We start from the raw sequence: 144179 nt of genomic DNA on the forward strand, positions 1-144179 counted from the left end.
TTTAATTTTGCTCAGAGAGGCTATTTGCCAAATACATTGATGTCATATGCACTATCTCAATTAACTCCTACAGCCCCCTGATGAGATGACCATTAGAATAGCGTTGCTTCTTATAAGTAGAAAAGGCTTCCCTGGTGGCTCAGCTGGTAAAGAGTCAGCCTGCAATGCGAGAGACCATGGCATCCGGTCCCATTACTTCATGGGAAATAGATGGGGAAACAGTGGAAACAGTGTCAGACTTTATTTTTTTGGGCTCCAAAATCACTGCAGATGGTGACTGCAGCCATGAAATTAAAAGACACTTACTCCTTGGAAGAAAAGTTATGACCAACCTAGATAGTATATTCAAAAGCAGAGATATTACTTTGCTGACTAAGGTCCATCTAGTCAAGGCTATGGTTTTACCAGTGGTCATGTATGGATGTGAGAGTTGGACTGTGAAGAAGGCTGAGTCCTGAAGAATTGATGCTTTTGAACTGTGGTGTTGGAGAAGACTCTTGAGAGTCCCTTGGACTGCAAGGAGATCCAACCAGTCCATTCTGAAGGAGATCAGCCCTGGGATTTCTTTGGAAGGAATGAAGCTAAAGCTGAAACTCCAGTACTTTGGCCACCTCATGTGAAAAGACTCATTGGAAAAGACTCTGATGCTGGGAGGGATTGGGGGCAGAAGGAGAAGGGGACGACAGAGGATGAGATGGCTGGATGGCATCACAGACTCAATGAACGTGAGTCTGAGTGAACTCTGGGAGATGGTGATGGACAGGGAGGCCTGGCGTGCTGCGATTCATGGGGTTGCAAAGAGTCAGACACGACTGAGTGAATGAACTGAACTGAACTGTGTTCAATCCCTGAGTTGGAAAGATCCCCTGGAGAAGGGAAAGGCTACCCACTCCAGTATTCTGGCCAGGAGAATTCCATGGAGTGGGTAGTCCACGGGGTCACAAAGAGTTAGACACGACTGAGTGACTTTCACTTCAGTTCACTTCATAAGTAGAAAAACTGAGTCAGAAGGGTTTTGAACCTTCTCAGGTTTGGACCTTCTCAAGTTTGTGTGTATGTGTGCTTAATTGCTCAGTTCTGTCCAGCTCTCTGTGACCTGATAGACTGTTGCCCGCCAGGCTCCTCTCTTCATGGGATTCTCCAGTTAGGAATACTGGAAAGGGTTGCCATTTCCTCCTCCACGGGATCTTCCCAGTCCAGGGATCAAACCCACGTCTCCTACGTCTCCTGTGTTGGCATGCAAATTCGTTACCACTCAGCCAACTGGGAAGCCCTCATCTCAAATTTAGACCCACTTAAAAATTATTTTGCAGTAGTTTCACCTTTATACAAGAGTTGCCACTTTAGTACAGAGTATTCTCATAGACCTTTCACCAGCTTCCCCTAATCTTAGCACTTGGCATCACCAGGTAGTCCTAACTTTGACAGGTTTCTTGAGATGTGATTCACATACCATATAATTCACCTCTTTAAAGTGTACTTTCAATGGTATATTAGCACATACGGGCAACCAGGGCATCCCTGGTGGCTCAGACAGTAAAGAATCTGCCTGCAATGCAGGAGACCTGGGTTTGATCACTGGGTTGGGAAGATCCCCTGAAGGAGGGCATGGCAACCCACCCAAGTATTCTTGCCTGGAGAATCCCCATGGACAGAGGAGACTAGTGGGCTATATAGTCCATGGGGCCACAAGGGGTAGGACATGACTGAGCAACTAAGCACAGCACACACATGTTCATCCAACATTCTAGTTAACTAGGACATTTTCAGGACCTCAAATAGAAACTTCATACTCTTTATCCATCGCTTTCTCTTCCTTCCTCCATTCTAAAGAATCTGTCTGCAATTCAGGAGACCTGCGTTCGATCCCTAAGTTGGTAAGATCCCCTAGAGAAAGGAAAAGCTACCCATTCCAGTATTCTGGCCTAGAGAATTCCATGAACCATATAGTCCGTGCGGTCACAAAGAGTTGGACACGACTGAGCGACTTTCACTTTTCCCCATCCTAACCTTGCTGCTGCTGCTGCTAAGTCACTTCAGTCGTGTCCGACTCTGTGTGACCCCATAGGTGGCAGCCCACCAGGCTCCCCTGTCCCTGGGATTCTCCAGGCAAGAACACTGGAGTGGGTTGCCATTGCCTTCTCCAATGCATGAAAGTGAAAAGTGAAAGTGAAGCTGCTCAGTCGTGCCGACTCTTAGTGACCCCATGGACTGCAGCCCACCAGGCTCCTCCGTCCATGGGATTTTCCAGGCAAGAGGACTGGAGTGGGCTGCCATTGCCTTCTCCGATCCTAACCTTAAGGAACCTCTAATCTGGCTTATGTCTCCATAGCTCTCCTGGACACTGCATCTGAGTGTGATCATGTGACATGCCTACTTCTGTGACTGGGTCCTTTCACTTTCCATGAGTTGGTCAAGGTCCATGCGTGTCCTAGCATGTACCAGTGCTTCATCTCTTTTAACGGCCAAATAATATTTCATTGCATGGATATAATATATTTACTATATTTTTCACTTGACGTATATTTGGGTTGCTTCCACCTTTTGGCTTTTATGAATCATGTGGCGCTATTCTAAATAGAATCTAAATGTCCACTATGCTGCTAGAAAAGCTGATTGGGGCACGTGATTTTAGTTAGATCTGTAAGGACCTAGAGGGTATCCTCATACATCACTCTTGAATTAAACTGACTTATCCATCCAGTTGCTAATTCCAGACTTTCCCTTGGGGGCAAGACCTCACACATGGCAGGAGGCAGGACAAATACGCGTGGCCTATGGACTTGCCGTCACCAGAAGAGGGGAGGTAAAGGGTGATGCTCCCTTTCTCCCTTTAAATTCATCAGCCAGGCAATCTGACCCTCTCCTTTAGGGACTTATTATCCCAGAAGCAGACTCGAGATAGAGATGAGAGTTCAGTTTCTCTGGAAAGTTTTACTAGAGGTCTGGGAAAGTGAAACAAGGAAGCCAGTAAAAGCTTCCCTTTTGAGCAAGTTAGTGTTGTTGGTAATTGGGGCACAGTGATGTTGAGGGCCTCTGGGAGACAGTGTGGAACATGCCTTAGCGTCACATCAGCAGAAGAGTTATGTAGACTTTCTACCCATCACCCAGCACGACTCACTGGGGGAGGGGCAGTCGGTCCCCAGCACTCCCAGGCTGCCCCCCATGGACCAGGCACAGAGTAGCAGGTGCTTGCAGTTGGTAGATGTGGGGTTGAGGATGCGGATGCCACCGGAAGGTGGTGGAGGGCCAGCAGTGACCAGGGACTCAGAATCTCTGACAGCCCCTCATGGAAAAGCAGGGGGAGGAAGGGGAGGGCTTCCGTCCTGATGATGAGACTTTCCACGGAGACGCTGATTAGTGACTATGGGAGGCAGGATCTCAGACCTGCGTTAACTGGTCTGTAGAATGAGGACTCATTCTGTGCTCACTAGCCCCTTGATAATTAGGGCTGAAATCATATATGAAGCAATATTTCAGTCTAGTATTCCTACCCTCTTTCAGTCTACTGCAGATATTTCTGCCTATAGATAAATAGGTTGATGCATGATTGTGGGATGGTAAAGAGAGCATACATTTCAGAGCCTGATGCTCCTGGGTTCAGATCTTGACCTCAACACATATCATCTGTGTGTAAACTGAGCAAACAATTTAATCTCTGAGTATGAAAGACGTTGCAAAGTTGCCCCCCACCCCCACGCCAAAGCCGGGTAACAAATTACATCAGACGTCTGATGACACTTAGCCCCATGGCTGGTTTATAAAGTAAGTTCAATAAGTGGTCGTATCATCACTCAACAAATATTTATTAAACCCCTATGTATGTGCAGAATTCTATTTTCATCACTGCAGAAAATGGCAAAGAATCCAAACCTCTGCCCTCATGAAGCCACCATTCTAAAAAATCATAGACACTTGGATCCTGTTTCTGCATGTCAGGTCCTATCTTTATTGCCTGAAAAAATAGGGTTCAATTTATGTTACTCACTGGGCTTTTAACTTCTCAAAACAGAAGCTTCATATCAAAGTATCCCCAACTGTTCTCTCTCCAGCTTTAATCAAGTGTATTTTGGGAAGCATTTCTCAGATCTCTCTTTGATGCTGCATTGGTTGGAATCCTTTTTGGTCCCAAGTGACAGAAACCAAATTTGAGCTTGTTGAAGCCAAGAGGCACATTTATTGAAGAGAGGATGAATAAAAAGCTGTGGCTGGACCTCCAAACCACTGGAACCAGGAACTCAATTGCTCTTCCTCTCAAATCTGTCCCTGGGGGGCAGCTTTATGTCACGTGGAAGTGTGACTTTCTCCATGTAGCAGATAGAATTCCCGCCCGTGGCTCCTACAATTCACTAACACACTCCTTGCAGTTTTCCTGTCCAACATTCTGATCATTCCAGCTTGGAACAGGGATTCCCTACTGGGTCATTGAGCTTTGTAGTCACATGACATTTCCTATGGCAATTACATGGCTGGGGGACTAAGAGGGCATATCACTCACAGGTGGAATCTCATTGTAAAGTGTGATACAAATGAACTGATTTGCAAAACAGAAACAGATTTACAGATGTTGCAAACTTATGGTTACCTAAGGGAAAAGGGGAAGGATGGGGGCAGGAGGGATAAATCAGGAGCTTGGGATAATCAAACACACACTATTCTACATAAGATATTGAATGGATGAACAATAAGGGCCTACTGAATAGCGCAGTGAACTCTGCCCAGCCTTCTGGGATAATATATATATGAGAAAAGAATCTGAAGAAGAGTAGATACATCTACAACTGAATCACTTCCTTGCATCTGATAGCCAACACTAGCTGGGTTTGTTGTAGTTGATAGTAAATCACTAGCTGTGATTGATTGTAAATAAGCTACACTCCAAGACAACTTTTTTAAAAAGAGGGCACTCCTAAGAGCTCCATAGGTGCCCACACTACCTGTCAAGACATAGAATCCCCAGGAGGCTGGTTCTCACATCACAGTCACCGTCCTGGCAGGAAGTACGTATAAACAGCAACTCTGAAAGCTGGAGAAATGGACAAACAACAGAGTTAGAAGAAGCCACAACTTATTCCATCCACACAAGATGTCCATCAATAGAAGTGAACCAACAATGCATTACCACCTGTAAAGTTATCTAGTATGTTCAAAACAAACACATTAAAAAGGGATTACTCACTATTTATGTGTCAGGGAAGCAATAATAACGTCTTTATTGCACATATTAGTGTTCTTGAGTGCTTCCAAAGTGTTGTGGAACTTGAAAACATTTTCCGGTTTCAGAGAATTAATTAGCTCCCCTGTGGAGCAACTCACGAGCAGTACCGCCATGCTGGACATAGACTGAGTCAGAAAGGGGAGCGATACTGAATTATTCATCTTTGCAATAAGCGTACATCAGGCATCCACACCATGTGGGCTCTGGGCTGAGGGCTGTGAGCACATAAATGGATTGAAATAAAGTCCTTGCTCTCAAGGAGCTTGCAGCCTAGTTGGTGGGTGGGGCGAGTTGGGGGAGGGTAGTGAACTTGTCAACAGCTGGCTCTAATCAAAACAAAGGGCCCAGGTAAGAAGGATAAACATTGAGATGCTGGAGGAGGCTATGAAATAGTGTGTAAGATAGGTCTGGGAAGAAAGAAATTGCAGAGGTTTATGAAAACCGTGATTAGGAATTTGGTCTTTTACTATATGGAGCCATTATTAATGATTATGTATGTATACCTACATATACATTTGTTGTTTTTCAGTCACCAAGTCATGTCTGACTCTTTGCAACCCCACGGACTGCAGCACTCCAGGCTTCCCTATCCTTCACTATCTCCCAGAGTTTGCTCAAACTCATGTCCATTGAGTTGAAGATGCCATCCAAGCATTTCATCCTCTGTCGTCCCCTTCTCCTTCCGCCTTCAGTCTTTCCCAGCATCAGGGTCTTTTCCAGTGAGTCAACTCTTTGCATCAGGTGGCCAAATTATCAGAGCTTCAGCTACAGCCTCAGTCCTTCCAATAAATATTCAGGATTGATTTCCTTTAGGATTGACTGATTTGATCTCCTTGCCATATAAGTGACTCTCAAGAGAGTGTGTGTGTGTGTGTATATATTTAATTACTTTGAATTCATTTAAATGGATAATCTTAAAATTATTGTTATTTTTTTGGTGTTAAACAATAAACTCATTTCTCGCACCCAACAGCCCCTTCCTTTGGCAACCACCAATCTCTTCTCTGTATCTGAGTCTTGTTTTGTTTGGCGGATTCCACAAACATTGAGCTCATACGGTGTTTGTCTTTCTCCAACTTATTTCACTTAGCATAATGCTCTCAAGATACTCCATGTTGTCACAAATGGCAGGATTTTTCCTTTTCACAGCTGAGTACTATTCCGTCACACATATATTCTCTACATTTACTTTATCCTTTTATCTGTTGATAAACACAGGTCATTTCCCTATTTTGGCTCTTGCAAATAATGTTGCAATGAACATGGGGGTATAAATATCTTTCCAAGAGAGTGAGTTTTGTTTCCTTCAAATAAACACCCTGAAGTGGGACTTCTGGGTCATATGGGAGTTCTCTTTTGAATTTTTTTGAGGACCCTCCATACAGTTTTCCATAGTGGCTGCACCAGTTTATGTTCCTAGCTAGTACTCCAATTCTTAATGAAAAATCTCCATACATGGAAGGAAAATCGATCCATTTGCCTAAATTATTCAAACGATTCTCTTTTTAAATAGTTTGCCTGGTGAGTTTCAGATCAAAATGTATACTATTGTGTAAAGACTGGACTGTTTGTGGAATGGGCAATACTTAGTTTAGATTTTCCACACTCACAGAAGATCTGATTTCTGTTGACGTTCCTTTTTTTGTGAATCAGACTGCCGTGAAATGAGGAAATCTGTGAGAAGCTGTGGAGAGAGACACACGGAGAGGTGAACACGGAAGGACAATTCCTGGTGACCCCTGAGAGCCTGTAGCCCGCCAGGTGGGGTGAGCCATCTGGGAGGCAGAGAAAGTGTCCGTTCTGAGTGCAGAGGCCCTGAGTTCACACAGCACAGGCCAGAACTCAGCCTTCCTCCCTGAACCTCGTCCAGATTTCAGATCCAGCGCGAGGAAGGGTTGTTATTTTAAGCCAAGAAGTTCTAGGGTGGTCCTTTCTCAAGAGCAGTTAACCGGCATGCCTTCCACAAAGAATTCACGACAGTAACATCTTTTCGGCTTGATCCCATTCATTCCTTAGACACCAGAGTTTTTGACACCCCCAACTCTTCAGATTTCAGAAATTCAACTCAAGGGCTCTTTCTCTTGAGAGTTTCAAAGGGAGACAATTCAAAATTCAAAGACTTTTCTTTACGTGCAAAATTACTGAAATATATTCCTTTTAAAACAATTGACCCCTATGTTTAAAAAAAAATGCACTAAGAACACCAGTAAATATTGTTGGCCTTTACATTTCTGTAACATTTGTAATATACACAGACAGGTTTTACAAAAGCTTCACCTCCAACCCACAGGGACTACCGCTGTACATGTGAAGGTCACGGACACTCATGGCCCTTCAATGCCAGGCTTTCTTCCCTAATTCACTAATCAAGAGTTACAAATATAACTTCTCTCTCCTCTTCCTTTTTTCGTGTTGGCTCTTAAGACAAGGCGGGAACAGCAACCAGTCAGCTCTTCATATTAAGCAGCATATTTTGCTGAGCTGGACTTGACTCCTGGTTGCTACAAAACAAATCCAAGTTTATATGGAAGGTGACAAACTCCATGCCCTGTCATTCATCCTTTTTATAGCCTGGGTGACACCAACAGTCAGCAAGTCTTGTTGATTATGTGAATCGACTAGAGCACAAAGCGTCCTAGTCTAGAGATTTCCTGTGTCAATAGTTAGAAATTGTTTGTTTTAATTAAGAGAAAACTAATTCCACTGCTTTTGGTTACTACATAAATTTTTAAAAAGAAACCCATAATCCCAGTATTAAGAGGGATAAACAATGCTTATCGTTTCGACTGCATATTTATTACCTAGAGTGCATATCACTCTACACAGGAGTCTAAATGCATATATATGCAACAAAACATGTATTAAACTCTTTAACAGTTAATAATGGCCAAAAGGAAAACATATTGAGATTTTACTATGCCTTAGGCATTGCATTGTTTTTTCATAAATACTATTTAATTTAAAGCACAAAGACACTATGAGGTAAATAACATCAATCCAATCATACAACCAAGGTATTAGAGAGGAATAGCATAGCTGGCAAGTAAAAATGTCTGACTCCAAACCGAGATCTGTCCATTTCAGATTTTAATTTTCACTATTTTCTCATCTTCTGCATCTGATTTTTTCAACTAAAATTGTATTATAACCATCATTCCTGACCATGTTCACCTATCCACTTACAACAACAGTTCAATGTCTGACTAATATTGAAATAGTTTTTCAAACTATTTCACCATTTCTTTCTTGTGAGATATGAGTTCGGTTTTGATATTCTACTAGTAAAAGCAACATAGCAATAAACATCCTTGCAGATAAATCTTGTTGTACATCCTCAATTATTTCCTGAGGATGATTTTCTAGAAATAGAGTCATACATCCCTAAGTCACAAAGCACAAATTCTCTCGGCAATGAAATACTGCTCAGTTTGAAGATGCATCCAGAATAAGAGAGCCACACTGGAAAAGAGGAAATCTTGGCAGGCTTCCAACAGACTGGACACGGGTCATGAAATGATAAAAACTGTCTGGTCCTTCTCACCTGGAATGGGTTTGCTCTAGGTGTTAGCGCTGGGTGTGTACCTCTCACCCTATGCAGCTGTGCAACAGCTTGGTTTTCTTTGCCTTTGGGAATTCTGCAGACAGAGGTGGGGTGATCAGTGAGAGAAGATTATTTAGAAACAAGAATGAAGTACACAGTTGTACATTTCTAGCTCACAGAGGTGTGAGTTTAACTGTCTGTGTCTTCTGTCTCACCCAAACTCTTAACAGATTTCATCACTGAGTCCTTGGGATTCTAGAGACACTGGGATTTAGCTGCTTGAAGGAGAAATTGACCTTCCACTGGTTAAGCTTTCCTTGAGAACCCTACCGGTTAGACACAACACATTGCTGGATGTTGCAGTGGAGAAAGAAAAATTAACAATACTCACAGGTGAATGAAGCAATAGAAATCTATAAACAAATCCATAAAATAAATATATGTAAATCCTGCAAGTGATTGGCAAATACAACAGTGACAGCAAAGAGAAGGGAAGGTTAATTCTGCCTGGGGTGAGAGTGAGGATGGGCTATAAAAGAAGGTGCTATCTGTAGACCCTGGGGAGGCCAGGTCCTCTGGCCCAATTTTTTATTTTTTCCTTTTGGTATAGATCTGATAAATAATTTACATCATGAAACAATACCGTTATGAAAATCAGATATTCGCTTTAATCTTACACACACTTTCTTAAGGGACTTACAGACTCCATTTCGGCTGCACATACATGCACAGTCCTCCCCGGGAGAGGAAGGAAAAAATTAATTTTCTAACACCTTCTGATTTGGGAAACTGATTGGACTGGCTGGCGGGGAAGGGCTCTGAGCCCAAAACTTTGGGCTTCCGGAACTGCAGGGGGCCTTTCCAGGGTCTTATCTTGGAGTCTTGAGGGGGGAGGCGGGGGTGGCAGCCCACTTAATCGTCTTCCGGCAAAATAGCCGAGCGCGATACTCTGCACCCAGTGGGCCATCATCTGTCGAAAGGATTTCAAGCATCCTCCTTTCTTCCCATTTAGAGGTTCATCCACCCATATCCCCACGTTGTGTTGCTCCGGCCAGCTAAATTCGGTTCTGATCTCGAGAGTTAGAAAAAACAGAGGAGAAAGGATCGGGCCGTAGCATGCTGAGCGTGGAGCTATGCCAGGAGGTGTGAGCGAAGGGGGCGAGGGCGGCGCACCGAGCGAGCGCTCGCGCCCCAGCGCCGCGGCTCCTGCGGCCATCGCTCAGCCCCCGCCCCCTCGCTCCCTCGCGGACCCCCGCCCGGCAGGCGGGAGGGCAGCGCCCGCGCCGCCGAGGCTGGGCTCGGGCTGTCGCGCTCGTCCCCTTGCTGCTCTGGCCGTCCCCAGCCGCCGCCTCCTCCTCCCACTCCCTCCTCCCCGGCCGGGCTTTGGAGGCGATTCCCCTCTAGCGACCGAGCCGATCGCTTCTGGGCGGGCGGCGCTTTGTCTGCTCCCTCCAGCGAGGCTCCGGGCCCGGCGCCGGGTCTGCAGCGGCCGCCGCTGCAGCGGGAGCCCGGCGGCGCCTTCTCGCGCCCCCGGGGGCCGCGCCCTCTCCCTGCCGAGGCGCCGGGGGACGGCGGCCCAGCCACTCACCGCCCGCGTCCCGCGCACCAACGCCGCCGCCGCCGCCGCCGCGGGAGAACCGGCCCGGTCCGAGGCAGGCAGCCCGGCGGGCAGTCGGGCGGCGACGGCGGCTGCTGCGGGTCTGGCAGCGCGCACGCCAACCCGCAGACGCACCCAACGCCTCCTCCGTGCGCTGCGAGGATGGAGCAGCCGCCCCGGCCGCGGACTGGCGCAAGGTAAGGTGTAGCCGCCTGTTGCTTTTCGCCCAGCGCCGCGTTGGCCCCTCCGCCCGGGTACCTAGGCCGTCCCTCTCCGGAACCCGTAGAGAAGAACCATCATCACCCCATTTCTGAGCCGTGTCCAACCCCCAGGCTCCCTGGCGCAGATCCTTGGAGAGACCCCCTTCCTGGCGAGTGGCGGGAGGTGGGGGGTGTCGACCCTCTTTGCTCGCGTGCCGCTGGCTGCAGTGCCACAGTCTGCAAACTTTTGTGCCCCCTCGCTGCGCGGCGCTCAGCCAGTGCGTGCAAGTTGCACAGCTAGTTCTCGCTTGCGCCCTTCCCCCCATCCCCCCCCCACCCCCCGCCTCGCCGGAGGCATCTGTCTATTTCTCTGTGTGTTCTTGCCAGTCGACTTTTCGCTTCCTGCAGAGGGGCCAGGGTCTGGGACCCAGAGGTGCTCATCCTGCCTGTAGGGGTTGAGTAGGAGCCAAGAGGGTGAAATAGAATCGGTGGGACGTGGGGGGGAGGCTGCCCCCTCCCCCAGCCCCGGGGCTCCGTCCGGCGCGGCGGGAGTCGGTCGGTTCTCCCGTGTGCCACCCCCAACTCGGTCATGAAACCCTCGGAGTGGTTTGCGGCTGTGCGCCGTGGGAAGGCAAGTGCAGATCCGGATGGGTGAAGTAAGTGGTTTTGGGGGGGCAAAGGTGGCCGGCGGGGTGTTGGGGGGGGCGGTGGGAGGAAGCTGGAGGTGGAGACGGATCGGGTTGAGGGGAGACCAAAAGCTCGGCTCAAGTGGGCGAGGGGCCGGCTCCCCAGCCGTCTTCTGGGAATCTGAGTGTGGAGGGCACCGACTCGGTGTGTAAATACGGCTGGGGGAGGGGGCAGGTACCCGGGGAAGCGCCGGGGGGCCGACCCCAGCCGCCGAATGCTGGGCCCGGGGGTGGGGGGCGTGGGAAGGCCGGCTTCTGGATGCCTGGACTGGGGCGATCTCCGTCTCCGGGTGGAACAGACCGTGTCCGTTGGCGTCTTGGGCGGTGACTGAGTGGTCGGGGGTGGGGGGAGCGCTTTCCCAGCTCCAGGAGGACCCCGCGTCCCCTGTTCCCCAGCACCCGCGGCTGCACCTTTCCCCTTCTGCAGCCCGGCCGGCCGGCCCACGCCCACCATCCAGCCCGGCGCCTGGGAGTTCGGGGTGTTTCCGCAGCCGCGGGGTGGGAAGGGGATTCCGGGACTCCGGGGGGAGGCTTGTGTGCTGCTTGGGGAGTGTCCCCGGCGCCTGGGCTTGGAGACCCTGGTCCCAGGCAGTGGGAGGACGGCGCAGGGGCCGCGGCTGCAGCGCCAGCCCCCTCCCCCGCCTCCCGCGCCTCCCCCCTGGGCGGAGCGAGCGACCCGGGGAGCCCGGAGCCCCCCGGGCGGCTCTGGAGCACTGATCCCGGAGGGGATGCGGCGAAAGGCGGGGCGCAGGGCGAGGGGGTGCGGGCCTCTGGGGAGGGGAGGCCTGGCTCCCAGACCCGGGGCCCCGGGCAGAGGGAACTCGGTCCACCTCTCTGATCCCAGGTAGACCCTCTGGGCTGTTTCAGAAGTCTTGGTGGATGAGGGAAGGCGAGCCCCTTTCCTCTTTGGCATCCCAGCAATCTGGTGGGGAAGGCCACTGGGAGGAGGGTCCCTAGAGTGTTGTGAAGAAGGGGAGCCCCCCTCACCCCGCGGCCCCGCGGAGGCCGTTGGGGAACTCTCTAGGCTATCAAAGGCCTGGCAGCTCCTGGTTTAACCCTTCCTGAGGAGTGCACGCCCCTCTCAAAGTGGCGCCTTTGGCTGAGACTCCGGTCCCGGGTCGCTTCCTCCCCACTGCAGAGAAGAAGGGTTTGAATGTTGCCTGGGTCTGGAGCGCCCGAAACCCTCGGGTCGTCCCTAAGCAGCTCTCCCACGTGCAGGCGCGGAGGGGGACCCTCGTCTCGTCCCTGCGGTTCCCCTGCAGACATTTCTGGATCTGAGCTGGGAGAAAGAGCTCCGCGCAGACCCCTCTTTTGGGCCCCAGGCTTTGCAGACCCTTCTGGAAGAGACTCCTCCTCAGGGAGGAGTTCTGAGTTGGGTCATTCCCTTGCATCCAGAGTCCCCCTGTGGCCGCGCGCTCCCTGCCTCTGGAAGGCAAGCTCCAGAGCCCCAAGCAGCTGTCGGGGGTGGGGGGGGGGGAATGCCCTGGGACGGGGCTGGGGTGCAGCTTCTGAGCGCCAAAGCCACACCCCACAGGCCCGCTTTGGTCTCTTCCGAATTCCCCGGCTGGTCAGGTAGGATCCTAGAATTAAGTCCCTCGCTCAAGCTCACCATTGAGCTTTTGACTCCCAGGACCTGCTTCTCGCTGGATGCTTATGGCCTGGTTTGTGTTCTGCTCCCTTGCTTTGCTTGTAGAAAGAGACGGAACATGTCCTTTGGTTGCTGTGGGTCTTGTGGCGGGCAGGCTTTTCCTAGTTGCAGGAGAGCAGGGCTTCCCTCCCAAGGTGCCGGGTCCCTGGAGCCCTCAGGCTTCAGGAGTTGCGGCGCCAGGCTCAGTTGTTCCCTGTCGTGTGGAATCCTCCTGGACCAGGGAGAGAACCCCTGTCCCCCATGTTGGCAGCCAGACTCTCCACCCCTGGACCACCAGGAAAGTCCCGTTGGCAGCTGCTGACAGAGGACTTAAAATTCGCACCAGGGTGCTTGTGCAGGTTGCTGGGGAGCTCTTCTGAGGGGCCAGGTAGCAGGGACAATGGTCCACACTGGCCTTTCCCCTGTGCCAGGCTCTGACGGTCTCCTGGGCACAACCCTGCTCACAACCCTGGAGGAGAGTTATTTTGAAAATCAAGCAGTGGAGAAAGTAATCGGTTCGCTCCTTGTCACCCAGCCAGTAAGTAGCTGAACGTGTTAGTCTTGGGTGGAGGACAGTTGGTGTGTCCCTGCTTTGAGCCCCACTTGTTCCCAAAGATCCTTTGGCCACAGGATGTGGGTGAGGCCCCAGTCTTCTACTTCAATCCGGGGCCATGTGGGCAGCGCCATGCTGGCCTGTGAGGCTCCTGGGGCTGTGACACTGATCAGTCCCCTGGGGCGCACCTCGGCAGGGTGGGATCCTGGCTCTGGAAGCAGATTTAGGGAGTTGGCCACCGGCACTGGACTTCTTTTCTGATTCTTTTGGAGAGTGTGCGTGGTAAGTCACTTCAGTCATGTCTGCCTCTTTGCGACCCCATGGACTGTAGCCCGCCAGGCTCCTCTGCCCATGGCATTCTCCAGGCAGGAATATTGGAGTGGGTGGCCATGCCCTCCTCCAGGGATCTTCCGGACCCAGGGGTTGAACCTGTGTCTCTTATGTCTCCTGCATTGGCAAGCAGGTTCTTTACCACTGGGAAGTGCGACCTGGGAAGCCCCTTTATAAAAGTGAGCAGATATGGAAGGGGGGATATGAGTGTGAGCAGGGTCTGCTCTAGAGACACAAATTGTAGGCACTGGATTCTGCAAGAGTCTATTTCTCATGACGGAATCACAGAGTATCAGAGCGAGGGCCTTCTCAGATCTGTCCCTCCCAGCCCAGAGGCGGAAGGATATTCCCTGATGAAGCTCATTTTGGTGTGTTTCTAGCACCGCTAGTACTAGAACCACTGTCTTCTGACCCTTGGTTGAAATAGCCCATGTTGGTGCACGCATGCATTGGGTTCACTGTGGTTGTTTCTCAGCATCTTAAAATTAATTTGTGAAAAATTGATTAGGGGAAAACTTTATTTAAAAAGTAGAGCTCTTTGCTAATTTGGCATAAATGCCTCCATCTGCATAAAGAGAAAAAAGCTGCGATTGTGGAGTGGTTAAACCACCACAAATGCATGTCTTTTGCCAAAAATGCAGTAGACCATTTGTAAGTCTTCTGGTAAAAGACGAACTGTGCAGCCTTTTCAGTAATTCTAAAGAAAATTAAAGGCATTCTCAGTCATTTTAGCCAGGTCCTTCTGTCCAGTGGAGTGGGTATGTCTTCCCCCACCCGCGGGTATTTGTGAAAATAAGAGAAAATGTCGGACCTCAGAGGGAAAAATCCTTTTGCGTCCTATGAAGCGATTTGGTATTATTTCTCTTGGATCTCTGATCATTGATTTCTGATTTCTGATCCTAAACTTTAGGCTGCTGTCAACTTGAGGCAAAAACCACATCTTTCTGGTGGACATACTTGGGGCTCAGAAATGGAAAATTATTCTTTGCCATGTCTCACTCACTGAGCCCTTTTAACGAAGGGGACTTTTCTTGCAGTTTGGGCATTCCTTATGCCCCTCGGTGTTCTTGTAGGACAGAATTCTGATTCCTAAGAACATCCCCTGTCTTCTCCCCTGCAGCTACAGTATCAAGATGCTCTTCCCCTGGAGCTGAATCAACAAAAAGTAAACAGAGAGAGAATTGGGAAAGCCTGTTTCTCAGAGCCACACTGAGGCGGGGGAGGTAAGAGTTGCAGGCAGATGGTGGAGATTTGGTGCCTTTTATGTCCCCTGGAACAAGCTTTGCACCCCTGTTGCTGTGACAAGCCAGGATGGAGGCCCTTGGGCAGCAAGGACGGCCATGTGGGGGTGAGGCAGGGGTGGGGGGATGGACAGAGGCTTCGGAGACAGAGGGCTTTGGTGGGCCCTGTCCGATGCTGTCCTTCCGGCCTCCCCTCCTGCCCACCTCCTCAGTCTGCCCTTAGGGCTGGTCTGACTGATCTGAATCCCAGAGTCCGCTGTTATCTCAAGGGAAGCATTCGCTTTCTAGAGAGTTCATTAGAAACCCATATTGGTTTTACTATAAGTAGGGAAAAGTATGTCGCGATGTCCGCAGGGAGCGCCCTGAACCTCAAATCATCCCAGAAGGGTGATCTTCTGAAGGAGGGGCGCCTGCTGTAGCTGGATTCCCGCAGTGTTGGAGCAGTGGCATTGAAATCAGGCGCGACAGCCTCCCAGAGAAGGGGTCTCTCTCAGGAACCACAGGGGGCAGACGCTGCTCACCCCTGGGCGGACATCCTGGTTTCCGGTTCCCAGCTTTTCAGGCGTGCCAGGGGAGTTCCTTGTCTCTTTGTCCCGCGTATGTGGTCCACCTCCCCTCTGCTAACTCACGCACTCACTGCCCGAGGCCCACACAGCGCTTCTATAGGGACAGCTCATTGGGGGTATATTTATCTTAAACCATATAAACACAAGTTTGTTGACAGAATAACTATTATTATTGAGCAACATGCTCTGGGAAGAGGTTATGAAACACATGAACCTTTTTACTTGGAACACAACAAGTAACTATTTTTACACAATACATAGTAAGAATTAAAATTCTCAGTGTTGGTGAGATAGTTAAAAATAAGAGAATCAAGAACCACAGCATCTGAATTTGACCTGTTTTTATTAACAAGAGAATCCGAATAATAAGGATCTGTGGAATTTGAAGGTGATGACGAGGGAAAATAAGGAAAAGAAAATATAGCCAAGTAGAACCTGAGAAGCTATTTCTTCATTGGCTTTATTTTAAATAAAAATATAATATCTTAATCTAGATTTAAATAATCCACAGGATTTATCTTCAGATTGTGGCATGATGAGCTTTATCCTACAAGTGGTTGGGAACCATAACGGCAGCTCTTAGGTCTGACATACTGGTATATAGCTATCTGTGCTTTATAAAAACTTGGTGAATTAATGCATCACAACATGATGAAATGGCCATTTGAGGTAAGAATGAAGTCTGCAGCCTTCTCAATACCTGACAAGTTTGGACTATATTTTCCCAAAGTGAGTAAGTTAAGGGTAAGGACTGTATAATATTTAAATTTTTTTAAAAAAATATGAATTAAATATTGAAAAGGGCTTCCCAGGTGTTGCCAGTGGTAAAGAACCCACCTGCCAATGCAGGAGACTTAAGAGACGCAGGTTCGATCCCTGGGTTGGGAAGATCTCCTGGAGGAGGGCATGGCAACCCACTCCAGTAATCTTACCTGGAGACTCCCATGGACAGAAGAGCCTGGTGGGCTACAGAGTTGGACACGACTGAAGTGACTTAGCATGCATGCATGTACAGAAAAAGAACCACTCTGATAAAGACTTTTTTCTTTTGGAGGATAAATTAACAGATATTATAAAATTTATGGTTTCAATTTCTCCTAAACTCTCTGAGCTGCTTTTTATATTAATACTTGTCCAGGGACAGGTTTTTGAAAAAAGGATTGGAGACAGTGTTTGAAAAAGGATTTGTGCCTTTTAGTAGAAGTAAAATGGGAATAAATATAAAAAATAAAAAAATATAATATTGTGAGTCACTTTTAAGCATGGAGTAACACAAATCTAGATTGGTTCCTTCTTTCTTTTTTCCTGCCTTCTTTCCCTCTTCTTCTTTTCTTTAGATCATTGATAGACTTTTCAGTCTGCATATAAGTCAGTCCCTTGCTGGGGGAGATGGCTGTTTCAGGATACAAATTTCCCCTGGTGGGAGGAGGAAGAAGGCACCAGGGCCCTTGTATATTTGTCCAGAGCTATAGCACAAAGGTCCTTAAGTCACACTGACTTCTCCTCGAGTCTGCCCTCAGTCCTGATCTAGAAAAGCAGTGCTTGTATAGGCCTGCATACAGAGGGCTCACCCGGGTAGCAGTGACTAAGCAGGATCCTTTGTGTGGCTACACTGGGAATTTATGCTCTGCGAGGAATCCTGGCCCCAGCTTGCTGACCTTCCCTAGACATCTGGTCATGAGGGATTATCAAGCAGGAATGCTTGCCATCCTTTCTACAGAGTACATTTAAGCTTGGGTTGTCAGAGTTATAGCATCTCCTGCCGTGGAGTGTTTCAGACTCATTTATTTGGGTGGGCAGTCTGTTTTTGAGTTGCTTCTCAAAAGCATTTCCTATCAACAGAGTGAATACCCTGCCCCAGTGAAAGATAGTAGGCAGACCCTTGGTGCACAAATCACCTGCTACAAAACCTATGAAGAAAGGAAGGCTGAGGGCCCGCTGGGTCAGGAGGCCCAGGAGAGAGGTTCTGGAGAAGCATTGGAGGCGGGGGTAGGAGAAAACGGGGGTGGGAGGGGGCAAGCGTCAGGGGAAATGGACCACCCAAAGGAAGAGGGCCCAGCGATCAGCAGAGGAAGATGAACAGATACTTGATTTAAGCCAAACCCGACGGATAAAGAAAGGCATAAAAATAAGAGAAGATGAAGAAAGCTAATGGGAATGCTCAAGGCCTGGAGAGGAGGTGCGCAAGCTGTCAGGGTGCTCCTGCGTAATTCCTCAAGGTCTGGATCAACTTAGTGGCAGGCTGAGAGCTCACCCAGAGGTCAGAATTTCTTTCCCATGTCCTCTGTCCTTGGCGAAGGTGGCTTCTGCAACACCAGGTCAAAGCCTCTTAATCTTATTTATGCCATGGTGCCCTTTGGCGGTCTGACAAGTATAGGGACCCTAGAATGATGCATTTCAACGTACACATTGCAATACGTAAGATTATAACACAAATCTTATTGAGACCATTTTTCATGCTACATAAACCACTGTGACCTACTAGCGTCAGTGTAACAAGATCGGACATAGACCAATAATTGGGTGAGCGTGATGCTGCCTTGGGAAACTGCAGGCCTGAACCATGATAGGAAAACGTCCCATTAGTATGTTTGGGTGACAGCATCGCTGGTAAGCGTACTCCGCCTAAAGTTTGTGGCCTGCATTTATAAGAGAATGAAATGCTGCATTGTAGCTTGTTGTTGGGAAGCACATTCATGACTGTTGTCCTATTCATGGATTCTTGGAATTCTGTTGATAGATGCCTTGGAGAGGTCTGTGGCTAGGGTGACCACGGACAATCAGGTACTTTCGAGAATGAAAGGGAGCCTAGTTGTTGCTGTACAAAGTGGGTGTGAATTGGGATGGGCCTGGGCAAATGGTAACAGAAGGTCCCTCCTCTGCTATCCACCACTTCCCTGGTGGCTCAGATGGTAAAGTGTCTGCCTGCAACGTGGGGGACCCGGGTTCGATCCCTGGGTTGGGAAGATCCCCTGGAGAAGGAAATGGCAACCTACTCCAGTTCTCTTGCCTGGAGAATCACATGGACAGAGGAGCCTGGTGGGCTACAGTCCATGGGGTTACAAAGAGTCAGACACGATTGAGCAGCTTCACTTTCTTTCTTTCTTTTCTTTCTTTCAGCTGCCATCACCTCCCCAGGGTCTCTCTTCCCAGATCAGTTTTCCCTTCTCTGGCCCAAGGGATTGTCATTATCTGCCCTATTCCCAGGGGTCACGGTGGTGGCTACTGATGGGCTTTGGGCAGTGGAGAACAACTCTAGCTGGAAGAAGCCCGAGGCAGGCCGCAGCCAGGCTGGAGGAAGCCTTTGTAAGGACTGGACAGTGGGCTTCCTTGGAATAGCTGCAGCCTCTGGGTCCTGGCTGGGTGAACGCTGGCCTGCATTTCAGTTCCCAATTGCTGCCTTGGCCAGATGTCCTGAAGCCTTGGCCAATTTCACTTGAAGCGAGGCTGAATTATTAGACTACGGTGCAATTCAGCAGAAAGTTTCACCTTCTCCAACAATCTTCTTTTTTTTTTTTCCAAAGCAGAGCTGCCACAATGGCTTTGCAAGGTTCACTTCCTGTCCCTGCCCATCCTACTTACCAGGAAATGGCCTCAGTGCAGGAAGGTGGAGGGAGGCCCCGTGGGAAGAGGCCAGGACCTGGAGAGTTCTTAGGCTGGATCATAAGACCTCGAGTGAGGGAGGTGGACCGAGGTCACAGTGTGTTCCCTGAGCAGATGGCTCGTGTTGTCCTGTGCTGGGGGAAGTGACAGCAGGTCCCTGCTTCTGGAGATTGCCTTGTGTCTGTCTGTTCAGCTGGTGAAGTGGAACCAGCTCGGTAGAAAAAAAAAAAAGACTCTTCTAAGAAAACTTTTGACTCTGCAGGGGGTACACAGCATCTCAGAAACATCGTCTTTATGTGCATGTGGATTATTAGATAGGAGAAGGCAATGGCACCCCACTCCAGTCCTGGTAGGCTGCAGAGGAGCCTGGTAGGCTGCAGTCCATGGGGTCCCGAAGAGTCGGACACGACTGAGCGACTTCACTTGCACTTTTCACTTTCCTGCACTGGAGAAGGAAATGGCAACCCACTCCAGTGTTCTTGCCTGGAAAATCCCATGGACAGAGGAGCCTGGTAGGCTGCAGTCCATGGGGTCCCGAAGAGTCGGACACAACTGAGCGACTTCACTTTCGCTTTTCACTTTCCTGCATTGGAGAAGGAAGTGGCAACCCACTCCAGTGTTCTTGCCTGGAGAATCCCAGGGATGGCGGAGCCTGGTGGGCTGCCATCTATGGGGTCGCACAGAGTCGGACACGACTGAAGTGACTCAGCAGCAGCAGAGTATTAGACCAGGAGCGCGGCAGCTGGCTCTCGGTCCAGCTTTGGACCTTACCAGCTCGGGGTCTTTGGGCTGCTCTCCTTCCTTGGTGAGAGGGTGTTTGGGAGCCAGCTGGTTTCTAAAGCCCCTTCCAGCACTGCGGTCTGCACTGTGTCGTTTATACTCCCCAGACCAGGCTCCCTCTGTAAGATGGTTCTGGCTCACTGCTCTGCACCGCCTTCCTTAGGTAGCACAGATCCAGCAGTGACAGGTGAAGACTCCCCACCACCCCGAGGGGCTGCGACTGGAGTGAGGGGATGGAGGAGAGGAAGCCGGCAGGGACAGGGACGGAGCCGGGAAGGAGTGGGACGGTTGATAACTGTTCTCGAAACAAGAGTCATCGCTCAGGAGAGACAGAGGAGGAGCTCCTGAAGTGTGTGCTCATCTGCGTCTAACCCTTCATAACCGTGGAGTCACATCTTTCCCTGCTGAAAACGGCTCAGGTGCTCCGGGTTGCCTCTAGAGGAAAAACCCCCTCTGTGGGGCCTCCCTCACCTGCCTGTGTCTTCAGCTGGCATTTTCCATTTCTGCACCCTGAGGCATTCAAGCTGGTGTGCCCCTACTACTTAGTACTAGATAGTAAGTGCGTTAGGCTTCACACCTCTTCTCCCAAGCTCTGCACTGGGTGGGGTCATACGGTAGCTTGCCGTCAGCTGTGGTCAGCCAGCTACACCCCAGAAACTGACTGCCATTCTAAAGCAGGGCAGTCTTCCCAGAGCGTCTACTGTTAAAAATGACTAGCTCACACCACGCCCCTGCCCCCACCCAAAGACTACAGTTCCTGCCACGAAAACGTCTCCATCTGCTGTTACCAACTCCTGACAGCTCATCTGTCTTTCTTTCCTTCTCTCTTGCTTTCCCTTCTTCTTTCCCTCCCTTCCTTCTATCTAAGTGTCCATCCAATCCATCTTCTCATCCAGAGGTTGCCAGACTCCATTCTCTTGCCTCTTCTGCCACTTAACGGTTGAGTCAGGAAATCTGGGAGGCTGTCCTAACTTTTAACATTTAACACACCCCAGTTTGCTCTATGTCAAATGGGTATAACCGGTCATCGTGAGGCTAAAGTGAGTTAGTATGCATAAGGCACCTTGAATAGTCTCTGATGCATGGTAAGTCTTTGATTTTAGTGTCGACCACCACCTTGGGGATTGCTTACTCTGCACCCCAGGACTGAATAGTGCACGTATGGTCCAATAAAACAAGCACAGGAAACTGTCGGAGAGACTTAAACAAAGCCTGGTTAGCTCTTCCAGGCATATCGGAATGGACTTTACGGAGCCAGGGGCATTTGAAGCGAATCTAAAAAGGACATGATAAAAACCCGTGTAACTGGCAAGACAGGTGGCGGCCTCTCAGGAGAAGGAGGGTCCCGTGACCAGAGGCGCCGAAGAGAGAGCAGCACGGTGTGTGAGGCTTTGTGCGGCTGAGCGTGAGCCGGTGGGATGAGTAGGGCTTTGATCATATCTGGGTTATGGGCGGAGTGCCTCGAGGTCTCCTCTTAGCCCTGCCTTCCTGTTGCCGCAGCAGCACAGGTCTAAGCTTTGGATTTTCCAAAAAAAGTCAGACTTCTGGATTCACATGCTAAAGCTCCTAATGTTTAATGGCAGAACTAATTCAATTTAAAACATAAGCAAAATAAACAAAGCAAAGCATATCCAGAGCCTGTATCCAATCTCCTGTAAGAGATGGTGACTCCAGATCCCCAAACTGTGCCCCCAGAAGGTTGCAGTTGAACACTGGACCCAATTTTGAATGTGGTTCTGACAGTCACATACCTGGTCAGCTGGTAAAGAGTCTGCCGTCAGTGCAGGAGACCCGGGTTCAATCCCTGGGTCGGGAAGACCCCCTGGGGAAGGGAATGGCGCTTCACTCCAGTATTCAGGCCTGGATAGTTCCACGGACAGAGGAGCCTAGAGGGCTAGAGTCTACGGGGTTGCAAGGAGTCCGACAGGACTGAGTGGCTAACACCGACAGTTGCTATGTGGCCACAGGTGAGAGACCCTCAAGGTCTCGGAGCTCTGGTTTTCTGCCACGTGGCTCTGCTGCTTCTTGTCCTACTGGCCTTGCAGTGAGAAACCTTTTGGACTACAGAGATAAAAGCCCTTGCAAAGTACCAGACACGGGTTAGAGTTGGGCCTGGGGCCCTGCGTGCTGTGGGCAGAGCCCCGCCCTCAGTACCCCCAAGCCTGATCCCATCTCATTCATCCAGAGCTTCCTGGGTATCCTCACCTGCCTTTTTAATTTTAACGATCGATGGGGGAAGAGAAATGTAGGAGTGTTTTTTCTCCTTCATTCTGTTAAAAACTTCGCAAGGAGCTTGACATGCCATTTGGAAAGGCTGGATGTCACAGATCCAGCTGAGAGCTATTCATTGCTTCTGCTTGGATTCAAGAGTGTGGGGAAGAGGGGGCACGCGGCCTGCACACCGTGTGTGGTGACTGTTCCTTCGAGGTGCAGTCAGCCCTGCGAGGTGTCAGTCGGGGTCATGCCAGGATCTGCACTTACACGTGTGCCGTTTCCTCTCTTTCGAGTCCTTTCCATTCCAGGTTGGCTTTGACAATGCAGGCTTTTACGGAAATGATCATACCTAAAGAGGAGAGTAGAATTATTTCTAGCTGAGGGAGCTTGGTGGATGCTGGCTTCTGTACAGTAGAGAGGTGGACAGGCCCCCAGCCTACTTCATCAGGCCTGGTGAAAAGCACTCTGTCACTGCAGCTTTGTGAAAACTGGCTTTCCTGGTGGTCCCAGATGGTAAAGAATCTGCCTGCAATGCAGAAGCCCCAGGTTCTATCCCTGGGTCAGGAAGATCCCATGGAGGAGGGCATGGCAGCCCACTCCAGTATTCTTGCCTGGAGAATTCCATGGACAGAGGAGCCTGGTGGGCTACACTCCATGGGGTCGCAAAGAGTCGGACACGACTGAGCAACTAACACTTTCTTTTCAGGCTGATTATATGCCTTGAATCCTGTTGTTACTCTGAATTTGTGTTATCTATATTCAATTTCGTGGCACTTCCTAATTGAACTTGATCAGGAGACACTTCAGAGTTGCAGGTGGGCCCTGAAGTCAGGACAGCTGTCTTTGAAAATTGTATCAGAGCTAGATTCTGGCCCCACTGCAGAACACTGCCACCTCCGCTCCAGGAGCTGACCTGTGCCTTGGTCTGCCTCAGTCTCCAAGCTCTTAGCCACCTGGGCCCTCAGGACTGAGGTGTCTGATGCTACTGTGGCTCTCACCCCCTGTCGGTGCCTGTTCCTCACCAACCTCTGCGGGAGGCCAAGGGCTTACTCTTCTGAGGTGGATATGAAACCCTTGCATGCGTGCGTGCATGCTAAGTCGCTTCAGTGTGTCCGAATCTTTGTGACCCCATGGACTGCCGCCTGCCAGGCTCCTCTGTCCATGGGATTTTCCAGGCAGGAATATTGGAGTGGGTCGCCATTTCTTCTGGAGAAGGCAATGGCACCCCACTCCAGTACTCTTGCCTGGAAAATCCCATAGACGGAGGAGCCTGGTGGGCGGCAGTCCATGGGGTCGCCAAGAGTCGGACACGACTGAGCGACTTCCCTTTCACTTTTCACTCTCATGCATTGGAGAAGGCAATGGCAACCCACTCCAGTGTTCTTGCCTGGAGAATCCCAGGGACGGCAGAGCCTGGTGGGCTGCCATCTATGGGGTCGCACAGAGTCGGACACGACTGAAGCGACTTAGCAGCAGCAGCAGCAGCATTTCTTCCTCAGGGGATCTTGCCCACCCAGGGGTCGAACCCGCATCTCTTACATCTCCTGCATGGGCAAGCAGGTTCTTTACCACCAGCGTCACCTGGGAAGCCCTACGAAACACTTAGGTCTGTAGAAATTAACATTATGGGTCAAATAGCATATTTACTGTGAAGGAGATGTTGGAGCCACAACCCCTAATGTGATGTTGTTTGGAGATGGGACCTCTGGGTGGTGATTAAGGTTGCGAGAGGTCAGGAGGATGGGGCCAGACAGTGAGAGTTCGCTTCCTCTCTTTCCATGGGCATACACCCAGGAAGGGCCACGCGAGCATACAGGAAGAACAGGGTCTTCTGTGACCCAAGGAGAGGGCCCTCACCAGACACTGCCCATGCTGGCATGTGACCTTGGACTTCCAGTCACTAAAACTGGGAGAAACAAAATTCCTGTTGCACCCAGTCTATGGTAGGAAGTTGCTATAGATTAGCCTGGTACCTAGCCACTTTGTGAAACATCTCTGGGAAAAGATGTGCCTTCTTCATAGCATGGTATCTCCTGCTCACTGCCAGCGTGGCGCTTAGTAGGCACGCAGTAACTTCTTGTCGAATGAAAGAATGAATGAACACTGATGAATGAAGTGGGAAACGTTCAGTTGATAAACGAACATTTGGAAAACAGGTCATTTGAGTGTTGGAAATTTCCTGCAATTGTGGTTTTGGAGATGAAGGAAAAATAATTCTTGTAGAGAAGAAGCTGTGAGTAGTCTGAGTTGTTTCCTTGTTCACCCCACATAAGGTCTCCTGGACCGATTATCCATAAGAAAATGCTGAGCTAAGCTGCTGACCTACCAAAACATCATTACCTTTAGTTTAGTCAAGTAACAAAGAAAGATCATTTCTTTATAGGAGAATCTTAGGACCTCGAAATTGGAAAGGACCTCCAAGGTCCTTTTTCACTTTAAATACCCAGTGGGCAGATTGTCATAGAAGGACGTGAATTTCTTCTGAGAACACAGTGGCTCTTGGGGTCTTTCTTGTTCCTCCGAGAGATTCCCTCAGGTGCTAGGAGGACTTTGCTCCACGGCTTTTGCCATTTGAGAATGGAGATGCTGGCTCCTCAAGATGCTCTTCATCTTTATTCGTATCTGGGTGCAGATGAGTTCACAATGTGTGGGTGTGGGATTTGAAGAGTCTGACGTGCTTAGGTAACAGTTGGCGTGTCAGTTGTGTAATGAAGAGTATGTATTGACAATGTTAAATTGTAGGCTGAATCTTGTTTTTGGTGCTTAAAAAAAAAGAAGAATAAAATTTCTAAAAGCAACACCATCGTTTTTAAGCCAGGGGTGTTTCTAAATGTTGGGACAACAGAGCTGAGAAATGTGGGTTTCCAGCATGCATCACTTTCTTCTGCCCAGCCTGGTTTGACTGTGGAAGTCCCACTCAACTTTCTTTTGAATTGGAAGGTGCTGTACGGCTTCTAAATATACATTCATGTTGTACTCAACCGATGAAGGGAAGTAGCTTCAGAAATAACAGGTAAAATTTTAATTCACTTTTCATATTGAGGGTGGAAGAGCCAGCTGGTTTCTAAGAACGATTAATGGCATTTCACTGAATTACTAGGAAGTTACTGTTTGCTCCACAGGTTCCATAATCTCTCAGTCATCGTCAGCTTCCAGGGCCTTCTCAGGTGAAGCTGTGCAGCATCGCTTCTGTAAACAGCCACGTTCCTTTCTCTGCCTTTGCTGTGTATTGGCAGGAATAGGGACTGAAATACAGAGAGACTTCCTGCTACTCATTTGTGGGCCGAGAAGGCAGTGTGAGGATGATCCTGATGGGCGCTAGGTAACACTGTGGATTCTACCAGAAGCAGGTGCCCTGAATTAAAAACACATGGGTATTGGAGTCCTGTAAGTCCTGGTTAAGGGGGTTTTAACTTTTTTTCCTGCTATGTATTCTTTTGGCTGTCTAGTGAAAGCTATGTATCACTTACTATTTTTTTTTTTACATTTTATTTTGTTTAAATAAAATTTAAAATATTAATAAATATTAATGTTAACATTAATAATTTTATTTGTTTAAATAAAATGTAAAAAAAAGTCAAAATGTAAAAGGTATTTAGAATTACTAAGAACAAAAAAATACAGAAACACACTGATTTTCACAGAACTTACAACCTTATGCATGGTCTGTATTGCTGCCCAATCTGTCACCATATTTTAAAAATTACTTTAAATAACACACTTTAATAGTTAGCTTAACCATCAGATGTGTTTGAATTTGCCTGGTAAAGACTTGTAGCTGATTCACCTATCATATTTCAAGAAACAATGCTAACTTATAAAGAGTTACAAATTCTCATTTTTGCAAAACTCTAACAAATAATTTAAATAGCTGATTTCTTCCCATGCATCCATGAAGGACAAGCAAGTGTAGACAGGTAAGACCATAAACCATGTTCTGTGACTGGATCGCCAGGTAGAGAATGCACCTTATCCACAATGACCAGATTAGAAACTGACCAAGAGTTGCCTCTGTGTTATGAGGTGCTATGCACGTGTGCATGCTGAGTCACTTCAGGCGTGCCCGACTCTTTGTAGCCCTGTGGAGTGTTGCCCGCCAGGCTCCTCTGTCCATGACATTCTCCAGGCGAGAAAACTGGAATGTGTCATCGTGCTTTTCTCCAGGGGATCTTTCCGACCCAGGGATCTAACCCACATCTCTTAAGTCTCCTGCACTGGCAAGTGGGTTCTTCACCACTAGCGCCACTTGGGAAGCCCATGAGGTGCTATAGTCATGAAGAATTAACTACCATAAAGTTATGATGTGCATAAATCATATTTCAGGATTTCTGAAATAACTGTGTTGTGATGAGAAAAAAAAAGCTGTGATTTTTATTGCTGATATCATAGGTCCTGATAATAGTAACGTAGTTTGTTGCTTGCCTTGAAATTTGAAGTAAGGTGATGTGAAAGTCACTCAGTCGTTTCCAACTTTTTGTGACCCATGGACTATACACTCCATGGAATTCTCCAGGCCAGAATACTGGAGTGGGTAGCTGTTCCCTTCTCCAGGGGATCTTCCCAACCTAGGGATCGAACCCAGGTCTCCCACATTGCAGGCAGATTCTTTACCAGCTGAGCTATTAGGGAAGCCCGGAAATTTGAAGGATATGCTAAATTTCAGCTGGAAATCAGTGGAGAAAAAAAAAAAATCCAAAAGACCTGCCACGATTGTGGATCCCTTTTCTTCTAGCCACAGCTGTAGTATTGAGGAGTGGTGGATGGACCCTGAGTGAGAAACCTCTGTCTCAAGGTGTGAGTAAACACCTGATAACAAACACAGCAGTTTTCGGATGGATGAGACCTGTTAGAAGGAATCTTTAAAAGAATGTCATTTTCTGTTTGGTAGTTTATTTAGCAAACATGCCAGAATTTAACCTAAGGAGCGATTGGCCTTGTAACTGGTCCCTTTGGAGAGAGATGCCATTGATTTTATTTAAAATAGTGTTGGGTCTTCTTTGAGAGCCAGTAGTATAATATTTTGAATATTCTTATCAATGCTAGTTCTTGAACTATTTGGGCTGGTTTAAAATAAGCCAAAGTCATTTGAAAGGAATGCTGCTGGAGGTAGAGGGTGCTCAAGGCATGTAGACGCCAGACTGGGAGTTGAAAATCCCAAGGCTTCTTTTCCGAAGGGACTTGTCAGCTTCCCTGAAGGCTGCTCCATCATGGGTGGAGGTGGGGTAGAGGTGAGATCCAGAAAAGATTGAGTTTCCAAAATTGTAGCCTCTTTGGATTCAGTGTGTGGTCCTCTGGAATGACAACTTTATACAAGCCTTTCTCTCTATAGAGTAACGTTCCAAGATGGTTTAAATATATTCAGTGACAACATTCGGGGTCACAGTTTACACAATCTTGACTGCACTGAACCGTCCAATATGAACATAATGCTAGCTACTTACTTAATTTCAGCTTCCCAGTAGCTACACTCCACATCTAAAAAGAAAAAGGTGAAATTAGTTTTAATAATTTATTTTACTTAAACCCAATATCTCCAAAATTATCATTTAAACATAAAACCAAATTAAAATGTATTAAACATTTTTCACACCGAGTCTTTGAAATTTCATGTGTATTTTATACCCCGCAGCCCATTGCATTTTGGACACTGAATTTTCATCAGACTTATTTGACCTACATTTACATTTCATAAAATGTACTGTTGAACACCAGATTTGCATATCCAAGTTGTTTCAGATATACCTAAACATCTTCCAATAACTGAATAGGTATTAGTTTTTGAGTTTTAAATAAATCACAATTGAAATTCAGCCTTTGGCTTCTCGGTCTTGCCATTTCAAGTGCTGGCAGCTGGTTACCGTGCTAGATGCTGCAGGTCCAGATTATACGGAGCACCATTGGAGAGGGGTCCCTAGACACAGAGCCCACAGGGAAAACTTGGTGGGAAGACTACAGAGAGAGCCTTGTCCTTCCAATTCTTTGTTCTTTCTGTGAATCCGTTCTATTCATCATTTTCTTAATCTAGTATTTTTCCAAAAGCTCCTGATCATTTTCCTAGGATCTCTCTTGTAACCAAAGGAGACTACTGGCCACCTACATCTGGGGACATCCCACACCTGTGCCCTCTGCTTCCTAGGAGGAAGGTGCAGGGGTGGGGCAGGTGCCAGGGAGCTCACACCTCTGCCGCAGGGTCTCAAGACTGAGAGTCTAGTCCCTGACCCCACGCCCTGATGCCTATGTCTGTCGAGGTACCTCTGATTCTGATTCTGAGAAATTGGGCGGAGCCCAGGAAACTGCATTTTTATCAAGTCTTCCTCACTCTCCCTACCTTCGCCCACCAAGTGATTCAGAACAGCTTCGTCTAAGAACTGCTGACCTTAGCATCCTTCCCACCGCTGTATTCTTTTTGCTGGTGGTTCAGAGGTGTGCTCTGAGGACCCTCTTCCTCAGGAGCCCTTGTGTCTCCTTAAACTGAAGAGTGGTAGGCCCTGCTCCAAACCAGCTAAATCAGAATATTTGGAAGTGTGGCACTAGGAATCTGCATTTTGAACAAGCTCCCTAAGTCATCCTTATGCCTACTAAACCTTATACAGACCCTCCTGCTTAGAAATATGGACTTCTTCAGCTCCAGCTTTTCTCACTCAGCCTTTCCCCTCATGTCTGACCTTTAGAAACACATATGCCATGTTTATTCCACCTCCCCTGTCTTAGGGTTATTTCACGAATATGCGTTTGTTCCAGGGACTGAGGAAAGAAAAATACAGACCATGAGATCCTGTCTCTGGCTGTAGAGAGCTTGCAGACACAGAGGGGAGAGACAGATCTGTGGAAAACAGGTCACAGAGGAATGCAGATGGAGTGCTACATAAACGTGCTGGACGCCAGGGAGAAAGTCACGCATATGCGCCTGGGCTGTGAGTTGATGAGGATGGCTTCAAAAGGGCTTCAGGACCTGTTACCAACCAGGGATCTTGGCCTCCTCAATCAATAAAAATTTATCAGAGGCCAGACAAGAAATTCAGGCAAGGCTTTATGGGGGTCCCTGCTGCATAGAGGGGAGTGAAAACAAGTAGCAGGTTCGTTTGCTCACTCCCTGACAAGGGTGAGCTGGTTCCTTCTACAGGGTGAGAGCAGGGGTGGATCCAAGGGTCGGGCTGGAGGGGTGACTTAGGTGGTTTGACCATCCCTGGGTGGTATTGAGTGCAGGGGGCAATGCGCAGTGCCCTGCTTTCGTTCCTGTCCCCAGCTCTTCACAAGTGGCACTTGGGTTCGTGGTCTCTGTGTATCTTGTCCATAATTTGCCCCAACTGTTCATGCAGGCAGTTTTTAGTCTCTGATGGTTCCTTTGTATTTTGTTGCTGGAGGAGATTTTCCAGGTGGCAAACACTGCAGCAAAGGGTCCCAGGTCCCAGGAGCCTGGCTCAGACGCAGAGTTAATTGAGGAAAGCCACCATTGGGGGCTTTTCCATCAGATGGAGGAAAGGGGCACCCTGATGACTCAGTATGAATTAGAAAGTGGGAAGGGGAGCTGGGCCATCGCAAATGACGTGGCCTAATGCATTCATCGCAGGAATCAGGCCTCACGGAGTCCTGGGAGAAGCTCAGCATGCCAATGTCCACAAGGGCACGGGAGGGAGCAGAGGAGAGCCACCGCGCAGGGCCCAGGGAGGGAGCCGGTGAGACCCCCAGAAAGCACAGCGCCCCCTGGTGATGGGCCCGAAGTTGCTGTAGGTCAGCAGGGCTCGGAGGGGGAAACCTGAGGTGGGGGAAGCAAGGACCACCAGAGCCTGGGAGAATGAACTGGAACCCCTGCCCGTGGGAGAAGCTGGAGGAGCTGAACACGCACACTCAGAACCGTGGGCCACCTCCACGCTCAGCACCGGGGGAGCCGCCGCCTGGGAGCGGCCACGGGGCCATCCAGTCTGATGCCGTGGCTTCACTTCCGCTGCCGGGGTTCACACGGATTTCTGCCGTGGCCAGTCTTCACTCGCATCCCCCAGGCTAGAGAACTCCGGAGAACACGGGCAAACGAAGCGAAGTCAACACAACACAAAACCACTGCAGCTGGCTTAGGACACCTTGTGGGGGTGGCTCCATGGAGGAAGGAAGTGGGCGGTGGGCGGGATGTCCAGCCTCAGTCAATCAGTTCGGTCGCTCAGTCGTGTCTGACTCTCTGCGACCCCACAGACTGCAGCATGCCAGGCCTCCCTGTCCATCACCAACTCCCGGAGCTTACTCAAACTCATGTTCATTGAGTTGGTGATGCCATCGAACCATCTCATCCTCAGTCGTCCCCTTCTCCTCCTGCCTTCAATCTTTCCCAGAATCAGGGTCTTTTCAAATGAGTCAGCTCTTTGCATCAGGTGGCCAAAGTATTGGAGTTTCAGCTTCAGCATCAGTCCTTCCAATGAATATTCAGGACTGATTTCCTTTAGGATGGATTGCTTCGATCTCCTTGCAGTCCAAGGGACTCTCAAGAGTCTTCTCCAACACCACAGTTCAAAAGCACCAGCTTTGTTTATAATCCAGCTCTCACATCCATACACGACGACTGGAAAAACCATAGCTTTGACTAGATGGACCTTTGTTGGCAAAGTAATGTCTCTGTTTTTTAATATGCTATTTAGGTTGGTCATAACTTTTCTTCCAAGCAGCAAGTGTCTTTTCATGGCTGCAGTCACAATCTGCAGTGATTTTGGAGCCCCCCAAAAATAAAGTCTCTCATTGTTTCCATTGTTTCCCCATCTATTTGCCGTGAAGCGATGGGACCAGATACCATGATCTTAGTTTTCAAGGCCCTGCTAAATTCATAAGGGCTTTACCTCTGGGTAGCAACGGCTCACATCTTGCAGGAACAGCATGATAAACGAATGTTCTTTAAGAAAATACCTCAGGCAGCGGTTCTCAAACTTTCTGGCATCAGAAACCTTTTGGACTCTCAACTCTGATGGAGGATCTCAAAGAGGTTTTGTTTACATGGATTATGTTGTCCATATTTACTGAATACTGTAAATTAGAAATTAAAACCGAGAAGTTTTAGAAATGGTTACCATCACTTTATGGGAAATAGATGGGGAAACAGTGGAAACAGTGTCAGACTTTATTTTTCGGGGCTCCAAAATCACTGCAGATGGTGACTGCAGCCATGAAATTAAAAGACACTTACTCCTTGGAAGAAAAGTTATGACCAACCTAGATAGTATATTCAAAAGCAGAGACATTACTTTGCTGACTAAGATCCATCTAGTCAAGGCTATGGTTTTACCAGTGGTCATGTATGGATGTGAGAGTTGGACTGTGAAGAAGGCAGAGCGCCGAGGAATTGATGCTTTTGAACTGTGGTGTTGGAGAAGACTCTTGAGAGTCCCTTGGACTGCAAGGAGATCCAACCAGTCCATTCTGAAGGAGATCAGCCCTGAGATTTCTTTGGAAGCACTGATGCTAAAGCTGAAACTCCAGTACTTTGGCCACCTCATGAGAAGAGTTGACTCATTGGAAAAGACTTTGATGCTGGGAAGGATTGGGGGCAGGAGGAGAAGGGGGCAACAGAGGATGAGATGGCTGGATGGCATCACGGACTCAATAGATGTGAGTCTGAGTGAACTCCGGGAGTTGGTGATGGACAGGGAGGCCTGGCGTGCTGCAATTCATGGGGTCGCAAAGAGTCGGACACGACTGAGCGATTGGACTGAACTGAACTGCACTAATGCATTAAAACTAACAACAATAAGAACATTATATATTAACATAAAAACAATTTTTTATGAAAAAGAATTTATTTTCCAAAACAAAAATTCCGCAAGGAGAGTGGTTTCATTTTAGGTTTCTGCACACCATGTGAATATCTGGTTCCTCCACTTGCTCCCGGTTCACTGCTGTGAAAGCCCATGGCGGAGAGCCTTGGGAAAACCCCACAATCCACTTGTGACAGAGGAAGAGCAGAAAAGATGGATCGTGTCTGTAGTATTGTGGAAACAGTCTCCATCATATCCATAGTCAGATCATGTCTGCAGGAGTATGGAGAGTCTCATCCCCCTTCATCCCTGGGAAGGGTCCTGGGGGGCCCATGGACCACACAGCCATTGGTGAGCAGGCAGTGTGACCAGGACACTCCGAAGGAGACCCCGTAACAGTGTGTAGGGAGGTGAGGGCCTGCCTCAAGGGCTACCAGTGGGGATGAGAAAGGGGTACTGGGGAGAGAGGCTAAGGAGACAGATGCCGCAGAATGAACCAGCTGATGTGGGGATGAAGGAAGGGAGAGGCCCTGAGGGTGTCCTGGATCAGTGGAGATCCACCAGCCGCTGGTACCCAGCCCCGAGCCGGCCAGGCCTCTAGTTCACAGGGTCACAGAAGGTGGGAGAAAGGAAGCGGCAGGCTCAGCCCTGTTGTCTGCGGATCTAAAGCTGCCTTCTGTAGTCTGATCAGGGCTTCCCTGGGGCTCAGTGGTAAAGAATCCACCTACCTATGAGGAGATGTGGGTTCAACCCCTGGGGCAGGAAGATCCCCTGGAGAAGGGAATGGCACCCCACTCCAGTATTCTTCCCTGGAAAATCCCATGGACAGAGGAGCCTGGTGGACTATGGTCCATGGGGTCACAAGAGTCGGACATGACTTAACGAGTAAACAACAACAAATATTAGTAGTATAATGACACATTGGCAGGAATATTGAATGGGCAGAGATCCTGAAAGCGTTCTAGGCTGGTTGTGTGGTTCACGGAAATAGGGTTACAGGCAGAGATGGTTGTTTGGTGAGTAGCAAACACAGTGGGGAGGAGGGGAGGTTTGGAGAATGCCCTTCTCTCTGGGACACGGTGGTGGTGAAAGGTGTTCAGGAGGCATGCAGGAAGCAGGGACATGGTTTCACATAATGTAAGTATGCATGTGTATACGTGTGTTGCATACGTGTATATAAATATGGTTTTATGTGTGTATATGGCGTGTGCATGGGTGGTTTTACATGTAAATAGCTATGTATTCTTAGCATGGGGAATGCCAAGGGGTGGAATGAACTGCCCTGGGCATCTGAATTTGTGGATGAAGGTCCTGATTCACCAGCAACTCCAAGTGTGGCGCTGGACAGCACCAAGCACGTCTGGGTCTCAGTCTGGGAAAGGTAGAGGGTGAAACCGCGAAAGCCGTGTGATCCAGTCCAGGTGTTTCACACAGCAGCGTCATCTTCCAGAGGACACAGCGGCTCCATCGGTGTCAGCGTTTGTGCAAGCAGTGTTGTCCCAGCCCCGGTTTCAGCCTTGCCTGCTGAGAGATTGGGAAATGAATGGAGAGGCCATCCATCCGGTGTTGAGGGACAGCAGCTGTCTCTCAGGAGCGGCAGGTCTTGTCGTGTTTGAATGTGACCCCCAGCTTGGCCTGACAACCTTGGCGTCTTCTTATTTCCTTGGTACTTGAAAGAGCTTTTTGTGCTGTGTCCACACACGCCCACGAGTGCTCACACACGCCCACGAGTACACACAGAGCTGTTTGACCCCACTCTGGTCAGTATTTCCCCCGTGTACAATGGAAGGTGTCGATGTGTTTTAGATGTGCACATTTTTTTTTTTTTGGTATTTATGTACACTTTGATAGCATAGAAAAATAGAGCAAGAATGGCAAAACTGTTTATATTGGTATCATCTCTTAGGATAAGAAAGAGTTTAAATAAACAAACTGAAGTTTTAAAAAGATAGCATAAATGCTAGTACGGTAAAACTAGATGTATTCGTAGCAAAATTCTTGATAGCACGATGTGAGTGACTGATATGTGGGGAACACTAAATTGCCTTAATGAGCCTTTTAACAATTCGGAGAAGGAGACAGTCTTATCAGGGGATCCTTGACTCTGATACTTAAGTTGGAAGTGTTATTCATCATAGGTTTGGTATTTCAGCCTAAAAATTCCTTTTGGGGAACCTCTTGTTTTTTTCTTTGGCTATCCTACGACTCCTGTGGGATCTTAGCTTCCTGACTGGGGGCTGAACTCAGGCACTCAGTAGTAAAAGCATGGAGTCCTAACCACCGAACAGCCAGGGAATTCCTCTGGGGACCTGAGTTTTTATATTTACTTTATACTGGTCATGTTAGGTACTTAAAACATTAGACTTTAACCTGGATTTAACTAGAGGAGAAAAATCAGGCAACTTAAAATGAAGGGAAATTTTATAAAACAACCGGCCCTTCTAGTGTACAAAAATGTCTTGTCATAAAACACCAGCCCCCCCTCAAAAAAAAACACACCCCCCCAAAAAGGCATAACTGGGTAGCCATTCTAGAGTAAGGAGGCTAAAGAGGAATGACAGCTAAACATGACGTGTGACTCTTGGTTGGCTCTGCATCAAAAATGAGATGCTATAAAGAACGTTAGGACACTTGGGGAGATTTGGGAACCAACTGCTTATTAGTCAATAATGCTAATGCTAAGTCACTTCAGTCGTGTCCGACTCTGTGCGACCCCATAGGCGTCAGCCCACCAGGCTTCCCCGTCCCTGGGATTCTCCAGGCAAGAACACTGGAGTGGGTTGCCATTTCCTTCTCCAATGCAGGAAAGTGAAGAGTGAAAGTGAAATCCCTCAGCCGTGTCCGACTCTTCGCGACCCCATTGACTGCAGCCTACCAGGCTCCTCCGTCCATGGGATTTTCCAGGCAAGAGTACTGGAGTGGGGTGCCATTGCCTTCTCCAATTAGTCAATAGTAGAGTTATCAATTTTAAATTTCCTGAGTGTGGTAATCAACATATAGGGGACTATTCTTGGTTTTGGGAGATCCAGGCTAAAGTATTGAGGGATGAAGCACATTAATAATTAACTCCCGAATAGCTCAAGCCAAAATATACGCACATTCACATATACTCACTTGCGCACATAATGCCCACACACACACACACACACACACACACAGATACATACACAAAACACACAGAGGCACATATAGATATTGACATGCACAGATACATGCCCATATATACACAGATACAGAAACACAAAAACATACATATGTACACACATGCACACACATATGCCTGTATGCACACAGATACATATGCACATAGACATTGACATGAACACATATTTGCCCATACATAGACACACGTGTATACCTTCATACATACACACTCACGTACAAGGAGAGGGAAAGCAAACATGACAGAAAATTGCCAGTTCATCCCGAATGCCCAGGGTAGCAATTCGTGTACTCCTTGATAGATTTAGACTTAAATATTTTTTGAAATACAAAGTTGGAGAAACTATTAGACTTTGTAAAGTAGGGAAATCTCAGCGATAAGCGAAGTCTTCCACAAAATAGATCAAACAGTAAGTGCTGAGAATTTGGATAACATTTTCTCAGTCTTATTAATGTTACCAAACCAGACTTGCCCGCACTCCCCCCGACACAGTAAAGCTGGTCTACTGACACTGGGTTGTGGTGAAGGAAAATGCAGCCTTTATTGCAGGGCACTCGCAAGGAGAATGGGCAGCTCACACTCAGAAGTCCTGAATTCCCTGATGACTTTCAGGGAAGGGGTTTTAAAGGCAGCGTGAGAGAGGGACTGCAGGGTGGGCCCTCGGCTCAAGCATGGTTCTCAGCCTAGTTGGCTTTAAGGTGAAGTTTCAAGCATCGTCAACCTTCTGGTTTCAACCGAGTCTAGGGTCTATGTTCTTGTGGTCAGCAGTTTTCACCTGGAGGGAGTCTGCTTCCTGTGAAAACAACTTAGGGACCTGGTTCAGACCTTTTTCTGTATCTTTCAGGGAACTGGGAGTGGTGAATCCCCCATCTGCCATGTGGCAGATTTATAGTCCAAATTGTAGCCAGTTCCCTAGCCCAACAGCTATTCTTGGTTTCTACCTGTTTGCATTTCCCAATCATTAACTCTTGAGTCAGCTTTTTACTTGAAAAGACAGGGACACAAGGGCTTATACACAGTTTCAGTAAGGAGTAGACTTACATTGTGCAGAAATTTTTTGCAGCTGCTCCCCAGCTGAGATTCCTTCCTCCAAGTAACCGTTAGTCATAGTCAGCCTCTGGTCAGCAGAGCCAAGGATGGTTCATGGTGACAGCCCAGGTTCTTGTTTGCACAGGCTTTGCTATGACAGCTGATCAAACAACGCTGTTAATACAGAATAGCCTCTGGTATAATAAGAATTTTGTGAATTCAAAAGTCCTTCCGTAAACATTCATTGAGGGCCTACAGGCTCTGGGCATCATTCCTAGGGGCTCATGGAAGACTGTGGAATCCTGTTCCTCGTGGAGATTGTGCTCTCGGTGGGGAAACAGAAGTATCTAGGTAAGGAATAAGATGGACTGAGTAATTCTTTAAAAATCGCTAAGTCTTGGGAAGAAAAAGAAAATCACGAGGGAACGTGACAGAGAGTGATGCGGCATGTGACAGGATGGTGGCAACCTGAAGGCTTCTCTGAGAGGTGACCCATTGCTAACTAGATCACTGGGAAGAATATTCCATGTTACACGTCTCTGTGATGGATTCCTCAATTCCTTGTTCTCCCAGGAAGAGAGTCTGCCCCTGATGTCAAGGTCGAGGGTCTTCTGAAACCTGCGTGTCTGCTGGGCTGCATGGCGTCTGTCTCTTGGTTCATCCACACACAGTGACCGCAAGGAGGGCTGTGCCCGTGTCTTCGTTCTTGCGTGGATGAAGGCAGATGTTCTCTGTGCACTTTTCATCTTTATGATGGACTTTTAAGAAAGTTAAATCTAAAAACCACAGAAAGCCCATCATTTGCTCACCCTGACACTAGGTGATCAAAGTGAGTTATTGTCCCCGAATAATGCTGCAGGAAGCCTTCCAACCAGCAGTGTTCAGTAACGCCACACTGGCACCCCTCTGAATTACTATCTGCTTTTGCTAATTCACTGTGACAGGTTTCTAAAGCAATTTGAGTTCATGTAAAAGCGGTGACAGGGAGATTATTCAAACTTGCGTAAAGGAGGGTGGGGGACAGAATTGATATCATCTTCTCCTTGTAGCACCGAGCAGGATCCATTCGGTTTCATTTCCTGGAGACATTAAGTCTGTTTTCTATTTTTTTTCTTTTTCAGTCATCTTTTCAGTTTCATCTGATAATTATATTCTATCTGCAGTGCTTGAATTTATCCCAGAGCGTAGATTCAGCTGATTCTCCAGCCCAGAGGCCACCAAAGACAGGAAGTGAGGACGATATTCCTCAGCGTTAGAGAAATTCCAATTTTTAAAATCCAGGCCCAGATGACGTCCTTCATGTGAAATCACTCCAGGATAGGCCGGCAGGTAGAAAGGATTCAAAATCTCCACGTTCCTTTATGTGCCCTGCTCCCACCTGGGTGAACTGAAGCTGGCGTCCCAGATGGCAGAGTGTGGGCTGGGCAGGATGGCATGGTCTGGAGCCCTGGGCTGAGGCACACCCTCCCTACTCACAACCCTGAACTTGGCTCAAGGCCTGGCTCAGAGTAAACACCCAGCAGACACGAGCCGGTCTCCTCCCCTCCTACCGTCTCGCTTCCTTACGCCTGGCGGCTCACACTCCAGCCCACCTCTCACCATCCTCTTGCTCGGCCCGGCCAGTCTGCCGGCTTTCATTCTGTTTGCATAAGATGCCGCCGCGTGTTCCTGCTTGGAAGCTGCCGAGCCTGTACTTGCTGCGGCCCCATGTCCCTCCCTTGGGTTCCCGGTGGCTCCTCCTCACGCTCGGCTCTGAGCTCAAGCATCACCACTCAGAGTAGCTCCCAACCTTGGTCGCTGCAACATGGTACCCTGATGGGTTTTCTTCAGGTCTTCTCTCCCTCTCCTAAGTCACCTTGATACTTCCTTTGCTGGTTTTGATGCTCTGTCTTGTGCACCCTGAACTTGGTGGGAACAGCGGCCTTGACTGCCTTGATTGCCCAGTGCATGGTTATGTTCAGTTCAGTTCAGTCGCTCAGTCGTGTCTGACTCTTTGCGACCCCATGGACTGCCGCACGCCAGGCCTCCCTGTCCATCACCAATTCCTGCAGTTTACTCAAATTCATGTCCATTGAGCCAGTGATGCCATCCAACCACCTCATCCTCTGTCATCCCCTTCTCCTCCCGCCTTCAATCTCAACAAGTGGCTCACTAAATATTAATTGCACAGGAGTTATGGGGGACTCCGCTAGAGATGGAAGAGCCTTGCAGAGCTGGTCTGCAGGTCAGATGGTATGAGGTTTCCTTTCTTGAAATGTTTATTTATTGATTTATTTTCGGCTGTACCGTGTCTTCGATTCTCTGCGGGTTTTTGCCGAGTTGCAGCAAAGGGGGGCTACTCTCTAGTTGTCGTGCTCAGGCTTCTCGATGCTGTGGCTTCTCTTGTTGCAGAGAACGGGCTCCGGAGCATGGGCTTCAGCAGTTGTGGGTCCCGGGCTCTAGAGCGCAGCCTCAGTGGTCGTGGAGCACGTGGGCTTAGTTGCTCCGTGGCGCATGGGATTTTCCCGGAGCAGGGATCAAACCTGTGTCTCTTGCATTGGCAGGCAGATTCTTAACCACTCAGCCACCTGGGAAGCCTGGGTGAGAGATTTCTGAGAGGACTTGTAAAGTTGTAAAACCCCTTCCCCAGTGGGGAGCACCCAGACCCAGGAACCCTTTTCACATTCTCGCAGCACTTTCTGTAAAGATCCGGGCAGTTCTGACATCAGCCTTAACCCCTGATACATCTCATTAGCACCAGTTTCCAATGAAACTCTGAGGAATTTGAAGCAAGAGGGAAAAGATCCTCCGGCTTGGAAACTGGTCGTCAGCAGGCCGTTCCCAGGTGTAGCCGGAGTGCAGGGGACCACGCAGAGCCTGCGCCGTTTCGATCGTGGCCGGCACAGCTTCCTGTGCCACGGTTCGCTTCAAGAAACGGGCATCCTGTCCCTGGTCTGGGACGTGGAGACAAGCACAGAGGGGTCAGCTCGGAGGCGAGCACAGCCCTCATTCCTTGCGTTTCTTCAGGATGGCAGTGCGGTGGTCCTCAAGGGAGGTGCTGATCAGGAACCTCTGGGTACCTCCCCCTCAGTTCAGTGTAAACATTTTTTCTTTCTTTCCCCATCTACTTACCTTTGTGGAAAACTTTCAGTCTTTACTGTTGATAACCTTTTCAGGCTTCCATTAAGATGTAGTAGGCTGACTTTGAAAGAGCTCAATTTAAATTGTGGAGGGAAAAGAGGGGCTTTCAGAAATCTCAATCCATGATTCCTGGCTAGAAAGATGTGTTTTTATTTTTGAAAGTGTGGCGATCATCCCCAGAGAGGCTGACTGGCCAGATTTCAGATGGCCAGAGCCGTGCGTGGCGGCCCCCTTGCTGTAGACACAGCACGCAAGGGTCCTGCGCCCTTTCCCCTCCCCAAGTTCAGTTTTCGCAGGAAATGAACAAGGGCTCATGTTTCTGGGGAAACTGAAATATCCAGTTTAGGAAAATGAAAATAAATATTGAATTTGGGGGAAAAAATTACTTTACCTATGGTTCTCAAAATGGATGGTCTCCTCTGTATTGAAATGTGAAGAGTTTGGTAAACTGAGTCAGAAAAGGAAATTCCACATTGCGTCTGTTTCTCTCCCCTCCCCAGAAAACCAGGTCCTGCCCTCTTCCTGGAATGTACGTTTTTTTTCTGTCAAACTCGAAAGAGAAACCCTTATATAAAGGCAACTGCCTACCAATATAAGAAGTATATAGCATAAGGATTTGGAAGATTGATGCAAAACTATTTTCATTATGTTCTTTTTAATTCTTAATTTGAATGACTTGAAGAATGAATAGTTGCAACACCCAGTTTTTTTTTAAGCAAAAATTTCCCTAGCTTTTTTAGAAATATAAAGCTATATCTGACATATAACACTGTAAGTTTAAGGTGTACAATGTAATGATTTAGTATATGTACATATTGTGAAATGATTATCTCAGTAAGATTAGTTAACCCATTTACCACACAGTTAAAAAATTTTTTTGAGAACTTTTAAGATCTGCTCTCTTAATGACTCTTAAATAGACAATACAGTGTTAACTATCGTCACCAGCTATACATTGCCTCCCCAAAATATTTTCCTCTTACAACCCTAACCCTAACCCTTTGAATACATTCATCGATTTTCCCCATACAACAAGTAAACTTGAAGAATGCACCCTACCTGTTCTCATAAAGTTCTTAGATTGAACTTTGCTTCACCTACAGCATCCTGATTCTGAGCTATCCTACTAAATAACTGACCACAGGAGAAGTGATTACATTTATTATCAGTATCCTACTAAGTGGAGACTTCGATATTACAGCTTACAGATTTTCTCTTATGAACATTATACCATTAGACAGACCACTGGTGTTCATAAGAAGCCAGGAGAATCCAGGGGTATTGCAGGTTATGGCCGTGGAAACACCAAATTTCTAACATGGACTCTGACTTAAATCAGCAAATTATCTGTAATAAATATATTGACTCTACAGACTCTCTTAAGGGCTTTGCTGGTGGCTCAGTGGTAAAGAATCTGCCTGCAAAGGAGGAGACCAGGGTTCAATCTTGGATCAGGAAGATCCCCTGGAGAAGGGATAGGCTACCCACTCCAGTATTGCCTGGGAAATCCTGTCGGGCTATAGTCCGTGGAGTCACAAAAGAATCAGACACGACTTAGTTACTAAACAACAAAATTCTCTTAAACTTTCATTCCTCCCTTAAGTCAACTCATAAAGAAGAACAGGGCACTTTTCTCTTCTGGAGAATTTTAAGGGTTCCTGAAGGGAGCTTTAAAGAGGAGAGGTGATTCATTCCCCAGCATTTCCACCAAAAGGAAAAAAAAAAAAAGAAAGAGGACAGGTGAATTAATTAGCATGGGAGAAATCACAGATTAATCACAGCTCTGAAATACCACTCATTCAGACCAAGGATTAAAGCATACCTCTTTTTTCGATTGAAGTTACTTATGTTTTCAGGGAAGTTTCCCAGGCAGTGCAGTGGTAAAGAATCTGTCTGCCAGAGCAGGAGATGCAAGAGATGAGATTTCGATCCCTGGGTGGGGAAGATCCCCTGGAAGAGGAAACGGCCACCCGCTCCAGTACTCCTGCCTGGAAAATTCCATGGACAGAGGAGCCTGGCAGGCTACAGTCCATGGGGTCACAAAGAGTCGGATGGGACTGAGGGACTGAGTACACACACGTTTTTCAAAGAAAGAAATAGAAGGTAGATGCTAAATTCCTAAGGAGCCCAGGGTTTCCTTTGACATCATCTGAGCCAAGGCTGGTTGTCTCGGTGGGGCCGAGAACAACAGAATGTCCTTGAACACCATGCGAGTGATTCTTCTGGGGGCTTTCTTCTTTTGGAGGATGGAAAGCTTTTAGTGGCTTTTGTGGAAAAACTGAACACTTGAGCTCTAACTTTCAAAGGGAATCCTTCGTTCCTCTGGCCTCTCTGTGCTGCTTCTTGCGGAACATTCATGTCAGAACATTTCATCTTCAGTTCAGAATCCGACTTCCACGAACTGAAGAGAAATTCTCTAGATGACGCTTGTGAGACTGTTTCCCCCACACCCTTGTCTTCATATTCTCCAAATTAAAAATAAATGCAAACCCTATGAGTTTTAATTTTGTGGCGTTTGATCCCTGCTCTAATATCACACATGTGTGCATGCTTGCTAAGTCACTACAGTTGTGTCCGACTCTTTGTGACCCTATGGACTGTAGCCCGCCAGGCTCCTCTGTCCATGGGATTCTCGAGGCAAGAATACTGGAGTGGGTTGCCATGCCCCGCTCCAGGGAATCTTCTGGATCCAGGATGGAACCCTTGTCTCTAGCATCTCCTGCATTGGCAGGCAGTTTCCTCCACCACTAACACCACTTGGGAAGCCGCTAAAGTCAGACATTTCCATTCACGTTGGAGGAGAATCACCTCAGTTCAGGCCTTGATCGCTTTTCACCTTATGCACCCAAATTTGCACCTACTTCAGCCTCTTCCTCCAGCTCAGTTCTTACTTAATAATTCCACCACATTCATGTCTCAAAAACACCACTTCGAGGTGGTTACTTGTTTGCTTAAAACGGCTGACAACCTTTGGTTGGCTAACTTAGGGGTTGGGAAGATCCCCTGGAGGAGGGCATGGCAACCCACTCCAGTATTCTTGGGCTTCCCTGGTGGCTCAGCTGGTAAAGCATACACCTGCAATGTGGCAGACCTGGGTTCGATCCCTAGGTTGGGAAGATCCCCTGGAGAAGGGAATGGCAACCCACTGCAGTATTCTTGCCTGGAGAATTCTATGGACAGAGGAGACTGGCAGGCTACAGTCCACAGGGTTGCAAAGAGTCAGATACGACTGAGCAACTAAGCACAGCACAGTTGTCTGTAAAGTCAGATTCCTGAACCTGGTGTGTGAGGCCCCCCATGGCCCCACACTGCTCCCCCGGATGTATTTTGGGGTGCATCTCAGCGTTCATCCTGGACCATCGTCCACACTGCTTGACTCTGACCCACTCCGCATTTTCTCTCCTCTTGCTCTTTTCTTACACCCGTCGGTGGCATGTCTGCGGGGTGGGGGGTGCAGGCAGTGGGAGTAGCGGGTGTTTTTTAAACTCTCTAGAGAGTTTAAAATTGTTGTGGATGGGCTTAGAATGGTTCTGTTTCTCATCATGACCAACACTAGCATTTCTAAATAATGTCAGTGATAAAATACTCTTTCCTCCCCAAAATATGCATTGCTGTGGCTACCATTCAACTTTAATAATACATGTGAGCTCCAGATTAGCAGACTCTTTTTTTAAAAAAGTTTATTTATTTTGGGCTGTGCTGGGTCTTCGTTGCTACCTGTGGGCTACTCTCTAGTTGCGGGGTGCGGTCTTCTCATAGAGGTGGCTTCTCTTGTTGTGGAGCACGGGCTCGGGGGCACGTGGGCTTCAGTAATTGCAGCTCCTGGGCGCTAAGGCACAGGCCCTGTGGTTGTAATGTACAGGCTTAGGTGCTCCCCTGCTTGTGAAATCTTCCCAGGATTGGGATCAAGCCTGGATCCCCTGCATTGGCAGGCAGATTCTCTACCACTGGATCACCAGGGAAGTCCCTGCACATTCTTATTATTATGTAGTAAAGGCTGTATTCTACATGAAAGTTGATTCCAAGGGAGAAGTCCCAGTTACGCAGACTGCTCGCATGATTTCAGCCATCCAGTCAACAAAGACACAGTTGTTCTGGGACCTTTCTCCTGCTTCACGCACAGCTTGGGTCTCCAGCACCTCTGATATTCTTGCATTTATTTATTAAATTTTCTGGCCACCTCACGGCATGCAGGGGTCTGAGTTCTCTGCCCAGGGACTGAACCCACGCCCCCTGTAGTGGAAGCATGGAGTCAGTCACTGGACCTCCAGGGAAGTCCCTATTCTCACACTGAAGCTGCAGCTTTGGAATAAACCACAAGAACACAGCGACTGTAAGAAGGAATAGACTTCGAGTTGTGTGAATCCTGTCATTCCCTGAGACCATTTGTGGCTTTTATTTGTGTTTAACATTTGGCTCCTTCATGTGCGTGATTTCATCTGGTGAGGGCACATTTCATGATTATCGCTGTAAATCACCTTTTCAGATAGAGGAGGGGTATGTTGAAAATGAATTACTCTGCGAGTCGTGTAGACTAAGAATTCCTGTGCATCAGTTGGGTCCGTCTTCCTGAAGAACGGTTTCCAAGGAGGTGTCCAGAGAAGATCCCACACAGATGTCAGAGGGTCTTGTTCTGTCGGTCCCCTGTGAGGCGTGATCACTCCGTCCCCTCTCACACCCGGCTCTAGCATCCTCACGCCGTGAGTTTTCTCCATACACTCATCACCCGCTGATACATCATACGTGAGCATGTGTGTGTGCTCCCTTACTAGTCAGCATCTATCATTTCTTCTAGTCTTGAGTTCCATGGGGTCAATAAATTTGTTTTATCCAAACTGTATCCCAGGCACCTATCAGATAGTCCAGCCTATGGTTGATGCTCAGTTAAGTATTTGCTGAGTGAATGAATAAATGAATGAATGAGAGAACTGTCAGAACAAATCCCACACAGACCTTTTATTCATTTTCTTCTCTCTGGAGCCCCTCTGAAGCGGGGAGGATGAACAGGCCTTCAAATGAGTTACGAAAGTACCTTTTGCCCATCTTAAAGAATATAGTTTTCTTTTTTTTCTATAAGTGAAAGTAAAAGTTGCTCAGTCCTGTTGGACTCTCTGTGACCCCATAGTCCATGGAATTCTCCAGGCCAGAATAGTGGAGTGGGTAGCCTTCCCCTTCTCCAGGGATCAAACTCAGGTCTCCCGCATTGCAGGAAGATTCTTTACCAGCTGAACCACCAGGGAAGCTCAAGAATACTGGAATGGGTAGCCTATCCCTTCTCCAGCGGATCTTCCTGACCCAGAAATCGAACTGGGATCTCCTCTGTTGCAGGCGGATTCTTTACCAACTGAGCTATCAGGGAAGCCCTTTCTATAAATACTTCAAACAAACTTTAAAATTAATTTTTATAGTTGCTTTACAATGTTAAGAACGTGGTTGTCCCGAAATAGATGGAAAATTATTCCAGCTTGCCCTCCCCATCCGTGGAAGCTGTGCATCTAACTCAGAAGGTGCTGGTGTAACAAAAATGACCACATACTGAGAATTCACTGTAGTTAGGCCCTTGACTTTGTCTCCTCTCCTCAAAGGGTTCTCAGAAAGCCATCATATAGATAAGAACAGGACGCCAGCAGTGTGATCCCCCGGACTGGCTGGGTCCCTGGGCCCGGGCAGGAAGAGTGGCCAGCCTGCAGGGTGGAGCGGGCCCTTGGCGGCCCCTCGGCGGCCCCAGCGTCCCTCTCGGTCCCGTCTACTCACCCAGCATTGTCACCGCCACGTGTTATGTGTCGCCGCAAAGCTGGCCGGTGGCATGGAAGAGGGAAGCTAAAGAAAGAACACGGTGGAGCCCGGGAGACTAACACAAGGCTGCAGAGAGGTTGAGCCGGGCCAGCTCCAGGTCCGCAAGAAAATGAGCACCGCCTCGGGGAAGGATGCGTGGGAAGCCTTCAGTCCAGACAGTGCGGTGTGCTCCGGGAGGACCGCCCGTTTCAAACACCCGCACACTAAGCCCTCCTCCGCCAAGGCACTCATTACTGTCTGCCTCACTCTTTGAATTACTCACTCTATGAGCCCACTTTTTAAAAGGCAACCTGCAGGTATTTTAGAGATAAGTCACTTTAATCGTGGGTTCCAAAATCACTGCAGAGGGTGAAATGAAAAGATGCTTCTCCTTGGACGGAAAGTTATGACAAACCTAGACAGCATATTAAAAGCAGAGACATCACTTTGCCAACCAAGGTCCATCCATATAGTGAAAGCTATGTTTTTTTCCAGTAGTCTTGTATGGATGTGAGAGTTGGACCATACAGAAGGCTGAGTGCCAAAGAACTGATGCTTTCAAATTGTGGTGTTGGAGAAGACTCTTGAGAGTCCCTTGGACTGCAAGGAGACCCAACCAGTCCACCCTAAAGGAAATCAGTTCTGAATATTCACTGGAAGGACAGCTGCTGAAGTTGAAGCTCCAATACTTTGGCCACCTGATGCAAAGAGCTGACTCATTGGAAAAGCCCCTGATGCTGTGAAGATTGAAGGCAAGAGGAGAAGGGGACAAGATGGTTAGATAGCATCACTGACTCAATGGACATGAATCTGAGCAAACTCCAGGAGATAGTGGATGACAGAGGAGCCAGGTGTGCTGCAGTCCATGGGGTCACAAAGAGTCAGACATGAGTTAGTAACTAAACAACACTTTTTTAAAAAATCATGCTTTTTTATTAAAAAGTTTAAAATTCGATTAACAAAGGAGTAACAACACTAGCAAAAGTAAAACACAGCATCTCCCTAAATTTCATGGCCCTACAAAATATTTTCAATTTTTTCTGTGTTCTCGCCTTTCCCATCCTGGTTCTTAGGCATGCCCATTTTTATTATGGTGTACACCTGTATCTTTAATGTGCTTCCAGACAGAGTTGTTTCCACTACCACCAGTGTGGGCAAGGCATTGCCAGGGCCAAGGAGGAGGTGAGGGGGTGACTGCATCCCCAGTAGGTTCACATTTAGGGACGAGTCACCCCAAAACCAAAGGCTGAGCTTGTGAGATAAAAGGATGGAGGAGATAGCAGAGAGGATCCCGAGGAAGAGAGAACAAAAAAATGCCTAAAACACTAGATAAAAAGCATAAACCATAGTGGGGGGCAGAGAATAATGAGGGGTAGAGAAAACATTAGTGGGGATTAATGAAAGGAAAATGATGTGCGTCTCCCTGACATTTAGCTCAGCTGCCAGCCCCTGTCTGGACAGCTTCTCCAGGAAATCTGGAATGCCTGTCATTTTTCTACAGGCAGAGTAACAAGATGGCAAAAGGACTGATGGAAAATATCCTCAGAGATGGGCTTGGATACACATGTGAGTTCAGATGTGGCGGACACTGCTCTGCCATTAATAATGTTTTAGGAGAAACTGACATGTCATTTCTCACTGATTTCAGAACCTGGGAGGCTGAGAGGGATGGTGAATAACACAAAACATGTCAGAAAAACTCAGAGCAGAAAGCTCACAATCTCTCTTTTTTTAATATGTTTATTTATTTTAATTTAGACAATGGTAAGATAACCTAGAGATAGACAGAGGAGCCTGGTGGGCTACAGTCCAAGGGGTTGGAAAGAGTCGGACACGACTTAGTGGCTGAACAGCAAGATACCCTAAACCCTAGCAGAGATTTTGAGAGCTCTTGTTTGTGCTGAGTGTTCTAGGTTCTTAAATCATACCTCCAATTACAGCTCATGGCCAAATGTTAAATTTTGCTTTCTCCCTGCAATGTGGGAGACCTGGGTTCGATCCCTGAGTCAGAAAGATCTTCTGGAGAAGGGAATAGCAACCCACTCCAGTATTCTTGCCTGGAGAATTCCGTGGACAGAGGAGCCTGGCGGGCTGCAGTCCATGGGGTTGCAGGGAACCGACCCTGAGTAAGCGACTAACGCTTTCACTGTTTTCTTTCCTAATGATAGCATGCGTGCTCAGCTACTTAGTTGTGTTTGTGACCCCATGGACTGTAGCCGGCCAGGCTCCTCTGTCCATGGGGTTCTCCAGGCAAGGATACGGGCGTAGGTTGCCATTTCCTCCTCTAGGGGATCTTCCTGACTCGGATCGAACCCATGTCTCCTGCATTGCAGGTGGATCTTTATACTTGAGCCACCCGGGAAGTAATGGCAGGCATTTAAACTCACTCTGAACTGTTGTCTTCTGGAGCACAGCCTCTCCCACGTGTGTGCCATAGTGTCGCCAGGCACAGCCATGCTGAAAGACACCAGACTGAAAACAAAGGCTCCTCTAGTTGATAGGATTTGAATTATACAGAGTTGAATTATACCACGTGGATATTAGAGGAAAAGTTTTTCGTGTTCTTACTCAGTGGCACCAGATAGATATTTCTTTCCACGTTTAATTAGCATCTTAACATGGCCTGCATGATACTTTTCCTAGCTGTGGAAGCAGTCCAGTGCCTGGCTGAATCGTTGTCATGCCTGCTTGTTCCTGGTGGTCTATTTCTAATAACCTGTGCAATTATGTAATAAAGTCATGACTGAAAAGCCATCAGTGATTTGGCTGTCTTAGCCAGCCTAGGCCTAGATGGATTCAGACACTGAAATGGATGCTTGAGGCTTTCTGGGCCATTCCATCTATGCCAAGATGAGCAGACATAGAGACTGATCTTTCCGTAGCAAGGGCCTGGAGGAGATCCCCAGTCTCTACAGCAGTGGTTCTCAGACTTTGCTGCAGACTGGAGTCTGCTGCACAGCTTCAGTGATTCTCTGAGGCCTGGGTTGTCCCCTGTGCACCGCAAACAAGAGTTCTAAGGCTGGGGCTAAGGCATGGGTCTTCCCAGGTGGCGGAGTGGTAAAGAATTCCCGTGCCAGTGCAGAAGACTCAAGAGACAGGAATTCGAACCCTGGGTCTGGAATATCCTCTGGGGTAGGAAATGCAACCCACTCCAGTGTTCTTGCCTGGAAAACCCCATGGACAAAGGAGCCTAGCAGGCTGTAGTCCATGGGGTCACAGAAAGAGTCGGACACAACTGAACATGCACGCATGCACGCAAGGCGTCAGTAATTTGAAAAGTCTCCCAGGCGGCTCTGACACATGGCTATAACATAAGGTAAGGCATAATCATGCTCATGAGACGTGCAGATTGCTCTCGGAGTCCTTCACGGAAAAGAGAAATAGCAAAGCCTTCTCTGGCAGGGAGCACGGAGGATGCTAGGTGGACGAACTACCTAGACACAGCAGAAATAAGAAAGCGGGTGGTGGTCCAGTGCGGAATTGTTTTTGGCTAGAATGAATGTGGCAGCATAAAGGAAAAGCAGAAGAGAAAGCCAGGGAGCGTTAGAATGTGCTGGAAAGAAGGGGCTCGGTTGCCAGGCTTAGTGGAAAACTGGTATCAATTTTCATAAATAGAAGTTTAACCTGAGGAACCAGTGCCATAAAATAACACAGAGTGTTGCCTGTTAGATGCCCTCCCCTGCCGGTGATTTTTCTTTAACACCTTTAACGCTTTGCACAAGCAAAGATTTGCAAGGGGTGTTATAGATAGAGTAGCGCTGAGCGCCCAGTGGAGTGGAGTGGCGAAGATGGAGAGGAGGGACTGGGGTGAGACAGCTCAGAGACAGACACACGCAGCCTTTGGCCAGTGACCCTTGTGGCCTCTGCATAGGGCGAAGGGGATTTTGTCAGTGGCGTCCCAGAGGATGCAGTCAGAGGCGTCCCAGAGGATGCAGTCAGAGGCTGCCGTGTGTCAGCTTGCGTGCTAAAATACCTGCACAGGGTTGGCTGAGAAACATAGTTCAAATCACACCAGCAGATCTCTGAAAGTACTTTTAGATCTGATCCTCTCTTATATTCTGCCTACAGAAAAGGCAGCTCCTGGTGGTTTGATAATCCTAGGAAGAATGTGTTTGTTCTCACTGTGAATGAACTGAACTGGTAACATATAATTTCACTAAACATACCTGGATTTGGAGAATGTCATTTTAAAAAATGCAATATTGAATAACAGGAGAATGTGAAATGTCATGGAATTTGAAAATAATGTACCGCATGGCTGTAGTTTTATAGGGTGGCTTTTATTTTGGTGATCATTGAATGAGATTTGAAGGAATGGAAAAATTGTGGTGTCCCTGTGTGTGTGTTTCCCTTATAGCTCAGTTGGTAAAGAATCTGCCTGCAACACAGGAGACCCCGGTTCGATTCCTGGGTTGGGAAGATCCCTGGAGAAGGGAAAGTCTACCCACCCCAGTATTCTTGGAGTTCCCTTGTGGCTCAGTTAGTAAAGAATCTGCCTGCAATGTGGGAGCCCTGGGTTCGATCCCTGGATTGGGAAGATCCCCTGGAGAAGGGAAAGGCTACCCACTCCAGTATTCTGGCCTGGAGAATTCCATGGACTGTGTAGTCCATGGGGTCACAAAGAGTCGGATACAACTGAGTGACTTTCACTTTATGTGTGTGTATATGTGTGATGTTCACGAACCACTAGGGTAAATGGGAAGTTTCCAAAGCAAAGTTCTGAAATTACTAGGCAAAGAAAGTAGTGAAAGCAGTAAGCCCGAAGTTATAGAACAAATATTATGACCCTGTCTTTAAAGTCTGTGGGCAACGGATAAAGAAATGTAATTTTCTCTAACACTCTGATGTTCTCTTAAGGACTATGAGAGGCGTAATAATGTCTGTATTTGGGTTACATGCTGCTTTGATTATGTAGACTATTAGTGAAATCCAATCCACAGCCTCCTACGAGATCGAGTGACTAAGGCATTTTGCTGATGAGTAGATCTTACTTGACGGGTTGACCTAGGATTATTAGTGAAGCCAGAAGTACTGCAGACAGATACGCTTTTGCTCTAGTCACTAACTCATCGGCCCATTTACGTCAACAGCACTTAAACCTTTATCTTTTTAATTGTCTTAACTGTCTTTCCTAGCAGTGTCCTCTTTGGAATAACAGATGGAGAGCTGCAGTCTCTGCTTCTCCATTATTAAGCACCCATATCACCCTCAGCTACAACATAGTTTATGTTGTGGTGATGGAAAGCTCAGCAGTGCATCACCTGAAGATGAAAAATGTCCACTGGTGACCAAATATCCTTCACGCCCTGGTCTGTGCCAAGCATGTCACCTAAGTCGTGATATAGCTTAAAATTGACCGTAACATTATTGCTGTTTATTACCATGATCATGCATGTATTATTATCATGATCATGCATCTATTATGCAGAGTACATCATTAGAAGTGCACAAGCTGGAATCAAGATTGCTGGGAGAAATATCAATAACCTCAGATATGCAGATGACACCACCCTTATGGCAGAAAGCAAAGAAGAACTAGAGAGCCTCTTGATGAAAGTGAAAGAGGAGAGTGGAAAAAGTTGGCTTAAAGCTCAACATTCAGAAAACTAAGAGCATGGCATCTGGTCCCATCACTTCATCACAAATAGATGGGGAAACAGTGACAGTATGTTTTTGTGTTCCAAAATCACTGCAGATGGTGACTGCAGCCATGAAATTAAAAGACGCTTGCTCCTTGGAAGAAAAGTTATGACCAACCTAGAGAGAATATTAAAAAGCAGAGACATTACTTTGCCAACAAAGGTCCATCTAGTTAAGGCTTTGGTTTTTCCAGTAGTCATGTATGGATGTGAGAGTTGGACTCTAAAGAAAGCTGAGCACCGAAGAATTGATGCTTTTGAACTGTGGTGTTGGAAAAGACTCTTGAGAGTCCTTTGGACTGTAAGGAGATCCAACCAGTCCATCCTAAAGGAAATCAGCCTTGAATACTCATTGGAAGGACTGATGCTGAAGCTGAAGCTCCAATACTTTGGCCACCTGATTCAAAGAACTGACTCATTGGAAAAGACCCTGATGCTGGGAAAGATTGAAGGTGGGAGGAGAAGGGGATGACAGAAGATGAGATGGTTGGATGGCATCACCGACTCAATGGACATGAGTTTAAGTAAACTCTGAGAGTTGGTGATGGACAGGGAGGCCTGGCGTGCTGCCGTCCATGGGGTCGCAGAATCAGACACGACTGAGGGACTGAACTGAACTGAGCTGAACTGATCACCATCTGACACATGGGGAAACCAAGACTCAGAGATGCTCAGGGACCAGCCAGAGTTTGCATAGCTCATAAATGATAGAACGGGACTTCAGACTGAGGTGTGTTCACACAGCCTGCTCTCATCTGCCTCTCTGCCCGCCTCCAGTGGCTCCACCTGCAGGCCTGGCTCCCCTAGTGCCCTGGGAACCACTGCAGAGATGGTTTGATAGTCTGTGTGAAGTAGAGCCAGAGACAGGGTGCCACCCCAGGCGAGCTGGCCTGCAGGACAGCTTGTGTGTCACAGCCAAGGAAATCCACCAACTGACCCGCCCAAATGTGACATGACTCAGTACAACGAAAGTTTACTTCTTAACCACGTGGTTGTCCAGTCTGAGGGCGGTTGAGGTCAGCGGTGGTGAGGTGGGAAGCCGACTTTGCTCCACACAGTCGTTCAGGGACCCAGGCTACCCGTGACTCTGTTTTCATCAATAGGTAGTTTCCAAACTGGCCGTTGTCATCTCCATTGCAGCCCAGCCAGGAGCAGAGCAGGCTTAGAGGTGTGTGCCTAGGAGACTTTGTGGTCCAAGTCTTAGAGGAGGCACGCACGTCGTGCATTCCCGTTTCATTGGCTAAAATTCATAGTGTGGCTATGGCTAATTGCAAGGCATGCTGCAGAAGGTAGTCAAGCTGGGTGTCCAAGAAGAAGAGGGGATAGATGTTAGAGAGTATTCATACAGGAAAACAGGGAAAAGGTCCCTAGGCTTAAAAATCCAAAGATTGAGGTTTTGGTCTGATGACCCATTGTAGGGCTACTTGACAAGTTTCTTGCCTGAAAATCAGAATCACCACCACCTACTGATTTCTGCTGTGTGTGTGTGCATATACACTCAGTCGTGTCCGGCTTTTTGCAATCCCGTGGACTGTAGCCCACCAGGATCCTCTGCCTGTGGAATTTTACTGGAATGAGCTGCAATTTCCTACTCCAGGGAATCTTCCCAACCCAGGGATTGAACCATGTCTCTTATGCTTCCTGCGCTGGCAGATGGATTCTTTACCACTCTGGCACCTGGGAAGCCCTTTCTACTACATAGGGTAATTTAAGATCAAAATTAGCATTAAATAAGATATGTGGGCATGCAGTTTACGACTAGCACGGGAGAGTAGGAAAAACTCTGTATTAAGACATGGAGTTCAGATTCTTTTCTCTAGTTCTTTGTGGCTGTGCAAACATGTCTCCCTCATGCTTTCTGAGCTGGGAAGCTTTTCTGTTAATTTAGGAGGAAAAGCACTTGCCTTATCTTCTTTATAGGGATCCAGAGCGTGTACAAATCAGTAACCTATGTGAAAGTATCTGAAAGCCATTAATCTCAAATTTCTGTTTTGGGTATCACTGGGAACCGTTTTACCTGGAGACTTCTTTCTTTTAAACAATTAGTTAATTAATTGCTATGTATTATTATTATCATTTGCCTCTGCCGGGTCTCCATTGCTGTGAGGGATTTTCTCTAGCTGTGGCTCCCAGGCTCCAGAGTTTGGACTCAGTGGTTGTGGTGCATAGGCTTAGCTGCTCCCTGACTCGTGGGATTTTCCTGGACCAGAGATTAAACCTGTGTCGCCTGCATTGACAGGCAGGTTCTTTACCACTGAGCCACCAGGGGAGTTTTAGAGATTTCTTTCTGAGCCCAAACTCCCTGCTTTGTCCTTTCTTCCTGGCTAAATGAAGTAGAGTATTTATGCACAAAATAATCTTTTTTTAAAAAAATTGAGATAGATGTCTCAGCGCACATCATGAGTGACTATAAACTCCTGAGGGAACAGCCTGAGTCATCTCCATGTTTGAAATTCGTACTCACTGAATTACATTCGAGTTTCTTTCTGTTTTCTTTTTTTAAATGTAAACAAGTCAAATGGAAATAGTGTTTGGTGGTTTTTTTTGGAATATAGTTGATTTGTAATGTTGTGTTAGTTTCACGTATACGGCGAAATGATTCCTTTATACATACATGCAGATCTGTTCTCTTTCAGATTATTTTTCCATTTCGGTTATTACTTATTAGGTTATTATTATTATTTAGAATATTGAGTAGAATTCCCTGTGCTAGGCGGTAGTTCCTTATCGGTTGTCCATTTGATATGTAGCAGTGAGAATCTAAATAACAGAATACTGAGTTGGCCAAAAAGGTTCACTTGGGTTTTTTCCATCTGATGGGATATGAATGAACTTTTTGGTTAGCCCAATCTGAAAAATGATACAAATGAACTTATTTACAAAACAGACCCACAGACTTAGAAAACAAACTTATGGTTACCAAAGGGGAGAGGTGGGGGGGAGAAGAGTGGATAGACGGGGAGTTTGGGATTGATACGTTGAGGTTTCAAAGAGACTGTCTGGCTAAAGGCAAGGGAACCACGTGGCTGGCACAGCAATGGTTAGTGGCTCCGGCCCACAGCGTGGAGCTCTCCCCACTGTTTGTTGTCTCTTTGAACCAAGGGTTTATCCTAACTGACACATTCCCACTTTCTGATTTGCAAAGTCACTTCTCTGAATTGTTGGTGTTAGTCACTCAAACAGACTCGCCGTTTCTTTCTTCATTCAGTTCCACAATTAGAGTGATTCATTAGGCTGTCTTCCTTTCTCTCCTATTTTTCCTGTTGTCTCCTGAAACTTCTTCATTCCAGCCAAGACGCTGATTCTCTTCCAAGCTGTCTTTTGGGGCCGAGTTGTGCAGAAGGGGGATCGTCTGTCTGACCTGGCTCTCCATTCATGTCTGGGCTCAGCCAGCTGTGAAGTGACGGGCTTGTGCTGCTAATCGCGGTGTGCGATGAGTCACTCTTCCATTTTTCTGGCTCGTTGCAGGTGAGGTTGCATCTGCTTTTTCAAACTTTAAAAAGCAACAGAGACAGTAGAGAAAATCCGGGAGGGACTGGCTTCCTTTCCTTCTAGAATGGTTGCCAGAGTGTAGCACCAGCTATCCAATTTAGGCTAATCTCAACTTTATCCACCCACTGAACAGCTAGCGGCATGTCCTTCTTTAAACGGCCCCTCCAGGAAGAGAGACGAAGTGAAGCCCTCGCAGAGCGGCCCCTCTGCTTCTCAGACCTTCACCTGCACAGGCACCGCCTGGGATCTTCTTGCCACAAAGATTCTGACACGTTCGATCAGAGGTGAGACCCAGGATTTGGCATTTCAAACAAGCTCCCCAGGGACGCTGCTGATCCAGCGACCATACTTGAGGAGGGGGAGGAGTTGTTGAGGTGGGCCTGTTCTTACTGAGGTCTCATTCTTCACACATATTTTTAGATGATGGGCTTTCTGGAATAAGGGGAAATACCCAGGATGCACTCGTCAAAATGGATAAGAAATTGTAACCAGGAGGAAAGTGGGATCCTTGATGTCTTTTCAGTTGTGAATTTCCATAGTTGAACAGCTCCAATTCTATTTGCATTTACATGGACAATAAGCAGGAGGGTGGCAGATCCCATTCCATTCAAGGGATGGCATGGGTGTCACTACCACCAATTAATTACCCTGAGCAAGGGTGTATCAGGGTCACAGGAAACTGAGGATCTGGGCTGTAGTCAGAGGCTAACTTGCTAATGATTTTGCACAGAACACTGGGAATTTGGGGATATCCAAATATAAAATATTGGGAACATGACTTGACAAATATATTTGTATGTTTTAAAGGGAAGGTAGAATCAGCTAGCTGTACTTATGTTAATAACAGACACGTGTATGGTGCCTACTGGGTGCCGAGCACTTTACAAATATCAACTCATTTTATCCTGACAGCAACCTTAAGAAATAGATACTATTATTGTCTCTACTTTTATAGATTAATTGAGTTACAGAAAAGTGACGTTCTCCAAAGCAGCAGTGTTCAGGTTTTGAATCTGGGTAGGCTGGCCGTTGGGCTTTTCTGGTGGCTTAGCTGTAAAGAATCCATCTGCCAACTCAGGAGACACAGGTTTGATCCCTGGCTTGGGAAGATGCCCTGGAGGAGGGCATGGCAACCCACTCCAGTATTCTTGCCTGGAGAATCCCCATGGACAGAGGAGCTTGGCGGGCTCCAGTCCATGGGGTCACAAAAGATTCGGACATGACTCAGTGATTGAGGACATGCATGAGGCTGGCTATTACTGGGCTTTTCCTAGACTCATGTGTAGCGAGAATATACTTGTTCAAGGTCAGATTCTGCCATTTGCACTTGCCCTTGATTAAATCTTCTGGTCTCTCTGTCCTCATGATGCCCCGGGAACCTCTGAAAACTGTTGGGAAATTGAAATGAGATAATGCATGTGAAACTTAGTAAATTATATGCCACTGTACAGACAGATTCAAAGATTAGATGGATGCATTTGATTACTATTGTTGTATTTTGAATAGTATTGTGTAAATAGCCAAATTCTGTTTCTTTCGTCTCTAAGTTTATATTTCTGCTGCTTCCTCAGGAAGAACTCGTTTTGCCTGAAATCCTGAAATGAAAAACAAGAACATCTCTTTGGATTTGTTTTCTTAGGTTTTCTGAAAATAGGATATTTTGTAGAGGCTAAACACCAGTAGATGGCCAATCTGCTGATTTCATCCGTTCCTATTTTGTTCCATATCGTGCCCTGGAGGTTCTTCTCGGCAGTGTTAGCCCATCTGAATTGAAATGATTTTCCAGCGCCTCTTGCATTTTGCTATTCATTTAGTAAAGTGTCTTATGATGAAATCAATTTCATCTTAGAACTTGGTGCTCGGATATAAACCATGATTTTTCTTGTTACCTTGCCTCATTGCGGCATAGTTATCCTTCTTTAAAAGCCCTCACTTTTCTTAGAGTTTTAATATTGCAGCTGCACACATTTTTCCTTCTCTGAATTTTAGCATGAGTTAATGTAAGATTTCTACCCCCACCCCCATCATTACATTATTGCATTCTTCCTCAGCCAGAGAATTTAGGGGACTCGAGATTATGGAATTATGATAAAGGAGGATTATAGGGGTTCAGCTTGTGTTGCTGGGGCCAGGATATCTATGTCTCGGGTTCCTGGGTGCAGGTGATAGAAGTGCCTCCTAATTATTTAATTATGAAAATTATGATTAGAGATTCCTTTCCTTTTCTTTTTGTCAGAAATCCATGGAAGTAAAGCAAGGACATTTTATTTATTTAAAATTTGCATTTTATGCTGGAGTAGAGTTGATTTACAGCATTGTGTTGGTTTCAGGCGTACAGCAAAGTGATTCAGTTGTACATATACATCAGTCATTCTTCTTCAAATTCTTTTCCCATGTAGTTTATTACAGAATACCAAGCAGAGTTCCCTGTGCTATATAATAAATCCTCATTGGTTATCTATCTTATATATAATAGTGTGTGTATGTCAGTCTCAAACTTCCAGTTTATCCCTCCTCCAGAAAGCAAGTCAGTTTTAAACCAGAACTTAATTCTTCTTCATTTAATTTAGCCAGATCAGAATCTGTTTCCTTTTCAGCGCTAGATCATGGTAAGTCTTTCTTAGAGCTGGATACGGTTATTAGCTCTCTCCTAAGTCAAGTAGCAGACTTGATGCAGGGAATTTTATATATGCAAACAGGTGACATTTAAGCTGATTTAATCAAAGGCAAACCACAGATAATGGCATCACCATTTTCTTTTAACTGGCTTCTAAGATAAGGTTCATTTAGGTTTCTGGAGTGGCTGGTATAAGCAACTCCTGTAGCTGCTACATGTGTGTCTTCCAGAACATTGCTTGCCTTCTCTGGTATTGTTCTAGAGCAAACATGGGTAAGAGAAGGATGGTCTGTGAAGACCACTTAATTCCAAAATATCTGGGTATTTCTGGTGTCAAAATAGGCAGACAATACAGAGAAGCAGTCTCAGAGGCATACCTGAGGTCAGAGAATCTGCAGCTCCATGTCTTAGCTGTGTGACCCTGAGTGAGTCACTGTCTTGCCTAAGCACTTCTTTCTTCATCTGTACAACTGGGTTGATACTAGTGCTGACCTTAGGCCTTTGTGCTGTGTAGCATATCATACACAGGCGTCTCTTAAAAGTACTTATCATTCTTAAGAAGAGTTAATCTTGGAAAAAATCTAAATAAGAATGAATGATATATGAATATGTATAACTGTGTTTGAGCAAACTCCCGGAGATGGCGAAGGACAGGGAAGCCTGGCGTGTTGCAGTTCATGGGATTGCAAAGAGTCCGACACGACTGAGGGACTTAACAACAAATATATAACTGAACCACTTTGCTGTATACCTGAAACCAATGCAACGTTGTAAATCAACTAAAACCAAATTTTAAGAAATGCTTCTTACCCCAGAGAGCCTATTCTCCCACACAAAAAAGTTCATTTTGATATGATCTTATCCTTGACCTACTATTAATCCAAGTGAAATCCTAACAGCTCCAATAAATCTTTGTAGACCTTTGAACAATTTCAAAAACACCCTGAAAGGATAATTAAGTATCTTATGGTGGTGGTGGTGGTCATTTAGTTGTCAAGTCATGTCCAACTCTTGTGATCCCATAGACTGTAGCCCGCCCGGCTCCTCTGTCCATAGGATTTTCCAGGCAAGAATATGGAGTGGGTTGCCATTTCCTTCTCCAGGGGATCTTCCTGACCCAGCGATTGAAACTGACTGAGCTACCAGGGAAGCCCAAGTGTCTTATGAGTGTCTTTCAAATTATCCCATAGAAATGCTGACCCCAGAGCTTTGTGTATCTGTTAACTGAAATCCCCTGACTACTACAACACACACAGACACACACATACACATGCATTCATTGGCCTTTGCTTGTGGGAACGTCTTGTGCAAAGAACATGGAAAGATGTAAAGTGTTGTAGCTTTGGGAGCCAAAAGGGTAATTCCTCTCTGAAGACAACACTTACTAACCACAGAATAAATGGAAATGCCTACACTTCATCCAAAGCAGACTCCTGCTTTCAATTCATTATTGCATGGTTATTTAAAGTAAACTGAGAAAATACTAATAGATAAAAGGAGGAAGGAATGACACTCAAAATCCCAATCCTCACCCCTAAATACTGTTGTTATAATATTTTGGTGATTTTTATGACTTTAGGTGGTTTTTGTTGTTAGTCGTGATCATATTATACCGGTAATTTAATCTCCTCTCTTTTACATATATACATATGTATATATATTTTTATGGCTATGTGATACCACACCGAAAGGATGTATTGTTGACTATTTGCTCACATTTGTAGAGTAAACATTGATGCCTTCCTTATTCCTGGCTATCACACACACTGCGGCCTTGAACCTCTGCTCGTACGATGCCGATGCTGTAGCATTTACGGCAGCAACCCGCCCCTGCCCCCCAGCCCTGCATGCGCCAGAGCTGTGAAGGTCAGTAGAGTTGGAACTCATCAAGCCGAACCCAGTTCAGTTCAGCTTAGTTCAGTCGCTCAGTCATGTCCGACTCTTTGCAACCCCGTGGACTGCAGCACACCAGGCTTCCCTGTCCATCACCAACTCCTGGAGCTTACTCAACCTCATGTCCATTGAGTCTGTGATGCCATCCAGCCATCTCATCCTCTGTCGTCCCCTTCTCCTCCTGCCATCAATCTTTCCCAGCATCAGGTTCTTTTCTAATGAGTCAATTCTTCGCATCAGGTGGCCAAAGGATTGGCACTTCAGCTCCAGCATCAGTCCTTCCAATGAGTATTTAGGATTGATTTCCTTTAGGATGGACTGGTTGGATCTCCTTGCAGTTCAAAGGACTCTCAAGAGTCTTTTCCAACACCATGGTTCAAAAGCATCAGTTCTTTGGTGCTCAGCTTGCTTTATAGTCCAACTCTCACATCCATACGTGACTACTGGAAAACCCACAGCCTTGACTAGACAGACCTTTGTCGGCAAAGTAATGTCTCTGCATCCCAACACCGAATTAAATCTGAGACAGAGTTTTGGATGGAGTATTGGTTTACCAGGCAAAGAAGGCCACACCAGGTTCATGCCCTCAAACTTGTGTCCCCAGTATGGGAGGATTTGATGAGACATTTTATAGTAATGGTTCAAAGAGGATGTGATAAGCTCGTGGACATTCTTCTGATTGGTTGATGGTGCTTTATTCGGGAGCCAGCATTATCAACCTTCTTGTTCCAACCAGTTTGGAGTCTACATGCTTGTGGGCAGCAAACAGTTAACTTCTCCTACCTGGTAGGGATTTCAGTATCTGCAAAACAGCTCAAAGATGTAGTCGTGTGTATCCCTCGATGGGGAAGCAGGATCCTGCCCCAAGGCTGCACTATTGTTTCTTGGTGTGCTCTTCTGCTCAGTCATGTCTGACTCTTTGCAACTCTACGGACTGTAACCCGCCAGGCTCCTCTGTCCATGGGCTTCTGGAGCGGGTTGCCATTTCTTCCTGACCCAGGGATTGAATCCATGTCTCTTGTGTCTCCTGCATTGGTAGACAGATTCTTTACCACTGCGTCACCTTGGAAGACCGCTTATCTCTGCCCTCCCTTTCTCAAGTAGGAACTGTTTGAACCTGCCCTTTGGAGCTCAGGGAGAGTCGAGGAGGCTGAATCAAGCCTGTTTCCTGTAATCGAGACATGGGGGACTCAGAGAGGCCTTTGTGCCCCGGAGCCCCCGGGTCCTGCTCCGTTTCCCTTGGTTGATAAGCCGCCATCAGGTTCACAGTCACGCTGCATTTCCTGAGGTTCTTAGATTTCTCAGGCTTAAGATCAAAGCCCAGAGTTGCTCTCTGACATTTTGCTGGTTCTGAAAGGCTGGAAGGCCAGGAAAGTCAGAAAGGTTGAGAATGGAGAGGGGATCCCCATCCTGCTGATCACTGCGATCCTGGATGGGGTTCCACGTCGCATCTCCGGGACCCCTCAGGAGCTTCTAGTAATTATCTGAGGATCTACAGTCTCCTTTGAGAAATGCTATTGTCCTTAACGTATCTCCTCAGAATCCTTATCTGTCCCAGAAAACCAGTCACATTCACCTCACCGTCAAAGAAAGAAACATCTCAGGTCATTTTGTGGAATCCTTCCTTTATCCATCGCTTTGAGTGAGATAATTAAGTCCTTTCTTCTGCCTATTAAAGCTAGCCTGTTCTAACTTTTTGGAAACATCATTATTGTCAGTGTAATTCATTACTCTCAGACTCTCTACCATGCCCTACTCATGCTCGAGATGCTGGGATTTGTGGAGTGTAACACGAGAAGAATATTCTTGTTTTCTAGGACTGATAGCCATCTGATAGGTGTGGCACCAGCTATTCAAATATGGAACTCCATTAGTACTGATGAATAGTTTCTGCCCCCGAGTCCCTTTGAAGGGCCCGCATTGGCCCTTTAACTTCCCCCTGGTCGTCCAGCCTGTGCTCTGAAGCTTTCTACCGTCCAGTTCTTCGGCTCTGAGGTGGCTATGGCCTTGTCCAGGCTGACTGGCTTCTGCTTGTGTCTAAAGATAGGCAGGCGTGTGTGTGCTTGTTAACGCCACGCTTTGCTTTATGCTCATTGGAATTAGAGTCTCTAATTGCAAAGTTCTTGGAGAGTGTGTACCTACTTTGGAGGTGATGCCATCGCTTGATTCCTGCCACTGCCCAATGCTCTTAATGGATCTGTTAGTGGAAGCCTTAGGTTGATGGTAGGATGATGAAGCCAGTTGGCATCTCCGTTACTTTCAGGAAAGCCTGAAACTGGTCGTCTCTGTTGCCATTTCCCTCATTTTGGATCCTAAGTAGTTGAAGTCAGATAGAGCAGAAAGGAGGAAAGGAGTGCATCCTTGTTACTCAAGGAGCCTTTCTAAGAATAGAGAGACGGGACCCTTGGGCAGAGGGGAACTGAGTTCTCACGCTGGCTCTGATCGTCTGTCCCTTTTGCATCCAGTGCCTGAGGTACAAGAGGAGGGGGCTGGATTGGATTGGACCGTAGCCCTGCCCCCCCCTACACACACACACAGCGACACCAGTGAACAACCTCTTCCAAGCCATTTCCCCAAGCTTCTCCCTTTTGGCAGACAGCTTCTGGCTTGATCAGGTTCTGTCTCTGACAAAGGGGCATGTTTAATGGGTAGTCTTTATGAACTGCAGGTTGGGTTAGGGTTGGGGCTGTGCTTTGCTTCTGTCCAAATAGTAATCCATGGGTCTCATTTTGCAGTTTGCCTGTTGACAGATTATACTGATTATGTTTCTGCTCCCTGAACGCTACTGTTCATTTTACCATTTCTTCTCCTGGTAAACGTCTGCATGTCTCTCCATCTACTTTTATCAAAACTTTGAGTTTTATTAATTACTTAAATACTGGAGCCTTTCATAAACTTCCCATTTAAAGTAATCACGCCTAAATTGTGTTGAACTGAAAGGACTTGCGTATTAATTGTGCCTGGTGCTTCTGTTGATTAGGCAATTCTGTACCAGCACCAATCAGAGCTGCCTTGTGTCTTTCAGCACTGATGAAGTTTTAAATTGACTGCGTTAATTTAAAATGTTAGTCACATTTAACTTTCCCAAGGTTAGGTGCAGGCTTCCCTAGTGGCTCAGATGGTAAAGAATCTGCCTGCCATACAGGAGACCCACGTTCAGTCATTGGGTCAGGAAGATCCCCTGGAGAAGGGAAGGGCAACCCACTCCAGTATTCTTGCCTGGAGAATCCCATGGACAGAGGAGCCTGAGAGGCTACAGTCCCTGGGGTCACAAAGAGTTGGACACGACTGCGTGACTAACACACACAAGGTTAGGCGCAACTCTCAGCATGCTTCTTTTCATCCTGACCCTGAAGTGGCAAGATGGAAATGACTACGGCTCTATGTTAATTGCGTCACTCAAGCCAGAAACCTGGCTTTGTGCTCGCCACACCCTCCCTCTCACTCACAACTGCATCTGTTCAGTGGAAGTCTTACCGATTCCACCTGCTAAATCCTTCCTGGGTTCCACACTATCCTCAAGTTCAGGCCTTTATTATATCTTGCCTAGACTGTCACTGTAGTCATTGACTCGGTCCCCTTGCTGATAGAATGGTCTATGTAATTCAGCCAGGAGAATCCTCATGCTGAAAATCCATCATCTCGTGCCCATCACCCACACAAGGAAGGCCACACTGCTTAGCGGGATCGAGAAGTCTTTCTGTGCTTTAGAATGTCTCCATTTTTTCAGCTTCATCACCTACCCCTCTTCAGTCTGAATTTAATACCAGAGGGATGCCAAGTGATGCGGTGTTTTCCGTGTCCCTCACCTCCATGTTTTGGTCCATGACTTCGGCTGGAATATTTTGTTTGCTTTCCATATCCTGACCCACCAAACCCCAACCACACTTCAGCAGTAGCTTGGCCAATTGCCCCATGTGTCCCTAAAACATTTTAGGGAAAATGTTTTCCCAGCGCTGTTGAGAATTTCAGCTTTGTTATATCGTCAAGATCCATCCACAGATCTGCTCCTCACCACGACTCCACTAGACCCCAGTGCCCGGAGGTCACAGGGAGTCCTGACCTTGTTATCCTCAGACTCTAGTTAGTACCTGGAGTCTAGAAACAATTGACAATGTGACTCCAGGCTGCCGGCCTGTCCCCAGTGAGGCTGAAGTTTTCACAGAAGAAAATAGTTTTGGCTTGGTTCTCTAGGAGCAGACTCTGAGCGGAGGATTCGGTGAGACTGATTGATTAGAAAGTGGTCCTAGGAAAAGCTGGGGGGGTGGGAAGGTGAGACAGGGAGGTGAAAGGAAGGAGGCTAAGTGAGGCTGTGTTTTCAGAAGAGTCCCGCAGAGGGCAAGTGTGGCTGAATTCTACAGGGGGTTCTGGAAACAGTGAGGGTCCCACCTGCAGTGAGGCTGGGGATCTTGGAACACCCACTGTGTCAGCATTGGCTCAGGGCTGCCTCTTCCCAAAATGCAAACTCCAAGTCATTCAACTGTCTACATGGAGAGGTGAGTATGTCAGCATTAAGCGTGTGTCAGAACAGCCTACGGGGCCTATTAAAATATGGATGGCAGAACCCCGCTCCTAGAGTTTCTGATTCAGCAGGTCAGGGTGGGACCCAAGTTTGCACTTCTAACAAGTTCCCACGAGATGTTGCCTCCACTGTCGTAACCCTGACTGTCTGTGGCTTCTGGTCTGTGGCTCACACCTTGAGGAGCACTGATTTAAGCAAAAGCATTTACAGCAGCCCAGGGGTCATCCTACGATAAAGGCACGGCCTTGGCTAGTGTCCAAGAAGACTTGAGCCCCGCTGCCGGCCCCATTTCTAATCCCAGGCGGGTCGCAGTTTGCAGGACTGACTCAGCCGAGTATCCAACTTCAAACCAAGCTTCGCTTTGCTGTGATTGAAAATCATACTAAACTATTTCTTCGTAACATCGTTGGCTGTCTTCTGTTTCCCATTCAGTTCTGCTCGAAGTATTTCCTGGAAGCACAATTGCTTTGTCTTGTTGACATGTTTCTCTTCCCAGCTGACCCTTTGTGCATTCTGTTATTATAATCGACCAAAATTTCAAGAAGTTGTTATTAGTCAAGAGTAGAAGTCAGTCCCAATAGTTTAGAAAAGAGAGCTGAGGCAGTAAATCATAAAAAATATGTACAGTGAAAGAGATAAATAACCAGATACCAAAATGGCTAGATGAGCAAGAAAGAACCTAGAGGGGGAAAGAAAGGTTGATTTGCCAGACATTCTTTGGAAATAGGGAGAATTTTTTGGCAGCTGTGGGACTTATAGTCAAACCTTAAGGTATGTTTTTATTTTGCTAAGACTTTTCCTTCCTTGGTTGATTGAAGGAGTTCACACAACTCCCAGAGGCACGTAATGTTCACAAGAGGAGCTTGTGTACTGGAAAGCCTGTCTAACCAGGTGCTTTGAAACACATATGAAAGAGCTAAAAGTTTAGCGTCATAACGAGACCTGGCATCAGGCTGGAAGACTTGTGAAGTTAATAAATCATTCAAAAATCAGGACATGGTCCTTTCACTGTACATCGTGTTCAGTAATTTAAATCATGTTCACAGAGAACTGCTGAGAACCTCCTCTGTGCGAAAACGATTCTGTCATTCCTGGAATGTGGCCACAACCTCATGGTCCAGAAGGAGGGAGACCCAGAGGAGTGGGACAGAGCCCCATGGAGAAACGGGGAGCTCTGTCCTGAGGGTTCCTGTGGGATGCACCTCTTATGACGTGGCTCCTAAATCTAGTCATAGGTGTGGATGTTCGAAAGTCTACAGAGAGAAGCCTTCAAGAAAGTGTGTGGGGAAAAGCTGACGGCACATACCTTAGTCATGGCGGAGAAGGAAAGGGCAGGAAAACATACAGCCATCTTCATTCAGGAAAGTTTAGGACAAGAGGGGAAGTTACTCAGCCAAGACAGAAGTACGTGGCAAAGAATACCTTTTGATTCCACCTATAGGAGGTAACTGGGAGACGGGAATGGCAACCCACTCCAGTATGCTTGCCTGGAGAATCCCATGGACAGAGGAGCCTGGCGGGCTGCAGTCCTCGGGGTCACTAAGAGTCGGATACAACTGAAGCGACTTAGCACACAGCACGCATACAAGATACCTGGAACAGTCAAATTCATCGAGTCAGAAAGTACACTGGTAGATGCTGGGGCCAAGCATCGGGGGGTGGGGAATGGAGTGGGAAGTTAGTATTTAATGGGGACAGAGTTTCTGTTGAGGAAGATGAAAAATTCAGGTGATGGATGATAGAGATACGCAACCATGTGAGTGTCCTTAGCGCCCCTGTAGAGCTCAGTGTGCTGTTTTATATTATGTGACTTTTACCACAACAAAAAACATTAAGAAAAATTTAAAAAGAAGCACATGTGAAAGAACCTGTCTGATCAGTTCAGCTCAGTAATGAAATAAGTTGTTCATCTTGCATCAGTTAGATTCACTTACTTTACAACTGACCCAATATTCTCCCCCTGAGGGAAACCAATGAAGTTCCTCCTGTGGGATCGGAGGGAGGGTGTGGTGAGGACCAACTGGCTTTGTCTCAGGGAGGTTGTTGGGTGATTGTCCCTGGGTTGGGAGGAAGTTAACCGGTTCTGAGTCTTACCATGAGCCAGGAGTGGAGCTAAGAAAAATGTTCAAGTAGGTATGCATGTATGCATAATGTCATGTACCGCTGGACAGATTATGGACTATTAATCCCATTTAGTCACTCATGTGTGTGTGTATGTGGGCTCACTTGTGTCTGACTCTGTGACCCCATAAACTATAGCCCACCTGGCTCCTCTGTCCATGCAATCTCAGACAAGAATACTTGAGTGGGTTGCCATTTCCTTCTCCAGGAGATCTTCCTGACCCAGGGCTCAAACCCTTGTCTCCTGCACTGGTGGGTGGATTCTTTACCACTGAGCCCCCCTGGGAATCCTCATTTAGTCATAGTAAACCATATACTTGAATGGCACATGAGTGGTGACTACTTCCTTTTTGGAAATAACATCTCAAACGACCTTATTTTAACACAAAAAGTTTGGTCTGAGGGAGCATGAGGCTGTCTTGGGAGAATATGCTCTTTTACTAAAACACACCCAGTTTAAAAAAAAAACACCCCGAAAAGGATTTATAACAAAAGTGATGGTGGGATTTTAAGGGTTTACTTGAGAAGAAGCACATGAGCACTTACGGGATTCCTTCTGCGAGGTTTACACCGATTATCTCAACCGACGCTTCTGACTACTTAGCAGTACATAATGAAATCTTATAATCTAAAATTTTAAATTTTTTTCGACATATACAAAGTTGTAAAGGCAGAACGCAGAGTTTCTGTGTAGCATCGCCCAGTACCCCTCTTGCTCACATCTGCCGTCAGTTTCTTTGTCACAGTTACAACTGCGGGCACGTCGCTGTCAACCACATTCCAGACTTTATTTGGGTGCTGCCTGTTTTCCACTCCTGTGCTTTTCTTTTTCCGGGTCCAATCCGGGATCCAGCTCACCTTTCACCATCCTGCCTCCTCTTCTCTGGTCTGGGGCAATATCTCAGTCCTTCCTTGCTTTTCATGACCTTGACAGTTTTGAGGATTACGATGAGCTATATGATCGGGTGAAAATTATATAGAGTGAAGTTAGCCAGAGAGAGAAAAGTATCATATATTAGCGCGTATATGTGGAGTCTAGAAAAATAATACAGATGAACCTATTTGCAGGGCAGGAATAAAGACACAGACATAGAGAACAGACTTGTGGGCACGTTGGGGGAACTGGAAGGGAGCGGAACTGAGAGAGTAGCGCTGCTATATATACACTGCTGTGTGTGAAACAGCTAGCGGGGCTGCGCTGTAGAGCATGGGCTCCGCTCGGTGCTCTGTGATGGCCTAGAGGGGCGGCATGGGCGGTGGGAGGCTCGAGAGAGAGGGGATACAGGTGCATTCATGGCTGATTCACCTTGTTGTACAGCAGGAGCCAACACAGCATTGTAAAGCAATTACCGCCAATTAAAAAATTTTTAAATACAACGACTGTAACATTTTCATCAAAGATGGGAATTCCAGCTGGAAAGAGGCATCACTGTGGTGGAGAGGAAATGACAAGGTAGTTGTTCTTGCCCGAAACTGTTTTTGTGGATTATGTTGTCGTGGGAGAATGAATGTTTAGTTTTCCATAATTTCCTACGACACTTTGCGGGAATGGGTCCCCAGGATAGACTGGGAACAGATATTAGGGACATTTTCCAAGAATCTGAGGTCTTTTTTTTTTTTTTTAACAAAAATGTATTGGAGTATAGTTGACTTACAATCTTGTGTTAGTTTCAGGTGTTGAGCAAAGTGAATCAGTTATTCATGAAGTGAAATTTGCTCAGTCATGTCTGACTCTTGCAACCCCATGGACTGTAGCCCGCCAGGCTCCTCTGTCCATGGAATTCTCCAGGCCAGAATACTGGAGTGGGTAGTCTTTCCTTTCTCCAGGGGATCTTCCCAACCCAGGGATCGAACCCAGGTCTCCCTCATTGCAGGCGGATTCTTTACCGTCTGAGCCCCCAGTTATACATGTTCATGCATTAGTACCTATTTGTTTTTAGAGCCTTTCCCTTGTGCATCATTGCAGGGCACTCACTGGAGTTCCCTGTGCTGCACAGTAGGTTTAGTGTTATCTACTTTGCGCACAGTAGTGTGTACATGTCGATCCCAATCTCCCAGTTGTCCTTTCCCCACTTTCCCCTTGGTTAACCATAACTGTGTTTTCTACATCTGTGTCTCTATTTCGGTTTTAAGTTTGCAGACAAATGCTGGGGCCTTCCTGATGAATGGGCATGGAGACCTTTTGTTAGGTTTTTTTGTTAGTTTGTTTTCACTACAACAGGGATGAATAATTTTTGCTGAGAATTTGGAAAATACAGAAAAGCAAACAAACCTCCCTAAGCTCTTCTAGTCGGCAGTGAATACTGTTCATTTCAGTGTGTGATATGCTTCTTCTTTATCAATGCATATAGGCTGCAAACTTTTGCAGGAGAACATGCTGAAATGCCTTCCAAAGTCTATTTTTAGACCATGGAGCCTTTAGCAGAAGAGAAAGGGTTCGGTAGTTCCCATCTGGCAGCTGAAGAATCCCAAGGAGCCATGGATTACTTATAAGGGTCTTCAAATCCACATGTTTATCAAACGTTGCCTGTAGACTGAACAACTTACTATGTCACACACACACACATTCAACCTTTGGGTAAACATACAAGTATGCTCTTCATTGAGATTAATACATGCAAATGCATTCAAAAGACCTACCGAATTTAGAGTAGCTTGCTGCCATTAGTTACTTTTTTCAGTCAATGAATAGTAAATAAGTTCAGCTCTTTAATGGAAGGCCCACAGATGTGCTGATGTTCCAGAGGGCTCTCATGCTTATAAAGGTGAAGACAAAAATGTGATGAGGAGATGAGTGACTGGCAGAATCCTTGCTGTTTCTACCACATCACACTTCAGCCCACACTGGTCACATGGGCCCAGAATACCTCTTTTGCTTTTGGTTTTACAATTTAGCTCCTTTCATAAAAAGTGAGCAGATCACATTGCTGGGTGGTCCTTCTTCCAACTCTGGATTAACAACCTTCAACTAGCGTAGCTAAATCCAGAAAATGAAAGACTTGATTATCAAAGCAAAAATACTACGCCAATATGCTAGTATTTGTAAAGTATAGAGAGGGTGAATTTTATCTTTTTACCCCATGGTGACCCCAAGAGTCCTATAGCTGAACCCTAACCTTTTCTACTTGCTTGAAACTTTTTCTTTAAAATTTAATCTCTTAGTAAAATCTGTCTTATTGGAAGAGAACAAACCAGTAACTTGGAAAATATTTAAAAGAGGTTTCTTATTTGCCATTCTAAAGAAAAAACTATTTCACACTTCATTACTTTTCTTGCCCCAAAGTTGAATCTTACTTACGGTCATATGGTTGCTGATGAAAGATGATTTCTTGGCTTTTCCATAAGCAGGATGTGTTCACAGATAGCCCTTCCCAGCCAGTTATTTTAGCTTGTTTTAGTTTGCTTTGGTTCAGTCTGTTACTTTGGGGTGGAAACTGGCTCCCAGGTGAAAGATCAAACCCTTCTCTTCCATGTCAGGAAATTCCAATTTAAAGCCCCGTTTTTGAGCTTAGTAAAATTCTTCTCTTTCCCCCCTACACACCCTGATTAGCTTTCTCTTTGTAAGTGACTTGACCTACTATTCCCATCCTTCCCTGTGCCTGATGGAGCTTGCTGACAGTTTAGTACCTCATTCTGATCGTTTCTCTCCATCCCATCTACTTGTATCCTGTGTGCCGTTCACTACTGTGATCACAGGAGCAGTGAGGATGGTTTAGGGAAGGATGCCTGTTTCCTATTAGGATGCCCAACTCCCAGGAGAAGACATTCCATCACTTTCCCTTTCCATGATGAGACCCAGGGAGGCAGAATGTGGAGACACAGGAGCTTGTTTCCCAAAATAACTAACAGGACTTAGTTTTGACGCCCATCCCCTCCTTCCTATTTGCTAGAAGCACATGGTGGGCCGTAGACGGCAATGTTCCTTGAGTGACGATTCTGAAGGTGGGAATTCTTGTTCACTCCACTGCTAGATCCTTGGGCCAATTGTTTTTTGTTTCTCAACTTCTTAACCTGTAAGATGGAGCTGAGGCTATTCCCAGGTCGTTAGGGTCGTGGAGCATCACATATGCTGTGAAAATATCAGGAATTATTACTGCATCAAAGACTTTATGAACTAGCTGAAGGCAAAAGCCATTTATTTCTTTTATTTTTGGAGTGGTTTCTGAATTTTTTATTTTACGTTGGACTATAGTTGATTAACAATGTTGTGCTAGTTTCAGGCATGACACAGAATGGTTCAGTTATACATAAACATGTATAACTGAATTTTCAAATTCTTTCCCCACTTAGGTTATTATAGAATATTGAGCAGAGTTCTCTGTGTCATACAGTAGGTGCTTGGTGGTTTTCTACAGTAGTGTGTATATGTCAATCCCAAACTTCCAATTTATCCCTCCCCTCCATGTTTCCCCTTTGGTAACCATAAGATTGTTTTCTAAAGCTGTGAGTCTGTCTCTGTTTGGTAAATAAGGTCATTTGTATTTTTTTTTTTTTAGATTCACGTATAAGCATATCATGTGCTTATATCATGTGATACAAGCATCATACACATGATATTTGTCTTTCTCTGTCTGACAGTTCACTTAGCGTGATCATCTCCAGGTCCGTCCATGTTTCTGCACATGGTACTATCTCATCCCTTTTTATGGGTGAGTAATACTCCAGTGTTCTTGCCTGGAGAAGCTCAGGGACAGGGGAGCCTGGTGGGCTGCCGTCTATGGGGTCACACAGAGTCGGAGACGCCTGAAGCGACTTAGCAGCAGCAGCAGCAATACTCCATGGTATACATGAACCACATCATCTTTACCCAATTCGTCTTGGACACTTAGGTTTTGCTTTCATGTCTTGGCTATAGTAAAGAGTGCTGCAGTGGACACTGGGCTGCATGTAGCCTTTCACACCGCAGTTTTGTCTGGATACACCCCTAGGAATGGGATTGCTGAATCGTATGGTAGCCCTGTTCTTAGTTTTTATTCGTTTCTTTATTGTAGAAGGATCTCATGAGTCCAGGCATGGATTCCCAGTCCTGCTGGCTAACTGTGCTACCTCGGGCAAGTTATCTGACCTCTTTGCATCTCAGTTTCTCGAAGCATAAAACAGAGATTATCCTAGTAACTGTTTCATTAGGGGAGCGGAAAGCAACAGTCTCCATAAAGAGTTCAGTGTGGTGTTGGGAGAGCAGCAAGCTGCCCATGAGGTGAAGTGAGGTGAGGGTGCTGAGTGGGAGGTGGGCCAGCGTAACTCGCTGCTTGGAAGTTCCGCTCGCCCCGGCTCACAGCACTTGGGAGCCCACTTCTAGCCGCAGCATCTGTCGATGTTTCCATGTGAAATAAACCTTAGCGACCACTCCTGAATTGTCCAGACAAAGGTCTGTTGTAGTGCTGAGCCATCTTTTTGTACAAATGTCAAGTTAAAAAAAAAAAAAATCAGTGTTCGTAGGTTGCCTTCATTTCTTCCTAGAAATCATAAGATTTTTTAAAAAACAGAACATGGAGTGTCTAAAACTGAGCCTATACCTTCTTTCATTTCTCTTGGGCTAAGGTTTTCATCTCAGGCAGTACCCGCAGCACTGTGTCTTTAGATGTACCCTGTGGGAGATGAAAGACCACCGACGTGGAAGCGGGTATTGGTGGAATTTGTAGACGGGGAGAAAACCTTGGCCCTGGAGTTGAGCCACAAGGCAATGAAGATGCCCTTCTGTTAAGGTTTTCTCCACTTCCGGGGGTGGTTTTTGAGGGGCAGGCTTAGGAAGCGGGGCCGCCCCATGAGGTGGGGTGGCTGCCCAGACCTACTCGTGAGCGTGTGCCTGTTTTGTACCCACTGCCCGGCTGGATGTCACTCAGCAGAGAAGAACCCGGGGGTCCCAGCGCCCTGCTGATGGGGAGACGCTGCAAGCAGTGCCCTCTCTGTCCTTCCTGGCTTCTGTCGCTCCGGCTGCTCTTCCTTCTGTGGGGTCGCAGGCCCTGTGAGGTCCCGGTCACCATCTCCCTGAGAATGTCCCCGTCCCTGCTTCAGTCCTGGAACAACGTCCTTCTCAACCTTCGCAGTGAAGAGTCACCCGGCCTGGTCCTACCCTTGGCCCCTCCTGACTGCTTGTTAGAGAGGGTGCGCGCCGGTACAATCCAAGATGGGTTCGGAGCAGTGCATACTGTCTTCAGTGTTGATGTCCCATGACCTGCCTTGAGATCCTTGGAAACACCCTGGGATTTCCCAGCAGAAAGAACAAGAATCCTCCTCTCATCATGCTCTAGTTTGGGTGTGTGTTTTCTGTGTCTTGCATGGGATGCCTTCCTTATGGACTGCTTACCACCTGATTTCAGATGTGAAGTCTAGATGAGATCTAAGTGCGTTTTCTAAATGCAGCCGCTTGACTTGGTGAGTGACACTTACCCTTCTCCACTTGGCTGTTTTGAATTCCTTATTTGTGGGTTATACACTGCATTAGAAAGCTAGACAGGCTGCAGGAGACACCGTCTCATCTCCTGGCCTAGTGTAGATGGTGTGTGTGTGTGCGCGCGCACGCGCATGCGTGCGTTTAGTCACTTCAGTCGTATCTAACTCTTTGTGACCCTATGGACGTAGCCCACCAGGCTCCTCTGTCCATAACAAGTAATAATAAATAGCAAACCAAAAGATCTGCTGATGAGAAGATTTTGAACTAAGTTTACTCTGTGATTTGAGAGAGAGTCATTTAACCCACTGAATTTTTTAGAGCAAGCATACTCTACATTTTACAGGAGAAGATATGTTGAGTTAGACTTTGGATTAATGGTGCACTGCCATCAGAAATGTGGCTGTGAGGTTTACCATTTCTTTGGAAGGAATGATGCTGAAGCTGAGGCTCCAGTACTTTGGCCACCTCGTACAAAGAGTTGACTCATTGGAAAAGACTCTGATTCTGGGAGGGATTGGGGGCAGGAGGAGAAGGGGACGACAGAGGATGAGATGGCTGGATGGCATCACGGACTCGATGGATGTGAGTCTGAGTGAACTCCGGGAGATGCTGATGGACAGGGAGGCCTGGCGTGCTGTGATTCATGGGGTCGCAAAGAGTCGGACATGACTGAGCGACTGAACTGAACTGAACTGAAGGTTAATAGAGATTTCTCTGAGTCTGTGGGAAAACTATCTCCAATTCAGCAGGTTAATTACTCACAGTTGGTCAATATATTTTGTCATGCTGTCACAGGACAAGAGCAAACAAACTAACAGATGAATGAAAACTATTAAGATGAAATTAAATGGACTAAAATAAAATGTAAGCTCTTGACTAATGCAGCCAGATGAACAGAAGAAAAGTAAAATATGGGATTATGCAAATTGAAGCAATTGGCTTCTATTTCTGTTTTCTCATAAGAAAGAATGAAGGATGCTCTTTAAAATTTCCAAATGAATCACATGTTTTAAAACAAGCTTTCTCAGAGAATAAAAGCGCTCTATCAGTTACCTCAGAAATTATTGCTGTGAAAGTCTAGGTTCACTGTGGAAGCAATGCCATTTTCTTTCTTACCCATAACACCTCCCACAGAGTTCGACATTCAGATGATGTATGTAAATTAATATTTTTAGATAAGTAAGTGGATTTATAAACACATACCAGACCTCACAACCTGCAAGTCCCACGAGTACTTCAAAGTGAGCATTTATAAATATGAGCTCAAGTTTGCCCGTTTCTTATCTGCTCCTTTCGTATTTTCTTTCTCGCTGAAGAGTCACCAGGTCTGACCCGAGTGTCAGCATGGCCTAAGGCCTCTTCCTTGGCCCTCCTGACTGTTTCTCCAATAGCATGTGCTTAAATATAATATCGAATGTATTCAAAGTAGTTTATATCAAGTGTTTTGTTGATGTTCCATGACTTGACTAGAAATAGCTGGAAATACCCTCAGGTACCTACCATAAGCAGAAAGGACAGGAATCCTTCTCTTAATGGTGTTTCATGAGTATTTTCCATGCACTGGAGGAGAATGTCTTCTCTCCGGGGCTTTTCCCTGACTTTTATTGCAGAGAAGCAGATGTCCATATAGGTTGGTAGGTACTGTTTGGGTAATTTTTTTTTTTTTTAATAAATGGAGACTTGAAGATATGGTGTGGGAGCAAAGCCAGTGATGCTCACCGTCAGGTCTGCAGTGTGAAGCTGTGGTCCAGAACTTGCAGCTGAACTACCCGCCACCTCCCCGGCGCTCCAGAGAGAGGCGGCTAGGGGCATGGAAGCAGTTAGTCCTCCACCTTTCTGTTTGCCCAGAATATTCCAAGCCAGGTGAAGAAGTGAGTGTTGCTTCCATATTTGCCAAGCAGAAATAAAACTGGAGGTTTAATAACAATGTGTATAAAAGTGAGGTTGATTGGATAACTGTGTTTTTCTCACATTGTTGAATAAATATGTATATGTTTGTGTGTGTATACATACATATATATATTTATACACAAACACATGTACCAAGATTGACAAACTTGTATCAATGAATAAAAATGTACAAAGTGTGCAGAAAAGTTATTTTAATTTTTCTGCATGTAAATCCAAAAATATAATTTAAAAGAGTGTGTAAAATGCTTTCACAGTTGTTTCTTAGAGAAGACTTAACCCTTATTCATAGATGTTTCCCACCCGATTTGTGTGGTGAACACATCACTTCTATTATGATATAACAGTGGTGGCTGGAGAACCCTGTTTCACTTCTCCGTCTGTTTCATTTTGAAATTGTGCACGGCTGTGAACGTGGGGCTGGAAGCCCGGTTTTGGAGGGTGGGGTTCTAGACTTCATGGCAGACTCTGCCCTCGATAGACATGGTTGCCGTTCAGAATCACAGAATAAAGTCAGAGCCCGGTGAGGTGTCAGAGCTGGACTAGGAGTGCCACCAGTTTGGGAGTCAGAGAACAGGGCTGCTCACCCTCGTTCCATCACTGATTAGGCATAGAGCTGAGTCGTCAGTCTCCTCGCCTGCAACCTGGACCACATCCCCTTTACTCACAGGGATGTTGAACAATCCAAGAAAGTAATGTGCAGGAAGCACTTTGAAAGCCGCATGGGGCTGTACAAAAATAAAGCATTAATCATACAAGGAGGCCATGTTTTCCTCTGGGGAAGTGGGAACGTGTGTGGGTTGTTAAGGGAAATATTTACCCACCCCGGGCCATGTGCTGCAGAGACTGCGTTCCCCTTGTCGTCCACACGGGGGCGAAACTGAGGGAGGCCCTGCCAGGCCAGCGGGCACCCAGCTGTCTTGGAGGTCGCCCTGCCCTGGGCAAGTTCCTCCACCTCCTCTGGAGGGACTGGCAGTCTTGTGTGTGCAGAGGGGTAGCTTGTGTGAGTCAAAGTAGATTGGCCAGTTGGTTGAGGGTCCCTGGAAGAATGCATGGGCAAACACCATGGATCCTTGATGGCTATTCAGGGTGTTATCAAGACCATAGTTCTATAACTTCAAAGAAACACACTGCACCCATGAAACACATTCTCGTTGTTAGCCAACACTGAGCTGCCAATTAGCGTTTTTAAATTGTTTTAGGCACATATGAAACTCCAGAGAGGCCCTCCTAATGAAACTCAGACCATCCTGAGAAGCAGCGAGGTTGCTGGCTAGTGCTGGCAGCTGAGGAATCAGACTTTGCCCCTGGGATCCTGGGGACCCTCGTGCTAATGACAAGGGTGATGCGGGTTCCTGACTCTTCCTCTGGAAGAAGGGTTGGAAAAGCACCACCATTGGAGGACGTAAAATTATAGATTCCTAGAACCAGAGATCAAAGTGACTTTGGAGGTCATCTAATACCCAGATTACATTCTGCTGAAGCTCGGCATGAAAGCCTCTGAGAGTTAAGAGGAAAGAAGAGCTTTCTGGGAGGAAGGGTACTTAATTTCTTAAATTCTAACTATGAGAAAAAAATGTATATTTTTCTGATCTCCCGTTAGAAACTAAGTAAAAACTAGAATTCCTCTTCCATAAATATTTGGGTGGACTTTCTGTTGACAACATGTCTGCTGGCTTATAACAAGTCCAGATAGATTTGATGAGAAAGGACCGTAGTGAGTATGGGATAGCATAGGATTCTTTGCCTTGGGCAGCCAGAACTCGGACAACCAGAGCCCTTCATTGACATATTCATTCAGTTATTCATTCAGCCATCAAAGATTTGAACACGAAGCCACAAAGCCCTCAAGGATGGACATTCGGTGATATTGTAGGTATCTGTAGGAGAGCTGACAGCAGGTGATGGCCTTCTTGCAATCACAGCAGCCAGAGTGATTTTTCCAAAGTATAAATCAGATCATCTTGCTTCTCTGCTTACAATCCTCCAGTGGCTTATCATGCTTAAATAAACTCCAGCCCCCGCCATGTTCTTTGAAGACCTCCCTAAACATTTCTCCACCATTCCACCCTGCCCATGTGTCTTCAGCCACACTGGACTTCTCACTGTTCCTCAAAGAAGCTGAGGGTGTCTCAGGGTTTTGGCACATGCTGTTCCTTCTGCCTGGAACACTGTTCCCCCCACTAGCTTTATAAATCATTTCTCTGCTCAAAAGATACCTCCTTGGGTAGGCTTCTGCCAACCAAGCACCATCACACTCCAGGACACTTCTTTTATTCTGCTTTATTATTTTATGGAAGAAAGGTCAAATATGCTTAAATAGCCCCTTTTTTGTTCATGGAAAGGGATTTTATTTCAAATAGAGCAATGGGTACATGTCAGTCCCAACCTCCTAATCCCTCCCTTTACCCACTCTTCACCACTGGTGACCACGAGCTTGTTCTCTGAGTCTGTGAGTCTGTTTCTGCTTTGTAAGTAAGTTCATTTGTATCATTTTTAAAGATTCTGCACATCAGTGATGTCATATGGTGTTTATCTTTCTCCGTCTCATTGACTTCACTTGGAATAAGCGTCACCTCCGGGTCCACCCATGTTGCTGTGAATGGCATTTTTTCTTTCTTTTTAATGACTGAATGGTATTCCGTTGCGTGCGTGTCCTTGCCCGTCCCTCTGTCGATGGGCATTTATGTTGCATCCGTGTCTTGGCTATTGGACACAGTGCTGCAGTGAACACTGGGGCCCCCATATCCTTTCAGACCATGTTTTTCTCTGAATATACACCCAGGACTGGGATCGCTGGCTCATGTGGTAGTTCTGTTTTTAACTTTTCATGAAACCGCCATGCTGTCCTCCATAGTGGCTACACCAGTTTAGATTCCCACCAACAGTGGAGGAGGGTTCCCTTTTCTCCACACCCTCCACAGCATTTGTAGATGTTTTTATGATGGCCATTCTGACTGATGTAAAGTAATAGCTCATTGTAGTTTTTATTTTAAATGGCCCATTTCTTCTTAATGAAGAAAGGAATGCAGAGTTTTAGTGTTAACTGAAATTTATGGGAGAACCTCAGGACATTTCCATAAGAATGTGAATCTCCTGGTTCTTGACATGTCAAGTTTTTTTCTTCTTCAGTTCAGTTCAGTCACTCAGTTGTGTCTGACTCTTTGCGACCCCATGAATCGTAGCACGCCAGGTCTCCCTGTCCATCACCAACTCCCAGAGTCCACCCAAACCCATGTCCATCGAGTCAGTGATGCCATCCAACCATCTCATCCTCTGTCGTCCCCTTCTCCTCCTGCCCTCAATCTTTCACAGCATCAGTTCAGTTCAGTCGCTCAGTCGTGTCCGACTCTTTGCGACCCCGTGAATAGCAGCACGCCAGGCCTCCTTATCCATCACCAACTCCCCGAGTTCACTCAGACTCACGTCCATCAAGTGAGTGATGCCATCCAGCCATCTCATCCCCTGTTGTCCCCTTCTCCTCCTGCCCCCAATCCCTCCCAGCATCACAGTCTTTTCCAATGAGTCAACTCTTCGCATGAGGTGGCCAAAGTACTGGAGTTTCAGCTTTTTTTTTTTTTTCTTCTTAAACATATCCAAAGGTATCAATAAATTGTGATTATTGTCCCAGAGTTTCAAGAGCATTCTCAGTAAAGATATTCACAGAGGGAGAAAAAAATGACATGCACACACACTCTTTTTATTAAAGTTTCTCTGTTTAGGAATCCTACTAAATTGCGTTTTGACTTATGAGTCTCCTTAATCTATTTAGGGATTGACTATTTATTTATTTTACAAATGAAGTTCTGATGGTATTTCTTATGGACGAGGTCTAATGCCACTGGCAGAGACTATAAATTTCCCAATGAGCTTGAGAACTAGGACTTTACATTTTATCCATTTGCTGTAAGGTTATCCCAGAAATGTCACACATAGGGTACTTCTGTAGTTTCCTGAAGCTTCTCTGTCACCCCAACTCACAAATGTGCAGTTTCTACTCTGCAGGCCAGAGTTGTTCAAGCAATTGATGTTTTACACCTTCAAAAAGAATCCTACCGACAGCCCGTGGGCAATATGCAAACGTTGTTTGGGCTTTGAGTCTGGCAGAGGAAACTACAGCCGGCTTCTCCCTCTTGGTCTCCAAGACTTTTCATTTCATTGTGATCAAAAGAATCAAATGATCTTCCAGCCCACAGAGAAACCCTGTTTTGGCATCTCTTAAAACACAGATTTCCAAATATTTCAGACAGTATCCTAATCCAAAAAGAGGACTTTATCTTTCTTATTTCATTATTAATCATAGAGTTTTTCTTTTGGAAACTAAAACCCAAAGGTAACATTAGATAGAGAAGAGAAAGCCTGTTGTTTTGTTCTCGCCAAAATGTGTTTTTGTCACTCACATGCTACACCAGATAATTTAAATACTGTGGTCTGGATCAGTCGTGTCTGACTCTGCGACGCCATGGACTGCAGCACACCAGGCCTCCCTGTCCATCACCATCTCCCGGAGCTTGCTCAAACTCATGTCCATCGAGTCAGTGATGCCATCCAACCATCTTATCCTCTGTTGCCCCTTCCCCTCCTGCTTAAAAAAAATAAAAAAGCTTTTAAGGGAGTGAGAAAGAAGTAGACAGCGATTGGAGAGTGAGATATTATGATTGGAGAGTGAGATATTATGATTGGAGAGTGAGATATTATTATAAAGTTTCTGTTCTCATTGGCAATTACTTCTTTTGTGTTTATGGAAGTTCTTTTCCACAGGTAACCTGAGATGACAGCAAATTGTGTAAATGAACATAATTATAGGTGTTGATTTTATGGTTAAAAAAGTAATACTGAATATGTAGTTGTAACAGGGAAAGCATTTTGAAAACAAAGGCTGAATTAAACATATTGATGGAAACGCACAGGGCTTCCCAGGTGGTGCTAATGGTAAAGAATCCACCTGCCAATGTGGGAGACGCAAGAGACTCTGGTTTGATCCCCGCGTTGGGAAGATGCCCTGGAGGAGGGCACGGCAACCCACTCCGGTGTTCTTGCCTGAGAATCCCATGGACAGAGGAGCCTGGTGGGCTACAGTCCATAGCGTTGCAAAGAGTCTGACGCAACTGAAGTGACTCAGCTTGCACGCACACACGATAGGGACATGCGGGTAGCACGTGAAACCTCCCTTCCTCACAGTCTCATAGGCAAGAATAAAGCTAAGCCCCGTGAGTTCTACCCAGCAAGAGATAGTATTCCGTAATGTTGATGGACCCAAGATTCTGAATTGGCAGACTTAGGTCAGTCTGTGCCATGGACTGAAGTGGGTTTTTCTGAGCACTTGGACTTTCGTCTGTGAAAGGGGAGACTGTGGTTCGCACCTCTCTGGGTAGCTCTGAGGGTGGGATAGGATGATGCCATGTGTACGGAACATCTGGTCCAAGGGAAGCTCTGCACAGCTCTCAGCCACCACAATTACAGTCATCCTTCTCACCGCTAGATCATCGTGAGTGTCAATCACTGCCTGGTGCGAGAGTCACAACCAGATGGCTGATGAACCTGCTATAAACAAAAGTATTTCTGAAGTGGGCCAAGGCTCTTGAATTGAACATGTAAACAAAATGATTTGTTTAATAGCCCGGTCGATGCAAGGTGTTTACCAGCCTGAGCAGGGTTTAACCAGACCCACTTTACACCATAGCCAAGTTACACCATTAACCTGCAGTGAGACTGCAGTGACCAAGTCTCACTCGGGACTTGGCAAGAGCTGGGTTTTGGTTTTTGTTTTTTTGCCCTGCTGGGAGTTCACAGCTGCGCATGGGCGTTTCTCGTCGTTGCAGACAGCGAGAGCTACGCCTTGCTGCATCGCCCAGGCTTCCCGTTGCGGCGGCTCCTCTTGGAGTACCAGCTCTAGGGTGGAGGCGTCAGCAGTTGCAACACACAGGCTCCCACGTGGGATCTTAGATCTTCGACTGGGGGCTGAACCCGAGTCCCCTGCATTGGCAGGCTCTTCCTAGCCCCTGGACCACCAGGGAAGCCCATTGGCAAGAGTTCTGTAGTCACTCCTCCTTTATCCAACACACATATCTTATGCTCATTTCGTTTCCCACCTGCTGCCTAGAATTTAGACCCCTCTGGACACTAGCTGTGTCTGGTCATCGCCCCCTTTGCCCCGCAGACTCTCTTTCTCCTTGGCTTTCCCCTCCCCAGGTACACACGCGTGTCACCTGCAGGAGAGGACGTCTTTGGTTGCTGTCTCATCACCCGGTTTACTGTGTGACTACATTTCATTTTGCTTCTGTTCCTGGTGGGAAGAGCTATTTACTTTCCCCCAGGAAGTCCTGTTGTTGAAATGGGAAAATACGCTTCTTGGCCGAGTGCCTCCAGAAAGACCGTCCCCAGCCTGGAGAAAAGCCAGATGCTGCTTTGGTGGGGCGTTGTTTGCTCCCTGGGCCCCTGCAACACCCCCACTCAGGGTACTCATACCAGGAGAGTCGCTGTCCCCCTGGGGTGGGTCTCCTCCTGTCCATTGCAGTTGCACATGGTGTCCGCCCATAGAACATCAGCGTCAAATGATTACTATTTTTCCTCCTTCTATGTCAATTATTTCCTGTTTCACTCTTCCTTTGTGTTTACCCCAAACGATGCCAGATCTCAGGTTACCTGATTGGCACTCTGTGTTTCTCTACACAAGCATTCTGCCGCATGCATTAAAAATGGCAGACTAATAAAACAATTCCGGCTGCGTATATGTATATCAGTTAAACCTGGGCAGGCAGTTCCAAGATCTTTTATATTCTAGTCATGCTGAATTCCAAGACGTGCTGAGAAGTCAGCTGCCCCTTTGGAGAATCGGAGGAGGTTCAGAAAGGTCAAGATCTGGGAGAGGGAAATTCATGAGGTTATGAGGCTTCCCTCGACCCATCCGCAAAAGGGACAGCAGGTTAGGTCACACCTATAATAGAGGCATGGCAAACACTGGCTTTTCACATCAGGTGGCCAAAAGTTTTGGAGCTTCAGCATCAGGCCCTCCAATGAATATTCAGGATTGATTTCCTTTAGAATTGACAGGTTAGATCTCCTCACAGTCCAAGGGACTCATTGGAAAGATTCCTGGTTGCTTCTACCACCCTGTCCAGCCCAGTGGTCATCAGTTCTTCCGGTCCAAGAGAGGAATCACTCAGGATTCCTTTGGTGCTTCTGCTGCTGTTTAGCCACTAAGTCGTGTCCAACTCTTTTGCGACCCCACGGACTGTAGCCCAGGCTACATGGGACAGACCAGGCTCCTCTGTCCATGGGATTTCCCAGGCAAGAATACTGGAGTGGGTCGCCATTTCCTTCTCCAGAGGTTCTTCCCGAACCCAGGGATTGAACCCACATCTCCTGTTTGGCAGGCAGTCTTTTCCACTTCTTTGCTTATTTTACAGAGCTGGGATGCTCACTTTTCCTGAAATACGTGCAAACAGAATTCCTGAGCAATGAACCTCCGTTCTTACCTTCAGGACAGCTTGCCAGACACGCCTCGGTGCCGGCTGTCTGGGCTCTCGGTCGTGGTGAAGTCTGACGGAGGCTGATCCTCCGACTACACGGCTTCAACCTCTCAGCGTTTTTCTCAGGCTCCTTCTAGCTGGTGCATCTCATCCCATTTCTGCTGGTGAATCAGCCAGTTTAGACAGTTTGCCTAATTCAGTAGGATTATGGATGAACAATTCCTTTGGAAGCCTCCCGCTTCCCACCCTTTGAAAAATAAAGTTTTGATACATGTATACCTATGGTTGATTCATGCTGAGGTTTAACAGAAAGCAACAAATTTCTGTAAAGCAATTATCCTTCAATTGAAAAATAAAAAGTAAAGTTCCAGCCCTCTCTGTGAAGCTTTGCACTTTGTGATAGCGGCCAAGGAGCCAAAGGTGGAAGCAGATTGCGTGGAACTGGTCAGTAGAGCCGGTTGCCATGGCATCAAGTCAGAGAGTCAATCTACACGGCATTTAAAGGACCAGCCAAGGTCAGAAATTGGGCCTTGGTGGTGGAAAATCTTGATGCCGTCTTGGCCTTGAGCATGACATGAGCTGTGTCTCTGTTTACACTTCTGTGTGTCTTTTCTGACAATTTCCAGTCCTTTGCTCCAGCTTTCTTACGGACCTTATGTAAACATATTTAATAGCTCAGAGTGAACTTGATATTCCTGTGGAATTCAGAACCCCAGTTCTGCCCTGTCGGCATCAATCCATCCCCCCCCACACACTGGAATATTTGCAGTGGCTCCAGTGTTCTCTGCAGCCTTCTTGACTTTGCTGGGGTTCATGTGTGTGTGTGTGTGTTTGCTCCCTAAAACGATCTCTCTCCTCAACCTCTGCTTGTCAAAGGGTTTCCCATCTTACTACTGTGTGTCCATGGACAAATGGCTAAACCTCTCTGAACCTTAGGTTCTTTATCTGTAGAAGGAGGATAAGCTCTTCAGAATGGTGAAGATAGGCTTGCTAATGCTGCAGTAATGAATGATCCCCAGATCTCAGTGGCTTCAAAGTACAAAAGTTGGGGAGTTGCCTAGCAGCCCAGTTAGTGAGGACTCCAAGCTTTCACTGCCCAGAGTGTGGGTTCAACCCCTGGTTAATTCTTACTCCTGCTGTGTGTCCAGTGTGTTAGTGACGGGATCTGCTTTTTCTGAGTTACTTACAGACCCAGGAAGATGGAGGAGGAGATTAAAAGGATCCTTAAAACTCAGCTAAGTTCTGCTCAGAATTCATCAGCAAAGTGATCACACGGAGACAGCTAACTTCAAAGGGGGTGGGGAAGTGCAGCCCTCCCTCTCTGCCAAGGAGCACTGAAGATTTTCTGAAGCACTGTAGTGACAACCACACCCCCATCAATGCCCGAGGGTCTCATGTAGGTGGGGTCACTACACTTCCTCTTTGCAGGCCAGCTTCAGCGTGGTGGTGAGGGAGGCAGAGCACATGCACACACGTGTGCACACACACACACACACATGCACACACACCCCGACATGTTAAGAGAGAGGGAAGGAGGGAGAGAAAGAAGTGACCTGCAGGGACTCTACACCAGTTCAAATCCCACCTTGGCCTGTTACTAACTCTGTGACCTTGGGCAGATTAATTAACATCTCTGGGTCTTGATTTCTTCACCTGGAAAATGGGGGTGCCATTGACAATTGTCAATTCCCCCAGAGGTGTTTATGCATTTTAAACGTGAGTGATTATAAGATTATCAGATGTAGTGAATGATGCCACGGATGTATTTGCTTATTGCATGAATTAGACAACTGGCTTTTTTCTTCTAATATTAAGACATGGTAGACTTTATGTGTGTGTGTGTGTGTGTGTGTGTATTGTTTGTTTGTGAAAGTCACTCAGTCATGTCGACTCTTTGTGACCCCATGGACTGTATAGTCCATGGAATTCTCCAGGCCAGAATACTGGAGTGGGTAGTGTTTCCCTTCTCCAGGGGATCTTCCCAACCCAGGGATCTAACCTAGGTCTCCTGCATTGCAGGCGGATTCTTTACCAGCTGAGTCACCAGGGAAGCCCGTGTGTGTGTGTGTGTATATATATATATGTATGTATTTCTGCATGTATACGTATATATATTTCCGTGTGTATATTGGTGCTTGTTTGTGTGTATATTCTTGTTTTTTAAAACAGCTACATACTACCCTATTTTTTGCCATATCTTAATTGAAGTTCAGTTGCTATAGTAGAATTCAAGGAGACCTTGGTTTCATGAATCCCCATTCACTGAGCTGTTTCCTGCTTGATTCTCCGCAGACATAGGGTCTAAAGGCTGTGTCTGGTGCCATTCAGTGGCAGTGATAATTTAGTCCAGTCTCTATGTTATGACCCCTTCATCTGGTGGCAAACATTCTCTTCAGATTGTATTGCCAAAAGTTCCCCCAAGTAGAAAGTATCCTGTTCTTAGATTTAGCCCCAAATGGTCACTTGCCCACTAGTGGACTCAGCTGTGGTGTAGGAGTCATCCAAACTCCACCCCTTATCTCACCAGCTGAGCACCACTCTGGGCCCCTTCGCTGCCCCTCTCCCGCAAGCTTGGACCGGATCTGGCTGCTGTAATGTTTGCTGAGTGATGAACTGATCTGGGCGCTGTAACATTTGCTGAGTGTGTGCCTGTGACTTCTTGGTTTTCCCTGTTCCTTAGGGTTCCTTCTGCTGCTTCTTTTAAAGTTCAGTTTGAAGCCCAGTCTCGTTATCCTAGCCCCGCTCGGCTCACGCACAGCCTTTCTGTCTCTTGCAACTTCCACCTCCTCAGCTTGGATGTGTTCCATAGCTACTCTTGTACATACCAATATCACAACCAAGAGTGAATCTTTAGCTCAGAAAAGAAAAAAAAAATTCAACTGTACATCCCAGGCAGAATGATCACTTGTCAAGCTTTCAGGGGAGACGACTGGGAATGGGACTCTGCAAACAAGAGGTTTATTAAGAAGTAGTACACTTGGGATCAGCATTTGTGGATGGGATGGGATGGACGGGCGAGAGGAAGTTACCCTGTGATGCAGAGCCTTGAGATGACCTCAGCCCACCCCGAGGCAGCTCAGAGCTGTCCCAGAATGGTCCAGTGTGGCCAGGACCTTCTCCTTTTCCCTGGCCAGTCACTGGGTGTAGGTTCTTCCTGGGAGGCAAAGTAATTCTGCTTTGGAGATAGTCCCTGAAAGGGGTTCTCCCCTTCAGCATCCCGGGATCTGGAACAAGCCCTTCCTATTACATAAGCTCTTCCTTGCAGGGCCATGTGGGTGGCACATCGCAGGGTTGGCTCCAGAGCAGGACAGGACACTGGGAACCAGGGTCCAGTCCCTTGCCATCACATGAGCTCAGAGTGAAGAGGACACGCCCGGCCACTCCAGCTTCCCGCCCTCTCCTGCAGCCTACCTGTGTGAATGACGGTGGGTTAAAGATGCTCCTGTGTTTTGTTTTCCTTTCGTTCTTCTTTCGGGTTTTCATACAGTTCTTCCTTGTGTCTGGTTTTGTTGTCCTCGGCATACTCTTTGCAGAATACGTCCTTTTTGTTGCTATGACGATCAGTGCATCTTCCGCATTATAATCGCTCTCAATGTGGTCTTCGCATCCCTTTCCCTCTACTTCTAAGGGAATAAGATGAGTCCAAACATGAGCTTGTTTAATAAAACTTGGGCTACTCTGTGTGACATCCTTTCCCTTTCCTTTGAAGAAGTTGCTGCCGAAGTGAGCTTCCCCCCCCCCCCACCCGCCTCTCTGCTTCTATCCCAACAGCTTATTTGCATCTAGCCCCCTCAATATTGCCTGGCAGCAAGGGGCACAGGAATAGCTCAGAGAATCGGAACCCACAGAAGAGCAGCCGCCGCCTCCCCCCTGTACGCTCGCGAGCTGAGCTGCAAACAAGTGGCAGGATTGATTCATTTGAATTTCATCTCCCTTCATTTCCTCCACCTTCCTTCTGGTGCTGGCGATAATGAGTGGTGAAAATGACCCAGGACCCAGGAGGTGGATGAAAGAGAGAGAAAGAACCCAGGGGTTGGAAGAATCCAGAGTCTGACTCATCAGACATTAGCCCGAGGCTCCTCCACCTCCCGCAGCAGCAGAAGCAGCAGCAGCAGCAGCAGCAGCAGCATTGCCTGTGGCCACGGGGCAGAGCCTCCAAACAAGGAGATGGCCCCACGGTGGCCTCGGGGAACACTGTGAGTGCTTCCTTTGTTGACATTATAAACACGCCTCTCTGAAGCTTCCACCTTGGTGATCTCAGAAAAAGGCTCAAGAACCTCACGTGCACCTGGGAAGACTTAACATGGAAGTTTTATGATAAATTAAGAGAAAAGAGACCTTTATGAATATGTCCACAGCCAGACACCCAGGCAACTACCCTTCTCAGGTCAGCAGATAACATAACAGACATACATTTCATGTATTTTTTTTTTTAATTGAAGCATAGTAGATTTACAATGTGTTAATTTCTGCTGTACAGCAACGTGATTCAGTTACTCTTTTTCATTATGATTTATCATAAGATATTGCATGTAGTTCTCTGTGCTATATAGAAGGACCTTGTTGTTTATCCATTCTCTATATAACAGCTAACACGTGCCAACCCCACCCTCCCCCTCCATGCCTCCTCCAACTCCCTCCCCCGCTGGCAACCACCAGTGTGTTCTGTGTCCATGATTCTGTTTCTGCTCCACAGATAGGTCCCTTTGTGTCCTATTCTAGCGTCTACATACAAGTGATATGATATGATGTTGTCTTTCTCTGTTTGACTTATTCACTTAATGTGATCATCTCTAGGTTCATCCATGTTGCTGCAAATGCCATTATTTCATTCTTTTCTTCTTATTTCGTTCTTTTTGATGGCTGATTAGTATTTCACCATATACACATACCACATACCCTATATCCGTTCTGCCGATGGACATTTAGGTCGTTTCCACAGACACATCTTGCAAATAAAGGGCCACAGAGGTAAGAGTGCTTGCTGGTTCTTTGTTGAGATGGAAAGTCCAGCCTCATCAGGGCATATTTGCCTGTACCAAAAGAGAATAATGACCTTTTCCAAACCACCCTCACATCCCTGCTTAGTGCAGACTTTTCAACCACTCTCTCCTAGTTCTGCCTACAGAAAGGCAAGCACGGTCCCAATCATAGATACCTGTTAATCAGTTGGAACAGACCTCCCTGGATGCCCAAAGAGATAAGAGTCTACTACCTGGATGATAGAAGAGTCAGCTCTGCATGTGGTCAAGGCCTCAGCTTCCCCGTCATGAGATGAGTGCCATCTGTTTCCTCCAATGAAGAGAACTCGGTGTTGGAGTCCTGCCAGGACAGCCTCGCCTCCAGAGAGCTCCCTGCAGCTAAGCACCAGGAGGCCTTATAGACTCATAGATGCTCCCTCTCCCTAAGGGTCAATGATGAGCTGAGACAGAGGACAGGCAAAGAGAGAAATGCTGCACAATTAGAGTGAAAAGCCCACTTGGTACAGATTCACTTGTGGTGTTTAGTCCCTAAGTCGTATCTGACTCTTTTGGGACCTCTTGGACTGTAGCCTGCCAGGCTGCTCTGCCTGTGGGATTTTCGAGGCAAGAATATACTGGAGTGGGTTGCCATTTCCTTCTCCAAGGGATCTGCCTGACCCAGGGGTCAAACCCAAATCTCCCGCATTGGCAGGTGGATTCTTTACCACCAAGCCACCAGAGAGGCCCCTCTCTGCCTCTAAAAGTGAAGTGAAGTTTCTCAGTCATGTCCGACTCTTTTCGACCCCATGGACTGTAGCCTGCCAGGCTCCATCCATGGAATTTTCCAGGCGAGGATGCTGGAATGGGTTCCCCATAAATATTTTACCTTCATGTTTTGACTATGTGTTTCTGAAACTCATAGGCCAGGCCAACGTCACTGTCTTGATGACACGGCATCTGAGAGACTGGGACCCATCTTGGCATGTTAAACATGGTGAGCCCACCTGGCATGCCGGGGCGTCAGCCTGCTGATCCTGCCGGATGCTGGTGTTCTTGAACTGGACGCTGCCTTCTTCACTTTCTCAGTGTGGAAGGCTACTCGCATTGATTTGGGTCCTGGCTGCGTGATATGCAGGTCGCCATTAGTGGTGATCTCTATTCCTTGGTTTCTCGGCTACCATCTGGATGGAAGAGGGGAAGCACGTCTGCACCCTGTCAGGCTTTTTGGTTCTTGAGAAACATCTGCTTTGTTTTCAGCTATTCAGCCCTTCATTAAGCAAGCAGGTCCTGAGCACCTCCTGGGTCCCTGACCCTGAGTCAGCCCTGGGGCTGCTCACAACCACCCTGTCCACCCCTCCTACCTGTTACTTTAGGAACTGCTGAGGTGCAAAGAAGTGTGTGGGATGCGGGGTCATGGGGGGGCAGCGGGGAGAATGATGTCCTCATGCTTAAGTCAAGTGTCACTACGTCAGGCAGTCGGGAGGCCAGCCCAGACCCAGCGTTTCTCCCGTTCTCACATCCTCAGACAAAGCAAAACGCCAAGGTGTCGTAAAAACGACATACCTTCTCCTGACCAGTCGTTACTGGAGCTGACTGTGTATGAGACTTGCTTTAGTACATAGGCCACTTGGTCACAGGTGCAAGGGGCAGCAGATGATGAGATGGTTAGATAGCGTCATCCACTCAATGGACATGAGTTTGAGCAAACTCTGGGAGATGGTGAAGGACAGAGGGGTCTGGTGTGCTGCAGTCCATGGGGTCACAAAGAGTCGCACACGACCGAGTGAGTGAACAAGAACAACAATTTGGTCACAGCTTCTGAAGCTGTCCAGTGGGCAATCAAGCCGGTGACTGCTTCTTAATATTCTGATGATTTACATTTTAAAAACTGTGCAAGCCTTCAGAGGAGACAGAAATGGGAATTTGTTATGTTTTTCTGGGAGTGGCTCTCTTCTCTGCCTGACTTTCTTATCTTCACCTGGACCGATTCTTACCTTTCTTACTTATCTTACCTGGCTGGTTTCTTCCCCAAGATAGAGTACATGCTGGGATGGAGAATACACATTCCGTTTTATTTCAATCGGCATTTTACGTCTGAGCGAGGTGTTGAGGAAGTCTTACTGCAGACAATTAAGTGAGTTTGGAAAGTTTTATTTGGTTGGTTGTTGACAAAAGCTAAGTCCCTAGATAGCTGTTAATTTTTCCGGGTGATTCCCAGAGGCAAGTCAAGCCAACACAGGGCCCCACAGTTCCCCATGGACCTGCCGTGAACTCCGTAGTATGGAAACTCAGTTCTGGTTTCCTTTTTTTGTTTTGTTGAGTCTCCTTACGTAAAAGGAAGTTTGGGGGGAAGAAGCCTATGTTTCACTGAGAAGATAAAGGACTCGGGTGGAGAACAGGAAGAGGTGAGAACAGCTCTAGGCTAGACCCAAGCCATTAATCCCGGCCTTGTTCACCCAAGGGCATAATTGCATGAACAGGAGACTGCCTGTCTGAGGATCCTTCGGCTTCAATTAAATTGTCATCAGTAGTATCCGAGCAAGCTTTCCGTGTGACTCTATAATTCTGCAGATACTGTTTTTCCACCTTATCCTCTTCTCTAAGGAAGACTTAAGTCTGGTTTGTTTTTTTAAAATGTATATTAGCATATTTGTTTATTAGCATACTTAATTAGTGCATATTAGCATGCTAGCATATTTATTTATTTATTTTTAAATGGGAGTGTAGTGTCACTTACAATGCTGGGTCAGTTTCAGATGCACAGCAAAGTGATTCAGCAATTCATACACGTGTATCCATTCTTTTTCAGATACCTTTCCCATATAGGTTATTACAGCGTATTGAGCAGTGTTCCATGTACTGTACAGTAGAGGACATAGCTTTTTGAAAAGCATGTATCACAGGATAAAATCAGTGAGGAAAAGTTTGATCTTACCTGATCCCCCATGTGGTCACCGAGAAGATGGAATCTGACAGTGTATGTTAGGGTCCTTAGTGGGATGAAGAATCGGCCTGAAATTGAAGGCAAACCATATGAGGGTTCAGGGTAATTTATCCACTGCTTGTTTGCTCCTCGCAGGTTGGAGGGGTGGCATTTCTACTCGGTTTGTCCCACAGGCATTCTGGAAAGGAAAAATTGTCAGATTCTAGAAGGAAGGATCATTTGAACGCAAGTGAAATCAGGGTCCAGATGTCAGCCTCCGGTTATCAGCCTGGATTACTCGGTGACACTTTGTGTGGAGTCACAGGTCTGGGCAGGCGTGCTGGTGGGTGAGTGGCCAAAATGAAGTTGGAGAAAGCCTTCCCTCGGGGGTCAACCTTTAGGTGTCTGCAATGGAGAGCACGTTTCATTTGATGGACACCTTTTGCAGACCAAACAGGTGAGCACCTCAGAGTAACTGCATGCTGGCCATAGCGCCTGAGTTAACAAAATATTGTTTATTCCAGTTCTGTTTCACCACAGTTGCTAAGGCATGACCTTTAAATTCTTCACTGAGATTGGGGTTGACATATATACACTCCTGTGTATCAAATAGATAACCAATGAGAGCCTGCTGCATGGCACTGGGGTAAAAAGAAGGCACAGCCTGTTTGCAGGACACAGATTGTGCTAACTTAGAAGTGCATTCCAATGTACATTAGGTACAGACAAATACTGTTTGATTCCATTTTTACGAGGTGACTGGAACAGTCACATTCAGAGTCAGAAAGTACGTTGGTCGATTCCAGGGACTGGGTGGGGAGCTGCTGTTTAATGAGGTGATGAGGACAGAGTTTCAGTTTAGGAAGGTGAAAAATTCAGGAGACGGATAATGGTGAGAATTGCAATGTGAACAGTACGGTTCGATACAGTTAAACTAGTATGTTTTATATTGTGTGACTTTTACCACGGTAAAAATCTTAAAAAATAAACATGATAGATTAAAAGATTATGTGATAACATGGGAAACTATTGATAAAGTGAAAAATTCAGCCAATGGTATGCATACAGTATGAGTTTCCTATCTGTATGTGACACTCTTTATATATATATAAGTTTTTCAAAACTTATTTGGAAATAATTTCGAACTTTTAAAAAGTTGCCAAAATAAAAGTAGTACAAGGAACACTCAAAAAAACGTTCTTCACTGAATCTCTAGCAAGTTGGTTTTCCCTGTAGTTTAGTTGTCCCTTTAATGTTTGTCTGTGTTTGCATGGTGGCTTCTGAAGCCCTGTCTCCAAGAGTAGGTGTCAAGCAGAAATCGCTCAACAAACAGGAATAACTAACATTTACTGACTTAGTGCCACATAACTGTTTCAAGTGCATCACCTAAATGATCTCCTTTAATCCTCACTACAAATAGAAGAGGGTTTCCCAAGTGGCTTGGTGGTAAAAAAAAAAAATCTGCCTGCCATTGCAGGACACCCAGGTTTGAGCCCTGGATTGGGAAGATCCTCTGGAGAAGGGCCTGATAACCCACTCCAGTATTCTTGCCTGAAGAATCCCATGGACAGCGGATCCTGGCAGACTACAGTCCATGGGTTCATAAAGAGTCGGACATACCTGAAGTGACTTAGCACGCACCCACAAATAGGAGAAATATAGCTACTGCTGTGATCTTTGTTTATATAGGAGGAGACTGAGGCAAGGCAAGGTCACGGATGGAGCTGGGACTCAGTGTCAGACACAATATGACTCCCAAGCCCCTGGTCCTGGCTACACAGACGGAGCTCTAACCCCACTCTGGGCGCTGAGCCGTAGGCACCAGGGATATGGGAACAACCAGTATTTAAAATGTGTTATCCAGATTTGATCTGGGTCTTGAATGAATGTCTTTCATCTATGTATTGGCTTTCCTGAGCTACTTGGGAGATGCCATAGCAGTTTGGAACATTATTGACGCTCATGGTCAGTAGATAGAGTTCTACTGATTATGTAACTGCTGATGCCCTTCAGCATTGAGCCATTACAACCTTCTTGAATGAGGTTTCTATTAAACTTTAAGAAGCATTTTTTTCTAATAGCTGTTAGTATGAATCTGTTAAATGTCAATCAGGCCTTGTGATAATTAACACAAATATATTAACTTTTTAAACTGTTAAATGTTCAGTTTAAACATTTGTATCAGCTGTAATAGTTGTGTATCAGCTAGCTTTTTTGAGATAATGGTGTGCCCAAACCTGGTGGCATTTGTGCACAAGTTCATGAGTACCTGAATGGTCCTCTGGTCTAAGGTGGGCTCACTCATGAGTCCATGAATCCAAAACCCGCAGATCTGACAGTTGACTCTGATGCTCTGGTTTGGGTTTCCCACATGTCAGGAGTGTGGCTGGGTCTAGGCTAGGACAGTGGGCCTTCCCTTCACGGGATCACTCACTACCCAGCGTGCTGGCCATGGTGGCTGGGGAGATTCCAAGAGCAAAGGCAAAGGCACATGCTGACTCTTGAAAAGGCCGAGGCTTAGAACAGGCAAAATACAACTTCTGCTTCATCTGCAATCAAAGCAAACCCTAAGGCCACTTCTTTTTTTTTTTTTTTTCCAGGAGTTCATATTTATTCATTTTAAATAATAAAAACAGAACTGTCCAAGAATTTGATGCAGTTATAAGAAATTACTCTGAAAATTCAGTTTCCCTAATTTAAAAAGTTCCAATTTAATTACAGCTTCCAGTGGAAATATGCATAAATTTGTCAGTTTGTGTCAATAAGTTGCATGAGAAAGAGGATATAAATTTTGAGAAGGCAAATGTAATGTGCCATTTATAACAATTTTCTTAAAACCATAGTCTAAATATTCTATTTCTCATATTCACATTTCTTAAAATCTAATCCTGTTGAGATATGGGTTAATAAGAGTTATAACTGTATATGTTTAATAACTACTTGCCACTCCAGTATCCTTACCTGGAGAATCCCATGGACAGAGGAGCCTGGCAGGCTACAGCCAATAGGGTCACACAGAGCCAGACACGACTAAAGTGACTTAGCACTTGAGTGTCAAAGTTAGAGGCTTAGATATGGCCAACTCCAAAGCCTTCTCTTTGAGTTACCACTCTCTAAGGTTTTCAAGGGGCTTCCCAGCTGACAGGAGTGGTAAATAACCTGCCTGCCGACGCAGGAGACGCAGGTTCCATCCTTGCGTTGGGAAGCTCTCTTGGAGAAGGAAATGTCAACCCACTCCAGTATCCTTACCTCTTAAATCTCATGGACAAAGGAGCCAGACAGGCTATGGTCCATGAGGTCACCCAGAGTTGGACGCAACTGAGTACGCATGCACAAGGTTTCAAAGCCCTTAAGGATCATGTTATTAATGATTTTTTCAAACATAAAAGTGGTGCCTGAGGCAGGATGAGGAAATCAGAGAGCCTGAAATGGAAACATAGTAATATCCCATTTGTTGCAATTTGTTTATGGACATGTAAGTTTTAATTGAGATATTTCTTTTATTAAACAAAATGATCCTTTGTGCTAGCTATTGATTAGTCATTTTTTCATCTCTACCTGCAATGAATGTTATTAATAGTTGGTGGTGATTATTTCTGTATGGTAATATTATTTGGCCTGAGAAGGATCAAGTGGCAAATTGAATTCTCATTTGCAAAACATGTCACCTCGTATTACTTCAGAATATTTGGATGAAGTAAGAGGAGAAATAGTAGAGATAATATTAAATGTTCTTTAGTTAGATCTGAATTTACCATAAATTATCATATTCTGTGGATGTTATGCTATAAAAATTACAGGGCAGCACAGGCCTTTGGCAGGGGTACCAAGTATGTTTGGATAATTCTGAGTTAATAGGCTCCTTTGCTGTAATTTCTCAGAACCTTGAATAGGCTGATGACCATTGTAACTCCCAAAGAGGGTGTTTCTCAGACTTACGTGACTGGAACTCGCAGACGGTATTCCACACAGAACCCTTGGGAAATCTGAACTTGACTATGATGCCTTTGAAGGTTCAGAGTCTGTAATATTTTGTCAGGCATCTGCTATGAGACTGGCACAGTTACAACCATACGTGAAACCTGTGAAATCGGTATTATTCTTATTTATAGCTGAGAAACCTTGGACTCCAAACAGTCACTTTGTTTTCCCAAGCACCCCTAGCTGGTACCCAGACTGAGAGTTGACCCTGGTTTTATCTAACCTCAGGCTTGTGGTGTGGTGTACCCTTATCTAAGACTCAGAAAGTTTAAGCGACTTTTCAGGGTGACTCAGCTGGTCAGAAGAGACATCATGTCTTGCATACTTTTGTACTTTCTGTAACTCCTAACAGAAAATAGCTTACCAATCAGTACCTTCAGACCAACCCCTTTTTTTTCTTACCTAGTTAATACTATGATTGTGCTCACGGCAAAGATTGTAATAGTAGAGAAGATTATAAGATAAAAAGTCAAAATTCTCTACACCATCTGCTCTAGAAACATACTCTGAAGATAAGACTATTATCTATTTTTATATAATGTTTTATATACATGTTTTTCCATAATGTTTTAATTACACAAGTGTGTGTGTGTGTGTGTGTGTGTGTGTGTGTAGATTGTTCTCTTTTGTTTTACATCAGTTCAGTTCAGTCGCTCAGTCGTGTCCAACTCTTTGCAACCCCGTGAACTGCAGCACGCCAGGCCTGCCTGTCCATCACTGACTTCCGGAGTCCACCCAAACCCATGTCCATTGTGTTGGTGATGCCATCCAACCATCTCATCCTCTGTCATCCCCTTCTTGTGCCCTCAGTCTTTCCCAGCATCAGGGTCTTTTCAAATGAGTCAGCTCTCTGCATCAGGTGGCCAAAGTACTGAAGTCTCAGCCTCAACATCAGTCCCTTCAATGAATACCCAGGACTAATCTCCTTTAGGATGGACTGGTTGGATCTCCTTGCAGTCCAAGGGACTCTCAAGAGTCTTCTCCAACACCACAGTTCAAAATCATCAATTCTTTGGCGCTCAGCTTTCTTTATAGGCCAACTCTCACATCCATAGATAACTACCGGAAAAACCATAGCCTTGACTAGATGGATCTTTGTTGGCAAAGTAATGTCTCTGCTTTTTAATATGCTGTCTAGGTTGGTCATAACTTTCCTTCCAAGGTGCAAGCATCTTTTAATTTCATGGCTGCAGTCACCATCTGCAATGATTTTGGAGCCCAGAAAAATAAATTCAGTCACTGTTTCCCCATTTATTTGCCACGAAGTGATGGGACTGGATGCCACAATCTTAGTTTTCTGAATGCTGAGCTTTAAGTCAACTTTTTCACTCTCCTCTTTCACTTTCATCAAGAGGCTCTTTAGTTCCTCTTCACTTTCTACCTTAAGGGTGGTGTCATCTGCACATCTGAGGTGATTGATATTTCTCCCGGCAATCTTGATTCCAGCTTGTGCTTCCTCCTCCAGACCAGTGTATCTCATGATGTACTCTGCATATAAGTTAAATAAGCAGGGTGACAATATACAGCCTTGATGTACTCCTTTTCCTATTTGGAATCAGTCTGTTGTTCCATGTCCAGTTCTAACTGTTGCTTCCTGACCTGAATACAGGTTTCTCAAGAGGCAGGTCAGATAGTCTGGTATTCCCATCTCTTTCAGAATTTTCCACAGTTTATTGTGATCCACACAGTCAAAGGCTTTGGCATAGTCAATAAAGCAGAAACAGATGTTTTTTTGGAACTTTCTTGCTTTTTCAATGATCCAGCAGATGTTGGCAATTTGATCTCTGGTTCCTCTGCCTTTTCTAAAACCAGCTTGAATATCTAGAAGTTCATGGTTCACATATTGCTGTAGCCTGGCTCAGAGAATTTTGAGCATTCCTTTACTAGCGTGTGAGTTGAGTGCAGTTGTGCAGTAGTTTGAGCATTCTTTGGCATTGCCTTTCTTTGGGATTGGAATGAAAACTGACCTTTTCCAGTCCTGTGGCCAGTGCTGAGTTTTCCAAATTTGCTTACATATTGAGTGCAGCACTTTCACAGCATCATCTTTTAGAATTTGAAATATCTTAACTGGAATTCCATCGCCTCTGCTAGCTTTGTTCGTAGTGATGCTTTCTAAGGCCCACCTGACTTCACATTCCAGGATGTCGGGCTCTAGGTGAGTCTGAGTGATCACACCCTCGTGATTATCTACATCGTGAAGCTCTCTTTTGTACAGTTCTTCTGTGTTTTCTTGCCACCTCTTCTTAACATCTTCTGCTTCTGTTAGGTGCATACCATTTCTGTCCTTTATTGAGCCCATCTTTGCATGAAATGTTCCCTTGGTATCTCTAATTTTCTTGAAGAGATCTCTAGTCTTTTCCATTCTATTGTTTTCCTCTATTTCTTTGCATTGATTGCTGAGGGGATCATCTATGTACATCTTCACTGAATATTTATTTGACATCTTTTATTAAATGTAATTATATATAATGGAATGTTAATTTCAAGTGCACAACATTGATTCAGCATTTGTATATATTGCAAAAAATTTTGCTACAAGAAGTCTAGTTAACTTCCATCATCACTCATAGTTACATTTAGTTGATTTGCAGTATTATATTAGTTTCAGGTATACATTGTAATGATTCTGTGCTTTTATGGATCATATTCCACTTAAAGTGATAAAACATTGGCTGTATTCCTTGGGCTGTACATCTCCTCCTTGGACCTTGTTTGTTTAATACTTGGCACTTCGCTACCTCTTAACCCTCTTTCCCTATTTTCCTCTTTCCCCAGCCCTCTCCCCACTGTTAACCGCCGGTTTGTCTTCTGTTTCTTGACACTGTTTCTGTTTTATTGTGCCCATTTGCTTGTTTCTGCATATGTTGGAGTCCACATACAGGTGAAAATATACAGTATTTGTCTTTCTCTGACTTACTTCACTAAGCATGATATCTTCCAGGTCCATCTATGTTGTTGAAAAAGGCAAGATTTAATTTTTTTTTAATGGCTGATAGTATTTCATCATCTGTGCATATGCCACATGTATTTATCCATTCTTTATCCAAGTGTTAATGGACATTTAAGCTGTTTCCATATCTTGGCTATTGTAAATAATGTGTCTGTGAACACTGAGGTATGTGTGTCTATTTAAAACAGTGTTTTCATTTCCTTGATTTTAGATCTGAATCCTGTACTTTCCCCACCAAGTCATTATGATAAGTTGTTTTTTTTGTTTGTTTGTTTTGTGTGTGTGTTTTTTTTTTGTGGTAAGAGTCATCCATCCCAGTCAGAAATGCAACTGAATTCAGCAAGGATAACGCTTTCTAAAAGCAGTTTTCAAGTTGCCTCTGGACCTTGGAGTATCTTTGGGAGCCTACATTTATGTAGATTGTGTGTTAAGGGTTTGCAAAGGTCTCACTGTTGTAAATACCTTAGGCACTTGGTGGGAAATAATATTAACAGAGAAGTAGAAAGAAACTGAGACAGATGGGTTCCCACTCAGCCTTCCTATAACCTTGCAGCATGATGAATAATAAATACAGATGTCAGGGAAGACATAATCTTATATTTATTCTTTATTTAGTACCCAGAGAGAGAGAGAGAGAGAGTTCAAAAAACAAAGTGTTGTTTATTTGTTAGTGCTGACTGAAAAAAAAAACAACAATCTGAAAGTTTCCAGATAAGTTTTGTTTTGGGACCTTAGTGAGGACTGTAGCCTGAAAGAGACAGCGTCTTATGAGCTCCAAGGAGGTGCTCTGAAGAGGAAACGGAGGGGCCAGGATATACAGTAAGTCCCTTGCAATGAGTTCCTTTCCAAGAGTATGTTCATAAGTCCAATTTGTTCATAAGTCCATCAAAGTTACCCAGCTAACGCAATCAACTATATAGTACTATTCTGTAATGGTCTTATAATCCTTTTTTGCACAAATAATACATTAAAAAATACAAAAAAATAAAGAAGCATTTCCAATCTTACAGGACAGTACCTTGTAGTACACTAGTACCATCAGCACTGCTTTTTCACTTGCTTCCTAACATTCTGGGCTTGAAATAAAAATACTACACTAATGTATTCTATGCAGCACCATACAGTGAAGTGCACAAAAGCCCAGCCACTTGCAGAGCTTCCACAGGTATAATGATCTACACCAGATGTGTGATTGGACATCAGACTGAGCAGCAACTTAGTTGACAGAAAACTTGAGCAAATAAAGAAATCAGTATGTAATTTCCTAACCACTGGCCCACCAGAGAACTCCCCTATTGTTTTAGACAAAGAATTTCAATGCATAGAAAGGTTTGACCAAGGTCACAAATAATTGACAGTCTGTATTTAAACTTAGATAATTAAGTTACACCAAAGCAGAGCTGTATTTTTGTCTAAGTTGGGGCGTTTCAGAGAGTTAAAGAAAAGCAAAAGTAAACTGGTAGTGTCTAGGTTATACAGTCCCCTGGTTCTTTTTCTTTTAGATTTTTATTGTATATTGGGGTATAGCCAATTAACAATATTATGATAGCTCCAGGTGAACAGTGAAGAGACCCTGCCATATATATACCTGTATCCATTCTCCCCCAAACTCCCCTCCCATCCAGGCTGCCATACTGGGGTATAGCCAATGAACAATATTATGATAGCTCCAGGTGAACAGTGAAGGGACTCAGCCATACATATACATGTATCCATTCTCCCCCAAACTCCCCTCGCTTCCAGCCGGCCACATGACATTGAGCAGAGTTCCCTGGGCTATACAGTAGGTCCTTGCTGGTTATCCATCTTAAACACAGCAGTGTACTTTCCATCCCAAACTCCGTAATTATCCCTTTTCCCCAGGAACCATAAATTTGTTCTCTAAGTCTGTGAGTCTATTTCTGTTTGGTAAATAAGTTCATTTGTATCATTTCTTTTCAGATTCTACACATAAGGGATGTCTCCTTCTCTGTCTGACTTCACTTCTCTCAGTGTGTCAGCCTTGAAGTCCATCTTTATGCTCCAAGTGGCAGTATTTCATTCTTTTCAATGGCTGGGTAATATTCCATTATAGGGGCTTCCCCAGTAGCTCAGTCAGTGAAGAATCCCCCTGCAATGCAGAAGCCCCAGGTTCAATCCTTGGGTCGGGAAGATCCCTTGGAAAAGGAAATGGTAAACCACTCCAGTATCCTTGCCTGGAAAATCCCATGGACAGAGGAGCCTGGTGGGCTGCAGTCCATGGGGTCAGAGAGCTGGACATGACGAAGCAGCAAGCGCTAAAAACACTGATAGTCCATTTCATGTGTGTACCGCATCTTTATCTACTCCTCTGTCGATGGGCATTCAGGTTGCTTCCATGCAAGACAGAGTTTTTAATCAGCCACTGAAAGAACTGCCTTCTCACTTAGTAGGCTGCTAAGTACATTTTTTTTTTCTTTCTGGAAACAGTATTTGAGGATTGCCACCCGATCCCAGCATTAATTACTATAGCTCAGACACTTGTGTGATGGGAAAAGTGCCTGAGTGCCCAGTGGTTCAGGTTGCACTTCCGCTGCAGGGGCACAAGCTCGCCCCCTGCTCAGGGAAGTTCTGCAAGCTGAGAGGTGCGGCCACAGGGGAAGAAAGGAAACCTGTGTGACAGGGACGTGGGGGTTCGGGTCTAGGGGCCAGACGGCCCTCTGTGGGGGCGCAGCTCAGACCTGCCAGCACAGCCAGAGACCCTGCGGCTTCCTCGTGGCCCCAGATGTACTGGAAGGGAATGAGGGCGCGAGGGTGGGGCAGAAGTAATGAGTGGAGGGATGCGAGGGGGAGTTTAGGAGGCAGAAGGGATGCTGTTTCGCTGGGGCTGTCCCCTTGCTGGGTCGCCTTCCTCCTCGAGAGGGCAGGCGGAGAGCTCCTGCGCCCCTCTCACCGCACCAAGGTGACCCTGGCGCTCCTTTATGCCCCACTCACTCGTTCTGAAGTTAGCAAGGAGGCTTCCCTCCACCAGCCCCCCGCCCCACAGAAGGGTGGCTTGTTTGTTACTCTGGGTTTGTGGTTAGACCTGACGGGGTCAGAACAAGAGGGCATTTAGGTGCCTCCTTAGCTCTGCCCTCTGCTGTAGGAGCACTGGTGTCTGCAGAATGCCTGGTTTTTACTCTGAGAGGCACATCTCCCCACAGCTTCCCTTCCTGGGAATCGCTTTTCATCTAACCAGTACTTGCAGGCGATGCCAAGCTGATAATCCCTTCGGAAAACAGTCAGTCAGCGCGACAGAGCGGAGAGACAGTTCTTCCGTCCTCCCCGCTGGAGGTAACCTTGATGCAATGTCTTTGGGTGCCTCTACATGCTGCGTCTTTTGTCACTTCAAAGTCCTGTGTGAGGGTGATGGCTCTGGAGGCTGTTGCAGCAATAGCGATGTAGCCAGCCACAGAAGGTTCCATTCCCTTTCTGTGAATCACAGAGAGAAAATGAAATAGTTTTGAGTCCAGCCTCTTTGAGTGCAAGGAATATGCAGGATTTATACTCCCAACAGGCATTTCATCCTGTGTATGAATGGGTGGACCATTTAGGGCATGAAGGATTTCATCTCAAGACAAATTGTGCTCTGATGTTGAGAAGATGCGTCCTAACCATCTCTTGTCTGTGACCGTGACCACTGGACTGGCCATTCTGGAGAAACAAAGCCTGGAGATGTGTGCTGAGAAAAAGTTCTATTCTTCAAGTAGGAGTCTACACTTGTGATTTTTCCAGAGACTATTACTGTTTTGACATGTAAAACCAACAGCCATTTGACCAGCCAATGTTTATGTGACAAAATGATGGAAATAATTACCGTCGGGAAGAAAAAGCACAGCTAGATTGCTGAATATTTCATTGATTCATTCATAAGAAGATAGATGTTTATGTAGCACGACGCTAGGGGTTGGAAATGCTTCTGGAATAAGAATAATAGCTATAGCTAACACGTGTTGAGCACTTGGTACCTACTATGCATTGTACTAAATGCTTGGCATGGATTATCTAATACAATTCTCATGTCAACATTGTCATCAGATGCTTTTATAATCTCTGTATGAGGAGAAGCAGAGTGAGGTGTAGAGAGGTTAATGACTTGCCCACGGGCACAATGATCGTAAGGATGAAAGCTGAAATGCAAACTCAGGGCACTGTTTACCTCGTAATTGTTTGCTATTATTTCTACATGAGGCAGAAACAAGTCCCTGCCCTCACAGGGCTTATAGTTGAATCTGTTGCTGTTGGTTAGTCACCAAAGTCGCGTCTGACTCTTTTGCAGCCACATGGACTGTAGCCCAGGCAAGAATATTGGAGTAGGTTGCGTTTCCTTCTCCAGGAGACCTTCCAGACCTGGGCATCAAACCCGAGTCTCCTGCCTTGAGGGGCGGGCTCTTTACCACTGAGCCACCTGGATGGCCCATAGTCTGAATTAGAGTCCAGATGGAGTCGGTCTCTGGGGAGACGTGAGTGTCCTCCAGAGGAGGCTTTGCACCGGTTCCCAGGATTTAGGCGTGTGGAGGTGGCACGTACTCAATTGGTGGAAGTCGCTTGATGACAGGAACCTCTGATTTCTCTATTCACACTCGTTTGTCCATCTCCTGTCCTCCACCCGCCCAGCAACCTGTGCCTGTCCTCCGCCGCCCTCCTTCTTCTCTGATGTAGCCTCCAGTACCTTCCTTTTCTGTCTTTTCTCCCCCATCTAGGCAATGACTGCAGTCCCCAAATGCCCCGCGATGAAGGTTTGCAGGAGGGAAACATGGGAGGGAGGTGAGCCTACGCTGCAGATGAAACGAGCTGTTGACGGGTGGCTTAGTCAGCCTCGGGGTTCAGCTGCAGCCTCTCTGGCATTTGAGGGACTCGAGATTCCAAAAGCACATTCATTTCATTCTGCTGTTGCTAATCTGATTTTTTTCCGTGATGAACAACCCAGTTCGTTATGTTTTCAGCTCACATTAATCTTTTCTGTGAGTTTGGTAACATTTGGAGTCATTTCCCTCTCTATTTATCCATCTGGGATCTTTAGAAAAGACAAGTTTGCAGAGTCTTTTGTTGCTCTTGGCTGTCAGAGGGATGAACCTTTTCCTGGTTCCTTAGATCCTGAGAGAGAATCCTCTGAAGTCAGGCACGGGTTCCCAGGGCAGGGAGCCCCCTCCCTGGGGCTCATGGGGTCCTCCGTGTGGCACTGAGTTATATCAGCATCAGAAGCCGCAGCAGTCCCTGGACTTTGTTTGTCCCCATGGAGCAGATGGAATCGGGAAAAAGCTGTAGGGGTAGTGAGAAGAATTGTGAGATTCACCAGTCAGAACAAATGCTTTGGCTTGATTGCCGTCTGTACCACTTATGAGTTCTGTGACCGTGGGCAAGGCCCAGAGTCCATCTGAGAGCCACTTCCCTAGTCTGTGAGAATGCCTGTCCTCTTCACATGAGTGAGCGGTTTCAAGTGTAAACTTATATTCACATCTCTATTTTGGGGTAAGTTCATAATCTTGCTCATATCCCTAAAGCTTTGCAATTTCTTAGGCCTTTTTCCAACAACAGCTCAACAGGAAATACATAGATAGATAGATAGATACAAAAGATATATGCATATATATATAAAGATATATACATATACTTTATATAAGTATATATAAAAGATATGTGTGTGTGTGTATGTGTGTGTGTGTGTGTGTGTGTGTGTGTGTGTGAGTGAAAGGTGAAAGGCACTCAGTCGTGTCTGACTCTTTGCAACCCCATGGACTATACAGTCCATAGTATTCCCTAGGCCAGAATTCCCTTCTCTAGGGGATATGTACATATATATATAACATATATTATATATATAATGCTTCCCCAGTAGCTCAGCAGTGAAGAATCTGCCTGCTAGTGCAGGAGACACAGGAGACATGGGTTCAATCCCTGGGTCAAGAAGATCCCCTGGAGAAGGAAATGGCAACCCATTCCAGTATTCTTGCCGGAAAAATCTCACGGACAGAGCAGCCTGGTGGGCTATAGTCCATAGCGTCGCAAAGAGTCAGACACGACTGAGGGACAAAGCACATAAATATGATTTCATAGATATAGATGATTTTACACACACACACACACACACACACACACACACACAGTTGGAAAGAAAAGAATAGGGTATTGAGGAGGACTGCGGCTAGTATTTCTGTTCTGGGGAGCATACATTTTTGTTTTATTTTAGAACATTTCCCTAGAATAGATTACTTGAAAGAAAATTACAATGTCAAAAAAGATAGATATATATATACACATATATATGTAAAATGTAATGTTCTCAATAGATATTGCCAAATTTCTTTCCAAAACATATTCTCAAAATATGTGTTTATGAGGATGCCATATTATTCTGTTCTTACAAGCATACAGATGGTATTTTTAAAAATTATATTGATAGAAGAAAAACATTCATAGCTCATTTTACAGTTGCATTTCTTTGGCTGCTAATTATGTCATTCCCCACCCCCGACCCCCAGCTTCACTGACATAACTTCATATAGCACTGTATAAGCTTAATGATTTGACTTACATATAAGAGGCTAGTATTTCGTAAAACTCTTTCTTATACTAAAAAAAAAAAAAAGCTGTGTGTCATATTCAAAGATCTATTGGAGAGGGGGTACACTGTTTAGAAAACAAAGAGAATCTTTTGGAAATTCAGGTAAGGACATCCTTCCGGGTGCGATGTAGTCCCCAGAGGTCCCAAGGGAGGCAGCTCCTTTGGAGATTCCAGGCTGGAGGTCCCTGGAAACACTGTGCTGGGAAGGTTGGGATGTACCCATTCACCCCATTCATAATTCAAGTAAGGGGTTTCTTTAGGGAAAATACTCAAAATTGGACAACCGTTCAAAAGCCATGAAAGTCGTCGTCATCTACGGTCATCAACTGTAAAATATCAGTGAGTTCTCGTTGCTGCTCATGTGAAAGGCTCATTCGCATGGATGCCTCTTGCAGGAGGAGGGAGAAGGCTGACTCCGTCTGGTTGGTGTTGACTTTAGGAAGGGTTCAGGGTGTGGCGCAGGCCAGTGGAGAGGAGAGGAATCTGGGCCGTTTGCTCAGATTCCGCACCAGGAACAACAAGGTGTCGTCACTTGGAAACGTCATCATTTGTTGACCCTCCGCTCCCCCAGCACCTGGGATTTGAGCAGAGACTCCGATTACAGATAACTCCCAATGGTGCTGATGGAAACTGCCTGCGTAACCAGCGTGCCTGCCCACATAAAATGCCAGATGCCTGCTTCATTGCGATGCACCCCCCCTCCCCGTTTGCAAAAGAGCTCATTACGTCTGCTTTCTTCCCCTTAGGTGCCCAAGCAAGGACCAGCACGATGAAGAGATGCGTGTGTGAGTAGCAGGCCTTTGGACCACGCCAGAAGGAGACCAACCGTGTGGACAGGGCTGGACCGTGAGCACACGTGCTTGTGGAATAGATGAGGCTTGGGCTTGTGATTATGCTGACATTCCAGCATGAATCTGGTGGACCTGTGGTTAACTCGCTCCCTCTCCATGTGTCTCCTCCTCCAAAGTTTTGTTCTCATGATACTGTGCTTTCATTCCGCCAGTATGTGTCCCAAGGGCTGTCTCTGTTCTTCCTCTGGGGGTTTAAATGTCACCTGTAGCAATGCGAATCTCAAGGAAATACCTAGAGATCTTCCTCCTGAAACGGTCCTCTTGTACCTGGACTCCAATCAGATCACATCCATCCCCAATGAGATTTTTAAGGACCTCCATCAACTAAGAGTTCTCAACCTGTCCAAAAACGGCATCGAGTTTATCGACGAGCACGCCTTCAAGGGAGTTGCTGAAACTCTGCAGACTCTGGACTTGTCTGACAACCGGATTCAGAGCGTGCACAAAAACGCCTTCAATAACCTGAAGGCCAGGGCCAGAATTGCCAACAACCCCTGGCACTGTGACTGTACGCTCCAGCAAGTCCTGCGGAGCATGGTGTCCAATCATGAGACAGCCCACAGTGTGATCTGCAAGACCTCCGTGCTGGACGAACATGCTGGGAGGCCGTTCCTCAACGCTGCCAATGACGCCGACCTTTGTAACCTCCCTAAAAAAACAACTGACTACGCCATGCTGGTCACCATGTTTGGCTGGTTCACCATGGTGATCTCTTACGTAGTGTATTACGTGAGGCAGAACCAGGAGGATGCGCGGAGACACCTCGAATACTTGAAGTCCCTGCCAAGCAGGCAAAAGAAAGCTGACGAACCCGATGACATTAGCACCGTGGTGTAGCGTCCGAGCTGCCTGGCATCGAAAAGGAAATCCGTTTGGGATTGCGGTAGAATAAGCTGATTTACTTCTCTCATCCATTGTAAACATTTGAAACTTTGTATCTCAGTCTCCTTTGAATTATGCCACTGTCGAACTTTGAACAAACGTGACAACCTAACAACTCATTTTCGTTTAGGCAATCCACCCCTGAATTGTACCCCTGGTGGTATATTCCCAAGTCGGCTACTTCTCTGAACCTCAGTTAGATCCATCTCACTATTTAATAATGAAATTTATTTTTTTAATTTGAAACCAAATAAAAGCCTAACTTTGAATCATGAAAAACAGAGTGACTTATTGGTCCAGAAAACTCTACAGTCATTCCATTGCTTTAGAGAGAAAAACAGACAACCCGTGTGAACCCAAAGAGCGATCCCAATGAGAGACATGTTATTAAGTTCTCCTGTACACTGGGGAGCCGTAGCTGACTTATCAGCCAAATAAAGTGTCTGTCAGACTTCCAAAGAGTAAGGCTTAGCAAACCCGGGTGATAAGAGGTAGTGTGACATCCTACAGAGCCTTAAGTTCTGATGCTTCTAAATGTTTGGAACCTAAAAGTCAGTGCGTTTAGCTAAACACAGCATGTCTACTCTCTGCTAGACACATGGGAAAGAAAAAGACCACACATATTCTGTCCTCAAGATTACCTTGCGGTAAACAGAGGTCTCTGACCAGCATAGAAATGCCTGTGCCAAAAACGAAGGTCCTAGTAGTCACGCACACATCAGCTTGCAAGCCCGGTGCAAGGCATTTGCCTATTGTAACTATGGCTGTAGGGCTTCCCCGGCGGCTTAGTGGTAAAGAACCCACCCATAATATAAGAGATGCGGGATCGATCCCTGGGTGGGGAAGAACCCCCGGAGGAGGGCATGGCGACCCACTCCAGTACTCTTGCTGGAGAATCCCATGGAGAGAGGAGCCTGGCGGGCTACAGTCCATGGGGTTGCAAAGAGTTGGACACGACTTAGCAACTCTGCATGAATGCACACTAGACCTCTACACCCTCACTCCTAGAGGAGAAAGTGACAGCCACCCCATCTACAGGGAGGAAGCTGAGTGTGAAAGAGGCCCAGTGTCCTGCCAAGGAGAAAGTTTCAGAACTTGAACCAAGGTTCCCTGTCCCCAGAGACTGAGGTCTTCTCATTATGTTCTGACTGGGTTGGTTGATAGAGGTACAACTCACATGTTAAAAACACACACCCGTGTTAAGCATCCAGTTCGATACATTTGACAGACATACACCTCTGCATCAAGACGTTGCCCTGATACCGTTCAGAGATTGGAGAAACCTCGTCTGCTTCTTGGAGGAGGAAACTGTGTCTCTTCGGTTCCAGCTGCAGTTAAACATCAGAGACCTGGGTGAGATCTCATCAGATGGCGAGGCGGGTGAGGAAGCAGAGGGAACATGGGGATAAGCGTGTAGAGGGGTGGGTGGGATGAAGGGGTCTGCGTAGGGGGAGGAGAGAGACCAGATGAGGACTGGACCCAGACTCTGGAATAAAAGCAACTAATAGTGTTTATGGGACACTTCCTGCACACCAGACACTTCCTCTGGGTTGTCTTGGTTAATCCTCCCATAGCCCTATGATGTAGTCTTTTGTGAAAGAGGAATCAGAGTTGTGGGAGCTTACTTAAGATCCTAGAGCGTGTCACTCTTGCAGATGTTGACACCCGGTCACCTGTGGACCTCACAGCCGTCCTGCTGTGTGCTTTGCAGTCGTGGACTTGACTACTTCAAGTTGCTGGCTCCTGAGGCCTAGAGGTTTGCAGACTCCCAGGCGATGGTTTAATTAAGAAAGAACAGCAAAAATAGCCCTTTGTGGGTTTAACTAGGAAGGAGGGATCCTTTGCCGTTTTGACTTACATGGCCTCCTCCAACTCATATGAGAGCATTTGGGGGCCTTCAAGAATCACATCTCTGCCCATGGAAAGCCCTATGGGGCCTGTCCTGTCCGTACAGTTCCTGAGATGTGAAATTCAGGGTACGGGTCCTAGAACGCCTGCACCCCAGAGAGAAGGAAGCCTGATTGCCTGTTTGTGCTAACTGGATTCAAATGCCTTTCAGCAGCCCTGGAGCATTGCTGAAGACTTAACACCCCCTGGAGGACAACCTTATAATATATCTCTGTAAGTATTACCATAGAAAGATGCCTAACTGAATACACTGTCTTCCCCTGAAGAATAAGACCATTGCTAGATCACCTTTTAAAATATTCGGTTAGTTCATTGCTTTTATTTGTGTGTGTGAGTTACATTCATTTCAGAGAAGCTTTCACAAGTCACATAATCCATTTCAGGTTGCTTTTTCCAGATAATCTTTTCTGTCATTGTTCTGGTTGATGATGTTCAGTCGCTGAGTCGCGTCCGACTCTTTGCAACCCCATAAAATGCAGCACGCCAGGCTCCTCTGTCCTCCATTGTCTCTCAGGGTTTACTCAAATTCATGTCCATTGAGTCAGTGATGCTATCTAACAGTCGCATCCTCTGTCATCCCCTTCTCCTTTTGCCTTCAATCTTTCCAGCACGAGGGTCTTTTCCAATGAGTTGGCTCTTCACCTCAGCATCAGTCCTTCCAATGAATATTCAGGGTTGATTTCCTTTAGGATGGATTAGTTTGATCTCCTTGAAGTCCAAAGGACTCTCAAGAGTCTCCTCCAGCACCACAGTTTGAAAGCATCAACTATAAAAGAATATAAAGAATTAACATTAGTGGTGTAAAGAGTTGGTATAATTTAATCATTAGGTTCTTACAAATAGGAGCCTATTTTCCTTCTGATCAATTGCATTAGTCTAGTGAAAGCACCTGTCCGGGCAAAATGTCTGCAGATTTTGACGTGCAGTCTTGGTCTCATCCAGATGTGGCCAAGTTTGACCCTCACATTTTAGTGTGTAATTCTCCACGTACAGGGAATTAAGAGAGCATCCTAGGGTAATCCCGTTCCCTGCCTGTACATTTCTAGTAAACATTGAAAGTGCAAGTGCTTAAAAAAAAAATCACATTTTAAAATTGTCATGGATTGGAGGACATAAGCCATTGGAGGAAAAAATTAATTCTATTTTTTTCAAACAATAACAGGCTACCTGGCTCCTTTGGGGCCAGAATGGAAAAGAAATACCCTTCCCATCAGCTTATAGGGATGTTTGAGCCACTGGCCCAACAGGGCATGATGCCAGGGAGTGGAAAGAGCTGCCTGAAGCTCACAGCTGGCTGTACAGGAAAAGGACCCCAGTGCACACTCAGGGTTGAGCCCAGCAAGCTCCATAATTTCTGAACCCTCACACACATTTACGTGTATGGAGAGTGACCTATTTTAGGACTGTACAGTTTGGGAAACGAACTGTTATCTGAGGCACATGCCACCTTCCCTTCTGAATGTTCTACCTAAACAGCTTCTTTGCTCAGCACCTCGTTTAGCATCACTCTTCTAACCTCCGCCTTTATTTATTTAGTTTTTTAATTCTTATTTCATACTGGAGTATAGCTGATTGACTGTGCTGTGTCAGTTTCGGGTGTACAGCAGACTCCATTATACATATATAAGCATCCGGTAATTTTCAAATTCTGTACCCATATGGGTCATTCGAGAATACTGAGTTGAGCTCCTGGTGCTACATAGTAGGTTCTCATTAGTTATCTGTTTTATACCTAGTAGTGTTATACAGGCCAACCCCAGTCTCCTAATTTACCCCTCCCTAACCACAACCTTTTCAATGAGAAAAACACCTGAGAACTTTAATTGTTTGCGAAGTGCTTATCTCTGAAGCAAGGCAAATCATAAAACATGCCAATGCGACTGGAACATTTTCAAGAAAGGGATAGAAAGTTATGTAACGGGAGATTTAACTTCCAGGCACACGTCGGCAAATTGTAAGGCTCTGATATACAAAGCGTGCTAGGGACACTTTGTTCTTTTTTATGTCCTTCTCTGACTGCCCACAGTAATTCTTGCTCTGACATCCTCTAGCGGAAGGCAGTCTGGGGTAGGTTTTCTTACTGACTCACACAGTGAGTCCTCTCATTTGTCTGGCACAGCTGGCAAGTGGAAAATTCTGCTTAATTAAATGTTCAGGTTACTAGAGATACGTGAACTCATAGAATGGCAGGAATGGAAATGTCCGAGAGCTGAGCTCACCAACTGATTGTCAGGTGTTGAAATCTTTGCAGGCTTGGGGACTCGCACTCGCCTCTCCACATAACCATCTGTGTCCCTAGTAGAACACCAATGAACTGTCCTGATAAACTGGCCCCCGTTTTCAAAGAAACAGAGCAACATAAACATTACCCCGCCGTGAGAGCATCCGTGGCTCTCCATAAGTTTCTCTCAGGATTCAGAAGGCACTTTCCTGCATTGCCACAGAGTTGTCATCAAGAATACCTATGATTCAAAAAGGCTTCTTGTCTGCTCAACATGTGACAAGGGGGCTCATTTCCCTTTAACGAATGGGCTCTGTGCCGTGTGTGACCTGGCTTTCCGGTGGAGAGATGGAGACACTGACGTCAATGCACCTTGCTGTGTCAGGAGAGGTGATCGGTACTTGTTGCTTTGAGGGGCAGCACAAAAACAGCGTGGTCAAGGACCACCCTGCAGGCAAGAGGCAGGTGAGCATCTTTAGAGGATGTTCTGCTCTGGGAACCCACTCCAGTGTTCTTGCCTGGAGAGTTCCATGGACAGAGGAGCCTGGCCGGCTCCAGTCCACAGGGTCGCCAAGAGTCGGACACGACTGAGCAGCTAACACACACCCACACACACTGGTCTGTTTTCAGAGCTCTTGTCAGCCTGGCATCCCAAAGTGGCACCACTGATGGATCAAGCTGGCTGGGCCAGACCCAAAGTGACCTAGAGACAAACTCATTGACTGCACATTTGCAAAGGCCTTCCCCGACCCTTTGCTGAATTCCAGCAAATGAATCAGAGTTTAGGGAAAAGGGAGGCTTGAGTTCTATATCTCACATTGGCCCAAATTCATTATACAGATGGTCCCAAATGCACCAAATGAATCAGTGGGTCACAGGGGCCCAGCAGGGGGCACTCCTCAAGGTCCAAGACCTTCTCCTTGCAACCAGGGCAGTTATGATCTTGCAGACAGAAGACCTCACAGGGTCCTCAGGGGGCCACGTAGAGCCCTGTGTTTCATAGGTTTCATCGGTGAGTGACAATGAAGGGAGGTCTCTCTTCATGACTCCAACTTCTCCAGCTTGAAAAGGACCAGAAGCTGGTGTCAATCACTTAAGAAGTGTGTGTGTGTGTATCTACGTGCACACCGGGGTAACATGGGGAGCTGGGTCCCCAAAGCACCAGGAAGCAAGATCATGGGAATAATGCAAACAAAATCTGTCTGTCATTTGGTCTAGAGAGAGCACAGCTTTGGGTTTTCCGGGGAAATGATTAGATGTATTTTCAAGACTGTCCCCAAGTTCACTGAAAATCATTTACACTTGTCACTAATGGCAACTGAGTCGATCAAGTTTCTGAGCTGTGCTGTTTCTCTGGCTGACAGATCTGCACTTTGCTCACTATTTTCAAAAAAGAATCGGCTCATTTGCTTTATTTGCCTGTGGCCATATGAGCTTTCAACTGATGAGAAGTTTCCAGATATAACCTTGAAAACTAAGCCTGAAATGAATACATCGTGGGTTTCTCTGGGGTTGAGACCAAAAATCTATTTCTTTTTACATTTCATTTATTGTTTTTCTCTCAGAGGAGTGTTTGCAAAATGAAAGGCAATCTAAAGTCTGGTTGTTGGTCTAAAGAAGAACAAGCCAGCTATTGAGCTTGTTGAATAGATGTAGAATAAAGTGGCTTGTGCTTCGTCGCTCGTGTCCAACTCTTTTCAACCCCATGGACTGTAACCAGCCAGGCTCCTCTGTCCATGGGACGAATACTGGAGTGGGTTGCCATTTCCTCCTCCGTGGAAAATGGCTCATAGACAACCCACAAGGACTTACTGCATCGCACAGGGGACTCTACTCAGAGGTCTGTGATAACCCATATGGGAAAGAATCTGAAAATTAATGGTGGATGCATAGGTGTAACTGATTCACTTTGCTGTACTTGAGACTAACACAACAGCTGTAAACCAACCATGTTGCTGTTTAGTCCCTAAGTCGTGCCTGACTCTGTTGTGACCCCATGGACTGTAGCCCACCAGACTCCTCTGTCCATGGGATCTCCCAGGCAAGAACACTGGAGTGGGTTGCCATTTCCTTCTCCAGGGGATCTTCCCGACCCAGGAATCGAATCTTCATGTCCTGCAAGCCTCCAGCATTGCAGGTGGATCCTCTAACACTGAGCCACCCAACCATACTGAACCAACTATAACCAAGTATACTATAAATCAACTCTGCTCACGTAAGATAAAAAAAAATAAAGTAGCTCATAGGGAGGAGAATGGTGCCAGTTTATACAGATCCAGCTTCCTTAGGGTTGTCCCCATTTCTTCTGGAGGAAAGATACAGGAAAGACATTAGTCTGACCTCAGAGTCTTTCATCCTCACTGACAGTCGTCCTGATTCTCTGGCTCTCTGGGGAGCAAGCTGCAGTGACAAGAAGAGAATGACACATGAAGAAAATCTCGGGAAAGTGCTGCCTGGAAGCGAAGCTTTGGGGGGACACACAGGACTAACTGAAACTGACATTGACGAGAACTTTCATCTTCATATTGAAACATAGGCCGAGGAATCCCTGTGTACAAGTCCCAGACAAAGAAACTTATATAAAGTAGAAGACCCTTCCATCAATTAATTTCACCTTTCCCTCACTACAGTTATCATGTACTTGGCATAGGAAGCGGCTTTGTTTGCACCTTTCTTCTCCCAACAGCTGTGCCGAGAAGGTATCATCATTGTTCCTCTGATACCGACGAGGAGACTGAGGCTCAGCGTGACCCAGGCTCACTCAGCTGATGTACCGTAGCAGAGCCCAGGTCTCTCCGCTTGCAAAGCCACATGCTTATTTATCCTGTACCCTTTCATTCTGTGAAGTTGCACCTTAAAGCTCATGAGAATAAATGGAGTAGAATAGGGCAAGATATTTTTTCTTAGGCACAAGGGAGAAATGAAGTTCAAAGGGAAAGAAGCTTTTTCATTCAGCCAGTTAGCAGAGCCTGTGCCTGGGCACTGCGTCAATGCAACCCCTTTGCACACCCATCTCTCTGTGCCCAGCCCTGGCATCCCATGGACACAGAAACTAAACCCTGCTCCTGGCAGGACAGATGTGTGTGTAGCTCTCAGTCCTGGGAATGATGATGATGCCTGGTTCCCCAGTTCCTGCTGGGGCTCAAGATGCTGCATTGTGGAGTCATGTCCCTGTGAGTCCCACCGGCGCCATCCACACCGGGCGGATTCCCCTGGCAGCTTCTGCAGACGTTCACCAGGGGGGTTTCTCTGGCTTCTGCAGCACACTTGGCACTTACACAGAAGGTTGGGGGTGCCAGGGAGCTGCCACCTGTGAGTCGCCTGTAAGCAAGGACTCCGGGGATTTGGTCAGGACACAGCAGGCCCCTCACTCACTGGCAAGTGGGACCCACCCTGGGTCCTCAGAGTTTGTGCTTAGCAAGACTTCACTGCCACAAAGAGGGAACCGCTCTCCCCTCCTGCAGAGTGAGCGTCATATCAGCCTAAAAGAAAGTTCTTTGGCCTCCTTGCCAGGAAATTAGGAGAAAAATATCCCTGCTTCTAAATTAGTGACTATGTACGATCTTATAATCCGTCTAGCTGCAGTTTAATTTCCTTTACTTTTGACCTGCTGTTACATGTAGGTTGTCAGTTATTCTGACTGGTTTCATTTACTATTTGCACAATTTTTATTTTAAGAATCTCCTTAAGACCCCTCTAGCCCTTGACGTAATTAAACAGGGAAGACATCAGTGTTTATGTGCTGCCTGACACACTTCCCTTAGACGAAATGTATAGATTGTTGGAGACTCAGTCCTTTTTTTAAAATTGAAGCGCAGTTGATTTATAACGTGTCAGTCACTGCTGTACTGCAAAGTGATTCAGATATATAGATAGATAGATAGATACACACATGTATATATATATATATGCATACACACATTCTTTTTTAAAATTTTCTTTTCCATTATGGCTTATCAAGGGATCTTGAATGTCGTTCCCTGTGCTCTACAGTAAGACCTTGTTGCTTAGCCATTGTCTATATAATAGCTTGCATCCGCTAACCCCAAATTTCCATTCCATCCGTCCCCCATCTTTGCAAGAAGAAGGGCAATGATCTGTTTCAAGATAACACTTGGCTTTTGGGAGTTTTTGAAAAGAAGTCCATGTTCACTTCTGCTCAAAGTTGGCGGATCATACTGTCATTGTTGATGATATTTTAGGACACGTAATATTTTGGTACTTTGCTGCTTTTTCCCTCTGCTCTTTGCAGCTGATACCAAGTGTTATCAGCTGAGTGGCGTCCCCTTCTACTGTTCTGTGTTTAAGTCCTGACCGCCAGTATGGTGGCTGTGGCTTCTCAGATGAAGCGGCATTGGGGGTTTTCGTTTTTGTTTCCTGGCTCCTTTGGCTGTGCTCCTTGGCTCGCAGGACCTTAGTTCTCTGCTCAGGGGTTGAACTGGGGCCCTGGCAATGGGAGCAGCGGAGTCCTAACCACTGGACCGCCAGGAGATCCCCTGAATGCAACTGCATTTGGAGACAGACCTTTAAAGAGATAATTAAGTTGAAACAAGGTCTTTACGATGGGCCCTCATCCAGTCTGAGGGTTGTCCTTATAAGAAGAGATCAGCATACACGGAGAGCCAGGATGCTCGTGCAGAGAAAGACCAGTGAGGGTGCAGAGAGAAGGCGCAGTCTGCAGCCAAAACTTCGGGAGAAACCAACCCACCGACGCCTTCATCTTGGACATGCATAACTGTGAGAAAACACGTTTCTGTTAAGTCATCCAGTCTGTGGTATGTTGTTACGGCAGCCCTGACAAACTAATACATCATGTTAACCCTTACTTTCCAGAGTTAACAATTTTGGGAGATTTTCTAGAGAATCAGTTATGAGAAATTTCAGGAAATGCAATCAATCACTGAATGCCATTGCATATCTGGATCTTCCTGTTTTGCTCCTGGTTTGCAGGGAGAATTTTGTTGGTGAAATAAATCTATTTCTGTCCTCTTGAGATGCCTCAGGGCTGGAAAGTAAGTATAATAGCTCTAAGAAATGAGGACTTCCGTGTAAAATTACAAGAGCAAGAGACAGAGTGACTATGTGATCAGCTTGTGCTGGCTTCCTTTCCAGAAAGCAAAGACAATTTTTAGAGAAAATGGCCATAGGTAATAAAACAGTTTAATTGGAAAAATTATACAATGATCTGTGTGTCCCATATCTAATCACATCTGAATTCCTACTACACCTCCTGTCCCAGTTTCACCAGAAAGTTTCCCCAGAGCTAAAAATCCCAACTATTAAAATATTTGTCCTTAAGAGCAGTGGTTCGAAAGTGGAAAGTCTTTGGATAAACAACAAGGTCCTACTATACACGTAGCACAGGAAACTGTAGTCAATATCCTATGATAAACCATAATGGAAAAGAACACTGTGTGAAAGAGTGCGTATGCATGCATCATTTTGCCTTTTTATATCAAGTTTGTGGGGTTCTCATGGCAAGTATACTGGAGCGGTTTGCCATTCGCTCCTCCAGTGGACCACGTTTTGTCAGAACTCTCCACTGTTACCCGTCCGTCTTGCGTGGCTCTGCATGGCGTGGCTCTGCATGGCGTGGCTCACGGCTTCATTGAGTTACTCAAGCCACCTCACCGCGACAAGGCAGCGATCATGAAGGGGTAGCCTGGCGTGCCGCAGTCCATGGGGTCACAAAGAGTCAGACAGGATGTGGCGACTGAACAACAACAGATATACGTGTATAACTGAATCACTCTCCTGTCCAGCAGTAATTAACACAACACTGTTAGGTCAACTGTATTTCAATTTTAAAAATTGATTGACATTTTAAAAACTCATAAAAAATTGAAAGTTTTTTTATCAATTCCTTTCCAGCAATTTTCACACAGTTTCCAACAATTGGCTCAGTTTACAACTTCAATGATCACTTCATCCAGCAGTATACCCACTGACTCCCACCTTTCACAGAGCAATACAGACACTGTCACCCCAATTGACTTACGTTTGGTTGATGGTGCACACAGCTGGCTCCAGTTAGCTCAAAGACTTCTACGGGCAAGACACTCAAAAGTCTGGGACAGCAGGAAGCCCATTAGAAAACAGTTAATTGTGCCCAAATGCAGGTACTGTGAAGGCATCAAGTGCAGAGAGGCCCAATTAACCGCGTGTTTTAATTTGCCTTGTAGTGTGGCAAAAAGAGCACAGGATTTATTTTGCTTACAAAGTAAAAATAACTTGTGTTTAAACATCTGAGAAGACAGAATCATGCAGAAAATGGGAGTACTTTAAAGAACATGAAGAAAAAAGTATAACGTAGTCCAAGCCCCACCACTCAGAATTATGGTTGATATTTTCATCTTTCTTCTGGACTTTTGGTCTCTCTCTTCCCCTCAACAACGCCAAGATGCTAACACAGCCCTTCCTGACCAGCTCTGTCCAGATTTCCAGAACGATCTCTTGCTTCTATCCCCCAAACCCAGTAGGCTTCTGCTTCTCTCATCCTGAAGTTCCTAGAAACTCCTGCTGCCTCTCACGGGATCTTTGGGGAGTCCCAAGCCCAGATGAGTATGTGATCTGCTTTGTGTTTCTGAAAGATAACTGGCAGAAGCAGTCAGGAGTGGGGAATGATCGGGGATGTGGAACTCGGGTGTTCATTGCACTAAAGTCAGGTAGAAAAGGCTGGGCAGAGATGTGGCCATGGAGATGGAGCTTCAGTGACTTGCAGAGATTTTCGGGAGATGCGATCAGATACGTGGTCTGTGCTCCTTTCGCATCCTTGCCACCATCATCACGGTCACCATCATCGTAGCTGTCATCATAGCTGTTACTGTTGTGACTCTGCTCCAAGATAATTCAGATGGGAGATTATACACAAAATCAAAGCAAGATTTGATTATCCATGAAAAGAATGGAATCGATGAGGAGGCTTCATAAAACCAGCCTAATTATTCTAGCCAGGCTACATGATTTCACTGTCAAGTTCAACCTGATGTAGCCAAAAATAGGTTTGATTTCAACCGCATCGCCGATTACATGGTCTTACATTTTCCCTTCTGGTTGTCATTAAAGGGTGAAGTTCATTTCATCTGAAGGCTTCTTTTAATGAACGTTTTAAATCAAAAGCTGCAACTGCTTGTCACCGTGCAGGCTGGTGCCATTTATTAAATTCCTTGAGTGACACTTGACCTGAGAGCTGAAATCAGCTGGAATCTCTGTCTTTACAGCTCCTCCCACATCTCCACACACGTGGGGACCTGCTTCTTGGGAGACCTGGGCAACCTCTATATTTTCATTCAGGAGATTAGGGTGTGAGATGCCTGGGCCTTAAGCTCACAAAAGGAGGTGTTCCCTTACCACTCAAATGCCTCATGGAGTCTAAAAGCCTAATCCAAAATACTCTGTTATAAAAGTAATAATAGTTGCCAAAAATTAAGTACAATATTTTTGAGATTCAATATAATAAAATGCCCTCTGGGGCCCTTTTGTGTTGCAGAAATTTAACATCTACCATAAAATGATGAAGATAATCACTGTCAGCTGATACCACTTATTAAGCAGTGACTATGTGCTGGGTATCATGCTGTGCACTTTCCGGCCTTCCTCGGTTACTCTTCAGGACAGCCTTCAGAAAGAGATCCTATTACAGTTCACATTTCCAGATGAGGGAATTGCAGCTTGAAGAGGTCACACCTTCTCCAAGCACAGCAGGGTTTCTGTTCCCTGAGCCAACTCCAGCGGAGAACACGTCTCCACATTTGTCATCAACATATTAACTAACACTTGGGTCAATTCATTTATGGTTGAGAACCTTATGTATCATTATTATCCTCTTTCTCTACCTAAGGGTCTATACCCCAAAACCTCTAGTGGCTTACCAGGTCTCCCAAGTTAGGTAGGAAAAATGGGGGCCTCCACCTCAGTCTTCTGATACATGTTGAGGGGGTCCCTATGTTGGCTCCTCTTGTCTCAATCTATGTCATTCCAAGCCAACCTGTCATGGGGATGCCTAACTGGACATTTTGTGAATTTAGGGACATTGGACTTTGTCCAAGTTAACAATTTGCATGTCTTAACTGAGCTTCCATGATTTAATAAATCTTGCTCATAAGGAATGGACTATACAATTTAATAACTACAGGAATATTTGATTTTCACCATGTTACAGTATGGGCTCCCTGGTGGCTCAAACAGTAAAGAATCTGCCTGCGATGCAGGAGACCCATGTGCGATCCCTGGGTTGGGAAGATCCCCTGGAGAAGGGAATGGCAACCCATTCCAGGACTCTTGCCTGGAGAATTCCATGGACAGAGGGGCCTGGTGAGCTACAGTCTGTGGGGTTGCAAGAGCCAGACACGACTGAGTGACTCACACTCACTCACATGTTACAGTGTATTGCCATTACTGAGAAAGTACCAACCATTTTGAGTTGACAGCTATAGTTAAGGTAAGAGGGCTTAAGACAAGAAATTAATAATATAATAAATGTATTACATTATCGGTGCATGCTGAATCCCAATTTATTAATGTTCCCATTGCTCTTCTCCATGACAAGTTGGGTGCTATTAGCCATAACACACTCTTTTTCTTTGGGAATGTATGCGGTAAACTTAGTTTCTGATTTTTTGTGAACAAGAGAGAGATCATCAGAACATAACTTGGTGATTCATCTAGAAAAAAAATCAAAAGTAAGGAAAATAAGCAGTTTGGGAGATGAAGTACTCCGTGTGTGATTTCAGTCTTCCTTTTTCTAGAGTTTTATTCTTTTTTAAAAAAATGTACTGGCGTGTAGTTGATTTACAATGTTTTGTTAGTAGGTGTACAGCAAGTGAGTCAGGTATACATATCCATGGATCCACTCTTCTGCTCTTTAAATCCTTTTCCCATAGAGGCCACTACCGAGTATGGAGTAGTGTTCCCTGGGCTATACAGCATGTTCTTATTAGTTATCCGTTTTGCGTATCAGTTCAGTTCAGTCACTCAGTCGTATCTGACTCTTTGTGACCCCATGGATTGCAGCACGTCAGGCTTCCTTGTCTATCACCAACTCCCGGAGCTTGCTCATATTCATGTGCATCGAGTCAGTGATGCCATCCAACCATCTCATCCTCTGTCACCCCCTTCTCCTCCTGCCTTCAGTCTTTCCCAACATCAGGGTCTTTTCCAACGAGTCAGTTCTCTGCATCAGGTGGCCAAAGTATTGGAGCTTCAGCTTCAGCATCAGTCCTTCCAATGAATATTCAAGATTGATTTCCTTCAGGATTGACTGGTTGGATCTCCTTACAGTCCAAGGGACTCTCAAGAGTCTTCTCCAACACCACAGTTCAAAAGCATCAGTTCTTCAGCACTCAACATCCTTTATGGTCCAACTCTCACATCTGTACATGACTACTGGAAAGACCATAGCTTTAACTATATGGACTTTTGTCGGTAAAGTAATGTCTTGCTTTTTAATATGCTGTCTAGGTTGGTCATAGCTTTTCTTCCAAGGAGCAAGCGTCTTTTAATTTCATGGCTGCAGCCACCATCTGCAGTGATTGTATATAGTAGTATGTATATGTCCATTCTAATCTCCCAATTTACCCCCTCCCCACCTTATCCCCCAGTAACCATAAGTTTGCTTTCTACACTCATGAGTCTACTTCTGTTTTGTAAATCAGTACATCTGTATCATTTTTTAGGTTCCACGTGGAAGTGATGGCATGTGGTATTTGTGTGCCTCTGTCTGACTTCACTCAGGATGACAATCCCTAGGTCCATCCATGTTGCTGCAAACAGCATTATTCTTTCTTTTTCTTATGGCTGAGTGACATTCCATTGTATATATGAACCACATCTACGGTGTTAGCCTTGCCTAAACCAAATGCCATTCTGAAATGGTCTTTCATATACATATTACCGGGTGCTAAGTTGCTTCAGTCATGTCTGACTCTTTATGATCCTATGGACTGTAGCCCTCCAGGCTCCTCTGTCCATGGGGATTCTCCAGGCGGGAATACTGGAGTGGGTTGCCAAGCCCTCCTCCAGGGGATCTTCCAACCCAGGGATCGAATCTGTGTCTCTTATGTCTCCCGCATTGGCAGGCAGGTTCTTTACCAATAGCGCTGCTTGGGAAGTCCCATGAAGGCAGAATTTTAAAAAGTCAATCAGGGGAAAATAAATACTCCTGTAGTACATCAGACCATGCTACCATCACGTCTTACCCAGGGCCACGTGACCAGCACTGCCTCTTTCTGGAAAGAAGTAACAATGTGCCGATTTAGGGTCTAGGCCTTAAAAGGCATCAGGAGTTTGCATTCACGCTGCTGTGCTCCTGCTATTCATCATGAGAACACAGACCTCAGGTAGCCACTGGTCCAAGAAAGATGCGAGACTGTGAGGCGGTCCTCAACTCCCTGAAACAAATCAGCCGCTAGCTGGAGGCAGAGTCTGCTGACTGTTGGAACTGGGAGCAAGAGAAACAAATGTTCCCTCCTCGTCTTACTTGGTCCAGGCTCCTATAACAGAGCACCCTGTGTAGGTTGCCTTATGGGAAGTCCAAGATCAAGGTGCTGGCAGAGTCAGTGTTTGGTGGGAGCCCATGTCTTTGTCCATGGGGTCGCTAAGAGTCGGACACAACTGAGCGACTTCCCTTTCACTTTTCACTTTCATGCATTGGAGAAGGAAATGGCAACCCACTCCAGTGTTCTTGCCTGGAGAATCCCAGGGACGGGGGAGCCTGGTGGGCTGCCGTCTCTGGGGTCACACAGAGTCAGACACGACTGAAGCGACTCAGCAGCAGCAGCAGCATTTCTTGGTCCGTAGACAAGCATCCTCTTGTGGTCAGAGAGCAGAGGGCAGCAGAGCCTTTCAGGATTCTCAGAACAGCGCTATGCTGGTTCATGAGGGCTGGGCCCTTGTGACCTCATCTGATCTTCATTATGTCCCAAAGACCCTTCCTCCTAATGCCATCACATTGGGGGTTAGGGTTTCTACCTATGGATTTTAAGGGTGCACAGTTCAGTCCATAACACTCCTCTACAGCACTGAGATTGTTAGGTATTTGTTATGTGGTATTATGGCGCAACAGCTGACTACTACAATCCATGAGAAATAATGCTAAAAGTGTACCAGTGGGGATGAGCGCAAGGACTCTGCCTATTGCCATTAGTGAGTGGTTCCCAAGATTCATGGGGAGAACTGGATCAGTGCTGCTGCATTCCCAGCCTGAAGGGCACACTTTATTTCAAGGGGAAATAACTTATGTGTGTGTTGTGCGTAGAGACAAGTCACATCTCTACTTGGTAAAATTCTGTAAGCAAACCTTTCATCAATACCAAAATCCCACTCTCCTGTGTTCAACCTGATTTTCCAGGAAAGGCAAATAACTATAGCTGCAGATAAGATGGCAGTAAATGTTTAGCTCGTTTCCAAAACTCTCCATAGATGAGGTTGATTAGAACCACGCCAAGCCATGTGTTTGCATTTTAGTCTGAAGCATCTTCCTAAGATTGGCCTGGAAATGTCTTAAAACTCAAAGGACGCAGAACCCAGGGGAATGGAAGGAAGGTTTATACAAGATAATTAGCACCTTGTACCGTTACTGTTTTGCACTGACCTTCGCATCTCTCTGGGAAGAGATGAATTTGTCAGAGGAAAAAATATTCCATAGTTCACAGGAAAAATAGTTGTCTGTAATATTGATGTAATGTCACTTTCTCATATGATCATGGCTTCAAGGATTATCTTGGTTCAATATGTACTGGGTAGAGGTGTAAGCGCTGCCATTAGCACACATTAAATGATTTTCTGCATAGCTTCCAGGGGTGGGTTAAGAGTGGCTTGTGAAGCATCTGGAAGCAAATGGTGGCCCAGAGCCTCTCCAGGGAAGACTCGGTGGCAAGCGTCTCTCATAAAGAGAGTGAGGGAAAGAGGCAGTGTGACAGTGACTGTTATAGATTCACTGCCTGGAAAAATATTTTCCAGAATTATGAATTAATTACCAGCCTAGAATTTCTTTTCATGCTTATGAACTATATAATGAGGGACTGCAATGCATTTTGCATAGCTTTCATTTCTTTAAAACTGCTACTTTCTAAAAGTGTCTTGGTCTCACATTTTGTTGGGGAACCCAACTTACTGATCAGTAGAGTTTCACCCAAGAAACAGCAATAGTTGGACATTTCTGAATTTTTCCATATTGCTCTTTTGCTTGTTATATTTACGCTCGATTTTGAAGGATTGCTTATGTCTATGTCACTGCAAGCGATCAGTCCCCAGTCATTGTGTAATACATAATGATACTTACTGTACAACAAAGCCTGAGTTTTTATCAACTGGAAACCCCTAGAATTAAGTGTCTCTCTCCTAATCCACTCATCTGTATATACCATGGCCTTTTCTCTTCACACTCGGCAGATTTAAGGTTAATTGCCTTTAGTGATTTCACTTTCTTCCAGTATGAAATGATGAAGGCTGATAAAAGGAGAGATTACATTTTTGAAAAAAACTAAAGAACAGGAAAGCAAAGCTAAAAGAAACAGCAGCACTGATTTATGTCTCTGTGAGAGTCTCAGGGCTCCTTAAGTGTTTTCCTGTTTCGGCTCTTCAAGTCCAGCCTAAGCTAAAATGAAAAGGTAGGGTAGGTGCTGTTCCACACACACACAGATCCCGAAGACCCCACGGGGGCAAAGACCAAAAGGAAGCAAACCTACAAGAAGATAAAACAGGGGCCTGGGTTCAATCCCTGGTTTGGGAAGATCCCCTTGAGAAGGGAACGGCAACCCACTCCAGTATTCTTGCCTGGAGCATCCCAGGGACAGAGGAGCCTGGTGGGCTACAGTCCACAGGGTCGCAAAGAGTCAGACACAAAGAGTGAAAGTGAGCAACTTTCACTCACTTGCACTCTGTTCAGGACCAAGGTATGCACTGTACCCAAAGGCTTCCCGTCACTGGGGCCACAGTTCCCAGTGTAGGTGGCAGAAGTATCAGGAATCTCCCTTTCACCTTCTCATCCACATCATGGTGTCCAAGTGCATTGTTTGTCAGTTGGCAGCATGGCCTGGGATTATTTGCAGAGAATCCCTCAAAGCTGCGTCACTGCACAGATCACAGCTATGGTATGATATCCAGCTCTGAATCTTGGATTTTTCCATTTTCCTAAGGAGTCACCCGAGATGACTGTGAACTTCAGTTCTTTACTGTGAATTAACAAATAACAATGACTGCATGGGTTATTATGAATGTTAAATAAGATACTGTGTGTCAAATACATGCTATAATACTTCGATATAAGACCTAAGTACAAGTAAGGCTCAATGGTGTGTGCTGCTTTGATGGCTCATGAAATCGGAAGGGCATGAGTGGCTTACGTACTTTTCCCCTCTCTACCCCTCTGCTCCCAAGGACAAGTTCCCTGGACCAAACAACCTTCCTTATTACGGGAGCCAGTCACAGCCCTTGCTTGCCCCCGAATAGCAGGCTTCAGTTCCCTGCCAGTCCACAGAATTATTCCAACAAGCCCATCACTTTCTCCTGTGGGAACTGGGGGTACCTCACCTTCTTGGTGTTACCAACCAGGGTTTTTGGCCTTCCCCAATCAATAGAAATTGATCAGAGGCCAGACAAGAAATTCAGGCAAGGCTTTATTGGGGCTCCTACTGCCCCAGAGGGGAGCAAGAACAAGGAACAGTTTCCCCTGCCCATCTGCTCCCCAAGGTGGGGGCAAGCTAGTTCCTTACATAAAGTGAGGGTCTGGGCGGGTCCAGGGGCTGGGCTGGAGGGGTGCCCACCCCTTTGGTGGCGTTGAACGCCGGGGGCATGCACAGCGCCCCGTTATTGCTCCTGACAGCCTAGTCTTGCTCCTGGCTCTTCAGAAGCGGCAGCTTGGTTTTCGGGCTTTGTGTATCTTGTTGTCCAGAATTTGCCCCAACTGCACATGCAGACTGTTATCTTTAGTCCCTTAGAGATTCTTTGTATTTTGTTGCTGGAGGAGATGTTTGTCCAGGTGCAAGCACTGCAGCAGAGGGCCCCAGGTCCCAGCCTGTCTCACTGGTACTGCAAAGCCTGCCCCCACTTCCCGTTCACTCTGCTCTTCAGCACAACCCCTGCATAACTCTGCAGGAGCCTCCTCCCCTGGGCTGTGAGTACACGTGACTAATGGTAATATCCATCCACCTGATCCGCCGGCTGCCGGGTGTCTTCTGCTTGGCCATCCATTCAAGGTAGGAATGTCCCTGCACGACGTGGTAAAGAGGAGACAGTGAAAGTAAATCCCTGGCACATTGCACATAATCGGTGGTAAATGATGTCATAATTTTCAAGAAAAAGAAACCCCCAACTGCTCTCAGCCTCTTAGAAACCCCTTTAATAAAGTTGTCTCACCCTAAGGCATGGAGAGCCTTGGCCCCTATCTTCTGTTACTCAGAGCTGACATTTGAAACTGGGACCAAGGGCGGGGAGCAAGCACACAGCTGGGGAGAAACCGAGGGGCCTGTGCAATTGATTCTTCCCTGCATGTGACCCAGAGTGTGAAGGGAGTCGGCGTGAAAGTCAGATTCCATAGCCACCACAACTATCTCAGTATTCCCAGGGTGTCCTACCCCACCGAGATCTGATATGGCCCCAGGCACATGCCTCGCTGTGTCTGTATCCCAGGCATTTCCTGGTCCATGAGCCTGGACTTACACCCCGAGAGAAGCTTGGGTGTGAAGAGTTCTTGGCAGGACAGAAGCAGAGATGGCACCTCCTCTGTCACTGACTGCTGCTGCTCCCTAAGGGCTACTTCTTCCTGGAGCTTCAGTCATGCTACTAAGTAAGGTGGGGTGACCCTGCCATCTCCTGTTGCCTTCACTGTACTTGGAGGAATGCCTCATATTCAGAGGACTCTCCACAGACATGTGTGGAATGTGTTATTGACTGATGATCAATCATTCAATTCAAAAGTCAGCTGAACTTGTAAGTGTTGTAAGAATCATGAGCCAAGATCCCTAAACTTCAGGAGACTGCAGTCTGGTTTGAAGAGACAGTAACTGGGAAGGAAGAGTGGGTGATGGCTCCTTAAAGAGGGTGGAGGATTTGACTGAGTCTGAAAGGAGAAGAGGAGGAAAGCAAGGAGTCAGCCGGAAGTAGGCAGGGTGAGCTGACGCCTGTGCTGTCATTGAAGGCTGACCTCCACGCTTCTTGCCTCCTAATTCCAGAAGGAAGCAAAAATGAAGCTGAATGGGCCTACACTGTTGGGTAGGAAATGCTGGTGCACCTTTAAAACAAATCGTCACTCTCTACATATGCAAATTAAATCAAAGAATTTCTTGTGACAAGGAGACAGCAATTTTGCCCCATTTTGCTTTCTTTTGAACAGCAACATTATCAATTTTGATTGTGCTCATCTGTGAAATTTACTGTATTCGGTGTGCTACTGAAGTATTATTCACATGATGTAAATGAATTCCAACCGCAGGATAAACCCATGGAAAGTGTCAGTTTTCCTTTGATTTTTCTTTCACTGTGTACAGAATAAAAAAGGAGCTACTGTGTAACACAGACTTGGCAAAACAATGTTGTTGTGACGAATATCTGAGACAAACGTGCGTGACGTGAAATATGGCCACTGAAGGGAAATAATGGTTCCTTTCAAATCCCACCCCCCAAAATCCCATTATAGAAATAGGAAGCCAGGGGCTATGCTTTTAGGAAAAGATGTGAAGCCAATTTCTTTCTCTCCTTCTCTTAGAGGGTGTGGTTCTATGTCAAAATATTAGAATTAGAAATCGAGATACAGTCTTAAAAGCCTGGATTAATGGACAAAATCGTATTACGAACCTGAAAAGAGCTACTAAACTTCAAAAGAAAATAGTTACATTTTGCAGTATTATCCCAAATCCATTGTAAATAGGAAAGATATAGGCCATTTACTGATATTTTTAGAATGCTTTTTGGCTGATGTAAATAGCTTCTGAGTATCAGCGTGCACATATGTACACACAGAGAGTTCCTCAGTTATTATTTTGGAACAGAGACCTCATTTTTAATCCACAGAGACCATGTTCTCTGTTCACGTCTGATGCATTTATGACTCGATATCTCACAACTTCCAAATAATCTAATTCCTTCCTTTGGTTAGAAACTCTGGAGGACTAACATTTTGAGGTGCTGACTGAGCATTATCCAGGACTTAGGCATTTGTGATTCGGGTCTAGAGAGTTTGTTTCATTGTCACGGTAATAATGTGGGATGCTTTTCAATAGAACTCAGGGAAAGTGGTGAATGGTTTCTTAGTCATATATGGCTAAGCTATTAGTTCATAAGAAAGAAAGTCAAATTAATATGAAAAACAGGGTTTTCGTTCTCAAGTTGTTCAGATTTGAGAGTCCAGGAAGGGCATGAAACTTTGCAGTAGTGTGATGTGCTTGAATTTAGATACTCCTAGAGAGAGCCACCCATTTCCTAGAGCAGAACATCCTTCTCCTTCTTTCCCTCCCCACCTCGCTACCCTGAGTGCATGGGAGCCAAGATCAATCTCTTTGCTCTGTGAGCCTTGGACACAAGACCAGATCAATAGCAACTAGCAGAGGAGGGAAAGGGCTGCCAACCAGTGTCCAAGATCACAAAACTTCTGGGCCATTAGAAGAGAGATGCGGGGGGAAGGGATAAATTAGGAGCTTGGGATTAACATACACCCACTACTATATATAAAATCGATCAAGAACGAGGACCTACTGAACAGCACAGGGAACTCCACTCAATGTTCTGCAGTAACCTGTACAGGAGAGCAATCTGAAACGAATGAATGCACGTATAACGACTCACTTGTTCAACTATACTCCAATAAAATTTCTTAAAAGTGAAGAGAGACTTGGAGACTCGGATCTGCTTGTGTTCTTGGTAAATCTTGTGGTTCCCCAAGAAAAGCTGGATAATGGGGCACAGATGAAAAAGCATGGACATTTTTATGAAGTGGGAACTAAAAAGCAAAGAAGTAAAAGGGAGGTCATGGCTGACCCTCTGTTCAGAGGCTTGCAGAGCACAAACTGTTCCATCTGCATTTCCCAAGGTGGGTGCAGGTTGGGCGGCCATCCCCTCCACCCGCCTCCCTTGGGGTAATCCCCCAGACTCCTTCTCTAAGGGACTTCTAAGCCCTCTTTGGGGTCCACTGGGTGCAGAAGACACTCCTTTCCCCCCTGGTCACTGTTGGGCAGATGTAGCTCCCCAGACACAACACAGGAAAGGAAGGAGCTTCTATCTAAGACAAAGTACGTGGTGAAAAACCCTGGAAAGTTGAGTCCCTACAACCCACCACTTCTCCCACAGAAAGGCAACTGAGAGCAGAAAAACGGGAGCAGGGAGAAGCTTCTTCTTCGGTTAATATTTCAGTCACTTTCTGTCGTTACAGAACCATGCACACAGGAGAGAGTAAGTAAAGAAAAAGCAATCTGGGCATGATGGATGGGATGACGGCTAAGTCAAATAGCCAGGGGCCACCACACCTGGCAGCCAGGGTCTCACGTCAGCCCCCTGAACTGAGTGCCAGCTCACTCCAGATGGAGACATGGCCTCTGGAGCAGTTTCCTCATTCATGTCTGTCATGTCAGCCCTTGTGAAAATTTAGCAGGGGATGGAGACAGGGGCTTTCCCAGTGGCTCAGCGGGTAAAGAATCCACTGGCAATGCAGAAGACACAGGAGACGCAGGTTCGATCCCTGGGTCAAGAAGATCCCCTGAAGGAGGAAATGGCAACCCACTCCAATATTCTCACCTGAAAAACCCCTTGGATAGAGGAGCCTGATGGGCTACTCGCCATGGGGTTATGCAGAGTGGGACATGACTGAGCAACTAAGCACATCCACACACAGAGTTGGGTAAGAGGGAGGCAGGGAAGAGTGACTAGGGCAAATGACGTGAACTCTGTGGCCTTCAGGGAGGCACAGTCTTTGCTGCACCTTAGAATCACTTGGGAGGATGTTGAAAGTCCTGGTGCTCATGTCTGGACCAAGTATGTCAATATCTTCATGGGTGAGACCCAGGCATCAGGATGTTTTAAGATCCTCGGGTGATTCCAATGTGCAGCCAAGATCATGAATCATGGCACTGGTACATTTTCATGGCAGGAAGCACAGATTCAATCCCTTAGCAGCTTAGGAGTGTTGGGAACCCCTGTGGTAATGTGTAGGTCGACAGGGGCAGCTGGGAAGGGTCGTGGCTGTGGGCAGAAGCACAGAATGACAGACTCGAGAGAACTTCCAAATCTGCACACTCATGACAGCATTAAAGGCTACATGGTCAGTGTATTATCTGTGATTAAAAGAACAGCTTTAAGATGCCTCCAAATTTCCCAGACCCTCTTTTAGTTATAAAGCCAGACATCGAAAACGAAGCAGGGGTCAGGGTGGGAGGAATTGGGAAATTGGGATTGACATAGACACACTAATCATGCGTAAAGTAGATAACTAGTGCAGACCAGCTGTAGAGCATGGGGAACTCACCCCATGTTCTGTGGGGACCTAAATGGGAAGGAAATCCAAAGAAGAGGGGAGGTATGTGTCCGAAGAGCTAAGTCACTTTGCTACACACCAGAAACTAAGACAACATTGTAAAGCAACTCCAATAAAATTTAATTTAAAATAAATCAATAAAAGGAGGCAGGGTTCCTAAGGTGTCCAACTAAAGACTGGGGTATGACTGACAGAGGCCACTCAGAGCCTGGGAGGCAAACTGTCCCAAGGGGACATTCAGAGGGGGAAAGGATTGCAGTCAGGAGCGAGGAATGAAAAGCAAGGCTGCAGAAAGAAGCGGGAGCTGAAAAGTAAAGTGCAAGAGGCGAAAATGCAGCCTTGGAAACCTGATCAGCACCACCCCACCCTCCCCCGCCGCCCCTAGGGGTCAGGAGAATGGAAGAGGAGGATGCGTGAAGATGGATTCGGGTAAATGACTTTGGAGCCGACTGGGCCTCTTTCCTTGCAGCCAGCCGTGTTACTAAAGCTGCCCCCTGGCTCTGGAAAACAAGACACACTGCCCTAGCCCGGACCCTGGGCCCACCACCTGGGCCTTGTGTTCATGGGGAGGTGACCAAGGCGAACCGGTTTCCCTGTGCCCCTTCCAGGGCATGGGCTGTGACGGGTGGCAGCGATTCCCTCCTTTAGCTACTCACAGACTTGGTGACTCTCAACCAGAGAGCCAGGGCTGATAACTAGAGCACCCAGCCCCCCGCTGTGCTCCAGCGTGGACAGTAGTTGGTGCTGACCTGGTTGGGAAAGAAGAATCAAGTTTTCTCATTTCTAAAAAATAGCATCTTTGAACGGATTCTACACTTTAACATCCTTTGTGTTATTTTCACATCTCACTCATTCTGTATGAGGGATGCTCAGGCTGAATTTCTTAACAATATCCTGTTCCACTTTGTGCTGATGTGCTCAGCTGTGGCTGCCTCTTTGCAACCCCATGGACTGTATCCTGCCAGGCTCCTCCATCCATGGGATTTTCCAGGCAAGAATACTGGAGTGGGGTGCCATTTCCTTCTCCAGGGGATCTTCCCGACCCAGGGATCAACCCCGGGTCTCCTGTGTCTCCTGCATTGCAGGCAGATTCTTTACCACTGTGCCACCCAGGAAGCCAAAAGTGAAAGTCGCTCAGCCCTGTCTGACTCTTTGCCACCCCGTGGACTATACAGCCCACGGAATTCTCCAGGCCAGAATACTGGAATGGGTAGCCTTTTCCCTTCTCCAGGGGATCTTCCCAACCCAGGGATCGAACCTAGGTCTCCTGCTTTGCAGGCGGATTCTTTGCCACTGTGCCACCTGGGAAGCCAAGGAGAGATGTAGGTTGCCCTCCCTTGGGCTGTCCACCAACTCCAGTCACAGTGTGGTCCACAGATGGAGAGGGGGCCGGCTGGCGAGTCAGAGCAGAGCAGGCAGCTCCAGTATCCACAGGAAATTCAGCTTTACCTGCCACATCAAGGGTGGATCGGGAACCCTCTGGGGTAATGAGAAGGATCAAGTGGCATCTGCAGCCAGGCAGGCCCTCGGGCCCCATCAGGCGGTGTGTGGGCTCTCTCATCCAACCTACTCACAAAGAACGGGGGCTGGCTGGGGTCGCCCCTTGGGTGTCCCCCAGAAGGGTGCTCAGGACATCCCACTCCAGTTCTCATTATTATCACATGCAGGTCTCTGGTGATGCTAAGGACAGTCTGCAAAAAGTCCTTGAAATTACTGTAAAACTATTCTGGAAATAGTACTATTTTCACTAGAATTAATAACGAACCCCCTCACCCAACTCATCAAGCCTTTAAAAATGTTTTCTTTTTCTTTTGTATATATGTGTATATATACATATGTGTATCTTTTTTCTAAATCGGAGGATAAGTGCTTTACGATACTGTGTTGGTTTCTGCAGTGCAACAGTGTGAATCAGCCGTAAGTATGCAAATGTCCCCTCCCTCTTGAGCTTCCCTCCCTTCTACCCTGCACCCCCATCCTGCCCTTCTAGGTATCATAGGGCACTGAGCTCAGCTCCTTGCACTCTACGCAGCTTCCCCTTAGCTATCATTTTTACACATGGAGGTGTGTATAAGTCAGTGCTACTCTCTCACACAGAGGAATTGAGAGTAGCAGTCTTTTAAAAAATTCTTACTGGAGCCCAGTTTTGAGTCCCACTCATTGAATCCTTCTCTTTAAATCACTAGTCAACAACCTTTATTTGAACATTCTAGGACTGTGGCTTAAACATTAGGTTTAACAACAACAACAAAAAAAAACAATCAGGATGAAATAAGAAGCCATTCCTTGGCTTAGCGAGTTGATCTGGATAATCCGATTGCAAATCCTTCTGTTTGGAGCAGATTTGCAAAACCTCAATCAACCCAAAGGGGACCTTTCATGAAAGCTTTTCTCGGCCACAATGTTTCACCACCTCACAATACATGATTTAAAGCATTTTAAAACCTGTTTAAGACATTGCCTCATTAAAAAATAAGGTCAAGGAATAGTAAGTGTCATGGTAATAACAGGTACTTATACAATTTGAAAAACTGTCTGATCCCTGTAATTATCAATTCACCCCATTACTTCCCTTCTTTATGCTCATCATCATCTTTTTAGTTTTTTAGTTCTTATTCTTTGCTCTCTGTCTCATCAGCCTGTCCTTTCTTCACTCCTTTTGCTTCCCAGGGCAGAGCCACACTAGCATATATTCTGTGTGAAATTTCTAGAGAAATAGATTTTTCATGAATTTTCAAAGAAGCAGATTCTTTTTCCACAATCATACCTCATTTGCAATGGGATGTGCATTGGGGTTATAGAACACCTCTAGACTTCTCAGCCTCTTTGGAACTGGAGATGAGGGAGAAAAGTTCTCTATTTTTATCTGCGAAACTTCCACTTGACAGCTCTGCTTGTGGATGACTTTTTAAAATCACTTTCAAAGTTTAAGGAAGACAAAGACTGATCCACCTCTTTTCTAAAGAAAAAAATCTCCAACAACTGTGATAATCTTGTAGAAATAATGATCTCTCAAACTGATTTTATTTGAAAGGTTTCTGGAATTCTACAGCATTTTCTGGAAAAATGAGCAGATGTCCATAGGATGGAGATTGTTATAACTTGATGAGAGTTCATCTACCAGGAAAGATAAGTGATCAGCTCTAGAAAGATCTACCATGTTGGAACTTGGCATTCGTCCTCAGTTTAGCCAAGGGCTGTGGCTCAATTCAGGGCTGAGATACAGCCAGGATGAGTGAATTCCTGCTAATTCTACGAACTCTACTTTTCTTCTCATTTATCCAGTGCGGAACTTAACAGCCTGACTCAGTCTAGACTCTGGATAAATATTTGTTTTTGTTTTTTTTTTAAGTAACAAGCACTTTTTTGAGGGAATGCTTCCTGGGACTCTTTTTATTGTGAAGGAATAAAGGGAAAACCATTCATATAAATCCAAACTTGGGTGGTTCCCCATGGCATGATGCCAGCAATGATGGTCTTAGGTCCACCTCACAAGCAACTCTCTGAAGACACCCAAAGCCTTGTAAAGTGGGAGCTCCAGGACCCTGTAAAACCTGCCACAGACGCAGATTTCCACTGTCACCTTCAGTGACTTCTGATGGCTTTTCTTTCTTTCTTTTCTTTATTGGAATATAATTGCTTTACCATGTTGTGTTGGTTTCTGCTGTAAAACAAAGTGAATTCACTATTTGCATACGTACACCCCCTTCCATCCCCATCCCACCCTCTCGGTCAACTCAGGGCTCCGGGCTAGGCTCCCTCCGACCGCTCCTCCCCACTAGCTGTCTGCTTTACACGCGGCAGTGTACACATGTCACTGCCACGCTCTCAGCTCACCTCACTCTCTCCCTTCCCCGCGTCTGCACGTCTGTTCTCCGCGTCTGCACCTCTATTTCTGCCTTGCAGGTAAGTTCATCGGCACTATTTTTTCTAGATTCTCTCTATGTGCGTGTGTTTTTTGCTTTGATTCTCTTTATTCATTCTTGGCTGTGCTGTCTTCATTTCCGGAAGCTTTTTCTTCATTGCAGGGGGGTGCTCTTCGTCGTGGTGCGCTGGCTTCTCACTGCGGCGGCTTCAGCAGCTGCGGCGCATGGACAAATGCCCCGTTAGTTGCTCTGTGGCAGCTGGGATCTTCCCGGACCAGGGATTAGACCTGTGCCCCCTGTACTAAGCCACCCGGGAAGCCCTATATGTGTTTTAAAGCAGAAAGTTATTTAAAATTTGAATTGTATAAAGCACCTGAAGGGTTTTAAATACCAAGGAAAAAACCTTTTTGTGTGTGTGTATCCAGAAGTGGGGATAAAGTGCCAATACTGAAAGGGTTAGAGCTCTCAAACCACATAGAGATAAAATATACAATGACCCCAGATGGACAAAAATATTAATTAGGATACGTGTTGAGACTGTCATGTCATGGTGCTTTGGGAAGTGGGGAGGGAAAAGACGGTAGAAAAAAACAAATATATGTGACCAGACCAAGATGGTGAAACAGAAGGGTGCTGAGCTCACCTCTGCCCATGAACTCATCAAAAATACTGTACACGTGGAACAGTCCTCTTTGAAAACAGTTTGGAGACTGGCAGAAAGTTTCCTGTACAGCTAAGACTGTAAAGAAAGATCCACATGGAGTCAGAGGGGAGGGAAGAACGTGATCCGGTCAGAACGGACATAGAAGAGGTGATCTTCCCCGGATGGTGACGGGTTTAAATGGAGTACAATTTATAAAAATACTGAACCATCACTATGTTGGACACTTGAAATTAATGTAATATTTAAAGCATCTCTACTTCAACACAAATAAACAACAAAATTCCTGAAACAAAACTGACTTCACTTTTATAAGATTTCTTAAAAAATACATTGAATATTTAATTACAAATCCATGTGGTAGATAAGGGTGGAAGGATGAAGTGGTAATTTTTCTGGCTTTATGTCTTTCATTCATCCTTTTATTCATTTATAACATCTGTCATTTCCTAAATGATTTTAAAGGCGGATTGAAAACATCCAAACAATACCAAAGGTAATGTTTTATAATATATATATATATATATATATATATATATATATATAATGTATACTATATAACAATATATTATCTAATGTTTACTGATTTACTGTTGGGATATATCACTGGACAGAAATAACTGAGTGAGGTTACTAACAGTCACCAAATAGGGGTCTTTCCTGAAAAGAGGCAGGAGAAACAGTGTAAACGCTGTACATCAAATAAAAGGAATGTGCCTCCTTTCCTGAACAGGAAATTTCTTTGACTTCCTTTCCTCCTCTGTGTGGGTTCCCTTGTCTCCTCGGAAGGGCAGCTCTTTGGAAACAAGATGGTAGATGGCATGAGGGGAGGAGGCACGGGCCATGTGATCAGAAGCGGAGGTCATGAGGCGGTGAGTGTGGAGTGGGTCCTCTTCCTCCTGTGGCCCTGCAAAACTCGAACAAATGTAAGCTGGTGTTCTTAAGAAGCTGTCAGGATGGGCAGAAGATCGAGTTCAGCAGCAAAGCTAGAAGTAAGTAGGGCCTAAATTGAACATCAAAAACATAGGGTCAGCGTAGAGTGTGTTGACTGGAAGTCTTCAGAGATCTCAGGAGAGTCACATTTTTCAAAATCTCTGATGAAGTAAGGGCTCAGATGACGGTTCCCACGTGGCTGCAGGGGCAACAGCAAGCCACCTTCTGCTTGCCTTCCCTTCACTTCATCACGGCCCCATTCATTCTATCATCCCTGCATCTTCGGGCTGCTGATAGGTCTTCTGAAAGATTACTATGTGGTTCTTTCCCTCTGGACTTCATTCAGGGTCTTCCTACACTGGATTCACTGAAGCTAAGACCTACTTAAGGCTGAATGTATACAGCAGAATTCTGCTACTGCTTTAAAAAGTAATTGATTCTTCTCATCCAAGGGAGGAAAATTTTAACTGTGTTACATTGTGTTATTTCTCCACTGATCTCCAGTAGCATATTGGGCACCTACTGACCTGGGGAGTTCCTCTTTCAGTATCCTATCATTTTGCCTTTTCATACTGTTCATGGGGTTCTCAAGGCAAGAATACTGAAGTGGTTTGCCATTCCCTTCTCCAGTGGACCACATTCTGTCAGACCTCTCCACCATGACCCGCCCATCTTGGGTTGCCCTGCAGGCATGGCTTAGTTTCATTGAGCTAGACAAGGCTGTGGTCCTAGTGTGATTAGATTGACTAGTTTTCTGTGAGTGTGGTTTCAGTGGGTCTGCCCTCTGATGCCCTCTTGCAACACCTACCATCTTACTTGGGTTTCTCTTACCTTGGGCGTGGGGTATATCTTCACAGCTGCTCCAGCAAAGTGTAGCCGCTGTTCCTTATCTTGGGTGAGGGGTATCTCCTAACCACCGCCCTTACTGACCTTCAACATGGGATGGCTCCTCTAGGCCCTCCTGCGCCCACGTACCCACCGCTCCTTGGACATGGGGTTGCTCCTCCTGGCCACCGCCCCTGACCTCGGATGCGGGGTAGCTCCTCTCGGCCGTGCACGCTTAGTGCACCGGCCACAGCCGCCTATGCTTAGTGCGCCGGCCACGGCCAAATTTGGAAAACTCAGCAGTGGCCACAAGACTGTAAAAGGTCAGTTTTCATTCCAGTCCCAAAGAAAGGCAATGCCAAAGAATGCTCAAACTACCGCACAATTGCACTCATCTCACATGCTAGTAAAGTCATGCTCAAAATTCTCCAAGCCAGGCTTCAGCAATATGTGAACCGTGAACTTCCTGATGTTCAAGCTGGTTTTAGAAAAAGCAGAGGAACCAGAGATCAAATTGCCAACATCTGCTGGATCATGGAAAAAGCAATAGAGTTCCAGACAAACATCTATTTCTGCTTTATTGACTATGCCAAAGCCTTTGACTGTGTGGATCACAATAAACTGTGGAAAATTCTGAAAGAGATGGGGATACCAGACCACTTGACCTGCCTCTTGAGAAATCTGTATTCAGGTCAGGAAGCAACAGTCAGAACTGGACATGGAACAACAGACTGGTTCCAAATAGGAAAAGGAGTACGTCAAGGCTGTATATTGTCACCCTGCTGATTTAACTTATATGCAGAGTACATCATGAGAAATGCTGGACTGGAAGAAACACAAGCTGGAATCAAGATTGCCGGGAGAAATATCAATAACCTCAGATATGCAGATGATGACGCCACCGTTACGGCAGAAAGTGAAGAGGAACTAAAAAGCCTCTTGTTGAAAGTGAAAGAGGAGAGTGAAAAAGTTGGCTTAAAGCTCAACATTCAGAAAATGAAGATCATGGCATCCAGTCCCATCACTTCATGGGAAATAGACGAGGAAGCAGTGGAAACAGTGTCAAACTTTATTTTTGGGGCGCTCCAAAATCACTGCAGATGGTGACTGCAGCCATGAAATTAAAAGACGCTTACTCCTTGGAAGAAAAGTTATGACCAACCTAGACAGCATATTGAAAAGCAGAGACATTACTTTGCCAACTAAGGTCCGTCTAGTCAAGGCTATGGTTTTTCCTGTGGTCATGTATGGATGTAAGAGTTGGACTGTGAAGAAGGCTAAGCACCGAAGAATTGATGCTTTTGAACTGTGGTGTTGGAGAAGACTCTTGCGAGTCCCTTGGACTGCAAGGAGATCCAACCAGTCCTTTCTGAAGGAGATCAGCCCTGGGATTTCTTTGGAGGGAATGATGCTAAAGCTGAAACTACAGTACTTTGGCCACCTCATGCGAAGAGATGACTCATTGGAAAAGACTCTGATGCTCGGAGGGATTGGGGGCAGGAGGAGAAGGGGACGACCGAGGATGAGATGGCTGGATGGCATCACTGACTTGATGGACGTGAATCTGAGTGAACTCCGGGAGATGGTAATGGACAGGGAGGCCTGGCGTGCTGCAGTTCATGGGGTAGCAAAGAGTGCGACAGGACTGAGTGAACTGAACTGAACTGACATTGTGTTAACTAGATGCTTCTGTCTCATGGCTGTTTCTCAATTTTTCCCAGAAGGTCTCAGGTTGGGATTTCACTAAGTTCTACTTTTAATTCACTCTTCTTGAAGGAGGTACACCTCTAGATGGGGTGACCCATGGGCCAGAGCCCTGGGAATGATGGAAGAACCTAACATTCTACAGGCACAGAAATCTGCCTTCAAACCTGCTTCCAGAACTGCCTTGGGAATTCCCTGGCGGTCCAGTGGTTAGGACTCTGTACTTCCACTGCAGGGGGCGTGGGTTTGACCCCTGGTCAGGGAGCTGTGATGTGTGGCAAAACACACACACATACACACAGGAATAACATGTGTATTTTTATAAGTTGCCAGGCGTTGAAGCTATTATCCATCATAGACTATAATTGTTACTAAGTTTTGGGAAAATCATGATAAATCATTTTTAAAAGTTTAACAAAATGCACAGTGGCCAGATAAAAGTCAGTCTGCTTAAAGCCTTGTAGTGAAGTCGCTCAGTCATGTCCTACTCTTTGCAACCCTATGGACTGTAGCCAGTCTGGCTCCTCTGTCTGGGATATTCCAGGCAAGAACACTGGACTAGGTTGCCATTTTCTTCTCCAGGGAATCTTCCCAACCCAGGGGTCAAACCTGGGTCTCCTGCAGGCAGACTCTCTACCGCCTGAGCCACCAGGGAAGCCCTTATTTTGCGAATACTGCTTTGTATTTTAGATATTCAGTTTAGACTCTGCTTACTTCTAACTTTGTTGCTGAACTCTATACCCTCTGCCCATCCTGACCGCTTCTCAAGAAATCCTGCTTATGCTTATCAGAGTTTCATAGGATGAAGGAGAAAAAGAGAGCCCATTTCACTCTCCCCAGCTCATGACCTTCTCTTCTGAGAATAACTAAAATGAAAAAGAACTACTCTTTCACCGAAAACACAGCATCTCTTTTCTAAGGAGCGTCCTCCTCTAGTACAGAGCAGTGTGTTGATATTCATGATAAACAGCACCGCCGGATGGGCCGGGTCACCTCCAGCCCAGGCCAGCCCACTGCCCCCCAGACGGTCCTCGGAGGCAGAGGGACGGGGTGAGTTTCCGGTGGCCCCGTGTGTGGCCGCATCCCCTTCCTTACTCACTGACGTGTTAGTCCACATGCTGGCCGTAGTCCTTGTTTGTTTTGATAGGGCGCAGAAAGCCGATAAAGTGGACAGACCCTGGCAGTGAGGAGCCAAGGTCTGGCTTTGTCTAGGACACACCGCCCCTTGTTGTAATTCTAGCTCCAGCCCATCAGGCCCTTGGGAAGAAATGTGAAGGGTACAGGACAAGGAAGCCCTGGAACCGGACGCCCTGGATCCTTCTCACTAGCTGGGTGGCCTCAGACAGACCATTGGCTTGTCTGCCAAGTGGCCCCTCCATGAAACAAAGATGCGGGCAAAGTCATTCTGGGGCCTCCTCCCTTAGCAGAGCCCGTGGAGACTTCATTCACAAGTCCCATCTCCTTTCTGCAGTTTCTGAAGCAGAGTTCAGGTGTATCAGCTTGGCTTTATACACTGTGCAGCCACCTGGCCCCAACTTGAACTCAAGCTCCTTCCTCCATGCATATCCAGCACACAACCCATTTTAAAGGAGCTGAGAACTCTGGTTGTCTCTGCATATATGCCCATGAGTGGGACTGCCGGACCATGTGGAGGTTCTATTGTTAATTTAAAAAATGAACCTCCATACTGTCCTGGCTAGTGGCTGTACCAATTTACATTCCCACCAACAGTATGGCGGGGGGTGGTTCCCTTTTCTCCACACCCTCTCCAGCATTTATTGTTTGTACATTTTATGATGATATACTCCAAAACAGCTTTTTTTTTTTTTAAGAAAGGGGAGAGATGTGTGTGGTCATCCTTTGTGATGATCATCACAGATTAACAAATCCTGTGACATCACCCCACCCCAAGTCTCTCATGAGAGGTAAGCCTTTTTCCCCATTCACTGGGTACCCAAGCTAGCCCAGAGCTTGGCACTTTCTAAGTGTTCCATAAATACTTGTAAAATGAGAGAATTCAATATGTTGCTTTTCCCAAGGTCGTTTATCAAGTGGAGATGCACAAAGGTTAAAATTGCTGTAAAATTTCCAAATACCAGTAACCAGCAGGCACTTTTCTGAAAAATAGGGAAGTCTACTGATACCCTTGAAGGCTCATATCCTTCAAGGGCACCTGTATACCCTACGTATAAAGATTCTTCCTTTATGCTCAGTTCTTTTCGTTTTTCATGCATTTTCTGGGTCTGTTTCTCTCTGTCTCTCTTTTTCCCAAGCCCTGTACCATCCCCAAAAGCATCTCAATCTCCAGGCCTGTATTCGTCTTTCCTCTCCTAAAGTCATATATTGCTACCATCCAGGGTTTATTTATTAATATTTAAATACTTCATGGGGAAAAGGACAGAGATCAGGAGACTCAGATTCCTGTCCTAAGCCAGTACTATCCAGCTGTGAAATTGTGAATAAGTGTCTTTACTTCACTGACTCTAACGAGGGGATTAGATGAACCTTGCCCCCAAAGAAGTTTCAACCTTTGTGCTTAGTGATTAATAAGATCCATCTGGAACAGGGTTCTGTACAGATTTTTAATACAGTCCTTGGGATTAGTGGGAAAGACTTGAGTTTGCAACATTCGCTGTGGCCGGAGTAGGAATCACATCTGAACACTAGACCCAGGACTAAAGTTTGGGAGTATCTGGGCATGGGTCATCTTTCCTGTGAGCGCTGGCATTTCTTTGCCTTATTTTTCTCTGAAAGGGCTCTTCTCTGATAAGGGTTCTTCTCTGACAAGGGCCCTCCTGAAAGCCTTTGCTCTGTATCCCACACGTAGGAGCTACTCTATTAAGGTATTTTGAATGAAGAAAGGTGTCACTGATCTGCACAGTTAAACACAGATAAAACAGTATGTTCTGTATTGTATGACTTTTAACCATTTAAAAAAGACTTACATTTTGAAAAGTTCTGAAGACAGTCATTTAAATGAAATCAACATACATTGAAAGAAATACACAAATTTATTTTTTCACAGTGAATTTTTTCAAGAGTTTCTTTTTACTTCAGTCTCTAAGACTTAAATGTAGGTTTCTCTAGAAAGAATTCTGTATATCCAATGTGATGATGAAAAGCTCTTAAATGCTACCAGAAGGTTATACGCACATGCTTGATGAACTCTGTATGATTAAGTTACTGAGACTGGATGTTTTTGCATGTAGCATTTATTTTTAATTTTTTAAATAACAGCTTTATTGAGATATAATCACATACCATAAAGTATCCTTTTAGAAGGTAGAATGCAGCGGCTTTTAATATACTCACAGAATTGTATATTTATCATCACTCTCTAATTCTGGAGCATTTATAGCCTAGAGTCGTGTCCAACTCTTTGCAACCCGTAGACTGTAGCCCACCAGGCCCCTCTGTCCATGGGATTCTCCAGGCAAGAATACTGGAGTGGGCTGCCGTATCCTTCTCCAGGGAATCTTCCTAACCCAGAGATCGAACCCAGGTCTCCTGCATTGCAGGCAGATGCTTTAACCTCTGAGCCACCAGGGAAGCCCAATATCACGCCCCAAATAAGCTCCATATCCACTTGCTGTTAGTCTGCACTGCACCGCTCCCTGACCTCTGCAACCCGTAACTGCCTTCTGTCTCCGTGGGTTTGCCTGCTTTGGACGTTTCATGGTAATAGCGTCACACACAACGTGACCTTTTGTGTCTGGCTTCTTTCACACGTTTTGAGGCTCCATCTATTTGTACTTGGATCAGCACTTCATTGCTTTTTCCAACTGAATGACCTCCCATTATGTGGATGGACATTTTGATTGTCTGTCCATCAGCTGATGGGTATTTCAGTTGTTTCCACATTTTGGCTATTTTGAATAATAGCCAAATTGCTGTTGTGAACATCTTTAGGTTTTGTGTAGTCGGGGGGAATTGGGTCAGATGGTTAATTTTTAACTTAGTGAGCGACTTCCCAAAACTGAGATACTGGGGAACTATTTGCCATATTTTAATGATGCTGCCCCCAAATGATATGTTCTGGCTTATCCCTCCACTCTTATAACCAAGCAGCTTAGTGACACACTTGATTGGTAGCAAGACCCTGAGGGGAGCCCTGGGCCTGAGCTGAGAGTAGAATGATGTGGAATGAAGGGGAAGCCTCACCATAACTGGTCCCCACTCACCTTGAGAGAATGATGCCGATGGGGCAGGAAATTTCAGCAGAGGCAGGAGTCATCTGTGAGTCCTCTTCAAGGGACTGGGTCCTGAGTCTGATATACATCGCATTCCCACTCCCCCCACCCCCAGCCCACCTCCATAGTCTCCAGAATTAGCACCTGCACGATGCGGTTCTGAGCCTGTGTCCTCACTCATAATAACACCTCTCCTAGGGAACTGTTAGGAAGAAATGTTGGGTAGCAAATGAAAGAGTGTGAGACAGGGTCCATCGCACAGAACAGAAAGAGTATTTCAGGTTCCAACCCTTCTCTTCAATATAATGCAAATATGAGTGGTCGGAAGAGTGGTCCACTTGTAATTAGAAGATATGGATTTGAGTTTTAGGTTAGCTTTTTGTTAGTTTTATGAAGTTAGACAACTCGGTTTAAGTTGAACTTCCTCTGCCTTTAAAATGAAGATAATCCTGCCTCCTGCCTTGCAATTACTTGACTTCCAAGACTTTTAAGACTGCATGAAGAAGTGCTTTGTGAAGGTATGAGTGTTCAGTGAATACGGATGAGTACAAGTTTTGACCTCCTTTCCTCCTGGCAGGCTTCATGCTTGAGTTCACGTCCTCATTGGCCACAAGAGACCAGAGGGAGAAAGATCACATCCAGACTCCAAGTACGCACTGCCATGGGCTACTATAATCAATCACCATACGCCACACGTGCACGTGCTAAGTCGCTTCAGTCGGGTCCGACTCTGTGTGACCCGATGGACTGCAGCCCACCAGGCTCCTCTGCCCACAGGCTTCTCCAGGCCGGAATACTGGAGTGGTTGGCCATGCCCTCCTGCAGGGGATCTTCCTGACCCAGGGATCAAACCCACGTCTTTTGCGTCTCCTGCATTGGCAGGCAGATTCTTTGCCACTAGCACCACCAGGGAAGCCCATCCTAGGACACATAGATTCTGTAACATTTGGGGTCAAAACTCCTCTCCGTCTGATTTCTGAAACTCAGGCCTGAGATCAGCACAATACTGCACTGAGCTGAAAGTAGAATCACCCGGCCTGGAGCAGCAGTAGGCCTCTAAGTTTCACAGGCTAGGATCACTGAGTCTGGCAGAGGTCAAGAGCACCCAGGGTCCATGTGACCTTTGATACTGACCTTCTGTCTTAGCAGAACTGCACAATGCTGAGTGTTGCATACATGCCCCTATGTTTCTATGTCGGGGAAAAAAACTCCAAAGAAGATAGTCTAATGCTTATGGTAGATACTATAGCTGCTTGACTCAACAGATCCTAGCTTGCCTTCCAGAGCTATAGATACTGTCACACTAAAAATTATCCTTTGAAATTATTGAGGAATTCCCTGCTGGTCCAGTGGTTAGGTCTCTGCACTTTCACTGGGGTCCTGCATTTGCTCCCTAGTCAGGGCACTAAGATCCTGCACATCTCGTGGTGCTGCCAAAAACAAAACAGAGCTCTTACGAAGGTAGAAATCTACAAGGAAATGAAATTTCACACACAGACACAATCCCGCATGTCTTAGTGGGGAAGGGAAAACATTGAAGCAGAGCCCAACATTGAGAAGATCCAGTTTTTGGCAGTCACGGGTATGATTATTTTGGACCACAGGGAATGTTCTAAGGTCTAGGCATACGGCATATACAAAAGGGTAGCTCTGCCCTGGCATCTGGTAGGCAGTGTCAGCAGTGATGTTTCTAGTGGAGAGCTTCATGCCATCTGGCTGCATTGTTTTTCGCTGAACACCATCTACGACTGAATCCCCATGAACTTCTTGTACCAAATCACATCTTTGTCTGATTAATAGCTATGGTGGATTCTGTTGTCAGTGACAAACAACCTCAACCAAGACTGCTCCATCATAACACCCTAATGAGAATGAAAAAGAACCATGAAATTCAGATTCGAAAAAACACTTTTGGAAAAGGTGAAAAAGGTTTTATTTTTAAAACTTAGTTTTATGTAATATCTCTAATATTATGAAGTTGAGTGAGAACTAGAGTTCTTTTTTCTGTGATTGTAATCAATTTTGTGCAATGTATGTGACATTTTTACAGTCATAAAGTCTGTTGTTGTTTTTGATAAAGTCCATTTTTGTTTAATACTTCCAAACTTCTCTCCTAAATGTGCTTTCTTCAAGTTAAGAATAGCAGTTTCATGCCAAAAGTTAATAAAAATATTTTAATTAATGTTTGGAAAGTTTCCTAATTTGCAAACACAAATATTTTAAAATTATGATTTATGAAATTAACACAGTATTAACCATATTTTACCCTTCTGGGAACCTTCTGCTGGAGGACTTTTAGCTTTCCAGTCTAAGATCTTGAGGCTCTAGATATAAATCATTGAGTCTTAGAAGAAATTTTAGAGGCAGAGACATCTTATTTTAGACAAGAGAGTCAAGCAAAGGTTATTCTAGCAACTGGCTGTTGACTTATTCTTGCAAAAAAAATGAAGAAGGAATAAAAGATAGAAAGAAAATTTCATATTACCTTCTACTTTTAGGAGCTGGGCATTTGTCCCATTTCTTCTAAATTGGAGCCCTATTTTATTTTTGTTTGAATTCTCCAGATTAAAGTTGTTTAAACCTTTAATCACTTTGCTGGGGAGCTGTACTCTGTCAAATACTCTGCTGAAGAAAGTCAAAGATGGTCTCCCTTTCTACCCCATGTAACGTGTAGAAACCTCTTCCCGTGTAACGCCTCTTCTCATAGTTAATTAATTCATTAATCTTCCATATACTCACCACAAACTGTTTCCCTTTGTGATTGAAAGAATAAGCCCCCTAAAGACACCCAAGATGTCTATATCTTAATTCCTAGAATGTGTGAATATGTGAGTTCAGTTCAGTTCAGTCACTCATTCGTGTCTGATTCTTTGCGACCCCATGAATTGCAGCATGCCAGGCCTCTCTGTCCATCACCAACTCCCGGAGTTCACTCAAACTCACACCCATTGAGTTGGTGATGCCATCCAGCCATCTCATCCTCTGTCGGCCCCTTCTCCTCCTGCCCCCAATCCCTCCCAGCATCAGAGTCTTTTCCAGTGAGTCAACACCTCTCATGAGGTGGCCAAAGTATTGGAGTTTCAGCTTTAGCATCAGTCAGTCCTTCCAATGAACACCCAGGACTGATCTCCTTTAGAATGGACTGGTTGGATCTCCTTGCAGTCCAAGGGACTCTCGAGAGTCTTCTCCAACACCACAGGTCAAAAGCATAAATTCTTCGGTGCTCAGCCTTCTTCACAGTCCAACTCTCACATCCATACATGACCACTGGAAAAACTATAGCCTGGACTAGACAGAACTTGGTTCGCAAAGTAATGTCTCTGCTTTTGAATATGCTATCTAGGTTGGTCATAACTTTCCTTCCAAGGAGTACGTGTCTGTTAATTTCATGGCTGCAATCACCATCTGCAGTGATTTTGGAGCCCCAAAAAATAAAGTCTGACAGTGTTTCCACTGTTTCCCCATCTATTTCCCATGAAGTGATGGGACCAGATGCCATGATCTTCATTTTCTGAATGTTGAGCTTTAAGCCAACTTTTCCACTCTCCTCTTTCATTTTGAACAAGAGGCTTTTTAGTTCCTCTTCACTTTCTGCCATAAGGGTGGTGTCATCTGCATATCTGAGGTGATTGATATTTCTCCCAGCAATCTTGATTCCAGCTTGTGCTTCATCCAGCCCAGCGTTTCTCATGATGTACTCTGCATATAAGTTAAATAAGCAGAGTGACAATATACAGCCTTGACGTACTCCTTTTCCTATTTGGAACCAGTCTGTTGTTCCATGTCCAGTTCTAACTGTTTCTTCCTGACCTGCATATAGGCTTCTCAAGAGGCAGGTCAGGTGCTCTTGTATTGCCATCTCTTTCAGCATTTTCCACAGTTTATTGTGTTCCACACAGGCAAAGGCTTTGGCATAGTCAATAAAGCAGAAATAGATGTTTTTCCTGGAACTCTGTCGCTTTTTTGATGATCCAGCGGATGTTGGCGATTTGATCTCTGTTTCCTCTGCCTTTTCTAAAACCAGCTTGAACATCTGCAAGTTCACAGTTCACGTATTGCTGAAGCCTGGCTTGGAGAATTTTAAGCATTACTTTACTAGCATGTGAGATGAGTGCAATTGTGTGGTAATTTGAGCATTCTTTGGCATTGCCTTTCTTTGGGATTGGAATGAAAACTGACCTTTTCCAGTCCTGTGGCCACTGCTGAGTTTTCCAAATTTGCTGGCATATTGAGTGCAGCACTTCCACAGTATCATCTTTCAGGATTTGAAATAGCTCAACTGGAATTCCATCACCTCCACTAGCTTTGTTCTTAGTGATGCTTTCTAAGGCCCACTTGACTTCGCATTCCAGGATGTCTGGCTCTAGGTGAGTGATCACACCATTGTGATTATCTTAGTTGTGAAGATATGTGAGCTTGCATAGAAAAAGAAAGGAAATCTCCAGATGGGATTATCTTGAAAAACAAAGATTATCTTACATTATCTGTGCCAGCAAATGTAATCACGAAGGTCCATATTGATAAAAGCACTAGGTTCAGAGTAAGAGAAGGTGGTGTGATGCCAGGAGCTGAGATCAGAGGGAGAGACAGAGGTTGGAGATGCTATGTTGCTGACTTTGAGAATGAAGGAAGCACAGCCTGCAAGTCAGCCTCCCACCACAGCCTTTCCCATGTCTCCCGCCTCCCTTGGAATTTTAAACATGGGGAAGTTTCTACACCAAAAAGCAAAAACCCATGCAGGTGTGAGCAGCTCCCTTGCCTTCTGCCTTCCCCTCCAGGCCCCCCACAGCTGTGTTGGAGGGCACATGGCTTCCCTTGGGATTGCCCTGGAGGAGAAGCCAAATTCTGCCTTTGAGTGACTACACTGGGTGATTAACTCAGCTCTTGCCTTTGACCCAAAGGAAACTGGATGCAATTCTGTGATGTTCAGTGTTGAACTGCAGAGAAGAGGGGGGCATTTTCTTCCCCAGAATGGCTCCCCACCGGGAAGCCTTCAGCAGAGACCGCTGCAGCTACTGCTTGTCTCTGACAGCTCTCTTTGTGTCTGCCTGGTCTTCAGCTCCACTGGGCAGGCAGGACCAGGCTGCCTAGGAGTGATTTATATTCGGGCTCAATGTATACAGTAGCTCCTGATACATAAAGGTAATGGTCTTTCCCGCTTCCCCCTCTATAACTACCGTCTATACTGACTATACTGTGTGGTCAGAGCAGTGAGAAGAGCAAGAAAAAATGTCCAGTTTAAAAGCTGATAAAGAGAACAGGCCAA

At 46.0% G+C, this 144179-nt stretch overlaps 1 protein-coding gene across 1 annotated transcript; it reads left to right on the plus strand.

The window, feature by feature from the left end:
• The first annotated feature begins 11345 nt into the window (after window positions 1–11345).
• LRRC3B (leucine rich repeat containing 3B) lies at window positions 11346–104100 on the plus strand. The gene is made up of 2 exons (XM_068971918.1): window positions 11346–11387; window positions 103159–104100. The coding sequence occupies exon 2, from the start codon at window positions 103321–103323 to the stop codon at window positions 104098–104100; it is 780 nt and encodes a 259-aa protein (XP_068828019.1). The 5' UTR covers window positions 11346–11387; window positions 103159–103320.
• The last annotated feature ends 40079 nt before the right edge of the window (window positions 104101–144179 follow it).

Source organism: Capricornis sumatraensis, chromosome 4, assembly GCF_032405125.1.
Source record: "Capricornis sumatraensis isolate serow.1 chromosome 4, serow.2, whole genome shotgun sequence".
NCBI classification, from domain to species: Eukaryota; Metazoa; Chordata; class Mammalia; order Artiodactyla; family Bovidae; genus Capricornis; species Capricornis sumatraensis.

What these genes read in the sequence shown, in the direction of transcription:
- LRRC3B (XM_068971918.1), top strand. Translation starts at nt 103,321, where the DNA reads ATGAATCTGGTGGACCTGTGGTTAACTCGCTCCCTCTCCATGTGTCTC.